This window comes from Delphinus delphis, chromosome 16, assembly GCF_949987515.2.
Source record: "Delphinus delphis chromosome 16, mDelDel1.2, whole genome shotgun sequence".
Classification (NCBI taxonomy): Eukaryota; Metazoa; Chordata; class Mammalia; order Artiodactyla; family Delphinidae; genus Delphinus; species Delphinus delphis.
In genome coordinates this window covers 11,358,724-11,494,603 of record NC_082698.1, presented here as the reverse complement: position 1 = coordinate 11,494,603, position 135,880 = coordinate 11,358,724, and the positions used below count along the sequence as shown (strand labels likewise).

The following is a 135,880-nucleotide window of genomic DNA, read 5'->3' as shown; positions in this document are numbered from 1 at the left end:
AGCCCCTGGGCTGAATTCCTCATGACTGTATTGAGTTTAATATTGGTGCCTGACGATGCTGCACAAAAATACACGCCAGTGTGCTTGCCACTCCCAGCTTCATGAGAAAGGTTGAAGTCATTCTGATGGGAATCGCCAACATCTTTACAGGGTGAACTCATTTGAGGAGTAAAAGCTGACTGCTAACAACACCACCGATTCTAGAAATGCAAATTTGTAAATAGGAGAAAAGCTTACTGGACTATTTCTTAGATGAATCACAGATAAAGAACGTGACCATCTTTTTGGCGACTTGGGCATCTACTCTCAACGGATCTCAACGTTAAGGCTTCTTAAGTGGTTACTGAATTAGGTTGATGTTTTATCACTGAAGATCATCAACAGGTAGCCCTTTAACGTGGTTAGAATGTTTTCAATCATCCAAATTAGATGGTACGTGGATATCAGGCAGGAGTTACCCGACCTGTGTTGGTGGTTCCTGGGCCTTGCATGGCGGCAACCAGCTGGGCATAGGGCTGGCTGCAAGGCTCTTGTTAACGTGCCTGTCCCTGTAGGAGTCAGGGGACATATATCCACTGAGTGTCTCCTAGTGTCAGGGGAGTTCAGCTTATTTAATCATCCCAGTGCTCTTTAAGAGAACATTAAAAAAAGAGAGAACATTATGGGCTTCCCTGATGGCGCAGTGGTTGGGAGTCCGCCTGCCAATGCAGGGGACATGGGTTTGTGCCCCGGTCCGGGAATATCCCACGTGCCACAGAGCGGCTGGGCCCGTGAGCCATGGCCGCTGGGCCTGCGCGTCCGGAGCCTGTGCTCCGCAACAGGAGAGGCCACAACTGTGAGAGGCCTGCGTACCGCAAAAAAAAAAAAAAAGAGAACATTATACTTTAGAACACAGGCTTGATTCAGAACTCCTGGGTTCAAATCAGAGCTTCACAGAAAAGCTCTGGGACGGTGGGCAAGTTACATAGCCTTTTCTTTCCTGGTTTCCTCGGTTGTAAAATGGGGCCAGGGGAGCGGTAATGATTAAATGAAATCAGACATGGGAAGCAGTGAAAGGAGTGCCTGCTGGCACATTAGCTGTAATTAACGTCCTGGTGTAATGGGCGCAGGAAGTGACTTGCGCTGGCCAGGCCAGGAGCAGGGGCAGGATTGAATCCAGGCCCAGGAGACACTGAAGTGCATGCTGGTCTCACCATCTTCTTTAGCACCGAGAAGAAAAGGACTCCGCGTGAGGTACCACAGAAATTTGAGAATAACCTCTCACCTCTTCCTTGGTCAGAACGTCGGTTCTTTTTTTTTAACATATTGCGTCCAAATCCTATGAGATTATTCCTGTCTCTCAGATAAAACAAGTGACTTAGAACTATTTTTTTTTCGGCTGCGCCACGCGTCTCACAAAATCTTAGTTCCCCCGCGGCAGTGAGACTGCGAGGGAATTCCCAACTTGGAACTATTAAGTAATGGCGTCTATACTAGAGTCACCAGCAGACTCAACGCTGGGCGCCCAGACCCCTGGGTTTGGTTTCCAGAGGTTCCTGGAGCTCCCCTCCCCCTCTCACCTTGCCTCTGCTCCCCTCCAGCCATTCCCACCCAAGTCTGTGCCCACCCTTGAGGCCTACCTGTCTGTGAGACCTTCCTGGCTCAGACAGTACTCTTCTTCTCAAACTTCCATTTCCCGAGATTCCTAACAGCCTTCAATCTGTTTGCCAGGGGACAGTTGTCTTCCAGCTGTTTTAGTATCTTTAGTCACTTACTAAGCAAGACTGTAAGTCCCCTGAGGGCAGGTCCATTCTGACCCCTTATTCCCACATTGTTGTCCAGACCTGGCACATGGGCACCCTGGACGGCCAAGGTCCCTTAAAGTTCTTTTGACATAAGGTCTTAGGATTCCAAGGCTAAATTGACGTTTACTCAGAAATAAACATCGGTATTAGTTGACGAGAGTTTAGAGCCAGCTCTCCCACCAGCTTTCTCTTGTAATCCCCAGAATGTATGTTTAGGCAAATTGATTCCCTCTCTGGGCCATTTTCTCCCCATCTGTGAAAGGCAGGCGCTGACCCAGGCCCTGGCTGGTGGTCTGGACAATTCCAGCAAGTTGGCACTTCTTCCTGTTGTGGTCTCTGTGCTTCCTTTTTCTCCAGCCATGCAGCACGGAGCTCCGTCGTGGGCTGGGCATTCCTGCAGCGCCTGTGTGAGTGTGGCCGCCACTCTGTAACGTTATACAAACGTAATCATATGCCAAGGGACAGGATCCAGGGTTGCAGTTATTTTGGGACGTGCAGGAGCCTGTGGGAAAATGCTGGAACATGTCTGAGTCACCCAGGCAAATACCTTTCTTTCCGTGTTCCAACATGTTTTGAACTTCCAGGTGGCACAAAAGAAGCCCCAAGCAGGGCACACACGCCCTTTGTGTCTTTGTGCCCTTCCTGGGCTGCACCTCTGTTTCTCGGCTGTGTCCCTACATCCTCTGAGCACTGAAATGTTTGCATGTGGAGGGGTGCGAGGCGGGGCTGGATTAAGCCCTGGGAGGCCCTAAGCGTGGAAAAAATTGTGGTGCCTCCCCACAGTGTAATTCAAAATAAAAACAACCGTAAGCCTCAAAGGAGGAGTAAGGATGATCTGAGTTTGCCCTGCTCTATACTCTTGTTGCTTTTTTAAAAATTAAAAAATTCCTCCAGCTGTGTGTGTGTGAGGTTGGGCGGGTCCCTACTTTCCCGATACTCAAGCTGCCTGTTGTCCAGCGCTGCCCACTAGCAACCAGTGGAGACCAGGAAGGGCTGCTTCAGTCCCGGGGGAGAGTCCTGAGCAGGGCGAGGAGGGTCCAGGAGCAGAAGAGAGAGCAGGAGAGGCCAGAGCTGGTGCCATCCGCTCTCAGTGGGAGGGGGCGGAAGGCAGCCACGGGTCACGTGCTCAGGTCCCCGTACTCGGGCGCCCAGGACAGTGGGGGGCAGAGTTCCTGGAGTCTCTGGAAGGCAGTCTTTTTTTTTTTTTTGTATTGCTTTAATTTTTATAATAACTTATTCTCATGGCAATAATTTGTGTGGCTAAAAAGGCAGTCTTAAGGAGGTACAAGGAGGTGGGGAGGGCATGGGAAAAAGAATTCCAGGCAGACAGGGCCTTTTTCTAGAACACTCCCTTTCCTGTCCTTTCCTGCCCTAGCCAGCCCTCCACCCTGATGCCCTGGGTTGTCCACAGCCCTGTTGCTGAGGAAGCAGGTCTCTTCTGATCCAAAGAGAAATCCTGCCATCAGCCCCTCCCTGTTCCTGTCCACCTCACCTCTCTTTCTCTCTCACCTGGCTCCTTCCTTCTCCTGAGCCTACAAAGTGCAAACCAAAAAGAGGCATTTCCTCCTCGATCCCCAGTTTACCCCCCTTATTATTAAATACCTGGGAAGAGCAGCTGAAGTCTACCTGGCCTCCCAGGCTCTGCTCTTCCTGCTGCAGTCCGTCCCCTGCCCGCGCCTGTGGCCCGGGCTGCAGTCCCGGCACAGCGGCCTGGACTCGCCCCCTCCCCTGCGCACTCTTACAGTGAGGTCGCCCAGGCTCCTGTCCCCATCCCACAGCTCCTATCACTGTGTGACGCTTAGTTTTCTGTGTCGGCTTGGCTGGGTGATAGTACTCGGCTATTAAGCAGACACTAGTCTAGGTGTTGCTGTGCAGGTATTCTGTAGAAGTGGGTGGGCCTCATAAAATCAGTCGAAGGCCTTAAGACCACTAACAGATTTCTTGGAAAAGAAGACATCCTGCCTCAAGATTGCAGCTGCCGCCCGAGTCTCCAGCCTGGGGACCTAACCCACAGATTCCACACACACACACACACACACACACACACACACACACACACACACACACACACACACACACACACACACACACACACACACACACACACACACACACACACACACTTACTTTCTGGGGAACCCTGACTGATGATACATACTGTTTACATTCTCACTGGGTCACTGGCTTCTACTTCCCAGACCCCAGTCACCTCTGGGTCTGTGTTTCTGGTACCTACTTTCTCCTGAGCACCAAACTTCTATGCACAGTTGCCTTCAGGGCACACAGGAAAGTGAGCAGTCACTTGATACCCTCCAGGAAGCTAGAATCTAAACTCCAGGGTTCCTTCAGCACCATCAGCGCTGTCACAGCACAAGCCTTCCGTGGGGCACAATCCCAGATGCTCACGGAGGCCACCAGCTGGAGGAGCAGCAGAGCCAGCCATCCCAGAGGGCATGGCTGGGGGCAGATGCCACCCTCCTCAGTCCCAGCCCATGGTTGCCATGTGAGGACATGGGTCCAGTGTTGTAAGAGCTTTCCAATTTTCAAGCAAGGCCAGAAATCTGTTTCTGTGAAGTCTCTCAATTTTTAAATATTTTAAAATGTTAAAATCCCCCAGCAGGCCCAACAAAACCCATCTGCATGCCAGATCTGGCCTTCAGCTGCCAATTAGCAAGGCTCAAGTCCAACTGTGCTATAAATACTTAATTCTGTCTCGGTCCCTCCGTCCTTCCCTCTGGCCCTGGGAGTTGAGAGAGCAAGGCCTGTGGCCCAGGTTCTTGGACCACTGTGCCCCGCCTGGGGTGGACCACGTGACCGGGAGAAGTGGCAGCAGAGAGGCAGGGCTCAGCTCCCTGCTCCCCTTCTCTCCATCTTGTTGAAATCCTGCTTTATTCCCCACCGCATCCACGGCTTTCATCCTGCCCCTCAAGACCGCCAGCAGTGCCCTGTGGTGTCTGCTTCAGAGCTGGCCTGCCTGCGAGTTCTCCAGCCCCAACCGCTCTGTGCCAAAGGACTCAGGGGCCGTCTCCTGGCCCCCTCGTGCAAGCACATTCAAGTCCCTCCTCTTTTCCTGGCCTGCGCTCTTCACACACGGTTTAAGGGCAGCGGTTGGGAGTCGGCGCTGGCGTCAGATAGGCTGAGTCCCAATCCCAGCCTCATCACTCAATGGCTTTGTGACCTTAGGACAGGTTCGCTAACCTTTTTGAGCCTTGGTTTCTCCCTCAGCTAAATGGTGGTAATAAGAGCACCTCACGCTACGTGCCTTAACACATCTAATCCTGGGGACAACAATTTGTCCAACTGAGAACATTGTTTCCACCATCCTTCCCTACACACCACCCAGTGACAAGGAGAAGGGGCCAAGGAACCGTTCCACAGGTCCTTCTGGTCTCCAACCTCAAGATGGTATCTGGGCAGAGTCCAGGGGAGGGGTAATCAAACACATCTCGGTTTCTTCTCTCCCAGCCCTCCCCATCCCTCTCTGCAACCCCCCGCTCAGGCCTGGATTATGTCATTTTACAGTGCGTTCCAGGCGGGGAGGTTACAGTTGCGAGGAACAGGGAACAGAGACCCCCTCCCCGCATAAGATCTCAAGCAACAGGGTTTACTGCAAAGATCTTTGATCCCCAGAACCCAGGCAACACCCAGGCCAGGCCTTGAGAGGATCAGAAGCTGAAGGAAGGCTGGGATCCAGAGTGGCCCAGGATCTGCCATTGGACTCAGCTGCCAGCTCTCCCTGAAGTTGCTCTGCTCTTCTCTACCCAACAACGATTAGGACATAAGAATCAGGGCACATTATGCCATCAGGGAAGCACTCAAGTTGGCAACTACTGGCCATTCCAATTGCCATGAGATGGAACCTTTGGGGAGAATGACCTCAGCAAAGAGACCAGGAAACAGAGTGGTTCCTGGGAGCTGGAATCTGCTCACAGCTTCTGGAATCTACACACAAGAATATAGAAACGGGGGCTGTAAGAGCTCACTGACCCTTAATGCCCCGGCAGTTGGTATCTAACAATGGCAGTCACCCTTCAGGGCGCTTCAACACTATGTATATGGAAGGGTAATGTTTAAGGGGACAGTCCAGTTCCAAAACTGAGACACAAAAAGGATGCCCCTTTACACATTTCTAAACAAAATGTAAGCAAAGTCAATCCTAGGTGGTGGGATGTTGAGCCAGACAGAGCATGTGTGAGGACCAGCTCATGACCTAGATCCTTAAAGGCATACATGCCCAGCCTCAGAAAACCCCCCATGCCTTCCTAGCATCCTCCCACTGATACGGGAAGGGTGTGACAGAATAGACAAACTTCCAGCAAAAAGGCCTCGGTTGGGAATCAGTTACATGGAAATTCACAGTGGACAAGCTCCAGGAGGAATACCTACAATGTGGCTCTTTAAGACCTAGAGATTCTTGGAACTGCTTAGCTTCGAATCACCACACCAGTGTGGGAATAATGTGAAAAGCAGTGAAATCACACAGCTTTAGGAGACCTTATCACCTTCCTCCTCCTTCCATCCCTCCTAGCGATATAGCTTCTGTACACCCAGAACTTCAGTTTACATAGGCTCCTCATGGCCACATGGTCTTTCTTCATATCTGAACCGTTTAGCTTCCTCTCCCATTGTTCGCTGTTTCATTATCTACATGTCTTTTTCTTTTAAATTCATATACCATACAATTGACCCATTAAAATGTACAATTCAGGGCTTCCCTGGTGGCGCAGTGGTTAAGAATCCGCCTGCCAATGCAGGGAGCACGGGTTCAATCCCTGGTCCAGGAAGATCCCACATGCCGTGGAGCAGCTAAGCCTGTGCGCCACAACTACTGAGGCCACACACCTAGAGCCCGTGCTCCACAACAAGAGAAGCCACTGCAATGAGGAGCCTGTGCACCGCAACGAAGAGTAGCCCCCACTCACGGCAACTAGAGAAAGCGCGTGCGCAGCAACGAAGACCCAACACAGCCAATAAATAAATAAATAAATTAATTAATTAAAAAACCAAACAACAACATTAGAACATTTTCATCACCCCCTAAACAAAACTCCACACCCATTAGCATTTACTCTCCCTTTCCTCGTAACCCTCTCCCCACCCCCAGCCCTTGGTCACCATTAATCTACTTTCTGTCTGTACAGATTTACCTGTTCTGGACATTTCATATAAACGGAAGCATTCAATATTTGATCTTTTGTGACTGGCTTCTTTCACTTAATGTAACGTTTTCAAGGTCATCCACATTGTAGCATGAATCAGGACTTCCCTCCTTTTTGGTGCTGAAAAACATCTGTTGTGTGGATACACCACACTTTATCCATTCCTCAGTGTATGAGTATTTGGGTTGTTTCCACTTTTTGGCTATTATGAATAATGCTGCTATGAAAATCTGTGTGTAAATTTTTGTGTGGACATATGTTTTCATTTCACTTGAGTATATACGCAAGTGAATATACTTGCTGGGTCACATGGTAACTCCTATGTGTAACTTTTTGAGGAACTGCCAGACTGGTTTCCAAAGCGGCTGCACCATTTCTACATTCCCACCAGCAGTGTAGGAAGGTTCCAATTTCTCCACATCTCACTCTTTACATATCTTAGTTAAAATGTTTGAGTATAGATTTGGCCGACAGCTCATCCCTTAGCACCAGGAGATACAGTTCACTGACTAGTCCACGGGTTGTCTGCCTTGGGTTGGATATTCAGCCTTGGTCAACTCAGCGAGGGCCATGGTGATGAAGCAGAGTAACATGTTCAAAGCAAGGCTGCAGAACGCCCACACCTTCAGCACAGTCCGTGGGGAGGCAAGAGGTTTGAATGACGCAATTCCCTAAAGGCAGAGTGCTTGAGGATGAGACCAGCTTCATCTCAGGACCACACACACCCAGAGGGCAGCTGGCTACAGAAACAAAATGGTATTGCTTTTCTTGGGACTCTAAGCAAGGCAAATTAGGAGACCTTGTAACTAGTTTTATCTGCTTCAACCAATGCTTTGGGGTCCACATACAGTCAGGTCTCTAATTTTTCCAATTAGTTGCTGGGGCACCTGCGTGCCCTCATGGGCAAGAAGCCCCGTGTCTTCATCACAAGGCCTCTCCTCTCCTCCCTGAGTTATCCAAGAACCTCAGGAGGCACTCAGGTACAGAAAGAGAGAGAGAACAGGAGGTGAGCTTTTTTCACCAGCTAGTGCCTCAAAGTCACCCCGGTGTTGCCATTGAAAGCAGGCCCTTCCTTTTTGGGTGGACACTTGCTCCTTTTGCAGAGACCTGGCCTGGATCCCTAAGGCCACCACCTTGGGGCCACATTCCAGGCTCCAAGTTCATGGCTCTCTTGGATCACACTGATACAGCCAACAGCTGGATCCAGGACTTTCTCCTCAGCCATACCCTGTGCGGGAATCAGCATGTGGTCCCCATGAAGATGCAGCCCAAGCTTGAGGCCTAGGAGTAATGGACACGGACCTTTCCAGCTCATTGGATCGCAAACTCACACACCTGTTAGCATAAGCCGATAAACAGTTTACTTAACACAAAGAATATGGCTGCTGAGAGGGGTTCACAGTTCACCTTCCTTCCCAGGTGTGATGCAGAACAGGTGTTTATCACCATAACAAGACTCTTCTGAACACCTTCACCTGAACAAGCGTCTTAGCCAACTTCAACAGAACGCAGCTGAAACAGTCAAGCAATTTTTACCCATGGACCTCCCCCTTTGGGCCTCCAGGTATGTCCTCCTGTGAACCTTCGCTAAGCTCCTTGCCGCCCCCCAACAATCTCCCCACCTTCACACCCCACACCCCTGGTCTCCAGTTCAGATTTCTCTCACAGAATTTCCCTTGGGGCCTTTGGTATTCTTTTCTGTCGGCAACCTTTCATCTATCCCAACAGGTTTCCTGTCTTTGAATCTCAGAGAGAAAGGCCTGGGATCTGGAGATTTCGCCCCGGCAAAACTCCTTAACTGTCAGGCAAGTTTATATTCTTTCTCCCTGGCAACCGGATTTACTTATCAGGAGGTATTAAGGGAGAAACGGGCTTCAGCAACCCTTTATAAACAAAGTTGACGTCACTTTCCACTCATGGCAACGAGTGCCTACTTGCACAAAATCTTCATAACTAAAAGAATCTACACGGAGACTCTTGCCTGAATAATGAAAGTTCTAAGATTACTCTGGGTCCGCCCTCCGACACAATCATAATTATGGCATAATTTATAAATTTCTCCCAATAGGTGCCAAGTTATATTTTTAAAAAATTTAAGATAATTTTGGTGAATTATTGGGTCACAAAGTTCTTTCAGACAAAAAGAGACAAAATGATCATTAGCTCCTATATATATATATTTTGTGTGTGTGTGTGTGATACACGGGCCTCTCACTGTTGTGGCCTCTCCCGTTGCGGAGCACAGGCTCCAGACGCGCAGGCTCAGCGGCCATGGCTCACGGACCCAGCCGCTCCGCGGCATGTGGGATCTTCCCGGACCGGGGCACGAACCTGCGTCCCCTGCATCGGCAGGCGGACTCTCAACCACTGAGCCACCAGGGAAGCCCCCCCAATATATTTTTAAACCCTGAGGGTTTAGAAATACTAAAAATATGGTAACTCTTCCATTTTGTTCATTATATTTCACCCTAACGATCAAGATTTTATAAAATACATAGTTTAAAAATAAAGTAACATTTCATAATAATGAAATAACATTTCATTCATTTCATGAAAGGTTTTAAGGATTAAGTTTCTTCGAATGATAAGAGAAAAGAGGAAGTAGGAGGTAGGAGGAAGGAGGGAGGAGGGAAGGAAGGAGGGGGTCCCAAGAATAACATTATCAATTAGTACAAAAGGTATGGCCGAGACGGTTTATTTTATTATAAATGTGATTTTATTTGTGATACATTGGAATGTGAAGCTCGAAATACTTCTTTAGAGCTAAGGCTTTACCAAAAGCTATTTGAAACTTGGAAATCTCCAGGGAAGTTAATTTATGAGCACAGACTAAAGCTGGCAGCTTCTGGCCTGGGTGGACTGTGGCTATTAAATTAGGCCCTGGGGTCCTGAGATCCTGGCTCTTCATCCCAGCATCCCCAGTAACTCACTCTGTGTATTAGCAAGCCGCTTCCCCTTGGACTCACGAAATACAGCTTCAGTTCCATGATTGCTAACAGAGGACTGAACGCCACAAATAATTAAAATCTGAGGTCAGTGATTTAACTCCATTGAGCGGTAGGGGGCGACTCATGACTGTGCTTTCCATTTTTACCCCAGCCCGAAGAAATCCTTTCCTGCTTTCTCACAAAGTCATTCTTGTGACTGTGGGCTGCATTTCAGAATGAATTCCTTCTTTCATTATTTTTTTATTTCTTATAATACAAGTAATACACTAACAGAGATCAAGGCCTTCCTTGAAAACCAAGTAAAAAAAGCAAGTACAGGATGTGGTGCTGGTCTAAGATTAGAACACAGCCATGCATTCATTCATGTTTTCATTCCATGAATAAATGAGACACCCCCATTTTCTAAAATTGGGGAGATTTGTGAATCATAAATAATCTAATTCACAATCTGATTAGAATTCTATTCCAGTAATGGAAACTGACCACACCTGTTGAGATGAGATGATATGGCCCACTCATATCTTGGTTGGTTTCCTAGCAATGTAAGCCTGACTTTGGGGGGGAAATGCAAATGGTCTTAGCACTTAATGCCAGGCTTATTCTTTCATAAGGAGCAGGGTCAAAATAAAATTTCCTCGTACAAGACAGAGCTATTTTATCCTTGTCTGAGAATGGAAAAATTAATGATGAGTCATGTTTACTTCTTAGATGACTAGTAAGACACCCCACCACCCCACAGCCCTCTCCCGTTGCTCTTGATGGTGGCAGTAATTATGGGAAATCAGAGCACCCATCATCATTCCTGCCACTGGGACTAGAGATGCCCCTCTCCAGGCAAAATGGGCAAGGTATGGGCAGAGAAGAAACTCAGCATCATGGTAAGCCCTAAAGCCTGCCTTTGAAAGACTTGAGAAAAGAGTCAGAAGCAACTTCCTCCCTCTGTGGAAAGCGATGGTTCCATAATGGCAGATCGGCAGATCAACCCTCCTATCGAGAACAGCTAGAAAAGCTGAACAAAACATCCAAGACATGTGTTTGAAGGTGAGCTACCAAGATGGTGAGGATTTGAGGGCCAAGATCCTAGAGAAAAGGGTTAACAGAGACGTTAGTTTTGAGATATTTTCTCATTCTTAAGAGGCAGAGAAGTTTCCAGCATCTTACGCTAAGGGGACAAAAATTGGAGCCCAAGGAGGAGGAGCCCAAGTGATCACCTTAGGCTTTCAGCTGGGGCTTCCAAAGGGCTACAGCAAGGAGTGGGGTGAAAATAGAGAAACCCTCGCAAAGATTGAAGTTCAGCTTCCAGTCAGCTCTATTTCTGATTGGCAAGTTTATATTCTTGCAAGGTTTCTCAACCTGAGCGCTATTGTCATTTGGGGGCAGCTAATTCTCTGCTGAGGGGACTGTCCTGTGTCGTAGGATGTTTAGCAGCGTCCCTGGCCTCTACCCACTAGAGGTGCCAGTAGTACCCCCTCTCCCAAGTTCTGACAACCAGAGCTGCCTCCAGGCATTGCCAGTGTCCCCTGGTGAGCAGAATCACCTCTGGTTTAAAACCAGAGTATAAGGGTATCTGCCCAGACCCTACTGCCTGCCAGAAGCAAAAATAAATCTTACCATCATCCAGAGCCTCAAATTATATCTGTAAGTTTTCCTACATGATATCCAGCACCTGATAAAAACATCACTTTAAAATAGATGACAAAGTTGACAGACATAAAAACAAATAGACACAACCACAATCATAGCGGGAGATTTTAGGACACATTTCTCAGGAATTGATGGAATAAGCAGGGGAAAAAATCAACAAGATTTGGGCAACAGGGTTAATAAACTGTGAAGAAGGGAGAGTTTCTAGAAGGAAAGAATAGGGCAGCAGGTCCAGTTCCACAACGGTGGGGTGCGGGGGCTGGAGGAAAGGGAGACATTAGGGGAGATGGACAGAGATGAGGAGAAAAGGAGTGTCTTTGTGGACGCCCTTATTCTGAAGGCCTAATGCTATAAGACCTCTTCACTGTGGGTGGTACAAGGGAACTGCCTAAGTGCAGACATTTCTTTTGTTCCTTCCTCTAAAATCTATACTGGCTGCTCTGTGAGATCTCCCGGCATCTCAGTCCACAACTGTGGCCTCCATCACATTTAGTGATGTTTGTGTTAGCAAAGACTAGTAAGGCAGGCAAAGGAGTGGTAAGCACTTTCTGATCAACTGGGAGTGTGTCTCCAACAGAAGAGAAGCTGAAATTCTCCTCCTCCCGGACCCCTGCCATTGAGGTACCGTTGAATATCACCAGACTTAGAGTCCTATTGTCTGAGAGCAGTTTCCAAATTGGGAGACAGTAGGACTATCTGATTCCTGTTACCACTCTCCCCTCAATATGTTAGCAAGAAGCGCTCCAGGACACAGAAGAGGAGCCTGTCCCACCTGGGTTGCACAGGTATTGTTGATACCTGCTATGTGGCAGATGTTATTCTAATTGCTACCATGACACAGAGAGTATAATAAGGCTGGGATACAGAGATGGATGAGACCTATCCTTTGCCTCCAGGGAGCTCCTCCCAGTCTAGCAGGGGTGAGGGTCTGAGCAGCAGCAAAACAAGCAAACCAATAGTTTGAACACGGTGTGCTGAGGCTCTGCATGACGGAACATAGTATGCTAATAAAATGCAGGTGTAATGGGACTCGAGTGGTTCGTGGAGAGAGAGGACAGTAGATATGGGGAAGCTGGTTTAAGCATCTTCTGGGGAGCAGGAATAAAGTGAACAGAAGTCTGCAGGTGGAAAAGTATGAAGTTCATTCAGGGAAATTTTTACTCAATAGTTATCGAGTGCCTACTCTATACCAGGCCTCATTCTAGGAGCTAGATGTATGTCAGCAAGCAAGACTCAGCCCTTCCCTCTAAGTTGCTTAGGGCTGATCCAGTCGGGAAGTTTGAAAAGGAAACAGGTGATTTCTGGGCCTTGCTGGGGAGAAATGCTACAGTGAGCTGTCTGGAGTAGCTGGAGCATGGAATGTATACAAAGAAGTAGTGGGAAATAAATACATCTGTCAGGTTCCCTAGGGGCCATATTACGCCTTAAAACTCAAGGTGAGGCCTTTTTTGCCAAATTTGACTGATAATAGGGAGCTACTGAAGTCTATTGAGCAGAGAATTGGTGTTTTACACATGTGAACTCATTAGGCAAGATGCTGTCTTATCCTCGATCCCTTCACCCGGGCCAAATCAGAGCTCAGGGTGGAATGGACAGCAGCACGTGTGTGATTGATAGGATGGATGTTGAGGCCTGAGTGCAAGCTTGTGGGGCATGGAGGTCCCCTGTCAGTATCCATCCTACTCCCACTGTCTGGGAAGATCAGGTGCCTGGCCTGGTGGAGGGGGAAGGCTCAGCAGCTGACACCCTCAGCGTTTTTCTGGAAAAAAAAATTTTTGTGACACTGACTCCTTATAGCTAGAAAGGACATTAGAGATTTTGGGCACAGCTCTCTCATTTTCAGATGTGGACATCAGTGTCCAGAGAGTTTGGGTGACTTCCCCACAGGTAAGGCAGATCTCAGAATAAACCTGATCACCAATATGGGCCTCTGATGTTGTTGCCTGCTCACTGTTTCCCCTTCTGCTAACAGAAGAACCGCAGTTTTACTTTGGGAAAACTCTGATCCCCCGCTATCAGGCCACCTGGCTCAGCTGGGGCCTTTTTCCTTTCTATACCATTTCTCAGGCTTGGCTCATCAGAGCCCCAGCACCAGCTCTGTGGCTTTTGCTGAAGCTATGAGAATCTTTTCCTGGAGAACCTGGAGCTTCCAGGGGTCACTGTGCAGAGAGAACATCCCACAAAACCGTCAATCAGGGGAGAACAAAGCTGAGAGGTGGAGAGAGTGAGACCAAGGTCTGATGACATAGTTTGACCCCTGGATCCAGCCATGCCTGATGGATATTGACTCCTGGACATTTTTTTTTTAATTAATTAATTTATTTATTTACTTTTGGCTGTGTTGGGTCTTTGTTTCCGTGCGAGGGCTTTCTCGAGTTGTGGCAAGTGGGGGCCACTCTTCATCACGGTGCGCGGGCCTCTCACTGTCGCGGCCTTTCTTGTTGCGGAGCACAGGCTCCAGACGCACAGGCTCAGTAGGTGTGGCTCATGGGCCTGGTTGCTCCGCGGCATGTGGGATCTTCCCAGACCAGGGCTCAAACCCGTATCCCCTGCATTGGCAGGCAGATTCTCAACCACTGCGCCACCAGGGAAGCCCGACTCCTGGACTTTTCAGTATGTGAACCAATACATTTTCTTATTTGTTTTGTGCTGTGTTTCATTTGCAAGTGTGTCTGAACTAATACATTCCTGACGTGTGTTCCTTTTTCCTTTTGAGCCACAAATGCTAATCCTTGGGTTTCTCTGGCAGGGTCACTGAGGTCTGTGACACAATTTCTTTCCCCATCTATTATTGCCTTCTGCTGTGGAGACTCTCCAAGCAGGACAGTGATGGCAGCAAGGAGTGAGTGAGGCAGTTAGCCATGGGCCTGCAACATAGAGAGGAGGAACACCTAGGGAGTTCCCTGGTGGTCCAACGGTTAGGACTCAATGCTTTCACTGTCGTGGGCCCGGGTTCAGTCCCTGGTTGGGGAACTAAGATCCCGCAAGTGACACATGGTGTGGCCAAAAAATTAAAATAAAATAAAGACTTGAGCCTGCATTTCATTCATCTCAGTGGATTTCTGTAGTAACATCAACGTTAGCAGAAATACAGGCAACTTGTTCAAATGAGAAACTAACCAAGATATAGATAATTCATCATTTTTGTCTCTTGTTTTCAAATTATATGTATAATATGTGTGTGCATGTGTGTGCAGGTATACATATTATACATATATTAATATGTGTGTATATATGTATGTATATATAGATTATACATATATGAGTAAGTGATATATATATATATATATATATATATACACATATTCTGATTTTAGAAGTAATATACTACTTCCATTGAAGAAAATTCAGAAGGCAAAAAACATATGCAATGAAGAAACTCTTCCATAATGTTAACACCCAGGGAATACTGCTATTGGCATTATGTTATATTTACCTTTACTGTTTTTTCTATACATGTATAATTTACAAAATTATCAGGTTGTATATTCAGTTTTGAGTATTGTTAAATGAAAAAGCAAGCTGTAACATGTAAAAGAATGAACTTAGAACACTCCCTAACACCATACACAAAAATAAACTCAAAATGGATTAAAGACCTAAATGTAAGGCCAGACACTATAAAACTCTTAGAGGAAAACATAGGCAGAACACTCCATGACATAAATCACAACAAGATCCTTTTTTGACCCACCTCTTAGAGAAATGGAAATAAAAACAAAAATAAACAAATGGGACCTAATGAAACTTAAAAGCTTTTGCACAGCAAAGGAAACCATAAACAAGATGAAAAGACAACCCTCAGAATGGGAGAAAATATTTGCAAATGAAGCAACTGACAAAGGATTAATCTCCAAAATTTACAAGCAGCTCATGCAGCTCAATAACAAAAAAACAAACAACCTAATCCAAAAATGGGCAGAAGACCTAAATAGACATTTCTCCAAAGAAGATATATAGATTGCCAACAAACACATGAAAGGATGCTCAATGTCACTAATCATTAGAGAAATGCAAGTCAAAACTACAATGAAGGGCTTCCCTGGTGGCGCAGTGGTTGAGAGTCCCCCTGTCGACGCAGGGGACATGGGTTCGTGCCCCGGTCGGGAAAGATCCCACATGCCGCTGAGCCTGTGCGTCCAGAGCCTGTGCTCTGCAACGGGAGAGGCCACAACAGTGAGAGGCCAGCGTACCACAAAAAAAAAAAAAAGAAGAAAGAAAAAGAAAAAGCAAGTTGTAGAAGAGAAGGTGAATGGCAGCTTTTTTGTTGTATTTATGTCTATATCATATGTTGGTACTCTCAGGTCTGGGAAATATATGTCATACTATTGATATAAATAGATTCTCTCTGGAATTGAAACACAGGAAACTTTTACTTTGTAAGCTCTACATTACTATAGTCCCTGAACTTTTTGGAAAAACTATGGGTTTCCCTTTGTTTTTGTTTTTTGGAGATTTTTTTAAAGCATTTTAAAACAATTAATTTATTTATTCTTGGCTGCGTTGGGTTTTGTTGCTGCGAGTGGGCTTTCTCTAGTTGCAGAGAGTGGGGCTACTCTTTGGTGCAGTGCGCAGGCTTCTCATTGCGGTGGCTTCTCTTGTTGTGTAGCATGGGCTTTAGGCACTTGGGCTTCAGTAGTTGTGGTTCAAGGGCTCTAGAGCGCAGGCTCAGTAGTTGTGGCATGCAGGCTTAGTAGTTGTGGCATGTGGGCTCCAGCGCACAGGCTCAGTAGTTGTGGCACACAGGCTTAGTTGCTCCGCGGCATGTGGGTTCTTCCCAGACCAGGGCTCGAATCCGTGTCCTCTGCATTGGCAGGCGGATTCTTAACCACTGTGCCACCATGGAAGTCCCTAAGTGTTTCCTTTGTTATCTAAATAAAGGTAAATAGCAATTTCTTTAGCATTAATTCCTCATTCCTTGTTTAATATCATTTATGCAGCTGAACATTACTATTTTTTTTTTTTTTTTTTTTGCGTTATGCGGGCCTCTCACTGTTGTGGCCCCTCCCGTTGCGGAGCACAGGCTCCGGACGCGCAGGCTTAGTGGCCATGGCTCACGGGCCCAGCCGCTCTGTGGCACGTGGGATATTCCCGGACCAGGGCATGAACCCATGTCCCCTGCATCGGCAGGCGGACTCCCAACCACTGCGCCGTCAGGGAAGCCCTGAACATTACTATTTATTTCCCAACTCATCTGCTAAAACCAGTGTTTAAGTGAGCTGTATCAAAACAGCCAGAATATAACCAACTCCATCGTTTTTTTTCCCTTTGGCTGCGCTGCGTGGCTTGTGGGATCTTAGTTCCCTGACCAGGGATTGAACCCGGGTCACCTGTAGTGAAAGCACTGAGTCCTAACCATTGGACCACCAGAGAATTCCAGCCAACTTCATCTCTGAAGCTCTTTATTAGAGCCGGGTGCTGATAAAGTCCAACGGGAAGCAATCACATACAGCAGTCAAATGTTACCAGTCAGTGACTTAGCAAGTCTGTGAGGCATTTGACATGACATATTATACATCGAACCCAAGCTGCTAAAGGCCTGATAGAATGACATGGTGGATTAAGACAGAGCACAAAGTCTTTGTGGCTCCTCCCTTACTAGGAAGCATGATCAGCAGGGCAGCTGAGAAGAGACCCACTCTGACCTGGGGAGCACATGCAGGTCAGATGCATCAGTGCCAATGACACTGGGCTCATGGGCTCTGTTTGAGGATGATCTCACCACCCACCTCTTCTGAGACCTTGCTTTATCCATTATCTCAGCTCTCTCGAGTGTCCAACTTCTCTCTCTCTCTCTTGATTTTCCCATCAGCATTAAAATATCCTTAAGTCATTCTCATCACTCTATCCAGTTAGTGCCCCATCTCTCTCCTCCCTTGCAAAACCAAGGTTCTGGAGGGAGTTGTCTACACTCACCACCTCTACTTCCTCACTTCCTGTTTTGCTCAAGTTCCTTTGGAATAGAGACACTTCTGGCTGGTACAAGGGAGCTGCCTCTTGCAGGAACACACTAGAAACCATGTGCAAATCTAGACATAAGACACTGAAACAAAGCTGGTCCCATAGAAACTTGGAATAAGAATTGCAAGCCCATCAGGATCAGATGTTCCTCATCTTTCCTCCCTTCCCCTCCACTCTTCTCCCTTCCCCTTTCCTCCTCTCCTCTCTCTCTGTTTCTCTCTGACCATCTCTTCTATTCTCCCCTCTCTCTACTTCTCACCTAGCACCATCCCATAATGACCACTCCAGCTCCAGTCAACCTCAGAATCTTTAACCCAGCTCCCACTGTCAACAGACAGATGCCCAAGAGAGATGGAACCTAATTAGCCTGGTAATTTCCTCAATAGAGGAGACGAGTCAGGTCTCTGACCTCATATTACAGGATGTGGCTATTTAGGGCCAAAGGATCATGCACGGGGCAGCCTCCCTTATAAGGGGCTGCGGAGGGGGAGAGCAGGCCATTAGAAGCATCTTTGTTTTCCTCCCATTCACTCTTCAACCCAAGGCAATTGGCTTATGTGCTCAGCAGTCCAGAAGCTGCTCTCACCAAGGTCATAAACAAGGTCTTCGTGGTTGAATCCAATGGCTAGTATTCATTTCTTTCTGTCTATGAACATTCCGTGGCTTTTAAAACTGTTGACCCTTTTCCTGTTCCTTTGCATACAACTTCCATGACATTGACACTCCTTAATTCTCCCCCTACCTTTCTGGCTGCTTTCTTCCAGCCTGTCTTGTGGGCTCCTCTTTCTCTAGCTCTCCTTTCTTTTTTTTTTCTTTTTATTTATTTATTTTTGGCTGCGTTGGGTCTTTGTTGCTGCACATGGGCTTTCTCTAGCTGTGGCGAGTGGGGGCTACTCTTCATTGAGGTGCGCGGGCTTCTCATTGCAGTGGCCTCTCTTGTTGTGGAGCAGGGGCTTTAGGCGCTCAGGCTTCAGTAGTTGTGGCTCAAGGGCTCTAGAGTGCAGGTTCAGTACTTGTGGCGCACAGGCTTAGTTGCTCCGCGGCATGTGGGTTCTTCCCGGACCAGGGCTCGAACCCGTGTCCCCTGCATTGGCAGGCGGATTCTTAATCACTGTGCCAGCAGGGAAGCCCTAGCTCTCCTTTCAAAGTCAGCCTTCTTCTGTGCTCAGATTTCCTTTCTTCTCCAGAGTCCTTTCTTCCTGCTGGTCCCTCTACAGGCACCCACACGGCCTTAATCACCTGCTCTATACTAATAACTTTCTCTACCTGCCTGACGTCCTCCCAGACCTCTTAACCAACTGGACAGCTCCACCTGCGTGCCCCACAGGTACCTCAAAGTCATTGTGTGTACATTTGAACTCACCACCTTCTCCCTCAAACTTTTTCCTCCCTGGATGTTTTCTTTCCTTTTTCTTTTTTTTCCTATTTATTTGGCTGTGCCAGGTCTTAGTTGTGTGTTCAGGATCTTTAGTTGCAGCACACAGGATCTAGTTCCCTGACCAGGGATCAAACCCGGGCCCCTGCATTGGGAGCACAGTCTTAACCACTGGACCACCAGGGAAGTCCCTCCCTGGATGTTTTCTACTTCAGAAGATGTCACCACCCCCTTGCTCAAGCCAAGAACTGGGCCTCATAATTTATGCCTCTCTTTCCATCACTCTCCACACCCAACCAAATACCAAAAAAGAACAGACAGTAATTCCTTAATATATCAAATACCTGGTGCTCCACCTTCCAAGTGTCTCTTCGTTTTTTTTCTTTTTCCTTCCCACCATCACCATTACTCCTAGGGTCATTCAAACAGCCTCTAAACCGGGCTCTCCACCTTCAGTTTTCCAACCACTCCAATCCAGTTACCCCACTATAGCCAGAGTAGTCTTTTTCCTTTTTAAAAGAAATATGGTTTTACTACTTTTATATATATACAAAAACTCAAACCACTATGAAAAATGGAGTCAGGCCTGCTTTACTATAAATATGTACTTTTATTACTTTTAACCTTTTTGCAGAATTTTGAATGTACATTAAAGAAGACAGAATACTATAATGTTCCTGTGTTCCTATTCCCCCAGCCCTAAAAACCATCAACCCAGACCAGACCTGTTGTATCCCTATCCCAACCTGCTCCCCACTCACATAATATTTTGAAGCAAATCCCATATGTCCTATGATTTCATTCATAAATATTTCAGTATGGATTTCTAAAAGGTAAAGACTTTTAAAATACCATTATCACGCTTTAAAATAATTAACAGTATAACTCCTTTTGCATCCCCATCCTGTCATTTAACTAGATCCTCAGTCTTCTGTATTTGCTATATATTGGTAGTTGGACTTAGGAGATATTTTAGTCAGGTCGGGCTGCCATAACAAAATACCATAGGTTAGTTGGCTTAAACAAGAGAAATCTATTTCTCTAGTTCTGGAAGCTGGGAAGCCCAGGATTAGGGTACCAGCATTGCTGAGTTCTATGAAGGCTCTATTCCTGGCTTGCAGACAACTGCCTTCGTGCTATGTCCTCACATGGTAGAGCGAGAGCTCTATCTCTCGTCCTCTTCTTATAAGAATATTAATTCCATCATGGGGACCCCACCCTCATGGCCTCACTTAAAACTTAATGGGCCCACCTCCAAATACCATCACATTGAGAGTTATGGTTTCAACATATACATTTTGGGGTAGGGGGGGTAAGGGGGGCACAAACATTCAGCCCATAACAGAGAGTATCGTATTTTATTAGCAGTATCATTGCATCACACTCTTAATATTCGGGTCTTAAGGTTAATTGGTTTTCCTTAGCATCAATAGTTTGAATTTCCTAGACAAGTAGATGTTTCTAAATCTGATTATGAGGACTTCCCTGGTGGTCCAGTGGGTAAGACTCTGCACTCCCAATGCAGGGGGCCTGGGTTCAATCCCTGGTCAGGGAACTAGATCCCACACGCTGCAGCGAAGACCTAGCACAGCCAAAATAAATAAATAAATACTTTATCAATCAATCAATCAATCTGATTATGTCCTCCCCTACTTAAAATCCTTCAGCAATGCTCCCATTTTCCTCAGGCTAAAGGCCAAAGGAGTGATCATGTGATTATTCTCTGGCCATTACAGTTGGCTAAGGGGTGAATATGTGACCCAAGCTAGACCAATGAGAACGCTTTATCAGCTTTTTCTGCCAGAGCTGCTGGGACTCTCTTTTGCTGTCCACTGACCCTAGGTGAGGCTCAGAGAAATTCCTCTGGAACGTCTCTTGTTTCCATGAAGGGACCTCTGCTAGCACCTGGTTCTTAACCCTGGCTGCACAATCAGAGAGATGTTTTAAAAATACACTAGCCCATGAAAGAAGCCAGACACTAAAGACCACATATTGTATGATTCCATTTTATGAAACGTCAAGCAAATCCATAGAGAGAGAAAGTAAATTGGTGGTTGTCAGGGGATAGAGATAAGGAGGAACGGGCAGTGACTGCTAATGGATCTGAGGTTTCTTTCTGGGATGATGAAAATGTTCTGGAATTAGATGGCAATCATAGATGCACAACTTTGTGAATATACTAAAACCACTGAGTTTTACACTTTTAAAGGTGCGTTTTATGGTGTATGAAGTATTTCTCAAAGAAGCAATCCACGAGTCCAGATGCCCCCCCAAGGCATGGACAATTTTGGAAAGCTCCCCAGGTTATTCTAACGAGTAGCAAGGCTTTCCATCCACTCTTAGACTAACACACCTGCTCCCTCCCTTCCCCACTCCCTCGTCTCCAGGAGAAGTGGAGAAGCTAGGGAGAGAGCTTTTAGCATGCCTGCTTGACTTGTGTCTCTGTCTCTCTCCCTTTCTCTTTCTCTTCCCTCTCTCCGATCAGTTCGCCTGGGAAGATATCAAGAAGCCCAGCTATGGCCATAGTCTCTGTTACGGACTGAATTGTGTTTCCCCCCATTTAAATGTTGGAATCCTAACACCCGGTGTGAATTTCTTTGGGCATAGGGCCTTTAAAGAGGTAACCAAAGTAAAATGAGGTCGTAAGGTGGGGCCCTGTCCTCATCAGAAGAAGAAGACACACCAGGGATGAGCTCACACAGAGCAAAGGCCATATGAGGAAAGAGAGAGAGTCTCAGGAGAAAGCAAAACTGCCGACACCTTGATCTTGGACTTCCAGCCTCCAGAACCGTAAAAAAATAAACTCCTGCTGTTTAAGCCACGAGTCTATAGTATTTTGTTATTGCAGCGCTAGCTGACTAATACAGTCTCCAGTCCAGCTGTTCTGGTGGTAGAGCACGAGGTAGGCAATCATATCTGTACATAATGATAATTTTGTCTTACCTTTTCTAAGTGTTATGCCTCTTATTTTTAAAAATTGTGTTATTGTGGTGTCTAGAACTTCCAGGAAAAATGCTGAATAATATCTGGAATAACAGACTTCCTTGTCCTGTCCCTTGACTTAATGCCTCTAGTATTTCACAGATAATATGATGTTTTCTTTTCATTTCTGATTGCTGAGTCAGGTTGCTATAACAAAGTATCACAGACGGGGTAGCTTATAATCAACGGATATTTATTTCTCACAGCCCTGGAGGCTGGAAGGCCGGGTGCCAGCATGTCGGTGTGATGGCTCTCTTCTGGGTCACAGACCTCTCGCTGTATTGTTATGTGACACAGGGGTTAGAGACCTCTCTGGGGCCTAAGAGCACTAATCCCATTCATGAGGACTCCATCCTCATGACTTAAGCACCTCCCAAAGGCCTCACCTACTAATGTCATCACCTTTGGAGGTTAGGATTTCCACATATGAATTTGGGGAGGTTACAAATATTCACACCACAGCAGACACTTTTCTTCAAGTTAATCCAGCTTGACAAACCACCTTGTTCCCACCCAGCTGTCCAGACACTTCTGAGGTTTCCTCTACACACTCACTAGGCTATAAACAAAATGAACTACAGACTATTTCTTGGACTTGCCATTCTCTCTTGTGGCTCCGTGCCTTTGTACAACCTCTTCTTCATCCCAGGAACACCCTTCCCAACCTTCAAATGTCTGGCAGCTTAAAGAGAACCAGATAAAATTTTAATTCCTCTTTAGGCCCAGGACATAGGGAATAAGATTTCTCCTTCTCTTCCCATTTGGGAGAATATCAGAGGAAGCATTCCTATCACCCTTGCTCTCTCCTAGGGCAGAGGTGGACAGTCTGATTGCACCACTCTCAGCAGTGGGTGGGGTGAGTGATCTTAAAGGCAGGGCCCAAGCTGCACCCTTCTTTCACTTCCTGAGTTCACACATGATGCTGACCACATATGTGTGGTTAGCGCCCCTTGACAGGGCCACCCTCCTCGGGGTGGACCAGGGAAGCAGGGATCTGTCTTTCTCTCTTTTCCAACATCTCCACTGTGACTGAATGGGTAGATCCCATGACCCTTGCCCTGGGGTCCTGCTATCTTCAGCTCAGCAGAGAGAGAGGAGGACTACGTCTCCCTTAGGCCTAGGTTTAAGCATGTTCACGTCAGCTTTTATCGGAGCTTTGCATGAAGTTTGGTTTTCTATTTCCCATTTAGCTGGAGATCCTCGGACATGTCTTTAGCTGGTGTATATCCTGGAGTACGGGGAAGGTGAGAGACTCTCACGCAGTGCTCTCATCAGATGTTTGCCAGGTAAATAAGGGGATTGATTTATGTACCCAGCCTTTCCCTCCTCTGGTAATAGCTACCGTTTACTGAGTACCTTCCAGGAGCCAGGCCCTTACATGATCTCACTGCATTGTGCCAACGACTCTATCAAATATGTATCATTATTTCCATTTTATAAAAGAAGATATCCTATATACCACTACCATATTAACTCTCCTGGAGAAAATCTCTGCTTTAAAAAATCGACCCCCATTCCTTACAAAATCCAGCCCCAGTGTCATCAGTCTTCACTTCGGCTGACTCCTTGGGAGCTCAGAACCCACCACACCGCTGTGTTGGCCGTTGTGTTACTGATCTTGCTGAAACATGCACTCTCCTCCCTAGTTCCTTCATTCATTCAATCACACATATTTATTGAGCACCTACTATGTGCTGGGTACTGAATCAGGTGCTGGGGACATGGCGGGTGATGAAGATAGACAGGGTCCCTGCCCCCAGGGGGCTTTCCTGTACCAGGTCAAGACTTGAACAAGCCCAGTGAGTGTTGTAGAGGAGAACTGAGGGCTGAGTGGGTGTGAGACAGAGAGACGTAATCTAATTTGGGGAGCCAGGGAAGGCTTTTGTGAAGAAGTGATGGATTTAAGCCTACATTTCTGTGTGCTTGCTCAGGCCGCCCCTTGGGCTGGAACACCCTTCCTGCTGGTTTTCTCTGATCTCCTTTCATTATTCAATAACCATGTCCATTGAAATCTCCAGAAGTCTGTCCTTGATCTTTTTGTTAAAATATGAAGTAAGAAGATGATAAGAAGTGCAAAAAAAAAAACTTTAGAAATAATTTCATCATAGAAGTAGAGACTGTTCATTGTCTTCCAGTATCTCTTCTCCTCTTCTCTTTGGTAATAGAAACCTAAATTTTAGCTGAAGACTATTTCCCCACCTCCTTTGCAGCTACGCTTGGCTGTGGGCTGTAAGTGGAAGGGGCAGGTGCTACTAATAGATGTGCCCTTAAAAGGAGGAACGAGCTCCTTTTATTCTCCTTCCCATCCTATTGCTCAGTGGACATGAAGGCTGGATATCCATCTTGGACCGTGATAATGGGACCACCTCCTCAGGATGGGAGAAAAGAAGCTGCAAGTAGCCTGTGTCCCAGGTGCCTGGAGAAACACTGTTTCCTGTGGCTGCCATAACAAATTACTACTAAGTGTGTGGCTTAAAACAACAGAAATTTATTCTCTAACAGTTCTGGAGGTTAGACGTCCAAAATCAAGGTGTTCGTAGGGCCAGGCTCCCTCTGAAGTCTCTAGGGAAGAACGCTTCCATGTTTCTTCCACCTTCTAGTGGCCTCAGCTGCTCCTTGGCTTGTGGCAGCATCCCACCTGTCTCTGCTTCAGTGTTCACATAGCCTTCTCCTCTGTGTGTCTCTCTGTCTTCTCTTCTTATAAAGACACCAGTCATTGGATTTAGGGCCCACCCTAAATTGAGGATGATTTCGTCTTGATATCAACATAATTACATCCACAAGGACCCTATTTACAAATAAGGTCACATTCTGAGGTTCCATGTGGACATGAATTTGGGGGAGACACTCTTCCACCCACTATACCCACTATCCATCTCCAGAACTTTTTTCATCTTCCCAAACTGAAACTCCATACCCGTTAAACAGTAACTCCCCATTCCCCCTCTCCCCAACCCCTGACAACCACCATTCTATTTCCTGTCTCCCTAAATTTGACTCTTCTAGGTACTTCATATACGTGAAATCATACAATATTTGTCCTTTTGTGACTGACTTATTTCACTTTTCAGGATGTCTTTGAGTAGGCAGCATCACTCTTAACTGCTTCAGCCTAAAAGTGACACGTGTCGCAGTCCATTGGCTAGATTTAGTTACATGACCCCAGAGGAACTACAAGCAAGGCTGGGAAATGTAGAGGAGGACATGGAATATTTGGTGAGTACTAGGTTCCATGACATACACCCGTGTCACGTGACAAATTCTCTTTTTACTTAAGCTAGCTTGAGTTGGTTGCTGTTACAACCAGGGAATTCAAATCATACCCATTCTGTACATGCATCTCAATATCTGGTGAATGAGGAAGCTCAAAACTGGGGACTCTGGGGCTTCCCTGGTGGCGCAGTGGTTGAGAGTCCGCCTGCCGATGCAGGGGACACGGGTTCGTGCCCCGGTCCGGGAAGATCCCACATGCCGCGGAGCGGCTGGGCCCGTGGGCCATGGCCGCTGAGCCTGTGCGTCCGGAGCCTGTGCTCTGCAACGGGAGAGGCCACAACAGTGAGAAGCACGCATACTGCAAAAAAAACAAAAAACAAAAAACTGGGAACTCTGTAAACAACAAGGTCCTACTGTACAGCACAGGGAACTGTATATTCAATATGCTATGATAAACCATAATAAAAAGGATATATGTATGTATAACTGAATAATTTTGCTGTTCAGCAGAAGTTAACACAACATTGTAAATCAACTATACCTCAGTAAAATTTTTAAAAATTAAAAAAATTTTTAAAACTGGGGACTCTGTTACTAGCTGGTAATATTTTTGTGCTGCTATTCAAAATCAGAAGTATAGGTTGTTGATGTTAAAGAACCCTGAGTCCAGAGTTAAGGTAATCTTCTAGTTTGACTTTCTGTAGACACGTACCCATTCGACCAGCATTTATTAGACAAAGTGCATTGAGCACTTATGACAGATGCATCAAGAACTATGAGGACTGTGGTGACACCACACCGAATAAAATTTGGCTCTATTCTAGTTAATGGAAAATATTGTCTTTCCTCTGTTGATTATAATTACTTGCTTGACCTATGACCCACATGTTTTATTATTAGACGGTTCTCTTGATGGAAATTTATGAGTATACCATGAGTATATTTTTGAGTTGTGTAATTTCACTTCCTTTTTCTTTCTCAACACTTTTACTATTGATAATACTGTATCAAAATTTCCCCTTTTTTCTTTTCTTCTTTTCTTTGTATATGTGCTGCCGAAGCGAGCACTCTTCTTTTCTTTGTATTTCTCTTTTTTGTGAAGTTAAATAACAACAATGCCACATTTCATAAACTTTTATGAAATCTTCTGCCATCTAACCGGGAATGACTTCTCAAAACTTTTAAGCAATGGAATAACTTTTCTAAATCTGTACTTGATGACCCAGAGCCTATGATTTGACATTACTGCACAGTGTAAGAGATCAGCATGGCAGTGATATGTAAATTTCTTATATGAATGTAGAATTAGGTACAAAGAAGGAATCAGTGATGTGTTGAGGTGATCAAGACACCTGGGTTCTAGTCCTGGGTCTGCCCACAAATTAACTGCATCACTTTGGGCAAATTCCTTAAATTCCCTAGACTTTGGCCCTGCATCTGTAAAAATAAAGCTGTTAAACTAACTGGAAGTCCCTTTTCCCCTTAAATTTCTATGCTTTTATGATTCTAGAGAGAGCCATAAGGAAGAGAGAGTGAAACAGCTGGGACAATTAGGAAACTGTTTGGAGAAAGAAAAAAGATAATGAGGGGAAAGGAAAATTCCAAGGACAAAGAGGCAATATAAAATAATTCAGAACAGCAGAAAGCAAAGGAGTAAAGTAAAACAAGGTGAAAAGGAGGAAATAGAAGCTTAAATTTTTTTTGGAATTGCAAAAGATAAATCATGTGAAGTTTTAAGCCAAAGAGGAAGAAGAAATCTATTTATATTTCTCTTCCATTAAGACAAATCCTTCAGAAGTTACTATGAATTGCCTCTCTAGGGTTTAGCAATTCTAAAGAAAAAAAAAAAAGAGCTGGACTTCCCTGGTGGCGCAGTGGTTAAGAATCCTCCTGCCAATGCAGGGGACATGGGTTTGAGCTCTGGTCTGGGAAGATCCCACATGCCGCGGAGCAACTAAGCCCGTGCGCCTCAACTACTGAGCCTGCGCTCTAGAGCCTGCGAGCCACAACTACTGAAGCCTGCATGCCTAGAGCCCGTGCTCTGCAACAAGAGAAGCCACTGCAATGAGAAGCCCTCACAGCAACAAAGGGTAGCCCCTGCTTGCTGCAACTAGAGAAAGCCCATACGCAGCAACGAAAACCCAATGCAGCCAAAAATAATAAATTAAATAAATAAATTTAGTTTTTAAAAAAAGAGCTGATATCTAGCAGTGACTTTGAGCTATCAGCTTGTTAATACTAGCGCATTGTCATTATTGAGTGAATAAATGCTTTTTAAGGAGAAGGTAGACAGAGAATGTTGTGGGCTAAAGTGAGACAAAGTGGGGTCACCCATGAATGAACCATTCAACTTTGTTGGTTCTCCTCCAGCCTAAGAAAGAGCGATTACATTTCATGACTTCCTCCAGCCTTCCAACAAAGCACAGTACAGAGGAGGAGAACAATGCTTAGCTCACAGCCACCTGACTCACATGACAATGGGGCCCTGTTGTAAGGTGTTGTATGAGTGGCTTATTCTGACTGTTGGTGGGTCAGAGGCAACACTGCACAAGCAGAAACAGCAGCCCCTAAACAAACCGTGGCTTAGTACAGAAAGAAGGAAGGAAGTGTCTATTCCTGGATTTTCCCATCCTCTCTACTCTTCTTGCTGGTCCCAGTTGTCTTGCTCTTGTGGTCAGAAGTAGTGTGCATCTGTCCGTCCCCTTTATCCTCTTAGGGCCTCTGAGATGTTGGCAAATTCCTGTGTGCTCTGCCTCTTATCGTCCTCATCCCTAAATAGGGATGATCATGTACATCATGTTAAGTAGACTGATGGTGCCTACTACAGAGTCTCATGCAGAATGAAAGCTCAAAAATGTTAATCATTCTTATAACATGCTTTCCCTCCATGGACAGTCTTTTTCCTTTCCAAAGAGTAGATGAATTGTTTAGAGCAGAATACCACATTTTGGAAGAAGTTTCCTCTGAAAAATGATGTTACCAGCTTTAGGGATGGGAATGTGAAATTTTTGTAATGGAAAAGTCACACAAGATATTACAGATAGAGTCTATGGGACAATAAGTTTTAAGTCATAGAATCATGAATCTTGGAGATGGAAAGAACTCCTAGAGAGCTTATTCAGAAAGGGATTCTGGGCTATTGCACCAGTAAACACGTTGTTATTCTCCCTTTTTGCCTGGAGAGTCATGGCTTTTGGTGGTTTTGAGAATATTTACCCTAGGTAGCAATATCCTGTTCTTAAAATGACCATTGTGGATTGAATTGTATCCCCCCAAAAGATATGTTTATATCCTTACCCCTGGTATGTGTGGATGTGACCTTGTTTGGAAATAGGGTCCTTGTAGGTGTGATTGAGTTAAGATGAGGTCATACTGGAGCTCTAATCCAATGGCTGGTGTCTTCATAAGAAGAAAAAAATTTGCACACAGACATACAGACCCATAGGGAGAACACCACGTGACAATAGAGGCAGAGATTGCAGTGACGCATCTACAACCTGAGGAACACCAAGGGTTGCCGGCCAGCACCAGGAGCTGAAAGAGGCAAGGGAAGATTCTCCTGTAGAGCTTTCAGAGAGAGCATGGCCCTGCCAACACTTTGATTTTGGACTTCTAGCCTTCAGAACTGTGAGAGGATAGATTTCTGTTGTTTTAAGCCACTCAGTGTGTGGTAATTTGTTACAACAACTGCAGGAAACTAACACATTGACCAAATAACATCTCTTTGTCCCCTGTCTTATCTGTAGAATAGAACTAATTCTTGCTCTCAATAGCTTTGAAATTTCTGATGGAGATAATTATCAATACACAGTATTTTATATTAAAATAATATACATTTGGACTGGGGAAGCTTTCTGATGGCTGAGTTGGTAAGCTCCTAGGAGAAAGAGAGACACTCTCTCTACAAGTCCTCTTCTGTGCTGATCCATCCAGGGCAGGAGATCCTGTTGGGAGAAGCCAGGCCCCACCAAAACCATCTGTGAGCGCTACTGATATTTACTCCCTGCTACCTCAAAATAAAAATACGTCTTTTAAGTATTTTGAGCTCTATAGAGGCTGCTGTGGAAAATTAGAGGTAGCAGTAGCTTCCTTTGCCTCGTTTTTTTTTTTAAACTGGATTTCCCTTCCTCAGAGCTTATTATTCATATCTTTTCCCTCAGGACATCTTCTCCTTGGTACCTGATGATAAATAATTCTTGTTCTGATGTCACTGGTGATTCCACACCTGAGCAAGGTATTATTTTTCCATTCTATCAGGAACTCAGCTATTTATTTCCATTCGTTCATAGACTTGTAACCCAGAAGGATATTTTGGTTGAATATATTCCCTTACATGTAAGGTTGTAAAAATGAATTAAATGGAATACATCCCTAGCACTGTGGGGTTTTTTTTCCTTTTATATGTGAAACCCTGTTTTAATAGGTAAACCCTGTTGACTTCATGCTTTTTTTTTTTACATCTCTCACTGCTACAGTGAATCACATAGAACCTGCAACTGCCACTAAGCAGATGACTGGAAAAGGATCTGTTGCTTAATTACATCTTCATTAGTGATAAGCTCTCTGGTCTCATACTTTCTAACTCCAAAACAGGTTTTGTCTTGGCTGTTGAAAGAGAAATCCTCTGTCCTGGTGTTGGGAATATTTTTCTGTGCTTACTTTCTGGCTTCAGCGTTCATCTTCCTCTAGGGCATTGCTAATATTCTTTTTCTTCAAGCCCTAAAGAGAAATATGAATAGTTATTTGGTTTTATTTTTTTCTCCGAACACAATCCTTTGGCTCTCATTGTGCCTCTGAAATGTAGGCTTTTTCTTTTGCCCATCATTCACCTTTTTTCGTGTGCTTTAAGAAGACACTTTCTCACATTAGGGGTTGGTTATAATTGAGGTTTTTATGATTTAAAAAAAGTAATTATTCTCAGTCATCTTGCTAATTCACACTCTTGGTGCTATTTTTAGCATACAGCAAACCTGTTGTTTTAGATTAATTAATAATGGAACTGAATTTCTCAACTCTGGTTTTTTCCATTTTCTCAGTTAATGGAATACTTGTAATATGTCTCTATAATCATCATTTTTAATAGGTACTTTCATTTATCCAATAACTTTACAGAACATATCACTCATGGGTAAATTGTAAGTATCTGGTTTATATGTGTCTATATTATTTCATATATTTCACATTATACTTAGAGAAAAGATTCCACATCTTGTAGGGTGACTGGATGGATGGACCCCAAGAATGGGTAGGGGCTGATGGGAAGAAGAGAGAAGAGTAGGTAAGCTGACGATGAGCTCTTTGGCTGGTGTTTTTGCCTGAATTGTGTTCCCGCCAAATTCTTATGTTGAAGTCCTCAGACTGACTGTAGTTAGAAATAGGGCCTTTAAAGAGGTAGCCAAGGTAAAAATGAGGTCATCTGGGTGGGCCCTAATCCCATGTGAGTGGTGGTGTCCTTATAAGAAGAGATTAAGACATATACAGCACACAACAGAGAGAGAATCATGTGAGGACACAGCAAGAAGGTGGCCAATTGCCAACCAAGGAGAGAGACCTCAGAAGAAATGAACCCTGACGACACTTTGATCTTGGACTTCCAGCCTCCATAACTGTGAGGAAACAAATTTCTGTTGTTTAAGCCACTTAGTCTGTGGTACTTTGTTATGGCAGCCTGAGCTGCTAATACAGCTTGGTACCAGCTTCAAGTCCTTCCCTCTAGCGGAGGTCAGCTTGAAGGGCAGTGGGAGGGGCTTGAAGGAGAAGGACGGGTGGCAGAGCTGTCAATTTGGAGATCTGCTTGGTACAACTCTGAAAGCTCTAAGTATGTCATCATATGTAGGCTGGCTTGCAGAAATGGGGCCCTTCTTGAGTGTAGGGAAGGGGAAGCAGTGCAAGTAAGAACAACGCATACTCAGTATACAAACACACACTCCTGGATTTGGGGGGTGCTGGGGAATGGCTGCAAATATTCACACTTTAATAATTTGGTTGCTGTCATACTCGAGTCCCTGGTGAATGATGGTTTACTTTCCTTAGGAGTAAATAAATCTGGACTTTCTAGAAACAGAAGGAAGCAATACAATTAATTTACGCAGGCTTCTATTCCTCTGTATGGCTTTTTGTTTCTGAGTGACATGAGGAACTGGTGTATTAAAAAGGGCAGTAAAAGAAAATCAAGCCATCCAAAGAGCCATCCACCTGTAAATCTCCCTTGGGCAAGCGCACTTGGTTGAATAGTATCCATCTCGCCCCCGCAAATTCACACCCATGAGGAACCTGTGAATGTGACCTTATTTGGCAATAGAGTTTTGGCAGATATAATTCGTTGTTAAGGTGATGTCATACTGAGTTACAGTGGGTCCTAAATCCAATATGACTGGAGTCCTTATAAGAAGAGAAGAACCGAAAGAGACACGCAGAAGCAGAGGGGGAAAAGGCCATGTGACAGAGGCGGCAGAGACTGGAGTAATTCAGCTGCAAGCCAAGAAATTCCAAGAGTTGCCAGAAGTCACCAGAAGCTACACAGAGGCAAGAAAGGATCCACCCCTAAGCCTTCAGATGTGTGTAGACCTGCCAGCACCTTGATTTTGGACTTCTAGCATCAGGAGAGAGCGATTTCTGTTGTTTTAAACCACCTAGTTTGTGGGGCCTGGTTACAGCAGCCCCAGGAAACAGATATAGAAAATGAGCAGGGCAGAGACAAGCACAGTGCTTGACAAGTGCTGGATGGCTTGTAAGTGTCATACAGTAGCTACAGGTCCCAATGAGAGATTTCAAACCTGTGGTGAGTATTACATAAGTGGGAAAGTGTCTAGCAGAGACCCTCAGAAATAGCTCCCCCCTTCCTTTCAACACATGTATTGTAAATGGAAACTGCCAATTGAAGTTCCATGAGGACATCTTGAGGGTATCCATTGTCTCAAAAAAGATAACACATGTAAAGAGCTTTAAAACCAGAATGCCTCATAAGCGGGGAGGTGATTAGTGCAGCTCCAGTGTAAAAAAATCTTCTCTACTCTTATATAGAATAGCTGCTTTGGGACATAAAGTCAGCTAACTTTTGAGAGAAATCTTTCCCTTTATGAGAAGAATGATCGTTTAGCAAAAGGTACAGAAAGGGGAGTATTGGAACTGCAGTGTTTTCTTACATCTTTCAGATGTAAACTTGAAATATGAAGCTCTGGTTTTAACGTTTAGTGTATGGTATGCTTGTCTTTTCTGCCAAAAGCAATCGTGTGAAGATGAGCGAGGTGTATATCTGAAGCTGATTGGGAATGAAATAGCATGGTTCCTAGGTAGGGAATTAGAGACAGGCTAGGCAGTGTGGTGGGAATCATACTGGATTAGAAATTCCTCACAGCTGGTTTCTATGAGGCCTGATGTCAATAATGTGCTGCCTGATCCTATGACAATTTGCTCCAGCTTGTGGAGTCTTCATGAGGCTAGATGATTGCCGGAGTCCTCTGCCGTTCCGCCACTGAGTGGGAGGGGTACGGCCCCTGCAGTGGGTTGAATAGTGTCCCCCCAAAAAGATAAGTCCAAGTCCTAACACTCAGTACCTGCGAATATGACCGTATTTAGAAATAGGGTCTTTGCAGATGTAATTAATTTTTTAGGTTGATTTTTATTTTATTTTATTTTAAAAAATTTTATTGGAGTATAGTTGATTCAGTTACAGAAGAGTGATTCAGTTATACATATACATATAGTCATTCTTTTTCAGATTCTTTTCTCATATAGGTTATCACAGAATATTTCGTAGAGTTCCCTGTGCTATACGGTAGGTTCTTGTTGGTTAACTAATATATAGTAGTGTGTGTATGTTAATCCCAAACTCCTGATTTATGCGCCCCCACCTTTCCCTTTTAGTAGCCATAAGTTTGTTTGGTTTTTTGGGGTTTTTTTTTGCGGTACGCGGGCCTCTCACTGCTGTGGCCTCTCCCGTTGTGGAGCACAGGCTCCGGACGCGCAGGCTCAATGGCCATGGCTCACGGGCCCAGCCGCTCCACAGCATGTGGGATCCTCCCGGACCGGGGCACGAACCAGCGTCCCCTGCATCGGCAGGCGGACTCTCAACTGCGCCACCAGGGAAGCCCTTTGTTTTTGATATCTGCAGATGTAATTAATTTAAAGATCTCTGGATGAGATCATCTTGGATTAGGGTGGTCCTTAAATCCAATGACAGGTGTCCTTATGAGAGACAGAAAAGGAAAAGATACACAGAGATACAGGGGAGAAGGCCATGTGAAGATCCACATGAAGACAGAGGCAGAGATTGGAGTTCTGCAGCTACAAGCCAAGGAATGCCAAGGATCATGGAATCTACCAGAAAGTAGGAGAGAGACATGGAAGGGATTCTCCCTCAGAGCCTCCAGAAGGAAACAATCCTGCCAACGCCTTGATTGTGAACTTCTGGCCTCCAGAATGGTGACAGAATAAATTTCTGTTGTTTTAAGCTACCGAGTTTGTGGTAGTTGGTATGGCAACCCTAGGAAACAAATACAGTCCCCTGCAGGTCAGGAGGGGTCCTGGCACAGTAGTCCTCTTCCCTGGTAACCCATGAGGAATCATTGCTGCATCTGATGACTAGAAGCCAGTGCTGCCTGTCTCTGCCAATCTTTGCCAGACCGAACACCTGCAGAATTCTAATGGAGATTGTATTAGTTTCCTATGACTTAAAACAACACGCCTTTGTTCGCTTATAGTTCTGGTGCTCAGAAGTGCAGAATCAGCCTCACTGGGTCAAAATCAAGTTGTCAGCCGGACCCTGCTCCCTCCTGGAGGCTCTGGGGCAGAATCAGCTCCTTGCCTGTGTAGCTTCTGGTGGCTTGGCATTCCTTGGCTGTGGGCATATCTCTTCCATCTTCAAGGCCAACATCTTCAAGTGTCTCTCAGCTCTGTCTTCATATCACCTTCTCCTCCGTGTGTGTAAAATCTCGCTTAGCATCCCCCTTTTTAAAATTGAGATGTAAATGACATATAACATTGTATTAGTTTTAGATGTACAACATAATGATTTGATATCAGTATATATTGTGAAATGATTAGCATAAGTTTAGTTTCCATCCATCACCACACAGAGTTACAAATTTTTTTTCCTCGTGATGAGAACTTTCAAGATCTACCTCAACCTCCTTCTTGGAAGGTTACATGTGACTGCATTTGGGGCCCACCTGAGTAATCCAGGTTAAGAGCCTTAATCACATCTCAAGATATCCCAACGTATTTTCAAAGATACTTTTTCCATATCAGGTAACATTTACAGGTTCCAGGGATTAGGCTCTCATATCTGTTATCTGTATTCTGCTGGCTACAGGGGTCTAGACTGAGCTTTCATGGAAATGTCAGATAAGCAACCTGAAGCCGTCCAGTAGTGGGGCTGGAAGTTTTGCCTTCATCTAACTTACTCTTTTCCTCCTGCCACTCAGGGTCGTGGTGGGTGAGGCCCACCCGCTCAGGTCAGGCCTTCAGGGAGTATTCTGAATGGTTACTACCTGGCTCCTCGTTTCCATCTCCCATTTTTGAGGGTCTGTCTCCTGCCTTCCTTTAATTCCCCTTGCAGTCTGACGTCTCCCAGCCCCAATTTTGAGAATTCCAACCCTTCCAACAGGTTAGGACCTGTGCTTTATCTCCCCAAATACCTGTCCCTTCAGGCTTCATCCTGATGTGACTGAGGATGTTCCTCTGGCGGCTCTGGATCGCGTGCGGGAGCAGGTGTGGGGGAGTGAGCCAGGGCTCCTATGAACCGGGGAAGGACTGTGGTGCCTTGCTTGCTCCCAGGGATTTCCCTGACTAGGTGTGGTGTAGCCAGGTTCCTTCTGAATCCCTCAAAGATAAGCACACCTGGTACATGGAGTGCTATTTTTCTTCCAAAGACAGCCTAGTCTAATATCACATGATGAAAACACTTTCTTCCTATTTATAGTACTTTTGAATCCACTCTTGGAACATGTACAACCTTAGCATTATTGAATGAAAGAATTCTTCCTAGCTCTATTTTCACGGTAAGGGCTCCACATTAACTGGAATAGCTCTCTCTGAGTCATTTGGGATGAATGGTGCTATCCTTGAACACACTGTTTCCAGTCTCTAAATTTATCTCTTGATAGAAGTCAGTGTGTGTGTGCGTGTGTGTGTGTGTGTGTTCACCCAGCTATGTGAGTGTTAGTGGATTAGTGAATTAGGGGTAATAGAAAGTATATTTGAATTTAGAAAGAGGGGAGGAGCTAAAATGATACAAGAGGATGACCAAAGAGGGAAGGACAAATTAAGAGAAGACCAAGAGCAGGCCCCAAATTCTCCTGGGATGTAGAGCCCAGAACATTCTTTTATGCTAGTGTTGGGATCAAGGTTTGTGGCACCTGAAGCTTTTTTAACGTATGGCAGGTCCTCTTTAGAAAGAAGAATACAAAATAATGAATACAGAATTATGTACAGGGCTTTGGATGAAATCCAAGAGCCCTGAAGCTTAATGTAAAATAAATAAGCAACAAGGTTATATTTATGGCACAGGGAAATATAGCCATTATTTTGTAATAACTTGAAATGGAGTATTAAAACAAACAGAACTCCTGAAGCTTAAGTTTCATTAGCCTCAGGGCAAATCCTCTGTCTCTGGTTGGAAATCTGTGTGGTTAGGTCATTCAAGATGGCTGTTCTCTTGCTCCCTGTACATGCCCTGTTCGACCAGGCCCTGCTTCTCTCACACGATTATCCAATCCTCTTAATTGTAGGGCTTAATTAGTAACTGTCTACATGCTTGCCCCCTGCCCCAGCCGCTGGTTTCCCTGGTAACTGATGAACCAACCTGACATCAATCCCCCCTATAAATGGTAGCCTCCTTCTCCCCTGAGTAGCAAAGATTACTGCCTTTCACCACCCACAGTGTGGGTTCCCTCTAGGACCTTTGTTTTGGATGCGTGAGATCTCTTATCCAATAAATTGTTGATGTCTCTGTCACTGTCTCTGGGTTCTTTCTTCAGTCTCAAGGCTGAAGAAGACTGAAGGCTTTCTTCAGTCTTTGGGCTGCGGGGTGCAGCCCAAAAGGAATCAAGACTAAACATCCTTCTAGTTATATGATTAATATCTATTACTTTTATTTCCCAATGATTTGAGCTAAAACATCTGAATCATACCTATTAACATATTTCTTCTTTAATATATATTAATATATACGTATTAGGTATGTAATATATATGTTAAAAATCTATGTAACATGTTAGAAATCCATCAAATAAGCTGAGATCTAGAGGGGAAAACTACACATAAAGTACATTTAAAAAAAATTATACAATAACATTTCTTTAACACTTCATAGTTTGGGACACCCTTTCAAAGACAAGTTCATTTAATCCTGGCAATAAACTTGTGAAGAAAGTTTTCTATTTTATCTCCATTTTACATAAGGGAAACTGACCTTCGGGAGTTGGAGATTTGCCCAAGTACCTCAGGCTTAGGTAAACAGGGGAAGTGGGCGGGGACCCAGGGCTCTGTTAGCCTCTTGCTGGGAATGGGGGAGGGGGTAGGAAGAATAAGACAAGCGAGTTCATCTAAACTGCCTGCCTCCTGGCACTGATCCTTCCTACCTGTCTCTCTTCATCCCCCGCCACCCCTGGATTTCTCAGCTCCAAGCTCGACAGGCAGAACAGTAAGTAATTTGCTCCAAATAGGCCGGGTCAGCAGCAAACAAGGAACTGGCGTTGCTTTGGGGAATGCCTTCAGATCCAGTGCGTGTCCATCTCTGCTGGCAGATACCAGTTCCCCGAAGCTTGCTCTCTTTCTCTGAGCCAGATACTTGAGTTCCAATTGTGAAATCATAAGGGAAGAAAAGTCCAGATAGTAACCTGGGGCTTTTTAAATGTAAGGGCCCCAAATAAAATTGTTTACAGGCCATATTTTTTCCCATTCAAAATGAAAATAGTTTAACCAAATCCCAAGGGAGAAATAGGCTCATGCTGAAGTGATGGGATAGACTTGTTAGTGTCTGAGTGTTCCCAGCCTGTCCCCTTTTCCCCACAGCTGGAGAGCTTTCTGGCGTAGTCTTCCATTTCCTCCTCTCTCCCATCCTCCAAGGAAGGCCAGGCCTCTCCAGGGGAAATAGCCCTGAGTGGTCAGATTTCACAGCAAAGAGCTGAAAAGGGGAAAGGAAGCTGGAGAGGAGGTTGGAGAGGAGAGGTATGGGAGTATCTGTGCCATAGGATGATGATGAGCAGAAAAGAAATAGATTAAAAATAAACAACAAAACAAAAACTTACAGAGGCCTTTATAGTATTTGAGAAATACTCAAAGGACTGGAGCTTTCTCAGATATGTATGGAATGGCTCTTTTTTCAGCTTTGATGCTGCCATGGACTGAACCGCTTGGGTTGTGGCTTTATAAGCATCACCCCTACAACCTAGAATCCCTACTTGATTAAATCATAGAAGAGTGATGTGAAAAACCGTGAGAAGTGGTCCACTGCTCACAGGCAACCTCAATGCTAGTATCTCACCATTTTCGAGAAACAGCAACTATTAGAGTGATGGCCAAATTTCGAAGATGTATTTGCCACATTTGCAGCTGGTCTCTGGTTACCCATCATGGGCCTCATCATGGAGACTTTGCAAATCACACCGCATCGCTCTCTTCCCCCAACTACATAACCCCCACTCCCTATGCTCACCTGGTCAGGAGCAGCCCAGCACCCTTCCCCCAACACACACCCTTCACTGTGCTTCCTCAGGCTCTTTGAAGAATTGCTGTAAAGGGCTTCCCTGGTGGGGCAGTGGTTAAGAATCTGCCTGCCAATGCAGAGGACACTGGTTCGAGCCCTGGTCCGGGAAGATCCCACATGCCGCGGAGCAACTAAGCCCGCGAGCCACAACTGCTGAGCCTGTGAGCCACAACTACTGAGCCCGTGTGCCTAGAGCCCGTGCTCCACAGCAAGAGAAGCCACCGCAGTGAGAAGCCGGCGCTCCACAGCGAAGAGTAGCCCCCGCTGGCTGCAACTAGAGAAAGCCCGCGCACAGCAGCGAAGACCCAATGCAGCCAAAAATAAATAAATAATAAGTAAATTTAAGAATTGCTGTAAAATTGAGGGAAAACGATGGAGTAGAATTAGGGAAACCAAAACCCTATATTTCCTGTTACTAAGTGCTACTCTTATGAAATGGTGAAATGCTGTGAGCTGTTATTATTTATCTTTAACCAGGAGAAGAAATTCCACTGGGCAGCTTTTCCAAAAGATGTACCAAGTTCCTACAGGAGTAATTCCAGCCCACCCCCGCCATTGTTTTCTGGTACAGCACAAAGTATTCTCTGAAAAATCTCTAAAATGATTATCTAACAGAAGGCACTTTTGACAATTGTTATTGATTTACGATGGTACAGGCCCCAACAGGCCATCAGCCTGAGAGTTGCAATTGGCAGAGGAAGGAGAAGCCACAGCTACTGCTGTGGTTTAGAAAAGGTGTCAAAGAAAAATACTCTTCCTATATTCCGTGTAAAAGAGGATACAGTGCAGAAAAATGGCTTATATACTTAACTATAGCTCACTTTGACAGCATTTAAGGTTTTAGGAAAGCTCAAAACTACTAAGCAGTGTGTGAAGAATAGAAAGAGCTTTGCCCTGGACTCCTGGCTTGTCAATGCAAAAGGTTCTAAACCCCTAGGTAATAAGTTACCTAAAAATATGTTTTTGTGTGTGGTGGAAGAATGTGCTTTAGACACACACGTATTTAACTATTTTTTTTTAATTTAAAGCAATAAAAGCACACACACACACAAATCAAAACAGCATACAGGAATATAAAGTGAAAAGGAAGTTTCTACCCTCCTTCTTGCCATTCCTGAGTATCCCCCCACCCCCATTTCCATTCCTCAGAAGTAACCACACTTCCTGTGTTTTGTTTCAGAAATGTTCTGCGCTTATAAAAACATAATATCTCTTCCATTCTCCCCTTTAAAAACCCAAATGGGATACGTTAAAATACAACTCTGCAGCTAGGACTTTTGCTATTTAACAGTATACCTTGGACTTTTTTCTTCAAATTAGCTTATTTAGAACTCTCTAATTTTTTTTTTTTTTTCTCAGTATGCGGGCCTCTCACTGTTGTGGCCTCTCCCGTTGCGGAGCACAGGCTCCGGACGCGCAGGCTCAGTGGCCATGGCTCACGGGCCCAGCCGCTCCGCGGCATGTGGGATCTTCCCAGACTGGGACACAAACCTGTGTCCCCTGCATCGGCAGGCGGACTCTCAACCACTGCGCCACCAGGGAAGCCCCCAGAACTCTCTAATTTTTAAGCTATTTTTAAAATTGGAAAGTAAATACATAACACAGAGGAAGTGAGAGACAGCTGGCTTTAGACAAATATGAAATTATCACTGTAAAAGGCTAATTATCTTTCCTCTGGAAGGAGAAAGATTAGATGCAGAAAACATATTTCATTTTCTCTCTCTCTCTCACACACACACACACGCACACACACATGCAAAAGAACTATTATAGCTGGTTTAAACAATAACTTGGGTCCTTGACAACTTTATCAGACTGTACAACTAAAAAGCCAGTACTTATTAACCCCCAAAGTATAACAATGGAGGAGAGATGATCTCTATTAAACAAAAGTATCTCTCATTTAGACCAATGCAACAGACTTTTCCCTTTTTGTTCCATGGTGCTTCTCAAATGAACAATTTTACATATGTCAAAGCTCCAAAATGGTTGTTACAATTTCCAGTTGTAACTTCATGAAGTTATGGGAGGAGGTATGGCAGTCAAATCCAGGAGATATCGGCTGATGATTGGTCAAATGTGAAAATTTGGCTTGTGAGTATCTTGGGGTCTTAACCGCTCTGACTGCTGACTGAAGAAATCAGCAGCCTCCTGGCAGGCAGAACATGTATTTAAAAAAATATATCTCCTTTGGAAGATTTCTCATATACAAACAATACTGAAGAAAGTTCTCGTAGACAAACAACATACAAGACTGTAGACAAGTAGACAGGAGATGATGTTAAAAGTCAAATTTCACCACAGGACACTAGAATCTAATCATAACCCCCAAATCTCAGAAACAAATAATAAGCATGACATTGAAGGCCAAATCGATAATCAGAGTTGAGTCTTTTACCATCCTTATTTGCCTGAGTTTAACTATGTGGACACATTTCCTCACATTCACTGATTTCAGGGCTGGAAGAACCGTTAGTGGTAATCTCTTTTAATAAATAAGGAAACTGACACTAAAAGAGATTAAGTGACTTGACTAAGATCAGATAGAACAGGCTAGAACCTAACTTCCTAGTGGATATACTTAAACTAGTATAAATATATGATACATGTAAAACATATATAATACACATGATGGTCATTCATGTTTAAAAAACAGAACAGCATCACATGAACTTTCTACCATAAACTGGGTGGCACCATTCAAGGGCAGGAGGGCCTTGAATTAGGAAACTGGAAGAGAGTGATGAAGGTTGGCAGATAGCCACAGGCCAAGGATGGGGAGGCCAGCCAGGGAGTAGAGAAGCTGCAGTGTCAGGAGCACCTGGCAGGTAAAGAGTATTTGAGGTTCAGGAAGTCCTTAGCAGGAACAAGACAAGACACCTGTGGCAGGAGACTGAGGATGTGATATCTGCTAGGGACACAGTATTTACTCTTTTCACTCATTCTGCTTGGCCAGGCCGGGCTCTAGCATGCATTCAGAGTGAGAGGGAGAGAGCACTGTGCATCTGGGTCAGATAGATTCCAGGAACATCTTCAGGTTTTCTCTCTCCTAAGGGCTCTGCTTGTTAACTCTGGATTTACAGGTCATCACCCGCATACACTGGTCTGAGTTAATGACTGACTGGTGTTTTCCACTAAGCTGCTGTCAGGCAGATTTTTCCATTTAATTTCATTTAAAACAGTGGTGCTTAATCCTGGCTGCATATCAGAATACTCTGGGGAGCTTAGAAAAAAAAAATACTGTTGCCAGAGCCCATCTCAATTAAATTCTGCTTTAATTGGCCTGAGGTCCTAGTATTGGTATGTTTGAAAAACTCCCTAAGTGATTCCACTAGGTAGCTATGGTTGGAACCACTGATTTAAAACATCAGGGAAAGTTTCAATCAACTAAGCAATTGTTTCAAAAGTTACAATAGCATTATTTTCCTCACATCTGGCAATGTGATTCATTAAAAAATAAAGAAGTAATTTGCAGAACACCCTGTCTTCATAAGACTTTCTCATTATCTATTCATTTTTGCTAAGGAAAGTCAACCCATGGCTGAATTCAACAATAAATCCGAAACTGATGGCTCCACTGAATCTTCTTTCCACCATCTTATTGCCATTTTCTTCTTTGTCCAACTCACCTCATTTGCCATAGTAATTGCTCCTATTGACCTTTAGGTTGAGATGTCTGGACAGTCCCAAAGGCATAGTACTTATCACAGATTCCAGGACAGTTTGTCATCATGGGACTTCCTGTGCTATGGATATTCAACTGAGAAACCAGTGTGGGCTGGAATAATTAGTAATGTGGAACTCCTTCCTGCTTTTGGGCCCTCTCACTTTTATCTAGCAGAAGGTTAAAAGCATTGCCTTGCTTTTCTTCTACCTCGTTTTTGTTTGTTTTTTCCTTCTTCCTTTCTAAGGCATTAGAAAAGGCAGGAGATAGGAGTAGAAAGATTCATTTACTCATAAAACTGGGAGTGTAATTAAAGGTCATTTAGTTCAACCGCCATCTGAGACCAAGAGACTTTCCCAAGATCACACATCTAGATCACCCCTGGCGTGGGGCCTGGAACTGAGGTCCTGACTCTCAAGCCCCATTCAGTTCAACATACCACCTGGCCTTTCAAGATAGCTCGAAGATACTTGGGAGGGCTTCCTCCTTCCACAAGAGGTTCTCCAGCCACCTTATCCTTGTCAAACTAGACCCCTTTTACTTCCTTGACATTTTATTGTCTTCTCACATGCGTCCTGCTTAATTCGGGACATGATAGCTTATGGACTTTGCTCTCTTCCTTCTCGTTATTTAGAGCCCCGTGCTGGTAATACTTGTTTAATTTCTATTGTTACATGCTTCTCGTTGATATGCATTTATTGAATGTTTGCTGTTGTCAAATGTTGCAAGGTTCTAAGAGGAAATTCCAAAACAGAAGACGCCCCAGCTCTGTGGAGAGCCTGGCTGGTGACAGACCCCTGCAACCAGCCCCTTAGGTCGCATTTCCCAGCTCTCCTAGTCTGGGTCTCTGCGGGCAGTACAGGCCCGGGGGAAGAGGGGGCGGGTTTCAGGCTGGATTTAGGGAGTCGGCCTGGCTTTTCTCAGGGCTGCTGAAAGTAACGAATAACCTGCTGGCATGGGAGGGGAGGCCCCAGAAGTGGGCTTCTGCTCCAAAGGCCGCAGGGCAGTAAGGCGGCCAGCCTGTCTCATCCAGGCCAGTGTTCTGCCCGCAGTCCCCGGGGTTGGGAAAGCGGGCCCGCCAGGGGCGGGGCCTGGAAAGAGCGGGAGGAGGAGGAGGGGGCTTGGATGGGGAGAGAAGAGGGAGGAGGAAGAGCCTCGGGGGAGGAATCAGGCGGAGAAACCCAGGAAAAGCTGGAGAAGAAGGCGGCGGGAATGGGCAGGAAGAGGAACGGAAAGGAGAGAGAAGCGGGGAGGAGACGGGGAGGGGGTGGAGCCTGGGAGAAGTCAGGGGAGAAGCCGGGGAAGGGGTGGGGCAGGGGGAGGAGCCATGAAGGGGAGCGGGGGCGGGGCCGATCAAGGGGCGGAGCCGGGGGGAGAGGCCTCCCAAGGCCGCCGCCGCCGCTGCCGCAGCACGTTCTCCTCCCGCGGGTCTGGCAGCCGGGGTGCTCCCTCAGCCGCCGCTCCCCGAAGCGCGGGCTCTGGCGGCCCCGGCCGACGAGGACGCCCCGCGCGAACCGCCGCCTCTGGGGTCGCGGGGTCGCGGGACTGCAGAGCCGCTGGCGCGCCCGGGCCGCCGCCGCCTCCCTCAGCGTCCGGGGCCGGCATGGAGCTCTTCCAAGCCAAGGACCACTACATCCTGCAGCAGGACGAACGCGCGCTGTGGTGCAGCCGCCGCGACGGCAGCCTCCATCTCCGACCGGGTGAGGCTGGCGGCACGGGGTCGCCCTGGGCGGGCGGGGGGCGAGGAGGGGGCGCGGCCGGGGCCCCTCGGCCGGGGGCTGCGGATCTGGCGCCTCCTGCGGCCCTGGCGGGCGGGGCGGGGCGGGCTCGAGCGAGGGCGCGCGGTCTGTCATTATTTCCTGAGAGGAGGGAGCGCTGCCGTCGCCCCTGCCCCTCTGCGGGGGACAAAGGACTGACGACCCTCGTCCCTCCGAGCGCGCTTCCGCGTCGCGATCTGCTCCGCTGCCCGGGAGAGGGGACGTGAGTCGAGCCGCCCGCAGTCGGGGTCGGGCCGGCGCCCACCAGAAAGTTCGAGCGAGGTGCGCCTGGCCTTAAAGGCCTCTTCCTCTCAGGAGTGGCCTCTGCCCGTCCTTCGGGACAAGTTCTGGGTTCGAATCCCGATCTCAGGCCAGAGGCGATCACGCCAGTTCAGTGGAACATCCTGCCGGAGCTTCAGTGCCTGTGAAGCTGGTGTGTTTCTGGTGGTCCTTTATCATTAAAGGCGTGACTTCATTCTGGTTACCTCTAGGCACTCGATTTACAGCGCCTTTTTTTTTTTTAATTTTAGTATTACAGTTAAACTGTATCGTAATGTTCAACTTTTAATATTTTTGTGTGACTCAGTATTGTGAGATACACTCTTGTGGGTCCATGTTTGGGTGTCATGTAAGCTGTCATGAGATGTCTAAGTCTACAACGATTAGTCTGCATTAGGAAAACTAGGTCACAGTGGTGAGTTAAACAGGGCAGTCGCTGCCCTCAGAGAGCTGACAGTCGGGGGGGGCGGTTTCCCTTGAGGGGGCCCCAGAGCACCTCCCCCTTTGAGGTTGCCAGTCCTTTTTCCTAATCACTGCAGATCTTTCATTTTAGGAGAAGTAAGAGAACAGAGTTCTTGAAAGAAACAGCCAGAGCATTTCAAGTTTACTTGTAATTCTTGTATGTAATCTAGACAAAAGAATTTACGTGGTATGAATTGGAAAGTATGAAAGGCGCAAACGAACTTTTCATATACATCACAGCAGTTACCATTTATAGGAGGGTTTCCAAGGATCTGGTCCCTTAATATATTATTCCCAGTCCTCACAACAACCTTACAAAGCAGGTGGTGAGGTGATATCCTCTTTCTCAGGTGAGGAGACAGGTGTGAAAGGTTGAGTAACTTGACTGAGGTCACAGAGAGTAGAATTGGCCCCCAGAACACTTTCTGGCCTGTCCCACTGCTTGCCTAGGAAGGCCTGCTCGTTGATTTGCTAGAGCAGTGAAGGAGAACTTATTTTTTTTTCTAGGTTTTGGATGTATTTTCTTGCTATTACATTTTATTTCCTCTATTCAGAATGGAAGAGAAACTACTGCACCCAGATAAGGTTCTTTGATAATCTTGAGACAGGAGGTGTTGTAGATAGGCTAATTTTGGCCCGTCTCCAGTCATTCTCTTCTCCGTTTTTCCTGATTTGATCATTTGCCTGGTCTTTCTCCCCTCACCCCACCCACAATGTTTGGATAAGGCTTCAAGTGCAGACTGAAGAAAAGTAGATTGCAAAATTCCCCAGGCTGTCAAAGAGCCGACTCTTTGGATTCTTAAGAGCTTAAAATTAACTATGGCAGCTGGATGGAACTTGACATCACCTCTAACTCATTGGACAGAACACTTTTCTGTACTTCATTTCCTCAGCTATAAAATGAGGGTTGGACTTTTTGGTCCTTGTGCATAATGAAATGTTTTTGAAACAGTGCCAATTTAAGTGTTTGTTCAGTGTACCTCTTTGAGGACAAGAATTGATGTGTTTCATGAAAAACACTCAGGAAATCTCTAGGTCACCTGTGTATTGGGACAGTGAATTGAAGCATATGTAGATAGAGGTGGATGTGGTTGTCTCCATTTCTAGGGCTACTCTCTCCTTTCTCTTAGCCTCTAAGATTGACAGAGATGAACCAAGCTGGTGGAATTACATGGAAGGAGGTAAGGTCCCAGGAGTCCTCTGAATAGATGGCTTTAAATGAATTATGTGTCATTCTGTTTGGTTTGTGTTCATTTCTCGTACACAGGAACCTGTCCAGTCCTAACAGCTTTAGGGATAAGTTGCTCCCCTCAAGAGAAGTAAGTCAACTCTTCTAGGGTGCTGGCTAGTAGCTTACCTTTCAGTGGAAGGACACTTAAACCCAATCATCTGAGCTGAAGCTCAGATGATCATGCTACAGGCTTAAGCCTTTAAGGAATATTCACAGGGAAACCTGGGCCTAGATTTTGGATTAAGCCATGTGGTTTGAATTACTGTTTATATATCCAAAGTCCATATCAGAAGGCAAATTAACTTTTTTCTGAATAAAATGGTTGTAGCCTTTGCAATTAAGTTTATCACACTTCTTAGGATACAGCCTACCACAGACTAAAGCAGACCAAAAATATAGAGGAAGGAAGAGGCCATTATCTTTCAGAACAGCCTGTTTTTGATCTTCAGGTGTTCAAGTACATATAGCCAATGAATAAAGAATCTCACACACCTGACTTTACCAAATAGTTTATCCTATCCAATACTCAAGAGCCTTTCTAAAGAATGCCTATGGAATAATGGCATTTAATTGTTAAATGTTTTCCAGGTCTTTTTCTGTAGACTTATTTAAAATTCTCCATTTTATTGGATCATCTCCCTCTGCTTTTACAGCCAGTTTTGCTATTGTTTGTAATGAAAGCATTTAAAATCTTTCATAGTTTCTTACTGGTTATTCAACTGAATAAATTACTGGCCAAGTCCTTTTCTTTCTAAAGGGCAGTATCATAAGACCAAAAAAGCCTGTGAGCCTTGTGATTTTTATGTTTGTGGTAACTTGAAAGAGGACTTTTCTTCTAGTGGCATCAGGAGGATCAGTATTGATATTTAAGTCTAAAGTGACCACTTCCTTGGTCTGGAATGTTTGTTACTGTCAGTCTCTTTTCCTGCCTAGTTTATTTTGTAAGACCCAGTTCAGATGCCACCCCTACTCTGTGCTCACCATAGCCTGCATTCCTGGGGCAGAATTATTGGTCACCTTTTTGTGTTTCCAGGTGCTTTAGACACTTGGTACACGCATTAGTTATAGCCCTGACTGTATCATATAATAATGGTTTGCTTCCTTCTTCCCCAGTGGACAGAGCATTCCTCAAGGCAAGGACCACGTTCTACTCATCTTGGTATCTGTGAGCTTTAGAGTGCATAGGACACAGAAGGCATTTTTGGTTGAGTTGAGCCAAATTAAATTTAAGTCCAGGTTTCTCTCAGTACTATCATTGCCACAAATATGGGATGTTGTGTTATGCTTATTACTCATTTTAGGCCCTGTTTTAAATGTCTTCTAATTTAGGTGGAAAATCTCTGTCCAGCTGGATAAGGAAATAAATGTGAGGAAAGGTGCATTTCCACTTATGTTGTTTTTCTATCTGATTTAACATCATTTAAAAAAAAATCTTTGTGATGGTATTCCGTATTTTCTTTAACACTGTTTAAATTTTTTCTTCTAAGTAGTTGAGTATTTTTTCTGGTTTTCCATTTTTTTAAGGTTAGTGAGTGTCTGTATTCATACTTAGAACTGCTTTTTTGGTGGCTGCTAATATCTCTTGCAGGGTAATGACCAGCAGAGGAAAATATTTAGACTGTTTTATTTTCAACCAGGGAAAATGATAAAGCACTGTGTAAACATTCAGTAATCTCTTGAGCGTGGAGTTTCACTATCTGAGAATAAGGGCTGTAATTTAAAGACTTAAAAAGCAATATAATATAGTCCACTGTTGAGCAAGGGTGATATAGTCTTATCTCTTTAATCTTAAAACTGCTTCCACTTGTCCTTGTAGCTTTGTCTGATAGGACAGTGTTATATAATTTACTGCTGCGTATTGCTTCATTCTATTCTGAGACTGACCACGAAAAGATGGTAGAGCATCTGTCATACACATAACATTCATAAGCATGTAAACTATTTAGAGAGAGATGAAACACTGAATGATACATACCAGTGAACAGTTTTTGGAGGGGGATGCTAGTTATCAGAATGTACAGAAACATAAAAATGCATTCCTGTTTTACTTAGTTATTTTTTGATAATGAAATTATTTTTAATATGTCATATGAAAACTTTTTTGAATGAGAAATTAATTACAGAATTGAAATCTAAATAGAACTTTTATCTGTTTTGCAGAATCATATTTTATGCAACTATATCCAGTTTAGACTTTTGTGTTATTTGGTATTTACTTTGAAAAAATTTTTTAACTTTACCTTTTTTAGAAAATCATGTTTGCTAAAAATTCACCGCTTACCATGACAAAATGTAATAGGGCATTTTAATTTATAAATTAGTTATTAAATATATTGTAAAAATCTTTTTAACCATTTTTGTTGCTGTTGAATAACCAGTTTTTTTCCTCTAGTGTCTTTAGTTTTCAGTTTCTTTAAAATGGCTTACCACTTTTATACCTTGAACACTTCTTACCCCATATTTTATATTCTAACAGGCTAGCAGTTGGATTGAACAGATCTGTAAACTTATTTTGTGAACATTTATTGTTATGCATGCAAGATACAAAACACATCTTTCCAAAAAATTTCCCCCTTTCTTTGGCTTAAAAAAAAAGATAGTCTTTGTAGGGTGAATGATGACAATTTTTGGAATCAGGTTTTACAGCTAGAGGGAAGTTTTTGTGCATATTGTCTGCTTTGTGAACTGAGATTAGTAGTAGCTAATAACAACCGCTTTTATTTACTAAGCATTTTTCTGAACCAGACACTGTTCTAAGCCCTTTATGTGTACTGTTTCATGTCATCCCCACAATAAAACTTAGGCGGAGGGGTTTTATTATTATTTTACAGGCACAGAGAAGTAATTTGTCCAAGTTCAAAGAATAAGAGGGAGAGCCAGACTTCTAACCCCATATTAGCTCCAAAGCCAAGTTTTTCTCAATATTGACAAAAATGTTTTATAAACCTTTCTACCTTCTTGACCACAAAGTTGTAGGATTTATATTTTTATGGGTAATATCTGAAATGTATTTAGCTGTCATAGTCATTATAGTGTAGCCTATGTAGAGAATAAAATAGCCTCTGAAATGTCAAAGTATGCACATTGAGGAAGGATCTATGTAGAATGAAAAGGCTGATGATGGGACTATTGGTTTGTTCTTTGACCTTTCACCTGTCCTCACTCTTTTCTTGCAAAACTAGTTATATAGTTACAGGGAATATCGTTATATAATAGGTTGACTCGTTTTTCCACAGTCAGTTTGTAAGGTTTCTCTTCTTAAGTTTTTAGAACATTTGCAGGTTGTGGAGGGAATATATAGAGGGAAGATCTTGGAGCAGAAACACTGATATGTACTGGATGGGAACTATTTCAGCCAGTGATGAGCAACCTGAAGCCTTCTCAGTCTAACTTTGCAAGAGTTCCAGATCCAGTTCCAGATCCAGTTTCACAGACATCCTTTCAGAGCACATAAAGCAGAGAGGGAATGGAGGAGAAAAAGTCTTCAGGGCAACCACTTCCGAAGAGGGGAGGGACTTTGTAGCATCGCTGATTCCTAGATGCTTGTGTTCTGGCCATGCCAGCAGAGGCCAGGACTTGCCAAAGGCTGGCTTCAGAGGAGAGGCAGTATCCAGGCCTTTAGGATAGAGCATGCAGGTGCCAGAAACAAAGGTGCCCTGACAGCTTGGTCTTTTCGGAACATGGCTACTTTGGTGCTGCTCCAGGATGCCCAGCAGCATGGCTTCCCCTTATCCCACCTGCCCAGCCTAACTCAGCCCAAGCAGGGAGAAGGAGATGTAGATTCATTACTATATCCCTAGCACCTGGCCCACTGCAGGTCTTCTGTAAAAATTGTATTGAATGAATTGAAATAATTCTAGTTTCTGGTTGACTCTGTGTACCTTGAGCAGCAAATAGGTTGTTGGGAGGATTAAATGAAGAACATAAGAACAGAAGACCAAAACGCTGCATCTCTTACCAACTTTAAAATATGTACTAATTTCTCATTGTCGTTTTATTCAGGAAACGGGGGAATCTAACTTTTAATTCTGTGGGATTCAATAAATCTTTTTTTAATGAAAATAAATGAGGCCCAAAGACATTTTTATTTTTCTCTAACTGGCCCTATGCCAACAAAAAAAAAGATTGTTGGCTGATTTTGGTTCTTATGATTTATGACAAAATTAGCTGATGTATTTGCAGATAGATACTAGACTATCGGAAAATCGAACTAATTTGGCTATAGTATTGATTCAGTGCATTCTCAGAGCCATAGTCTGACCTTGATGTGGTTTTATGGGGATTTAAATGTGTTAGATCTTTATAAGCTGCATTACTATCTCTCTGTAAACCTTTTTGTAAACTGTTCTATTCCTGTTCAAATATGTTTTAAAATATAAACTTTTAAAATCTAGTCTTGCAAACACAAACCTGAGAAGTAACAGCAATCTCATAGAACCTGTAACAAATTACTCATTAGCTGGGCTAAGTTATAATCATGTGTGTCAGACGACCATAAACGAGCTGAGAAGAATATTTGAATTAGAGTATGTTTACCAAAATAGAGAAATAATACATTACTTTATTAGCAGTAGCTGTTGATAATACATTAAGTAATATTTAAGTAGTATTTAAAAAGTGAGGGTGAGCACTGCACATTTAGCATCATAGTACTATCAGAACACATACTGGTAGTATCTTAATTAAATCCCATGCTCTGTTAAGATGACTCATTTTCTGGTTGCTGTGAGACCCTTAAAGGAACTGCTCTCATTCACAAAAAAGCATCCACTCCTGCCAACTTTTTGGTAAGGCTGTTGAGGGAAGTACAGGTTGATTTTAGGTCAGTGTTCCCTGTTGTTTTTTTCTTTTTAAGTTACCTCATTTTAATTGCAGATTCTTTCACATTTAACCTTGAATTTCTTTAACTTCATAGTGGGATATTTAAAAATACATTTAAAGTACCTTAATTTTTCTTTATGAAAATTTATGAATATTATTCTTTGAAACCTCTTTTTACTTGTACTAAACTTCAAATTCCAGTTTCTGCAATGGTCAACATATATAATTTGAAATAGTCCTAACATGTAACTGAAATGTTGGGACATTTTAAACATGCCACAGTGCTCTTAATTTTAGTAGTTTGCGTGTATAATATTAATGATGCTTCATGGTGTCATTATACATTGCTTTTATGCCAGATATAAACACTTTTCTCCCTATTTCCAGCATAATAACCCTCCCCTCCCCCAGGGAACAGTTGTGGTGGGTAGACCAAAGAGTTTGGCAGAGTTTCTAGTTTGCTAGTCTCCCTCTGGGCAGTTGTTCTTCTTGACTTCCAGGATTCACCTCTAGTAGCTATTGCATTTATCCCCCTTTGCACCTTTCAAATACTCACTTTCCTCAAAGAAGCAGCCCTCCGCCCTGACAACTAATTTAGTATTCTATTCCTTTCTCCTTCCAAATTATATTAAGTCTGAAATTCTGTGAAGTCATTTATTTATTATTTCAACAAACATTTATTGAAGATCTGTCTGCGAGGCATTGTGCCAAGGTAAAAAGATGGATAAAATACTGTCTCTACCCTATAGCCCAGGTAGTGGTCCAACAAGGGAAAGGCATACAGAGGATTCTAGAGTGACAGATACAGTGATAGAGCTGAGTTCTGTGGGAGATTTGAGCTGGGTCTTGAAGTTCAAAGTCTCTGTTTTTTTCCAAGGTAGTGAAAATCTGTTTTTCTTCCTCATAAAGAAATGGGAAGAAAGGTGTTCTTTTATTTGATTCTCTGAAGTTCCTTCTAGCTGTAAATTGTCTGTGATTGTTTCTGTCTTATTTAAGAGTGGAAAGTCCTGGAAGAAACTGGCCGTGTGACTAGTGGACTTTAATGGGTATATATATATTTTTGCCTTGCCTTGCCAGAAATAACTTTGTATGCACAGTGCCTTGGTTCTAATTAAGTACTCAAAAAAAAAAAAAAAGAAAAAGAAAAAGAAAAAAGTTTATGAGAATGAATAGTGCCTAACTGGCCAGACTGAAATAGTACAGGTTCTCCCCTGTACCTCCCACCCCACAGGACACTCTGCTGTGGCCCTTGTTTGATCTAGAAGCAGTTCTACATTTGAGGGCAATTAAAATGGCAGATCCTAGACCTGATGGTGTGTTTGAAGGTAGAGCTTTTTGTTGGTAAGGACCTATGGTATCAGAATGACTATACAGACGATCCTAGATGGAAGAGAGTAAGTTTTGAACAGAGTTTTCAGGAAAAGCTAGGAAATTATTTAAACGCCAGCAGAGACAAAGGTTGCATCTATTTTATGTTCGAAGTGCTAATTTTATGCATCTCAGTTACCGGCTCTAAAATGAGTTAAGGAAAATACCAACTGTTAGATCACCTGTGCTCTTATTTAGCTTTCAGAATCCTATTTCTTTCTCTTGTCTTTTTCTAAAGATTTATTTATTTATTTTGGCTGCCGTTGGATCTTTTTTTTAAAATTAATTAATTTATGGCTGCATTGGGTCTTCGTTGCTGTGCGGGCTTTCTCTAGTTGTGTTGAGCGGGGGCTACTCTTCGTTGCGGTGCGCGGGCCACTCATTGCAGTGGATTCTCTTGTTGCGGAGCACAGGCTCTAGGCACGTGGCTTCACTACTTGTGGCTGGCGGGCTCTAGAGTACAGGCCCGGCAGTTGTGGCGCAAGGGCTCAGTTGCTCCGTGGCATGTGGGATCTTCCTGGACCAGGGATCAAACCCGTGTCCCCTGTGTTGGCAGGCAGATTCTTAACCACTGAGCCACAAGGGAAGTCCCTGCGTTGGGTCTTTGTTGCTGCGCATGGGCTTTCTCTAGTTGTGGTGAGTGGGGGCTACTCTGTTGCTGTGCACGGGCTTCTCATTGCCGTGGCTTCTCTTGTTGCGAGCACGGGCTCTAGGCACACGGCCTCAGTAGTGTGGCTCACAGGCTCTAGAGTGCAGGCTCAGTAGTTGTGGCACACGGGCTTAGTTGCTCCGCGGCATGTGGGGTCTTCCCCGACCAGGGATTGAACCCGTGTCCCCTGCATTGGCAGGCGGATTCTTAACCGTTGCGTCAACAGGGAAGTCCTATCACAGGATATTGAATATAGTTCCCTGTGCTATACAGTAGGACCTTGTTGTTTATCCATCTTATGTATATTAGTTTGCATCTGCTAATCGCACACTCCCAATCCTTCCTTCTCCCCAACCCGCTCTCCCTTGGCAACCACAAGTCTGTTCTCTATGTCTGTCTGTTTCTGTTTCATAGATATGTTCATTTGTGTTGTATTTTAGATTCCATATATGTGATATCATAGGGTATTTGTCTTTTTCTTTCTGACTTACTTCACTTAGTATAATAATCTCTAAGTTCATTCATATTGCTGCAAATGACTTTATTTCATTCTTTTATGGCTGAGTAATCTGTTATGTATATATATGCCACATCTTCTTTATACATTCATCTGTCAGTGGACATTCAGGTTGTTTCCATGTCTTGGCTATTGTAAATAGTGCTGCTATGAACATAGGGGTGTATGTATCCTTTTGAATTATAGTTTTGTCTGGGTATATGCCCAGGAGTGGATTGCTAGCTCATATGGCAACTCTATTTTTAGTTTTCTGAGGAACCTCCATACTGTTTTCCATAATGGCTGCACCAATCTACATTCCCATCAACAGGGTAGGAGGGTTCCCTTTTTTCCACACCCTCTCCAACATTTGTTATTTGTAGACTTTTTAATGATGGCCATTCTGACCAGTGTGAGGTGGTACCTCATGGTAGTTTTGATTTGCATTTCTCTCATAATTAGTGATGTTGAGCATCTTTTCATGTTCCTATTGGCCATCTGTATGTCTTCTTTGGAGATATGTCTATTTAGGTCTTCTGCCCAAAAAACAATTTCTAATATCCTTCATGCTGCACGGTAATTAGATCCCAGTTTTTTTTTTTGTTTTGTTTTGTTTTTTGCGGTACACTGACCTCTCACTGTTGTGGCCTCTCCCGTTGCGGAGCACAGGCTCCGGACGCGCAGGCTCAGCGGCCATGGCTCACGGGCCTAGCTGCTCTGCGGCATGTGGGATCTTCCCGGACCGGGGCACGAACCCGTGGCCCCTGCATCGGCAGGCGGACTCTCAACCACTGCGCCACCAGGGAAGCCAGATCCCAGTTTTAATAGAAAAGTCTAGAAATTCTTAGGATCCCTTTCCTAGGTAGTATATCTCATCTTTTAACTAGTCTTAGGGTTTTTTGGTGGTTGTTTTTTTTTGCCCTTAGGGTTATTTTTTTAAACGTATTTTTTTATAGTAGCTTACACCAACTTTTTGCTTATTCACTATATATTATGAGCTCTTTATTCAGTTTATGGTTCTTAATTACATGAAAGAGTTTCAAGCTGTCCACGGCACAGGCATCATCTTTGAATCACTCAGGTAGGATAAAACTAAAGCTACTAATGCAGGTTCCAACTAGTAACCTATAATCACTTTGGCCTGTAATTCTCAACCTGGGTGTACGTTAGAATCACCTGGGGGAGATTTACAAAATACCTGTGCCTGGGTCCCACCGTAACCCAACAGTCAGACTCTCGAGGATGGGGCCCAGGCATCAGTATTTGTACAGCTCCCAGATGGTGATATTGAGCAGCCGGGATCCAGGACCGTTGAGCTGGAGTTCACACTGGGAAAGCAGCAGCTGCTAGAACTTCTAAAGTAGATTAGCTCTTTAGCTTGCTGAATGCTGGAAAATAATTACTATTAGAGAGTTCAGAGAAACATGTATCAAATTTTGCATTTATAAGATGGCATCTGAATCAAATTATTCCTTAACCTTTTTTTCTGGCCTAATTAAATTTTGAGAATTTAAGTATGGATGAGCTAACCATTGGAACTTTTAGTTCCTCATTGTAGAACACTTTTCCTCATCTGTTTGACTTTGGTGTTGGTAATTGTCTTTTCAGAGCAATAATGTCCTTTTGTCTTTAGCAGGAAATGAAACTTGGGTCTGATTATGTATGCATACACTAGCACCTTTTTTTTTTTTTGACACAAGTGAAACTGCCTGTAAACTTCAGCAGCTGTGCAAAACCCAGGCTTGTTCTTGGGCTGAGGGAGCGCCATCACTCTGGGCTCTTGGAATGAGTGAGTCATGCTCTCTGCAGGCACACAGTACTTAATCACTTGTTTTCTGTGTACCAGGAAGAAGAGGGCATATGAAAATAGAAGCCATGTCCTGCCAAATGGATCTGAAATAAGAGTGGAAATGTTGACCTAATGGGTCAAACAATTGAGCTTATGACAAACTACTTATGTCTTTGGGTGTATGTTACTTTAATGGTTTCACTAATTAAAATTTGGCATTATTTCTAAAATACTATGCTTTTGTAATTTGTAAGCAGCTCTACTCTTTACTAGATAACCTTAATAATCCTAAATTTTAAAACCTATTTGCAAACTTCAAATGTTTCTCTTTTGAAATTGTGTGCCACATTGGAATATACCTTTCGAAGGAAGGATTAGAAAGCAATATGTTTGTTGGAGCAGATCAATTACATGGCTCTTCTTTGTGGAAGGAAGGGACAAGCCCACTGGCCGTTTTCCCTGCCATTCCAATGCCTTCTGCCTCCGGAGTAGGCATTAATAATGGTGACAGAGTGTCCATTACTAAGCATAGTTGCTACATATGCCAAGACCAGTATGGTTCAAACATGTCCTCTATACAAACACTCTGCTAATGCTTTTATTTATTTTTATCTCCTTAATGAAGAGTAACAGATTAAAAAATACACACACACATATTTTGAAGTGTCTGTTGTGTGCCAGGAACTGTACCAGGCATAAAGTCATAGCGGCTCAAAAAGACACACTCAGCCTCCATTCTTGTGCCCGTTATATATAGCCTATTTCAGGCCTTCCTCCACTGGCTTCTCGCTATATTGGTGTGAGAAGCTGTGGACACCTGCTAGAGATTTTAAGATAATTTAAAGTTTCCCAGAATTTTTAGTTAAGTCTTTCATTGTGAGAAATCACATGCTCATCGTTTATGATTTGGTTCAGTAACTATTGAATGAGTCCCTGTTGTGTGTCAGACACTGTGCTAGGCTGCAGGCATACAGTGGTAAACAAAATAGGCCTAGAATTAAATAAACCGATAGAAGAGTCGAGACTTAATAGTCTGTCTTTTAATTGGTAAGTTGAAACTTTACGTTTATTTATAATTATTAATATATTATGAGTTATTTTCACCTTTTATTCATGTTTTCCATTTATTGTGCTTTTCTCAGTCTTTTTGTTCTATCACCTTTTACTGTGTTCCGTAGGATGGTAGGAATTTTATTTTTACTTTAAAATTTTTTTAATTTTCTGGATGGTGTGAATTTTTATCAGATGTCTTTCTGTTGCTGATTAAAAGCTACCCATTCTGTTTTTTGTTCTTCTATGGTTTCTCAAAACTTAGGACCCTAGTACTTATTTTCATGTATATAACTAAAGTCTACTGATGTCTGTGTCTTTTTCCCAAGTATATTTTAACCTTCATTTAGACTCTACTGCTTCTAAATTTCCCCTCTCCAGTGTAGGGGACTTTAGGGGAGGGGAGGAAGCTGGCAGTTATGCTTGATTTGCCATTTGGACCTGAATTGGGTTGCTAGGACTGTTTCTGCGTTCCTAATTTTGAGCTGCATCAAGAGTCCTGTATCTGTTTCACATTCTAAAGAAACAGAATTTTGGGGGCATATCTAAACATTGAGATATTTTCATAAAACATTTATTATTCTCAGAAGGCTTTTAGGGATTATCGCCTTAAGATTTAATGTAAAAAACAATCGAAGTTGGGTTTTTCCTTTTTTATCCTTTCCTTTTTAAATAAAAAGCCGTATGTAGACCCTTGAAATAAAAATCTGTAGAGAGATTTAGTGAGTGCTAGGAACCTGGAATTTTAAATGCATATACATTTCCCAACTTGAGGTAAAAGTTATTGAACATTTATGTGCCAGGCATTGTGCTGGGTACTTTCACATAATTCTTCCATTTAATCCTCATAAAAATCCTGTAAGGGGCTTCCCTGGTGGCGCAGTGGTTGAGAGTCCGCCTGCCGATGCAGGGGACATGGGATCGTGCCCGGGTCTGGGAAGATCCCACATGCCGCGGAGCGGCTGGGCCCGTGAGCCATGGCCGCTGAGCCTGCGCGTCCGGAGCCTGTGCTCCGCAACGGGAGGGGCCACAGCAGAGAGAGGCCCGCGTACCGCAAAAAAAAAAAAAAAAAAAAAATCCTGTAAGTTAGATGGAATTCCCGCTTATGAAAGAGGGACCTGAAGTTTTGAAAGGGGTTCCAAGACTGCAGTAGAGCTGGGACTTTTCACTCAGGACATGGAACGCAGGCCGTGCCCATGTCACTCAGAATCTCTTGACTCTGTCCAGCCTTACAGTTGCAGATTTGGAACCAGGTCACCCTCGTGCACACTCCTGTAACCTGGATCTCTGGCTTTAGGCTTGCCTTCTCCCATCCATCCTCTGCATACTAGCCCCAGTGTTCAATCTGAAATGCAAATCTGCCCTCTCTGGAGGAAATGTCTCCTGAATTTACTGCCTGTGGGCCTCCTGAGTTGGTCCCTGTTTGGTTTTTCAGCCTCATTCTTACAGCTTCCTGCCTTTTACCTTAAGGGTTTACAGTACCAAACCGTTTAGAGTCCTCCTTGCATTCAGTAAATATTTGAGTGCCTGTTATGTGTTATACAGTCTGCTGCATGTGGGCCTGCCCAGGGCTTTTCTCATGATCTAGATGGAGGAGGTCTTGGCTCTGGACAAGGATAGTGGCCACGGGGATGGAGAGAAGTGAAACATTCATCAGATATGAGGAGGTAGAATCAACAGGACTTGGTGAGGAAGAAAGCTGTTTTTTTTTTTGGCCGCATCATGCAGCTTGTGGGATCTCAGTTCCCCAACCAGGGACTGAACCCACGCCACAGCAGTGAAAATCTGGAATCCTAACCACTAGGTCACCAGGGAACTCCCAGGAAGAAAGCATTTTGAATGTCTCCCAGGTTCTGGCTTGTGTGGCTGGAATGATGGTGGTGAGCTGAAAGCCCCATACGAACTTAAAATGAGAGTATGATGTCTGAGTAGTTACACATGGTAGGGAAACTTATGGTGTTAGAGGTAGGATAGAGCCCTGGACTGAGAGTGGGATATGGGGTTTTGATTTTAACAAGCTGTGTAGTTAATATTGGACACTTTACCTCTGCCAGCCATGATATCTTTATTTGAAATAGAGCAGATGACTTTAACTTTGTTAGTTCAAATACTGAACCCTTCTAATGTGATTCAGTGCAAATTATCTGACTCCAGCCTGCTTCTGCATTCTGTGTCGTTCGTTCATTTGTCTGTTCAGCATTTGGAGCCTGCTGTATATCATGCACTTGGGACGTAAAGCTAAATGAGATCAGGTCTCCATGAATTTTCTGTTCTTGATGAGCTTCCTGTTCAGTCAGGGAGACAGGCAAGTCAGTAATTAGGTGCATTAAACCAAAATGAGATGCCACGATGCGTATACGAGCAGGGTTCAGGGGGATCACAAAAGAGAACCCGATCAGTTCTGCTGGGTGAGTGGAATGGGGAATGTGTCAGGGAACACCAGTGACCCTTGTTCTGAGTCTGGAATGAACAGCATGCCGAAGTGGGTGGGGAGCAGCATTCCAGGCCCAGCCTGTGCACACTTCTGGATGACTGTAGGAAGACAAGGATGCTGGGGTGGGGAGGCGGGAGGAGGGTAGACAGGAGGAGCCCACGCTGGGCCTTGAGAGCCTTTCCAAGGAATTTGGACTTTGTTTCTCAGGCTCTGGGGGGTCGGAGAAGACATATGACTGGATTAACAATGTTCTATGTTGTATGTATTTTTTTCATGCCTAATGTATTTCTTTTACAATATCAGTGTTAGACAAACTAGACTTTAGGGCAAAGAGCATTATTTGAAATAAAGGCAGTTATTACATCCTGATAAATGGAGCAATTCACCAGGAAGATATAATAATCCTGAATCTGTATGTGCCTGACAACATAGTCTGAAAAAATATGAGGCAAAAATTAAGAAGGAAGAGTACACAAAGCATGAGATTTTAAAAAAAAAAGAACCCTGTCAAAGTATTAGGCTAAGCAGTCAAAACATTAGCAAGTACATAGAGCAGTTGAATAAAATAATTAATAAAGTTGATAATGAGCCCTCACCCCAGAGTTGAATAGTGTATTCAAATGTTTGAAGTAAGAAATACTTTTAAAAGCATGACTTGAACAGACATATATGTATATACCTATAACTTCAGAAGCAAGAGTTTTGTGAAGTGTTTCCCCTTACATGGTACATGGTACAGTTTTTCTCTTTTCTGTTTCTTTGCTGTTAGTGCTGGTCTCGTTGTACAAAATTGATATAATGACCCACCAACGGATTGAATTGACACCCTTTTTCTTGAAAACACTAAGAAAATATACGTGCTTTTCAAGTACACACAGAACATTTGCAAACTGGCTTTCTGGATTCCCCTCCCCACACCAAGCGTCTGGTACTCCTCTTGTTCTGCCTCTTGTCCTTCCCCCGCTAAAGCAAAGATGACTTTGACTCCTATTTTTACTGAGTCAAGGCCATACGATACATCCATCTGCTTCTCATCTCCATTTCTATATTTAGCCTTTTCATCTTTTCTTCTAGACTTAGAAGAAAGTAATATCTTTCATTTCCTAGGTTAACTTTTACACCTGTACTTTTGATTTCATTTTGTTTTCTTTTCCTCGTTAAATAGCTCCTGGTTTTTATGCCTAGACATTTCTCCTTGACCACCCTATCATGAACTCAGTCTTAATGGCCTAACTAGTTCTCTCTCAAATAACCTCAAAGATTATTAGTGGCTATTATTTTTATTTTTATTTATTTCTTTCTTTATGTGTGCCGGGTCTTAGTTGCGGCACACGGGATCTTTTTTTTTTTAGTTGCGGCACGCGGGATCTAGTTCCCTGACCAGGGGTCGAACCCGGCCCCCCTGCATTGGGAGCGCAGAGTCTCAACCACTGGACCACCAGGGAGGTCCCAGTGACTATTATTTTTAGTCGTTAGACCGCAAAACTTAGTCATCTTTATAGTTTTTTTTTTAAGTGAAATTTTAATTTTCTTGAATGGCTGCTATAGTCACATGGTTCAAAATGCCAAAGGTGCAAAAGGGTATTACTGAGTTAGGAGGTTCTCGCCCACCTTTTCTCCTGCTGCTGTATAGCCTGCTTTTTCTTCCTTCCTCCTTCTTACTCAACTATGTCCTCATCTTATCCCTCTCAAGAGAAGATAGACGTTTCACTGTCATTTCAAAATTCACCCTCTTCCTGTCCTTTGTGTAGCTTCCTTTGGGGTGTTTCATGTTAATCTCCTTTTGTACATTCTTCACCTACTGCCCACCCTGCTCCCCAGGCTACCATATCCTTTCAAGCCAAGGCTCTTGTGATAAATAACCTTCTAGCTCCTTTTCCTGCTCGCAGTCTCCACCCCCGTTCAGTGCTGTCACCTAATCCCTGGCTGCAGTCTTGTTTTACTTTTGTCATTGTCTGCCTGCCAAGGCCTCCAGGAAGTAAGGCTCATTAGTCTTTTATTCAGGTCTCTCCTTATTGGCCTCAGTTTACTTTTTCCAGTCTTATCAATAAAGATCTCCACCATACTAACGATACTCATTGGTCTTCTGATCTATACTGTTTGCTCCTTTATTTTTATATCTTAGCCTGATAACAGTGCCTGGTTCTTGGAAGGTACTTGATAAGTGTTTCCCCAGTGAAGGGACAGTTTCCAAAACAAACCTTGTACTTTCTTTCCGCTGCATTATTTTTCTTTCTGATTTCCTTATGCTTGAAGTTCCACTTCCTCTATGTAACTGTCCATGACTGTTTTAGCTCTAACTTTTTCATCCTCCTCCATATTCCTAGAGCTCATCTGAAACCCAAGGGATAGAGTCTTAAAACTGTGGTTGTTCATCTGAAGTCAGGGTAGGGTTATGAGTAGCTGGAGCTGTTTCCTTAGCAGGGGCACCTGTGTTGGCAGATGTTGAGATTTGGCCTGCCTGACAGGGATTCTGGTTATTTGAAAAGAAATCAGGGTACTTTTAGTTTGTACACCAACATGAATTCCAGAGTTAGAGTTAGATTTTTATAAATTAACAAAGAGGTAAAATTAATAAATACATAATTGATAATGGGTAAGGAACAACTTAGATAATATGATAAGCGAAAAAATAATGAAAAACAGATTTGTATAAAAATTTAAAACTGAAAATATTTACAAACACGTCAAAGAGTTGATGTTCTTAATATAAAAAGAATTCGTAAATCAATAAGGAACATAAAGAAAAATTGTTAGAGGATATGAATAAGAAAATCATAGAAGAAGAAACATAAGCAGTCAGTTTTATAATTAAATGTTTAATCTTACCAGCAATGAAAAGAAAATAAACATCATTTAGGCAATGGATGCCATCAAATTAGCAAAATTTAAAAAGAAATTCTAAATGATGGCAAAGCATAAGAAGCATTTTCATATGCTTCTGGCAGAAATCTAACTTGGTGCATAACCTTTGCAGAAAGCACTTTGGTAATATTTGAAAGCTTTCATTTTTTTTTAATGTTTTCACCTATTAATTTCATTCCTAGGAACTGTTCTAAAGCTATTAATTAGGGAAATAAAGTATTTGCATAATGTTCATCATTGATCACAGTATTGTTTATAATAGAGAAAAATTGGAAATCACTTAAATGTCCAAGAGTGAGGAAGTGCTTCCTTAAGTGGAAAATTAGCCATGAAGTTATAATTTTGGAGAATATTTTAAAGATGTGAGAAAATACGAAATGGTATAAGAAAAATTAACATATAGTCTTGTGTTTGCAATATTGCAGTTGGATATGCACACAGACATATGTGAAATGTAGCAAAATAATGTTATCTCTGGGTGGCGGGATGGAAGTGATAAAATTTTTTTCCCAATTTTATACAGTATTTATAATAAGAATGCATGTTATTTAAAATGTAAATATTGTCTTACTGATTAGTTCCATATATAAATTCTGAGGGAGGCACTGTAGTTGGATGGTTAAGAGCACAGGCCATGAGTCATGCAGACCTGGCTTTGAATTGCAGCTCTGCCCTTGATCCGTTGTATGACATGGCCACTTTACTTTTCTAAGGCTTCATTTCCTCATCTGTGAATTGGGACTCCTAATACCTAACTCATAGAATTGTTAGGGTTAGAAATGATAATGTGTATAACAGCCTTTAAAAAAATTAATTCCCTATTTTACTTTAATTCTTGAAATAAAAACAGAAGGTAACTTCTTTTTGCCTCCCATTGACTGTATCATTAACAACAGAGATGTTCAAGATACAATAGTCAAAAACTCTTCTGTAATTACCCACATGTGTTACAGATTGATTATACATTTCATTAAAATAGAATTTAAATGGTAATAACTAAAATGTAATTTAAATTTTCTGCTAAGAGAAATGCTGTTTTCATTCTTGCTAATTTTTTCCTGCTATTGAACCACCACTAATGTTACCTTTATCTCCATGGATATAACAGCCTTTTGTAGCCTGGGTTCCACAACAGAATTATGCCCTAATGTCTTCAGGCATCCTTTGCATGTAATGAATTAGCTTCTCTTCTGTGTGTCTAGAATGGTACAAACTATGTACCGTCCTTGGGAGAATTGAGAAAACAGTCATCCAAATCATTGTCTTGTTCTGTGGTTCAGATGAGGAACCCTGATTGGATGCCTGGCACATATTAGGCACTCAGTATAAATGGAAGCAATTCCTATTGTTTTTTCCATAGAAGTCACATAAAAGAGCACTTGCTTTCTGGGTTTCTTTGCTTGGTGTTAGCTTCTTTGGGAAAAGGTAAGTGCACATCTCTGTGGTGGTTTCTCAGGCCTTGTCTTTGGATCTGGGACTGGCCATGGCGACAGCACCTTGGATAACTCCTCTTGTTTGCCCTCTTGTGATGTACCAGCCTCCTTCCTCCACTGCAGGGCGCCAGAGTACTGCCTCCCATCTGAGTAGAGTTTTAGAATTTCAGTTATCTCCCCATAACTGTCCGTATATTAGAAGGCTTATTCAGGTCGGAATTAATACCTGTCCACAAAGTGCTCGATAGTAATGTATTCAGTTCTGGGTGTTGAAAACTGCTCTTTTGGAAAGCTGATCATTTTTTAATATACTGCTAAAGATACCTTTTTTTTAATCGTCTTGTGACATTCCTGTGACATTTCTTTTTAAAAATTTTTATACAATTTAAAAAGTTACTTTCCATTTACAGTTATTAGAAAATATTGGCTATATTCACCGTGTTGTAAAATACATCCTTGAGTCTATCTTACACCCAACAGTTTGTACCTCCCACTCCCTCACCCTTATATTGCCCCTTCTCCCTTCCCTCTCCTCACTGGTAACCACTAGTTTGTTCTCTATAAAGATACTGTTTTAATATGTTTTCTGATGAATATGTTTTCATGATTGCTTCTTATTTTATTTTAGCTACTGATCTACTTCTTGCCTGGAATCCCATTTGTCTGGGGTTGGTAGAAGGTGTTATTGGCAAAATTCAGCTTCACTCAGGTATGTTTCTGTAAACTCCTTAAACTTGTCAAATTTAATGTGGCATTCTATGACATTTTCTTCTTTGAGGATAAATGTAGATTCTGTAATGGCTTTGATTCCTTTACCTTAATTTTGGGTCTGCCCAAAGTGGGTATATTTCCATATAAGTGAAACAAAAATACAAGCATACCTCATTTTATTGTCCTTTGCAGATATTGCGTTTTTTTACAAATTGAAGATTTATGGCAACCTGGCATCAAACAAATATATTGGTGCCGTTTTTCCAGCAGCATTTGCTCACTTCATGTCTCTGTGTCACATTTAGGTAATTCTTGCAATATTTCAAACTTTATATTTGTTATGGTGATCTGTAATAAGTGATCTTTGTTACTACTACAACTCACTGAAGGCTCAGATGATGGTTAACAGTTTTTAGCAAGAAAGTATTTTATTGTTTTTTGCTTGTTTGTTTGTTTTGGCTGTGCCATGCGGCATGTGGTACCTTAGTTCCCCCACCAGGGATCAAACCTGCGCCCCCTGCAGTGGAAGCATAGAGTCTTAACCACTGGACTGCCAGGGAAGTCCCAATAAAGTTTTTTTTTTAATTGAAATATAGTTGATTTACAGTGTTGTGTTACTTTCTGGTGTACAGCAAAGTGATTCAGTTATACATGTATGTATTTATTCTTTTTCATATTCTTTTCCATTGTGGTTTATTACAGGATATTGAATATAATTCTCTGTGCTATACAGTAGGACCTTGTTGATTATCTATTTTATATATAGTAGTTTGTATCTGCTAATCCCAAACTCCTAATTTATCCCTCCCCTCCCCCTTTCCCTTTGGTAACCATAAGTTTGTTTTCTATGTCTGTGAGTCTTTCTCTGTTTCATAAATAAGTTTTTTTTTTTTTTCCGGCCACGCCACGCAACTTGCAGGATCTTAGTTCTCTGACCAGGAATTGAACCTGGGCCCTGGCAGTGAAAGCGCCGAGTCCTAACCACGGGACCACCAGGGAATTCCCTTGTGTCATATTTTAGATTCCACATATAAGTGATATCATATGGTATTTGTCTTTCTCTTTCTGACTTACTTCACTTAGTATGATAATCTCTAGGTCCGTCCATGTTGCTGCAAATGGCATTATTTCATTCTTTTTTTACGGATGAGTAATATTCCATTGTATTGATTTTTTTTTTTTAAAAAATATATAATCATATATGTATATACATATCACATCTTCATTATCCATTCATCTGTTCATGGACATTTAGGTTGTTTCCATGTCTTGGTTATTGTAAATAGTGCTGCTATGAACATTGGGGTGCATGTATCTTTTTGAATTATAGTTTTCTCCAAATATATGCCCAGGAGTGGGATTTCTGGATCATGTGGCAACTCTAGTTTTTTAGGGAACCTCCATACTGTTTTCCATAGTGACTGCACCAATTTACATTCCCACCAACAGCATAGGACGGTTCCCTTTTTTCCACACCCTCTCCAACGTTTGCTATTTGTAGACTTTTTAATGATGGCCATTCTGACCAGTGTGAGGTGGTACCTCATTGTAGTTTTGATTTTCATTTCTCTAATAATTAGCGATGATGAGCATCTTTTCATGTATCTGTTGGCCGTCTGTTTGTCTTCTTTGGAGAAATGTCTACTTAGGTCTTTTGCCCATTTTTTGATTGGGTTGTTTGTTCTTTTGTCATTGAGTTGTATGAGCTGTTTGTATATTTTGGAAATTAAGCGCTTGTCAGTCACATGGTTTGCAAAGATTTTCTCCTAGTCTGTAGATTGTCTGTTGGTTTGTTTATGGTTTCCTTTGCTGTGCAAAAGCTTATAGGTTTGGATTAGGTCCCATTTGTTTCTTTTTGCTTTTATTTCTATTGCCTTGGGAGACTGACCTAAGAAAACATTGGTACTATTTATTTCAGAATGCTTTGCCTGTGTTCTCTTGTAGGAGTTTTATGGTGTTATGTCTTATATTTAAGTCTTTAAGCCATTTTGAGTTTATTTTTGTGCATGGTGTGAGGGAGTGTTCTAACTTCATTGATTTATGTGGGCTGTTCAGCTTTCCCAACACCACTTGCTGAAGAGACTGTCTCTTCTCCGCTGTATATTCAGCAAGAAAGTTTTTTTTTTTTTTTGCGGTACGCGGGCCTCTCACTGTTGTGGCCTCTCCAATTGCGGAGCACAGGCTCCGAACGCGCAGGCTCAGCGGCCATGGCTCACGGGCCCAGCCACTCGGCGTCATGTGGGATCTTCCCGGACCGGGGCACGAACTCGTGTCCCCAGCATCAGCAGGCGGACTCTCAACCACTGCGCCACCAGGGAAGCCCAGAAAGTATTTTTAATTAAGGTATGTACATTTTTTAGACATAATGCCAGTCCACTTAATAGACTACAGTTCAGTGTAAACAACTGTACACTGGGAGACCCAAAAATGTTGTGTGACTCATTTTATTTGCTTTATTGCAGTGGTCTGGAACTGAATCCACAGTATCTCCAAGGGATGCCCAAAAAGCTTTAGAGAAAGGGGGGCATAATATTAAAATCCTTTCTTCCTCTTAAAAAAAACCCCACAAGCTATTAAATGCCTGTTTTTAGGAATTGTATCAGAAACTGTGCTAGTCGGTGGAATACAATAATGAGCAATAACTGACCTGTTCCCACCATGAGCGGAGCTTATGGTTTAAGAGGGAAGTTAGACATTAGTGAGTAATCCTTGAAATAAATGTATAATTATTTGTGAATTGTGTTAGGTGCTCTGACAGAAAGATACACCAACCACACTGATTTTGAGGGAGAGGACAGTAAGAACAAGGCTGGAGAGGTAGGCAGGTGTCAGACCGGGACTGGTTGGCTTTGGGTTAGCTGTCCATTCCTAATATAGTCAACTCTGGCCAGGGAGGAGTATGGGTCTGTTAGTACACAGTGCAGTCCTTTCCGGGAGCTGTATCCAGGGCGGGCAAATTCATGGAAGCTCTAGATCATTCACTAAGCCCTCCATTTGAAGAACAGGCACCTGTGCTGAGTTCAGAGGGAATTTTGTTTGTAAGAAGGTAGGTGTTACGTAGGCAGGTCCCAAAAAGTCATGAAAAGGACTGAATGAAATATTTTAAGCACTAAATTTAAATATCTGTTTTTCCTTTGGTAGCAATTTTAATGTGAGTTAAGAGCTATAGGAAGCTTTGCTGTTATTGCTGTGTTATTGGGAGTGTAGCTGCCTCTGTAGTGTGCTTTTAAAAATGCTTTAAAAATAAAATTACTGAGCGTTTGGAAGCTAGGTAATTTCTGGATGATATAAAGCACAAATTGCCGGAGACAGTCTAATATTCTTTTGCTAATTCTTGTGGTTATTTTCTGAAATGTGTCATCTATTTTATAGACACAAAAAGGTATTTATCACGGATATGCAGCTTGCTGAAAAACAAGCTGCATTTATCTACCATCTAGATTAAGGAATGAAACATGACGAATGTCTTTGGAGCCCTCACTGCCTTTCTCCAAGTATATCCTCTCCTGCCTTCTTCCCTTCAAGAGAGTCTGTGATTTTGAATATTGTACTTATTCGTCCCTTGATTTTCATTATTGCTGTTGTTACACATATATCCCTCGACAATATGTTGCTGAGCCTTGTGTTTGGGGAATTTTATATAAATGATATTAAGCTGTTTGTGTTCTTCCACTTCTCTCCACTCCCACAACTTGATGCTTTGTGATTTATCCACGTTGATATAGGAAACTTTAGTTCCTTATTTTCACTATTGCATGAATATATCATAATTTGTCCTTTTTTCTGTCATTGGGTAATTTTTGTCATTGTTGTTTGTTTTTTTGCCATTAGAAATAATACCACTGCGAGCATTATTATACGTTCTGTCTTTGGTAGTTTTAAAATTCTTTCAATACAAAGGAGAAAAGCATTAGACATTGTGTAACATGCTAAGTATTTTAGTCACACTCTCCTACCTGTCCACATTTACATACGTATATCTTTAATTCATTTATATGCTGACAGGATAATTTCACAGTTGAATGTTCTGAGCTAAAATTCATTTTCTATTGTTTAAGTGAAGCTTATGAAACTTTGGAGTTATTTTTCTCCAATTTCAGTTATATCTTGAAACAGTGAATAAATCACTGACATGAGTCAAGAGACCTGAATTCAGGCTGTATTTATTAGCTTTCAGATATAGGAGAAGTTACATAACATCTGTTTCATCTGTTGCTGTGTAAAAGCTGTCCCAAAAGTTAACGCCTTAAAACAACAACGTATAATAGCTCACGATTCTATGGGTCAGCCACGCGGCTCTTCTGCCCTTTTCTTCTGTTGGCTGGGGTCATCCATGTGGCAACATTCAGCTGGGGGTTTGCCTGGGGGCATCTCAGTTTTCCTTCATGTGGCATCTCTGTCCACGTGTCTCATCTCACAAGGCCTCTCCTTGGGGCCTGTCTCTCCTGGATACCTTAGCATCCTTTCAGGGTGCTAAGACGACAAGTTCCAATGTATAAGGGCTTATCAAGCCTCTGCTTGGGTCACTGAGCTTGCTAATATCCCATTGGTCTAAGGAGGTCACACATCCAAACGTAGAACTAACGTGGGAAGGGGCTTCACAAGGGTTTCCATCCCAGGAGGCTGGTTCATTGGGGGCCACAATGCCCCAGAGCCTCTACTTTATAAACTGTAAAGCAAGAGTAAAACTAACTGCCCACTTTTTTTCCTTAGGGTATTGTGAATCTCAAATAAGATAATATACCTAAAGGTGCTTAGTAAATTATCACTATTTCATCAATTCTTTGGTTGCAAATACAAACCTATCAGTTTATGCAAACAAATTTTTATTAGGAATTCAAGGGAACAAAACCAAGAAATGGATTTGTTCAGGATCTGAGATTACTTTTGCGGCAGGTGGTATCTGACCACCACTTCCCCCCGTACAGCTCCTACAGTCTTCTCTTCTTTTGGCTGTCTCTGTTTCTGTGTTACATGGGACAGAATTTATGCATTTATGTGGTACTCAAACCAACCTCAGTCCTCAAGCCAACCAACATCTGATGTTCCCTACAACTCCTGGAGACTGACTAGCCATCTAGTTCAGACCCCTACGGAAGAGACTTTTTGGCTTACCTTGAGCCAGGGACCGTCCCTGGTCACAAAGTTCAAACATGCCCACTGCTCTAAGCGGGACAGGCAAGCAAAGCAGGAGGGTTTGTCCTTGGCAGACAACCCAAAGTCATTTCCTACAAGCAATGTACAAATATGTTACTGGCTGATGAGTTTGATGCAGTCAAAGTATGGTCATTAGGAGGTAGCGGAGGTGTGGGCAATTCCTGTGGTCAGCCCGTTTACATGCACTTTCTCTCCTTGCACCACGTGCCTTTCTTTGGACCAAAAACAAGAAGTTGGTAGGCAGTGTAGATATCTGTTATATAGGATATTTTGGAAGAGGGAAAGGTGGGGAATAGAGTGAACTAGAGAAAAAAATACTAAAAAGAAGTAAAGAAGGGCAGGGAAGGTGTCTCAGTTTTTCACTCTCCTAACCTGTCCCTTTTTTTTTTTTTTTCTTTTTTCTTCCTCCTGCCCCATCACTTCTAAGGTTTGGCTGTTAAGAAAGGGTGTGGGGAGGAAGCAAAGGAAAGTTTTTTCTGGGCCCCCTGCTGTTCTTCCCCTCACCCACAAGAGAACTGCAGCCGCACCCTGTGTATCAGTCCACCCCCAGCTCCCACCCCCTGAGCATCCATCTTACTCTTGTCACCTTCTCTTTCTTCATCCTCTGTCCTGGGCATGCCTCGTCTCCTCCCCTCCCTGTGTCCCATTAAAGCTCTTGCTCTGATCACACTACCACCTTGGCCGATGGGCAGTGTGTTCCTGGTATGTGTTATAACGGAGATAATCACTCCATGTGCATTTTCCTACGGGGGCATCTTACCTTCTGGGGGTAGAAGATGAGGGGAATAAAATGTCTGTACTTAAACTTTTTCTCACTGCTGTTTCCCTCCTACTTAGTCTCTACATATTAATGCACGAATTTTCTTGCCTAGTGAGATGGGAACATAAGTTTACTTGAATAGTTGTCATTGACAGTCTAAAAACGGCGTGGGTGAGCCATGACTGTCATCAAGCTCATGGGATGTAAGCAGTCGTGACTTAGGAACCGTTAGTAGTTGGCTAGGGCTGCTGCAGCAAAGTTCCACAGACTGGGGGGGCTTAAATAGAAATTTATTTTCTTGCAGTTCTGGAGGCTTGAAGTCTAAGATCAAGGTTTCATCAGGGTTGATTTCTTCTGAGATCTCTTTCGTTGGCTTGTAGATGGCTGTCTTCTCCTTGTGTCTTCACATCATCTTCACATTGTCTTCTCTCTGTGTAGTGTCTGTCTTCAAATTTCCTCTTATAAGGACACCAGTCGTATTGGATTAGAGCCCTCCCTAATGACCTCATTTAACTTACTTACACCTTTAAAGATCCCACTTTTTAGAATAGGGTCACATTCTGAGGCACTGGGGGTTAGGATTCAAACATATGAATTTTAAGGGAACATAATTCAGCCCTTAACAGGAACCTAACATTCACTGGAAAACTCACTGCAAAAGCATGTCAAAGAGAATTCCCCCCGTTGCTTCTGACCCTTTGTTTTACAGTGGAATAGGCCATTCCCCAAATGTCACTGAGTAGGCACTGGCCCCAGCAGTGGACTAACCGTAAAATCACACAGTTGCCTTGGATCAGGTTACTTCATCCAAGCCTCAGTTGCCAACTATAAGACAAAGATGATGACACCTCCTAGATATGTTTATTGTAAGAGTTAATAAAACTTACATGAAGTGCTTAGCATAGCTCCTGTTAATAGTAGGCATTCAATAGACGCTGGCTATTACTAGTTTTTCCTTAGTTTTAAAGGTAACTTAGAGGTGTCACGTATATCACTAGAGAACCACTTAAGTTCTAGCTATACAATTTTGAACAAATTTTAAACTTAGACTTTTTTTTCCAATAATATTAATGTTTACTGAAACTAATGACACTAACATGTCACTAAAAGGTGACATGGTGGGGATTATAAAAAGTAATGTTTTTAGAAGTGAAATATTAGTAGCATTAGTGAAGGTTATATTTTATAATCCATCTGCCCCTTTAGAAAAATGTGTGTTGGAAGAATTTAAAAGTATTATTTGGTTGTGGTATCCTTTGCTGATAATTGCCCTTCCTTTTAGCAAGCTCTGTCCCCAAAATTGTTCTCTTAACCCTGGTGCCTAGAAAACAACAATTTAGAACCATTAGCCTTTCTTCAGTTTGGAAGATGTCTTCCCCAGACATATGCAGGCAGGTGGACTTTCAGCCAGGGTCTAATGCAGCCTATTTTTGACAACCTGAAGGTGTCTGACTTTGGTTTGATCACTTGGGATTTATTAAGATGAGGAACAGAAAGTAGAAGGGACATGTAATGTGCTAAATAGATGAAGGAAAAGCAAAGCTTCATGAAAAATCATTGTCTTCTATTCCTTGTAGTGTCCAGGGGGGAGTAAGGATGATAGTCAAACTCTTACCACAGTTGTAATTACACATTAATTTTTTGTTTTCTTCTTTTTCGTTTGTCCTCTTCCACCCATCTTCCTTCCCCAGGGTATAAGCTCCAAGACAGGGGCTATGTGTGTTTTGCTCACTGCTGTGTCCCCCTGTGCAGTGGCTATTCAAAAATATTCAACAAACAGTTATTTAATAAATATTGACGGAGTGCCTATTATGTGCTGGGGGCTGCAGGATGAACAAAATTCAAAGCTTCCAGGAGCATAGAATCGAAGCCAAGAGATAGACATTAATTACCCCATCAGAATTTTATCATTAAACATAAGCTTCTGAAGAAGAAAAATGTAGGATGTTGTGAAGCACATAGCAGAGGGGCCTGACTGGTGGTAGCGGGGGCTCCTGGATGGAAGGCATCCCTGAGGAAGTGATGTCTGAGTTGAGGACTGAAATGTGTTTTCTCAATCACGGGAGTCTTTTTGCACAGCTGCTAACTCTGCCAACGACTACTTTCCTCTCATTCCCCACCCCTCACCTTGGCCCTGTCCAGATTATCATACTAATATTTCAGGCCTCAACCCAAACACCACTTCCTTAGGGATGCCTTCCATCCAGGAGATAGCTGTATCATCACAGAGCCAGGAAGAGATTGCTCGAGGCTGGAGGCTGTAAATGGATTACACAAACTCTTTAAATTAAAATCTCCAGTAGTCCCCCCCTTATCCGTGGTTTCACTTTCCAAAGTTTCAGTTACCTGCGGTCAGCCATGGTCCGAAAATATTAAATGGAAAATTCCAAACAATTCATAAGTTTTAAATTGCACGCCATCCCGAGCGGTGTGATGAAATCTCACTGTTCTGCTTCCTCCTGCCTGGGATGTGAATCGTCCCTTTGTCCAGCTTATCCACACTGTATGCTATCAGCCCATTAGTCATTTAGTAATCGTTTCAGTTATCAGATCGACTGTTGAGGTATCACAGTGCTGTGTTCAAGTGATGCTTATTTTACTTAGTAATGATCCCAGTGTTCAAGAAAGAATGTATATATAGGGCTCGGTTCTACCTGTGGGTTCAGGCATCCACTTGGGGTCCTGGAACGTATCCCCGGGGGATACGTGTTTTGAAGACTGAGAAGAGGATAAGCTCGTTAGGGTAAGAAATATCTGAATATAAAATGCAAAAGTATTTTTCCTACAGTATATTCAGAAATAGTTTGAAGAGAGAATTGTCAGGAATCCTGATTAATTCAGCAATAGAGGCTCTTAGGTTAGTAGTAATTAAGTGAATTACTACTCCTAGTATTGAGCAGCTACAGACACAGTTCACTCAAGTCGCTCCCATTCATTCAAGTAGTACACACCATCTGCTGTTTCTTCACTTTTAAAGTGGTGAGGATATCTCGATCATTAAAATGCTAAAGTGTATTATGAGTATGATTTAAAAAGTTTGAGTTTGGTCCGTGGCTGTCAGTGGAGACCTTGCTATGACACTCAACGACATGAAATATTTTTATACTTTAGTGTTTAATGAATGGAGTGTCACCAGCGTTGCCTTAGTAGTTTCCTAAAAAGCCATTAGAAAACCCCACTGCTCAAGGGCACTGGAGAAAAAGGAAGAGAAGCCTGACAGGGTCCCTGCAGAGCTCTCAGCCTCTGCTGGAGCCCTGCTTCTCAGGCACGGTCTTTAGATAGTGCTTCTGTTTAAATACAAGTTCAATTGTCTGCGTACAGTTGCACTTGAGAGAAGTGGATTGTTTTATTGTCTACTGACAACTCATATAATAAAAACATGTAAGGATTGCGATGATGGTTGTACAACTCTAAATTCTTCAGAATCGTTGACTTGTTATACTTAAAATGAGTGAATTTTAAGGTATATGAATTATATCTCAATAAAGCCATTGAAAATATTTAAGTCAGAGAATAGCTTTTGTTGTATCCTGTTGTCATTACTTCTGATTTTAACTTAATTTAAAAATTAAGTAATCTACCTTTTGGTAACAAAGATGACTTTTTTTCACGTACTAAAGTTGATTTGAAGGAAGTATTTTAAAGAAACAGTGTTATTCGGGACTTCCCTGGTGGCGCAGTGGTTAAGAATCCACCTGCCAATGCAGGGGACACAGGTTCAATCCCTGGTCAGGGAAGATCCCACATGCCGCAGAGCAGCTAAGCCCGTGTGCCATGACTGAGCCTGCACTCTAGAGCCCGTGAGCCACAACTACTGAAGCCCACACGCCTAGAGCCTGTGCTCTGCAACAAGAGAAGCCACCACAATGAGAAGTCCACGCACCGCATTGAAGTGTAGCCCCCCGCACCCCGCCGCAACTAGAGAAAGCCCGCGGGCAGCAACGAAGACCCAACTCAGCCAAAAAAAAAAAAAAGAAAGAAACAGTATTATTCATAACATAACATTTCTACCAAATAATCTACAATGTAATTTAAAAACAGTCATTTTATATTCGCTTTTTCATTCACGAGGGTCTCAGAACTCCTTATTTTGGAGGTAAGATTTACATTGGTGACTAGGTTCCTGGTTAATCCTTAAAAGATTCTTTAATTGTAGTTTAGCTGACCTATTCTGTTAATAGCTTTGGGTCTTGGAAGCAGGCAGCTAAGTGGTACAATTGGTTCCTTTCTTTGGCATCTTCTTGTCTCTGGTTTTTGCTTCCCTCTTCCTTTTACTCTCTTCCCAGGTACCTCGGTGCTGAATGACGCTTCCCTCCTCTCTTTGCTCCCCTCAGCCTGCTCCATTACTTTATGCTTCAGAATTTTCCATCACCTCCCTTGTCCCTGATCTGAGCTCCAATCTCCTTGGTGCAGATGGTTCCACCTCCCCGGTAGGAGCAGTACTTGAACTGGACACATGAAGGTGCCCCATAGTTCTGAGCTCTCTCAAGGGTCATCAGATAAGCATGCTGCCTAGTTCTGCTGCTGCATGCGTACCTCTAACTGGCAGATTTTTATATCCTCAGGCAGAGAGAAACTTTAGAGGCAAGCCAACTTGCCTCTTCTGTTTCACGATCGTTCCTTTTTCTAGTTATAAATGAATTTGTTCTTAAACTCTAGTTGTTTCCCTCAATGATCCCTATGGCAGTGATATTAAAAGTTTTTTTACTCCATAAAGAGAAGAGGCTTGTTAAGGTAAGATTGACTGACTGACTGTATGGGCCAGCTATAAACGTGCTTCCTATATTTATTTCCTCCTTTATATTCTTATTGAACATTTTGAAGTGATTACAATCAAATTATTATCAGGTCTAATTGTGTTTAAGAAAGAAGATCTTGGTTCTTGGCTATCAGGTTTTTTACAGCCGGTAGGCTTGGGTCCCTTCATGCACAGGGGCCAATCACCTCCAACCTTGAAGCATACTTATGTCACCCCCCAAAGCAGTAATTTATCTTCATGATGATAAACCTTCATCATAAATAAAAATCCCAATTATATTTAGTATGCCTGGGTTTAATAGGTAGGAAAGTATGTAATATATTAACATTTTAAATAAATGTGTAAGAAAACATCTTAGCACTTTAGGAAGATAAAGATATAGTTATCTGGAAAATGTACTTTTTATTTTTATAATGTTGACTTTTTAAATTTTTATTTTATTTTATTTATTTTTGGCTGTGTTGGGTCTTCATTGCTGTGCACGGGCTTTCTCTAGTTGCAGCGAGCGGGGGCTACTCTTCGTTGTGGTGCGCGGGCTTCTCATTGCGGTGGCTTCTCTTGTTGCAGAGCACGGGCTCGAGGCGCGCGGGCTTCAGTAGTTGTGGCTGGCGGGCTCTAGATCGCAGGCTCAGTAGTTGTGGCACACAGGCTTAGTTGCTCCGCGGCATGTGGGATCTTCCCTGACCAGGGCTCGAACCCGTGTCCCCTGCATTGGCAGGCAGATTCTTAACCACTGTGCCACCAGGGAAGTCCCCACTTTTTGTTTGGCCGCACCATGCAGCTTGTGGGATCTCAGTTCCCCAACCAGGGATTGAACTCATCCCCTCAGCAGTGAAAGCGTGGAGTCCTAACCGGGACTGCCAGGGAACTCCCTGGAAAATGTACTTTTATATAGAAACTCATTTTGCCCATGGATACTCTGTAAGTTAGACTTTTATAGTTTTCTAGGACTATTATAAATAGAAAAGACTTTATATTTTTATGGCGTATAATAGATTATTTCATTTTATGGCAGGTCATTATTAAGGATTTTATTATTAGGATGAATTTAAATTCATAGGTTAAGCTGAAGATGCTTCTGATTCCACCATTTGATACTTTTGAAATGGAGTCTAATAAGTGTACCTCTTGGCCCTAGATGCTGTTCTTATGAGTCATTGTCAGTTTTCTATATACCCAGACTTAGGAAACTTTAGTAGGCAACAGAGCGACCCATCAAGAAACACTGAGTAGTTACTATGCTTGGAAAATGAACAAATTAATAATTGGCTCTTTGGTCACTGAGAGTATTAGAAGCCCAATATGATGTACTTTGAAAAAAATAGCTCTGGTGTGCTGGTACTGTTACTTGTATTTCTACTTAACTGATGTATAATGGTGTACGTTGCTCCCTGAAATATATTCAAAGATGTATAGTGCTCTATTTCCATTAGGAAAAGAAAGAATTTTTCTTAATGTAGTTTTAAAAAATAGAAATAACCTTAAATATAAAGCAAAATATTATATTAAACATACCATGAATCCATATCTTTAGTAGAAATCTAAATTCATGCATAAGTTTGCATAAAACCTATAGACTTATGCTCATATTCATTTAAAAGTACTAAATGGCCAATTAATAGCTTATGCAATAGGTATCAATGAAGTAGGTTTTATGCACACATTGGACTGAATTTAAATTCCTACCAAAGATTTGTTTTAAAAAAAAAAGAAAAGCAGGATCCTTCAAATTGGAACATAATTTATCTTGAGATAAGCCGTTAAGACATTACCCAATTATTAGAGTCTCTTAAAATGCATAGTGTGTTAATATATTATATAACGGATCATTTAACGATACTTCGTACATTTTAAAAAATGAGATCAAGAGAAACTAGACAGATTGTTTCTGACAGCAAGAGACTAGCAGTACTTGAAGAGATAATAGCCAAGAATTTTCGAAAACCAACTATAAATACAAGTCACAATGTCAAGAAATACTTTGAACTGCAAGGGAAAAAATACAAAGAAAACCACCCTTAGACACCTTGTAGTAAAACTGATGAAAACTAAAGACAAAGAAAACATCCTAAAGCAGCCAGAGAAAAACCACACATTAAATTCAAGGGCATTCAATCAGCCTTGATAGGAACAATGGAAGCTGGAAGACAGTGGAATGCTGTCTTCAAAGTGCCTGTCTAGAATTTTATACCTTCAAAAATTAAGGAAAAAAAGACATTTTGAGCCAAACAAAGAATTCGTCATCAGCAGTATCTGCACTAAAAGAAATACTAAGAATTCTTCAGGTAAAAGGAACATGATTCCAGATGGGAGTGTGGAGTTGTAGGAAGGAGTGAAGGTCAGTGGAAAGAGTAAATGTGTTGGTAAATTTAAATAAAGTTGGCTTTATATGAGGTTTAAAATTAACGCAGAATGAAAACACACAACAATAATAGTAACAATAGTGAGCTAGAAAGGGCTGGTGTTCTAAGGTCCTTTCACTGTCCAGGAACTGGCAAAAATACTAATTTACATTAGGCTTTTGTAAGCTAGGGCTCGTATTATCAGACCCTACAATATAACCACTAATAGCATAATAAAAGATTGTAAAAACCTAATAAAGGGGGAAATGGAATAATAATAATTTTAACACTTAATAATCCAAAAGAAGGCAAGAAAAGAAAGCATGTAGAACAGGTGGGACAAATGGTAAGACGGTAGAATGATTCTTAAGTTTATCAACAATTACATTACATACAAATGGACTTAGTACTCAGTTAAAAAACAAAGCTTTTCATAATGGAAAAACAATAAAATTCATCTACAAGCTGCTTTTAAGACAAATACCTTAGGTATATGTGTATGTATATAGAATGGTCCAAAGTAAAAGGATAGAAAAAAAAGAGAAACCAAGCAAATGCTAACCTACTGAAAAATAATGTGTCTATCCCAATATCAAAACAGACTTTAAGGCAAGAAGCATAAAGAAGATATACATTTCAAAAATAGCAAAAGTTCAAGTCACCAGAAAGATATAGCAATTTTAAATTTGTACACACCTAAGCCTTAAAATATAAAAAGGGCAATGAGTCATTTGCCTTAAACTTATTAGTTAGACTGTCAACTTGAAACGGCAGAGAAACATATGAGTATTCTTATTATCAGCTTGACACAGAAGAAAGGAAAGGTGAGCCAACTATAATCCCCTTTCCTAATTCTCTTTTTTCCTTCTTACCGACACATCTCCATTCTCTGATTCATCTGGTGCAAATGCAGACTCCGAGCATTTATTAGAGGCGTAATCTACAGACGCTCTTCAAGAATTTAAATATTTGTTACTTGAATATTATGTTACAACTTCGGAGTATGTAGTAACCACCTGGGTTAGTATTTATTGGCATGCGGATATAATTATAAATTCTATTGTGCTGATTTCGAGTGTTAAGGCAGCAGGGTTCTCTCTGCTTTGTCATTTCCCAGCTTCTCCTGTTGGACACTCCAGGTGACGTGGACCTAGGAGAGGTGAAGGAAGTGCTTTGTCCTCAGGAATATAGTCTGCAGGATTGGGACAAGCTAAAGGAGGAAAACATGAGAGTCATTATCAGATCCACCTTCTTTTTTATTTTTGCCTTTGGTTGTAACGTGAATGTTTATAGAGAGACACAGAGAAACTGGAAAGTGTCCAAAAGAGCAGTGAAAACAGAACCTTTGTATGCTACAAAAGTAAATAAATAAGTTTTTTTTTCTCTAAAAGAATTAAGTCTTAAAAAAAAATCCCATTGAACCAGTTCAAATCAGAACCAGTCTTTGGAAAAGGTGAGCCAGAAGAAAAATATCAGAAAAGCAAAATCATTTTCACGCAAATATTTCATTCACTTCAAGTGTCTGGCCCACAGAATACGTACTGCCTATGTATTTCTATCACTAGGGGCTCTTTTAGTTGAATCTCACTTAACCTGTTTGCCAGATTAACCAACATGCCTTACTGCCTCTGCAGAGTCTGTTGGTAGATGCATTGGATGCTCTGAAGGCCGGGGGAGACTGGGTAGGAAGCCCTCTCCCTTCTGGTGGATTGTGTTTATTTCCAATCCTGTTCATACTTGTTTTACTCGATATTGTAATTACATAGTTAAATAAGCCCATCAACTATGAGTATTGATACAAAAAGAAAGACTTCCTGTTTCTATGAAGGCTAAATTGAATGCTTTGGAAAGACTAGATAAAGCTGTGTTGCATCAGAAGAAAAAAAAAATGGTAAATTACCCCACCAAATACTTATTAGGGGCTCATTCTCAAAGAATGTGGGAATTTAGTTCCCCGACCAGGGATCATCGAACCAGTGCCCCATGTAATGGAAGCGCAGAGTCCTAACTACTGGACCACCAGGAAATTCCCTAAATTATGTATGTTTAAAAGGTCATTGTTAAACTCTCAAGTAAGATTAAAAGGACTAATGCCAACAATGGTAACCAATTGCTCTCCTAGTCTCTGCTAGTCTCCTTATATGAGAGAACTCACAAGGTGGGGTTTGGATTAGATTTAAAGAATTGCCATGGAGTGGGGAACAATGGTCAAAGGGAACATTAATTGTATATGTAATGTTTACATTTTTAAACAAATGGAATGTATTCCTTTATTTCCTATCGAATTAACATTAATAAAAATGAAAAGGATTGCTAGACGTTCATTGTTGGATCAAATGCTTATCTTTTCTATATGTCAGTAGGATGGATAGTCATGTTGAGAAATATGTAAGATGCAGTACTTCCTAGAGGTGAGGTCACGAGTAGGGAGAAAAGAGTTTCATCCAATTTTAGGAAAAAAAAAAATTTTTTTTTAAATGAAAATCTTTATCCTGCCATTACTTATCCTCTTTTAACTGAGTCAGTTATTGTATAGGGCAAGCAATTGAATCTTTTCCAGGACTATTGTTTTAGTTTGCCCTAACTGGTCATGGTTTTCAAGATAATCACTTCCTAATCAGTTTTATTATCTTGCTGGGGAAGTCAGATTTTCCTGTCTGTCTTTTCCTGAAGGAGTCAGGGTTACAAAATTGACCTTTTTTCCCATTGTAAAATGTTTAAAAAGTTGAAAAAATATCTTTATGCTGAAAGACCTTGCTAGACTAAATTACCTTTGACACATGGTTGTACCGCATATCCAGAGTTCAGTGTGGTAGCTTTAATTGAGCCAAGTTTCTTCTGCTGGTGGGTGATATAAATTAATGCGGTAACCTGCATTTGTGCTTTTAAAAACTTTATTACAAAACTATGCGTGACTGGATACTGGGATTGCTAAACAGTAGTGATGCTATATATCAATACTTTTACATTTTTCTTGGCTTAAAGCACAAACTAGAGAAAATATATTTGGATCATTTAACCCTGTAACTAACATGCTCATTCTTGCCGAACTTCCAGGCTTCTATGTGTTTATTATTGTGTTTTGTTTCACCTAAGGCAAAATAATTACAGGAATACATATTGCTATTTCTCATGAGGTTTTTTGTTTGTTTTGTTTTGTTTTCTAGGGGCAGCCTAGAACTATCTTAGTGTCCAATTCAAATTTTTCATTTTCTTTCCATTATGATTTTAATGTTCCTTTGAACACTATTTCAAATACCTGTGTCTCTGTGTTTGACAGGAAATACACTTTTTAGTTTTTTTCATTTATTTATTTATTTATGGCTGTGTTGGGTCCTCATTGCTGAGTGCAGGCTTTCTCTAGTTGCGGTGAGCGGGGGCTACTCTTCCTTGTGGCGCACGGGCTTCTCATTGCGGTGGCTTCTCTTGTTGCAAAGCACGGGTTCTAGGTGCGTGGGCTTCAGTAGTTGTGGCTCACGGGCTCTAGAGTGCAGGCTCAGTAGTTGTGGTGCATGGGCTCAGTTGCTCCATGGCATGTGAGAATGTTCTCGGACCAGGGCTCGAACCCGTGTCCCCTGCCTTGGCAGGCGGATTCTTAATCACTGCGCCACCAGGGAAGCCCACTTTTTAGTTTTTTACTCTCTGCTGTGGTAGATAAGACTCCTAACAAGTTCTTTTGTTCTTTAGAAGGAGTTTTTTTTTTAAAAAATGATTGAGACGTAGTTCACACACCATAAAATTCACTCTTAAATTACAATTCAATGGTGTTTAGTATCATCATAAGGTTGTACAACCATCACCACTATCTAATTCCAGGACATTTTCATCATCCCACCTTACTTAGACTATAACTAGTAAATATCGATTTCCTTATCTATCTTACCCTTAGTTTTTTCATTTTGATCAGTGTGTAAGACTGAAAACAGTAAGACAGGAAACTGTATATTAAAAGACTTATGAGATTTTAACCCAGTGCAATTTGTAGAGCTGGTTGGAAGTCAACTACAAAAAGACATTTTTATTCATGGTCCCCACACTCCCAGCGTCTAAATTATTTCAAAGCAGATTCCAGATGTTTTTCTGCAGATACTTCAGTATGTATTTCAACACTAATTATTGACACACCATGCTTTCCCCCTCTTTATTATCATTTACTAGATGCCCATATTTACATGGGTCTGCGTCTGTCTTCTCTGTTCTTTTCTAGTATTCATTTGTCCATTCTTGTACTGGCACCACATTGTTTTATTTACCATAGGTTTATCATATGTTTTGCTACCTGGTAAACATCAGCTTTTAGTAATAATAACAGGAATTATAAAAATTATTTAGTCCTCATAGATACTCTCTGAAATAGGTGGTTTTATCCCATTCTACAGATGAGAAAACCAAGAATTGGAGCAGTTAAGTATTAAGCTGAAGTACATGACAAATAAATAAGGCAGCTAAAATTTGAGTCTGAGTTCTGACCTCAAAGTCCAGAACACTGAGGCTTCTCTGAAAAGGGAAAGCTACTGTTTACAAAATTTTTTCTCTTTTGTTTGAGATCATTTACATGGTATTTTCTCAGATTTAGTATTCATTATAATCCCTCAGGCATATTGAACTTAAGTCTGTAATTTTTTTTATAGAAGCACCTCAGTTTTTCAGTTTCTGTGTATGAGTTTAGCTAGCTAAACTCTAAAAATATGCGTATTTTCTTTTTAAATGTATTTGAGTTTGTAAGTTGAATTTCAGTATTGACAATACCAATGTTTTTGTGGAAAAAAGCATGCCTTTCGTTTCCCAAGTGAGTCTATGTGTGGGGTAAAACCTCTGTGTTTGAAATTTAGTATTTTTATATTTTTGGTACTATACCATTAGATGGCTTATTGGAAAGACATTTATTACATTTGATTGTGCACATTGTGTTTTTGTCATTGCTGTAATTTCTTAAAATCGCAATTCTTAATGTTAATATGAAAGCAAGAAGGCATAAACTGGGAAGAGGGCTTCCTAATGTTGGCTTGTCTGATCATCTGCCAACACTAAATTGTTCAGTGTAAAATAGAAATTATTCCTGTGAGGTTAAGAGACCTGTGGTAAGAATTTCTTTTTATTCAGCAGACTGTATTAGCATTCAACAGTTTATTATGTATTATGTGCTTTATTTATTTTGTGTTAGGTTTATTGTGTGTTAGGTGCTTGGTAACCTTAATCTGTGCCTGACGTACTTCCCAGCACATGGTAGGTCCTTGGTTAAAGTTTAATGATATTAATGAAATGACCTGCAAAAGCCTTGAAACTTTGAAGTAGATTTCTACCCTATTTTATAAAGAACTATGAAACGTTTCCAAATTCTTGCATTTATGAAATGCTTTAAGCACATCTCCAGAGCACTTTCCCTCAAATGAGAGTTGACTAATATTTGGGGGAAAAATGGGGGAAATTAAAATACTATATATCTTTTAAAAATATTTTTTCATAAGGGGAATATATATCCATCATGCTATTTTTCTATAGTAAGAAATTCCTGAAACACTGTTTCAATTATTTTTATTTTTGGTACTAATTAGGTAGTATTTTTAAAGGGTGTAGAGTCTCATAAAATGAAAAATTGCTTTTGGATGCTGTCTTTCATAGACCATTTCTCAGTTAAATAGAAATCTTTTGTGAGAAGTAGAAATTTGGATTGGAAAGATAACTATTGGGCCTCTAAGTGTTTTCTTTCCTTTCTTTCTTGTAATTATTAAATACTTCTTTCATTTGTTTTACACCCCTCCCCCACTTTCTTCAATATATTTACTTATTTGCTCAGTCCTAGTGTACACATAAAGTAGTTTTGGAATTGCTAACTCATACTCTTCTGAAAAATAATTCACTAACCAGAGTACAATATTGTATACAGTTCTTTTTGTCTTTATCCTTGCAAAATACTGTTTTCCAAAGTTATTTAGATTAGTTTATTTCTTCCTTATCTCCTACATTATGGTTACGTTTTCCATTTGTAACAGAGTTGGGTTACTCTTTGCATTTTGTTTTGGGTTCCCTTCACATTCTGGTTAATTTGAACTACTTGTTTTTGAGGGGATGTGAAACATTACCATGATTCTAAGAGTCAGAACTACGTGAAAGGGTATACTTGGAGAGATGTCATCCCCCTGATCCCTTTTATCCCATTCCTGTTTTCTCTTCCTTCCATGTCATTTCCACCTACTCCTTGTTCAGTAACCAATCTCATTAATTTCTAATTTCTCTTTCCTCTTTTTTTTGTACAAATGAGCAGATATGTGCATATTTTCTCATCTTTCTTACAGAAAGGGTGGCACACTCTAGATACTCTTTTGTGCTTCAATTTAATACTATATCTTATTATGTAATACCCTTATTGTATATTAATAATATCCAGTTTATCCCCTTAATGTATCGAGGAATCACTTCTTAGCAGTTTACAGAATGCTTTTTTACAGCTGCATAGTACTCTACTGCATAGATGTGCCATAGTTTATTCAGCCATTCTCCTATGTCTGGGCATTCTAGTTGTTTCCAGTATTTTACAGTTGTAAACTGCTGCAATGAATAGATTTGAGTATGTGTACTTTTGTGTTGTTGAGGTGTGTCTTCAAGGTAAATTCACAAGAGTGGGATTGCTAGGTTCAAAGGTAAGTGTGTATGTTTTATTATTAGTTATCACAAAATTTCCCTCCAGAAAAGTTGTGTGCATTTGTATTCCCACCAGCACTAGGAGAGTGCCTGGTTTCCACAGCCTGGCCAGCGAATGTGCTGTCATACTTTTTTATTATCCCCAAGCTGATGGGTGAGAATGGTATTGCAACATTTTAATTTACATCTCCATTGAAAATCTTTTCATACATTTAAGGGTCATTTTTGTATCTTTGTTGTGCTCTAAAAGGTACCAGTCCACGGCCTGTTAGGAACCGGGCCACACAACAGGGTGAGCGGGGCGGGGAGGAGGGGGGAGCAGGTAAAGCTTCATCTGCCGCTCCCCATCGCTTGCATTACTGCTTGAACCATTGCTCGCGTTGCTACCTGAACCATCCCCCCCACCGCTCACATTACCACCTGAACCACACCCCAACCCGCCTCGGCCGTGGAAAAATTGTCTTCCACGAAACCGGTCCCTGGTGCCTAAAAGGTTGGGGACCGCTGCTTTAAAGGGTTGTATCTTTTGCACACTGTGTTTGATTATTCACCTTCAGCTTGCCGGGACAGTACCACTTTATAGAAGCCAGACATTAAATATGACTTTTCTCTTTCAGATCTACCATGGTGGCTTATTTTAATTCGGCAGAAAGCTTTGGTGGGCAAACTTCCAGGAGACCATGAGGTCTGTAAAGTTACCAAAATTGCTGTGCTATCACTTTCTGAAATGGAACCTCAGGATCTTGAGCTAGAGGTAAGGTAAAGTCTCAGGAAATTTTATGGAAACTTGATATAGATGTAATGGCAACTATGGGGATTTGGTTTAATAGACCAGAATCATAGAGTTTTAGAGCTGGATAATATCTTTAGAGTAATTTAATCCTGTGGTTTTTAAGTCTCACTTTGGTAGTGGAACCTTTGTTTTAAAATCTGTGAAATCCAGTATATAAAATGCATAGAAGCCAGAGCTGCTTTTGTTGAGGTAGTGATAGGAGAAGAGGGGTTCCTTGGGGCCCTGCCTACTTGGCTTCTGCTGGAAGCCACCTTCTGTTTCTAGGGATCCCTAAGACTGCACAGCACAGTTCAAAAACTGGTTTGGGGTAGGGGAAGTCAAGGTGAGATTTAACTTTTATTATATCTTTTATCTATATTTCTTGAAATTTCTCTCAGGCTATATTTCTCTTGTAGTTTTTTTTTCATTTCTCATTTTATTGATTTGAGTGCTCTCCCTCTTTTTCTTGATGAGTCTGGCTAATGGTTTATCCATTTTGTTTATCTTCTCAAAGAACCAGCTTTTAGTTTTATTGATCTTTGCTATTGTTTTATTTCTATTTCACTTATTTCTGCTCTGTTCTTTATGATTTCTTTCCTTCTGCTAACTTTTGGTTTTGTTTGTTCTTCTTTCTCTAGTTCCTTTAGGTGTAAGGTTAGATTGTTTATTTGAGATTCTTCTTGTTTCTTGAGGTAGGCTTGTATAGCTCTAAACCTCCCTCTTAGAACTGCTTTTGCTGCATCCCATAGGTTTTGGATCGTTGTGTTTTCATTGTCATTTGTCTCTAGGTATTTTTTGATTTCCTCTTTGATTTCTTCAGTGATCTCTTGGTTATTTAGTAACGTATTGTTTAGCCTCCATGTGTTGGTGTTTTTTATGTTTTTTTCCCTGTAATTCGTTTCTAATCTCATAGCGTTGTGGTCAGAAAAGATGCTTGATATGATTTTAGTTCTCTTGAATTTACCGTGGCTTGATTTGTGACCCAAGATGTGATCTATCCTGGAGGATGTTCTGTGTGCAGTTGAGAAGAAAGTGTAATCTGCTGTTTTTGGATGGAAGGTTCTATAAATATCAATTAAATCTGTCTGGTCTGTTGTGTCATTTAAAGCTTGTGTTTCCATATTAATTTTCTGTTTGGATGATCTGTCCATTGGTGTAAGTGAGGTGTTAAAGTACCCCATTATTATTGTGTTACTGTCGATTTCCTCTTTTATAGCTGTTAGAAGTTGCCTTATGTATTGAGGTGCTCCTATGTTGGGTGCATATATATTTATAATTGTTATATCTTCTTGGATTGATCCCTTGATCATTATGTAGTGTCCTTCCTTGTCTCTTGTAACATTCTTTATTTTAAAGTCTATTTTATCTGATATGAGTACTGCTACTCCAGCTTTCTTTTGATTTCCATTTGCATGGAATATCTTTTTCCATCCCCTCACTTTCAGTCTGTATGTGTCCCTAGGTCTGAAGTGGGTCTCTTGTAGACAGCATATAGATGGGTCTTGTTTTTGTATCCATTCAGCCAGTCTATGTCTTTTGGTTGGAGCATTTAATCCATTCACGTTTAAGGTAATTATCGATATGAATGTTCCTATGACCATTTTCTTAATTGTTTTGGGTTTGTTTTTGTAGGTCCTTTTCTTCTCTTCTGCTTCCCACTTAGAGAAGTTCCTTTAGCACTTGTAGAGCTGGTTTGGTGGTGCTGAATTCTTTTAGCTTTTGCTTGTCTGTAAAGCTTTTGATTTCTCCATTGAATCTGAATGAGATCCTTGCTGGGTAGAGTAATCTTGGTTGTAGGTTCTTCCCTTTCATCACTTTAAGTATATCATGCCACTCCCTTCTGGCTTGCAGAGTTTCTGCTGAGAAATCAGCTGTTAACCTTATGGGAGTTCCCTTGTATGTTATGTGTCGTTTTCCCCTTGCTGCTTTCAATAATTTTTCTTTGTCGTTAATTTTTGCCAGTTTGATTACTATGTGTCTCGGCGGGTTTCTCCTTGGGTTTATCCTGTATGGAACTCTCTGCACTTCCTGGACTTGGGTGGCTATTTCCTTTCCCATGTTAGGGAAGTTTTCGACTATAATCTCTTCAAATATTTTCTCGGGTCCTTTCTCTGTCTCTTCTCCTGGGACCCCTATAATGCGAATGTTGTTGCGTTTAATGTTGTCCCAGAGGTCTCTTAGGCTGTCTTCAGTTCTTTTCATTCTTTTTTCTTTATTCTGTTCCGCAGCAGTGAATTCCACCATTCTGTCTTGCAGGTCACTTATCCGTTCTTCTGCCTCAGTTATTCTGCTATTGACTCCTTCTAGTGTAGTTTTCATTTCAGATATTGTATTGTTCATCTCTGTTTGTTTGTTCTTTAATTCTTTTAGGTCTTTGTTAAACATCTCTTGCATCTTCTCGATCTTTGCCTCCATTCTTTTTCCGAGGTCCTCTATCATCTTCACTATCATTATTTTGAATTCTTTTTTCTGGAAGGTTGCCTATCTCCACTTCATTTAGTTGTTTTTCTGGGGTTTTATCTTTTTCCTTCATCTGGTATATAGCCCTCTGCCTTTTCATCTTGTCTGTCTTTCTGTGAATGTGGTTTTTGTTCCACAGGCTGCAGGATTGTAGTTCTTCTTGCTTCTTCTGTCTGCCCTCTGGTGGATGAGGCTATCTGAGAGGCTTGTGCAGGTTTCCTGATGGGAGGGACTCTTTTTTCTTTTTTTTTTTTTGAAGAAAGAAAAACCACTGATCTTGTAAGACTTTTTCATTTTCCAAGAGGAAATCAAGCCTTCAAATACAGTGACTTAGGGCCAAGATAATGAGATTGCCCAGGGCCAATGTTTGTCTCCACACTGTGCCTGCCACCGCCTGGCTGAAGTAACCCATGAAAGCATTTGTATCATGCCTGCTGTCAGTGTGGGGATGTGGCATCTAGGGATGTCATCACTCTGTCATAGTCCTAGCCTATTCTGGTCACTGTGTGATGTGCCAGACAGGCCCTGAGGGTTAAATGGATTATCATATTTAATCCTTTGGACTATCCTATAAAGTAGGCACTGTTACAGTCCATGTTGTACAGGTGAAGAAAGAAGGCTTGGAGAGGAGATAATCACACCTGGACTCAGGCCGTTTGGTCCTGTATCACTCTGCTGACCTTGCCTCCCTGTTACCTGAATAGCAGGTAACAGGTAACATAGTTCCCACTACCCCACAGCTCAAATACGTGTTTTTCTAAGGTGAGTTGTTAGAAAGAAAGTTTGGGGACAGGGTTAAATTGTTTAAAAAAATAAGTACAGAGATACCTCAGAGACATTGTGGGTTTAATTCCAGACCACTGCAATAAAGCAAATATCATAATAACATGATTCACATGAATCTTTTTGTTTCTCAAGCATATAAAAGTTATGTTTATACTGTGGTCTATTAAGTGTGCAAGGACATTATGCCTAAAAAATAATGTACATACCTTAATTTTAAAATACCATTGCTAGAAAAATGCTAACCACCATCTCAGTTTTCGGTGAGTCAATATTTTTGCAATAACATCAAAGGTCACTGATCACAGATCACTATAACAAATATAATAATGATGAGAAAGTTTGAAATTGTGAAAATTAACAAAATGTGGCACAGAGACATGAATTAAGCAAATGCTGTTGGAAAATCCTGCCAATAGACTTGTTTGATGTAAGGTTGCCACAAACCTTTAATTTGTTAAAAAAAAAAAAAAAAAACGAAAAAAAAATATCTGCGAAGCACGGTAAAATGGGTATGCCTGTGACAATATAGTTATTTTTATGCTGGAAGTTTGACAATCTAATTTTAAGAAACAAGCATTAAAATGAACTTAGGAGGACATTGATATTCTATTTGTTGCAAGTATCAAAAAGAGATTAGAGTACTTCTTATTTCCTTTAATTGGTACTAGAGATGGAATACTAATACTATTGCTGATCTGAGACAAGTACCTTAGGTGGCAATTGGGCCTATTAAAAACAGGTATTGGCAGGTTTTGTTTGCATTTTATTTTAGTGAAGAACAGCCAGACTAAAAAAATTGTGTCAGTTTGCTAAGCTAATAAACTTGTGTCCTTTGGATGACTGCTGACAAATTGAAAGGTCAGTGTGGCTTCTTGTCACCAGCCTTTGCCTTGAGGGCGAGCACCCCTTGGGCAGCATGCTGGTTTGAGCATTAAGCCTGGGGGCCCTGACAGTTAGAGTTAGAGCAAGAAACATCTTATCCAGCACCTTGGTCACCTGCTAGTCATCAGTTTGTACATCTAGTACTCCCAACCCTGGGGAAATGAGCTGTCCTCATCGGAGAACTGGAGCTGGACTTTTCAGGGAGGTTTTCTTATGCCCTTTGTGGCCACCAATCCGTAACATTTGAGATTAGTAGCTGACTATTGTGTAAATGGCAGGGGTGGAGGGGGAGGAATCTTTAGGAAATAATATTTAATGGAATTTTAAGACACAAAAATGTGAATATGATGAAAGCTTTTAAAATGTCTTTATTCTGAAGATCTTTCCTTTTCTCTCTTGATACTCTTAAGTGAATGAGATTATCTTCAAATACAGGTGAAAATGAGATATGCCCCCACATAGCTGAGTATTTTTACAGCACAGTTGAACAGTCTGAGCTATGGCATTTGCCAGGGTACTAAAAGTTAAGAGTTGGAAATATGTAATGACCCTTGCTAATTAAGGGTAACCGTGATTATAGATAAAGTATTTCCAGATCCCATTTTAGTGATAGTTTGGCATGCCTTTCTCTCAAGAGAATAGAATTTTAGAAATTTGCATTTAAGCCTTTTTTCCCTTTCCTTTAATCCTATTTTATGGTAATGGAGCTTTACAGTGAACAATAGGAGGAAGGGAAAGAACAGCTATGTTGAAAATCACAAACTGTTTGCTTATTTTCTGACACATTAATTTAAATCTTTGGTATCTTTAATTCAATTTCCGTATAACTCCAGTTAAAAGGTGCATTTAGAAGCATGGTAATTTTTTTTTAACATCTTTATTGGAGTATAATTGCTTTACAATGGTGTGTTAGTTTCTGCTTTATAACTAAGTGAATCAGTTATACATATACATGTGTTCCCATATCTCTTCCCTCTTGCGTCTCCCTCCCTATCCCACCCCCCCTAGGTGGTCACAATAACCGAGCTGATCTCCCTGTGCTATGCGGCTGCTTCCCACTAGCTATCTATTTTATGTTTGGTAGTGTATATATGTCCATGCCACTCTCTCACTTTGTCCCAGCTTACCCTTCCCCCTCCCCGTGTCCTCAAGTCCATTCTGTACGTCTGTGTCTTTATTTCTGTCCTGCCCCTAGGTTCTTGAGAACAATTTTTTTGTTTTTAGATTCCATATATATGTGTTAGCATACAGTATTTGTTTTTCTCTTTCTGACTTCACTTTGTATGACAGACTCTAAGTCCATCCACCTCACTACAAATAACTCAGTTTCGTTTCTTTTTATGGCTGAGTAATAGTCCATTGTATGTATGTGCCACATCTTCTTTATCCATTCATCTGTCAATGGACACTTAGGTTGCTTCCATGTCCTGGCTATTGTAAATAGAGCTGCAATGAACATTGTGGTACATGACTCTTTTTTTAAATTTTATTTACTTTTTTATACAGCAGGTCCTTATTAGTCATCAATTTTATACACATCAATGTATACATGTCAACCCCAATCTCCCAATTCATCACACCACCAGCCCCACCCCGCCGCTGCTTTCCCCCCTTGGTGTCCATACGTTTGTTCTCTACATCTGTGTCTCAATTTCTGCCCTGCAAACCGGTTCATTTGTACGACTTTTCTAGGTTCCACATATATGCTTTACTATACGATATTTGTTTTTCTCTTTCTGACTTACTTCGCTCTGTATGACAGTCTCTAGATTCATCCATGTCTCTACAAATGACCCAATTTCATTCCGTTTTATGGCTGAGTAATATTCCATTGTACATATGTACCACATCTTCTTTATCGATTCATCTGTCGATGGGCATTTAGGTTGCTTCTGTGACCTGGCTATTGTAAATAGTTCTGCAGTGAACATTGGGGTGCATGTGTCTTTTTAAATTATGGTTTTCTTTGGGTATATGCCCAGTAGTGGGATTGCTGGATGATATGGTAATTCTATTTTTAGTTTCTTAAGGAACCTCCATACTGTTCTCCAGAGTGGCTGTATCAATTTACATTCCCACCAACAGTGCAAGAGGGTTCCCTTTTCTCCACACCCTCTCCAGCATTTATTGTTTGTAGATTTTCTGATGATGCCCATTCTAACTGGTGTGAGGTGATACCTCATTGTAGTTTTGATTTGCATTTCTCTAATAATTAGTGATGTTGAGAATCTTTTCATGTGCTTCTTGGCCATCTGTGTGTCTTCTTTGGAGAAATGTCTATTTAGGTCTTCTGCCCATTTTTGGATTGGGTTGTTTGTTTTTTTAATATTGAGCTGCATGAACTGTTTATATATTTTGGAGATTAATCCTTTGTCCATTGATTTGTTTGCAAATATTTTCTCCCATTCTGAGGGTTGTCTTTATTTTGTTTGTAGTTTCCTTTGCTTGGCAAAAGCTTTTAAGTTTCATTAGGTCCCATTTGTTTATTTTTGTTTTTATTTCCATTACTCTAGGAGGTGGATCAGAAAAGATCTTGCTGTGATTTATGTCAAAGAGTGTTCTTCCTATGTTTTCCTCTAAGAGTTTTATAGTGTCCGGTCTTACATTTAGGTCTCTAATCCATTTTGAGTTTATTTTTGTGTATGGTATTAGGGAGTGTTCTAATTTCATTCTTTTACATGTAGCTGTCCAGTTTTCCCAGCACCACTTATTGAAGAGACTGTCTTTTCTCCATTGTATATCATTGCCTCCTTTGTCATAGATTAGTTGACCATAGGTGCATGGGTTTGTCTCTGGACTTTCTTTCCTGTTGCATTTATCTGTATTTCTGTTTTTGTGCCAGTACCATATTGTCTTGATTACTGTAGCTTTGTAGTATAGCCTGAAGTCAGGGAATCTGTACCTCCAGCTCTGTTTTTCTCTCTCAAGACTGCTTTGGCTATTCAGGGTCTTTTGTGTCTCCATACAAATTTTAAGATTTTTTTGTTCTAGTTCTATAAAAAATGCCATTGGTAATTTGATAGGGATTGAATTGAATTGTAGATTGCTTTGGGTAATATAGTCATTTTCACAATATTGATTCTTCCAATCCAAGAACATGGTATATCTCTCCATCTGTTTGTATCATCTTTAATTTCTTTCATCAGTGTCTTATAGTTTTCTGCATACAGGTCTTTTGTCTCTGTAGGTAGGTTTATTCCTAGGTATTTTATTCTTTTTGTTGCAGTGGTAAATGGGAGTGTTTCCTTAATTTCTCTTAAGATTTTTCATCATTAGTGTATAGGAATGCAAGAGATTTCTGTGCATTAATTTTGTATCCTGCTACTTTACCAAATTCATTGATTACTTCTAGTAGTTTTCTGGTAGCAACTTTAGGATTCTCTGTGTATAGTATCATGTCATCTGCAAACAGTGACAGCTTTACTTCTTCTTTTCTGATTTGGATTCCTTTTATTTCTTTTTCTTCTCTGATTGCTGTGGCTAAAACTTCCAAAACTATATTGAATAATAGTGGTGAGAGTGGACAACCTTGTCTTGTTTCTGATCTTAGTGGAAATGGTTTCAGTTTTCACCATTGAGAACGATGTTCGCTGTGGGCTTGTCATATATGGCCTTTATTATGTTGAGGTAGGTTCCCTCTATGCCTACTTTCTGGAAGTTTTTTTTTTTATCATAAATGTGTATTGAATTTTGTCAAAAGCTTTTTCTGCATCTATTGAGATTATCATATGGTTTCTCCTTCAGTTTGTTAATATGGTGTATCAAATTGATTTGCATATATTGAAGAATCCTTGCATTCCTGGGATAAACCTCACTTGATCACGGTGTATGATCCTTTTAATGTGCTGTTGGATTCTGTTGCTAGTGTTTTGTTGAGGATTTTTGCATCTGTTTTCATCAGTGATATTGGCCTGTAGTTTTCTTTCTTTGTGACATCTTTGTCTGGTTTTGGTATCAGGGTGATGGTGGCCTTGTAGAATGAGTTTGGGAGTGTTCCTCCCTCTGCTGTATTTTGGAAGAGTTTGAGAAGGATCGGTGTTAGCTCTTCTGTAAATGTTTGATAGAATTCGCCTGTTAAGCCATCTGGTCCTGGACTTTTGTTTGTTGGAAGATTTTTAATCACAGTCTCAATTTCAGTGCTTGTGATTGGTCTGTTTATATTTTCTGTTTCTTTCTGGTTCAGTCTCAGGAGGTTGTGCTTTTCTAAGAATTTATCCATTTCTTCCAGGTTGTCCATTTTATTGGCATATAGTTGCTTGTAGTAATCTCTCATGATCCTTTATATTTCTGCAGTGTCAGTTGTTACTTCTCCTTTTTCATTTCTAATTCTGTTGATTTGAGTCTTCTCTCTTTTTTCTTGATGAGTCTGGCTAATGGTTTATCCATTTTGTTTATCTTCTCAAAGAACCAGCTTTTAGTTTTATTGATCTTTGTTATTGTTTTCTTTGTTTCTATTTCACTTATTTCTGTTCTGATCTTTATGATTTCTTCCTTCTGCTAACTTTGGTTTTTTTTGTTCTTCTTTCTATGATTGCTTTAGGTGTAAGTTAGGTTGTTTATCTGAGATGTTCTTGTTTCTTTTTTTTTTAATCTTTTCAATGTCTGTTTATTGTGTAGTGATATACTTTTAACTTTTTTATTTTTATTTTTTAACATCTTTATTGGGGTATAATTGCTTTACAATGGTGTGTTAGTTTCTGCTTTATAACAAAGTGAATCAGTTATACATATATATATGTTCCCATATCTCTCCCCTCTTGCATCTCCCTCCCTCCCACCCTCCCTAGAGATGTTCTTGTTTCTTGAGGTAGGATTGTATTGCTATAAACTTCCCTCTTAGAACTGCTTTTGCTGCATCCCATAGGATTTGGATTGTCGTGTTTTCATTGTCATTTGTTTCTGGGTATTTTTTGACTTCCTCTTTGATTTCCTCAGTGATCTCTTGGTTATTTAGTAGCGTATTGTTTAGCCTCCGTATGTTTGTATTTTTTACAGATTTTTTCCTATAATTGGTATCTAGTGTGGTAGCGTTGTGGTCAGAAAAGATACATGATACGATTTCAATTTTCTTAAATTTACCAAGGCTTGGTTTGTGATCCAAGATATGATCTATCCTGCAGAATGTTCCATGAGCACTTGAGAAGAAAGTGTATTCTGTTGTTTTTGGATGGAATGTCCTATAAATATCAATTAAGTCCATCTTGTTTAATGTGTCATTCAAGGCTTGTGCTTCCTTATTTATTTTCATTTTGAATGATCTGTCCATTGGTGAAAGTGGGGTGCTAAAGTCCCCTACTATTTTTGTGTTACTGTCGATTTCCCCTTTTATGGCTGTTAGCATTTTTCTTATGTATTGAGGTGCTCCTATGTTGGGTGCATAAATATTTACAATTGTTATATCTTCTTCTTGGATTGATCCCTTGGTCATTATGTAGTGTCCTTCTTTGTCTCTTGTTATAGTCTTTATTTTAAAGTTTGTTTTCTCTGATATGAGGATTGCTACTCCAGCTTTCTTTTGATTTCCATTTGCATGGAATATCTTTTTCCATCCCCTCACTTTCATTCTGTATGTGTCCCTAGGTCTGAAGTGGGTCTCTTACAGAGATGGGTCTTGTTTTTGTATCCATTCAGCCAGTCTGTGTCTTTTGGTTGGAGCATTTAATCCATTTACATTTAAGGTAATTATCGAGATGTATGTTCCTATTACCATTTTTTAAATTGTTTTGGGTTTGTCATTGTAGGTCTTTTCCTTGTGTTTCCTGCCTAGGGAGGTTCCTTTAGCATTTGTTGTAAAGCTGGTTTGGTGCTGCTGAATTCTCCTAGCTTTTCCTCATCTGTAAAGGTTTTAATTTCTTCATCAAATCTGAATGAGATCCTTGCTGGGTAGAGTAATCTTGGTTGTAGGTTATTCCCTTTCATCACTTTAAGTATGTCCTGCTACTCCCTTCTGGCTTGCAGAGTTTCTGCTGAAAGATCAGCTGTTAACCTTATGGGGATTCCCTTGTATGTTATTTGTTGTGTTTCCCTTGCTGCTTTTAATATTTTTTCTTTGTGTTTAATTTTTGATAGTTTGATTAATATGTGTCTTGGCATTTTTCTCCTTGGATCTATCCTGTATGGGACTCTCTGTGCTTGCTGGACTTCATTGATTCTTTCCTTTCCCATATCAGAGAACTTTTCAACTATAATCTCTTCAAATATTTTCTCAGTCCCTTTCTTTTTCTCCTCTTCTTCTGGGACCCCTATAGTGCAAATTTTGGTGCATTTAATGTTGTCCCAGAGGTCTCTAGACTGTCCTCAATTCTTTTCATTCTTTTTTCTTTATTCTGCTCTGCAGTAGTTATTTCCACTATTTTATCTTCCAGATCACTTATCCATTCTTCTGCCTCAGTTATTCTGCTATTGATTCTTTCTAGCGAATTTTTAATTTCATTCATTGTGTTGTTCATCATTGTTTGTTTGCTGTTTAGTTCTTCTGGATCCTTGTTAAACGTTTCTTGTATTTTCTCCATTCTGTTTCCAAGATTTTGGATTGTCTTTACTATCATTACTCTGAATTCTTTTTCAGGTAGAGTGCCTATTTCCTCTTTGTTTGGTCTGGTGGGTTTTTACCTTGCTCCTTCATCTGCTGTGTGTTTTCTCTGTCTTCTCATTTTGCTTAACTTACTGTGTCTGGGGTCTGCTTTTCACAGGCTGCAAGTTCATAGTTCCCGCTGTTTTGATGTCTGCCCTCAGTGGCTAAGGTTGGTTCAGTGGGCTCTGTAGGGTTCCTGGTGGAGTGGACTAGTGCCTGTGTTCTGGTGGAAGAGGCTGGATCTTGTCTTTCTGGTGGGCAAGACCACGTCCAGTGGTGTGTTTTGGGATGTCTGTGACCTTATTATGATTTTAGGCAGCCTCTCTGCTAATGGGTGGGGTTGTGTTCCTGTCTTGTTAGTTGTTTGGCATAGGATGTCCAGTACTGTAGCTTGCTGGTCGTTGAGTGGAGCTGGGTCTTAGTATTGAGATGGAGATCTCTGGGAGAGCTTTCACCGTTTGATATTACATGGAGCCAGCAGGTCTCTGGTGGATCAGTGTCTTGAACTCAGCTCTCCCACCTCAGAGTCACAGGCCTGACACCCGGCCAGAGCACCAAGACCCTGTCAGCCACACGATTCTTTTGGGAAGTCTGAGGTCTTCTGCCAGTGTTCAGTAGGTGTTCTATAGGAAGTGTTCCACATGTAGTTGTATTTCTGATATATTTGTGGAGAGGAAGGTGATCTCCACATCTTACTCCTCCACCATCTTGAAGGTCCCCCCAGCCCCCCAATTGACTTTTTGCTTTAGTTATATGGCTTGTTTGCCAGTTTTTAAAATAATTTTCATAGTATACAGTTTACTCATTTAAAGCACATAATTTCAGTGGTTTTTAGTATATTCACAGTTTTTTAACTGTCACCACAATTAATGTTAGAACATTTTCATCGCTCTAAAAATAACCCTGCACTCATTAGTAGTCACTCATTTCCCCCCAAACCCCAGGCAAATCCTAGGCAACCATTAATCTACTTTCTTTCTCTGTAAATTTGCCTATTCTGAATATTTCTGATAAATGGAATCATAAAATATGTGGCCTTTTGTGACTAGCTTCTTTTATTTAGCACCATGTTTTCAAGGTTCATGCTTGTTGTAGCATGTGTCAACACTTAATTCCTTTTTATTCCATTGTATACCACATTTTATTTATCCATTCATCAGTTGATGGACATTTAGGTTGTTTTCACTTTGGGGCTGTTATGAGTAATACTGCTGTGAACATTGTGTACAAGTTTTTGGGTGGACATTTGTTTTCGTTTCTCTTGGCAGAAAGAGAAATTCCATACCTAGGAATGGAATTGCTGGGTCATATAGTAACTGTGTCTAACCTCTTGAGGACCTGCCAGACTGTTTTTCAAAGCAATGTGCCATTAAAGGAAAAAAAAAAAAGATCTAGGGACTTCCCTGGCAGTCTAGTTAGTGGTTAAGGCTCTGCACTTCCACTGCAGTGGGTGCGGGTTTGATCCCTGGTCGGGGAACTAAGATCCCACATGCCATGCAGCATGGCCAAAAAAAAAAAAAAAAAAAAAAGATCTATACAAGGGTATGAAGAATCTGTGGGTTTCAAATAAATGAGAACATAGATGTTCTTTCTTTTGAAAAAACATCCTTTAAAGTTTTATAGGCTTATGTTCCATATCTGCATATCTTATTTGCTGTATCTCATTGCCTTAATAGATAACTGTATCATTTTCCATATTTGGTTTCCCATTAGACATCTGTTTAAAATTTTAGCTCCAGATGGACATAGATAGCTACCAACCTTTAAAGTAAAATCATTTAGTTTCCTTTTCCTATACAGCAGCAACAACATCAGCCCTTAATCTTGGTTGTGAAATGTAAGTTGCTAGAGTAGTAGAAAAACTAGGGGAGCACTGTGGCGCTTGCAGTGGTGCTTTTCTTTTTGAGATGGTGTGTATCGATGTTGTGAGAAGTGCCTAAGCACATATTACACAGGACTGGCTGGGCCTCTGGAAAAGGGAAGGTGATCCTACTGTCCACACTGTATGTTGTAATCCCTAGAGCTCTGTCTAAACAAAACATCTTAAGACTGGAAGGGATCCCAAGAAGTAGTTTTCTGTATTCCTGTTTCTGGGTAGGCCTGAATTTAACCTATTTTAAAAGATAGTGGTCTATACTTTCTTTTCTAAAGTTAACTTTATATATGGAAGATTTTTAAATATTCATTGAAAATGTTTTATGTTTAAAGTATTTTAAATTTCTATTTAGAAAAGTCAGTTTTAAGAGACAGAGACAGACTTCTGGATAAGATGATGTGGTGACTTTGTGCTTTGTAATGCAGATCACAATCCTTATCTGAAATCTTTGGGGCTGTATTTGTTTTAGAATTCAGGTTTGGGGGCTTTCTAAAAGGTTATTCCATGTACTTGATATATGTGCAGTGAGTCTGGGACATTACCCTACAATTTTACACATTCAAACTTCTTAAAGAATCATATGAATATTCATTCTAAGGAAGATAAATGATGACTATAAATTGCCTCATATCAGTTCAGGGATTATTTTGTCATTAGATGAGCTTGTAGCAAACTTTTAAAAACTTTCAGGTTTCAGAGTTTTTTGGATTTTGGAGTTAAGGGATATTGGGCCTATACCAACTCTGTTCCAAGCCCAGGAAGAGGAGAGATTAAAAAAAAAAAGAGGGCTTCCCTGGTGGCGCAGTGGTTGAGAGTCTGCCTGCTGATGCAGGGGACACGGGTTCGAGCCCTGGTCTGGGAAGATCCCACATGCCGCGGAGCGGCTGGGCCCGTGAGGCATGGCTGCTGAGCCTGCGCGTCCGGAGCCTGTGCTCCGCAACGGGAGAGGCCACAACAGTGAGAGGCCCACGTACCGCCAAAAAAAAAAAAAAAAGAGAGAAAAGAAAAGAAAAACAAGACATTCCCAGGCCTAGAGGGAAACCGCATCTTATCTTCATGGACCATAAACGGAATAGTGGGTCAGACAGAGGCCTTCTAGTTTCTGCATCCATAAGCAGGCAGTGGTGGGTGGAGATTTGGTCCCTACACATTAAAGGGAACTAAAAGGGCTATATTGGAGATGGGTGTCTGGAGCCATGTTCAGTACTTTAAGCCTGGTGCTGGAGTGGGACCCCCCAGTTCGTGAAAGGAGGCTCTTAGGTTATCTGTTCTAAGTGGGATAATTGTGCCGAAAAGAATTCTCTTGTCTGTTAAGCCAGTAGCACCTCCCTTGAGAAACACTGGTCTTGGCAAAAGATAAGGATCTGAATTAACACAATAACAATCAGCATGAAGTAGTTGGGGTTGATAGGAGAGACTTCAGCAGGTAGAATAATGGAAGATGACTCCAAGATTTCTTGCTTAAGTAATCCAGTGGGTGATGTAGTCATTGCCTGAGATACGGCATACCAGAGAAGGAACAAGATTTGCTAAACAGACGTTGGTCAGGTTTGGAGATGCTGAATTTGAGAGACTAGTGTCTCATTAGTGGGGAGATGTATTTTGGGGTCATGAGCTCAGAGCAAGAGAGTAGAGTTAGAAATGTAGAGTTCAACGTAGTGGTAGTTAAAAACGAGGAAAGAGGATGAAATTTTCTTGGCAGAGCATGAAGAATGGGAAGAGAACTAAGGGTGGAACATTGGGAGCCACCATTATCTTTAGAGATAGAGATGCCAACAAAGAAGACAGAGAAGGAACAGTTGGAGGTGGGGGAAGAGCCCAGAGAGACGGGTGTCATAGGGGCCAGGTGACAAGATGGCAGAGAGTGATCATTAATGCCACATTCTTAGACACACATAAGGTTTGTCCTTTTCAGAGCGAGGGAGTCCTTGTTTCACTCTGCCTGAGCAGTTTCATTGGCCTTCACTCTTTGACCTACTCCAACCAGACTATAGTCCTCACAGTTCCAGTGACTGTGACACTGTACCCTGCTCACTCATGGAGATCTCAGGGTTGAGGGATGGATTTAGAGAAAAGATTCTGGTAAACTTGAACAATGTTAAAAGGTGGTAGGAAAGGGACTATTAGAGAGAGAGGTTGGAACAGAGGAGAGAGGGGGTGAATGATGGGGCAAGGTCCTGATCCTAGAGGAGACACAGCCTTGCAGAGAAAAACAACTCCCGTCCTTCTAGACTGAGGAGAGTGGGTGCAGACTAGGTGTGCTGCTGCAAGATTACTTTGGAATAGCTAGATATTTAGAATCATCTTTGATATATTCCTGGGGGAAAGTCTTGCTGGCTTGAATGCTCTTAAGGAATAACTGTGTCTGACAGAGGCATAATATCCTGTTTGAATATTAAAATTGCAACAATCTATAACTAGGTTTAAGGCATGTTTTCAGATCTTTTAAAGAAGGTGTTATTAATATGACTAGATGATTACTAACAAACACTCTGCATAAAAATCACTAGCCGGCAATTGCTCAGTGCCGCAAGCAGCAGCAGCAGCAGGGGGCTAACGGGAGAGCTCCTTTGCTGCCCCAATAATTCCGTACTAACCAAGGCTGGAGGGGTATGAGGTGTATTCATGGAAGAAGGGAAGTGATGGTTTTCTAGGACTACTTTTATGCCCCATGTGTGAATCTGGAGGTTACCACTTACATTTGTAGCGTCAGAGCCCATCCATTCATTTAACAAAGGTTTTTTGAGACCTCCTGTATCAGGTACTGCTAAGGCCTTGGAGATATATGAGTCAGTAAAACAAGGATCTCTGCTATTATGGAACTTACATCATGGTGGGGGTGCGGCAGACAGTAAACATCAACATAATTATATTATGTCATATGTTGGAAAGTAGTGAACGCTATGGGAAATAAAAGTTGAGTGCAGTAAGGATGGTGGGTGGAGTGCCCAGGATTGGAGATTATGGTAAGATATCTGAGGAGAGGATGTCTGGGCCGAGCGAACAGCCAGAACACAGGCCCTGAGGTGGCAGTAGTCCTGGCTTGTTGAGGAACAGCAAGGAGGCTGTGACATGGGTGGAGTGGAGCAAGCAAGGGGAGGAGAGCCACAGGAGATGAAGGCAGAGGAGAGAAGATGAGGGTCTAGTTTTGAACATGTTGCGTGTGAGGCACCTGACGGAAATCCAAGTGGAAACGTTGGGATTTGTGATTCTAGAATTTTGGGAAAGAGTGGGGTTGGAAATGTACCGCTGGGAGGGAAGGGTTGGCATGTAGATGGTATTTAAAGCCATGAGACTGGATGAAATCGCTGAGGGAGTGAATGCAGATAGAGAAGGGGGTCAAGGACTGAACCTTGAGGTGCCAACACATTAAGAAGTCAAATGGTCAGGAAAGAACCAGTAAAAGAGGAAAAGAGTGACCACTGGAAGCCAAGTAAGACAGTGTATCAGAGAAGATGAGGGAGAGATGAACTGTGTCAAATGCTACTGAGCAGTTAAGATAAGGACCAGGAATCCACCACTGCATTTAGCCAAGTAGAGACCATTGGTCACACTGAAGATAAGGTTTCGGTGGAGTGGAGGGGGCCAAAGCCAAGTTGGAGTGGGCTGGAGAGAGAATGGGAGGAGAGGGATTGGAGGCAGTGAGGAGTACAAAGAAGTAGGACCCTAGCTGGCACAGGAGGAGTGTTAGAGGAGAGAAATATCAGTGTGTTTCTGTGCTGGTGGGAATGATCAGGCAGAAAGAGGGGAGAGGAGAGAATTGCTGGAGCAACGTCCATATGCTTGATTCTTGCTCCTTCCCCATTATCTCAAGATCTGGTTAGTTTTGCTTACTTGAAGGGAAATTAAGTTAACTTGGTTTTGGCCGGATGACTGTAGATTTTTTTTACTTCACCTTTGGTTCCCTTGTCTTCACTGGTAGGCCAGGAGGAGTGTAAAGTTTCAATCATGTTTTGAAACCCATGTGATTAGAGTGTTTGGTAGCCATAGCTTTGAAAAGACATAAAACCCGTAAGATTGCAGTACATCCGAATTCTTCATTCAGTTATCAGTCTCCACTTCCAATCTGATAAAACAGGAACAGCCCCCTTCCTTTTTTTAAAAAATTAATTAATTTACTTATTTATTTTTGGCTGCATTGCGTTTTCGTTGTGGTGTGCGGGCTTCTCATTGCGGTGGCTTCTCTTGTTGCGGAGCATGGGCTCTAAGTGTATGGGCTTCAGTAGTTGTGGCATTCAGGCTCAGTAGTTGTGGCGCACGGGCTTAGTTGCTCCGTAGCACATGGGATCCTCTGGGACCAGGGCTCGAATGCGTGTCCCCTGCATTGGCAGGAGGATTCCCAACCACTGTGCCACCAGGGAAGTCCACCCCCTAACTTTTCAAAAAAATTTATAATCAAAACTCGAACCAGGGGACTTCCCTGGTGGTCCAGTGGTTAAGAATCTGTCTTGCAATACAGAGAACGCCAGTTCGATCCCTGGTCGGGGAACTGAGATCCCACATGCCGTGGGGCAACTGAGCCCGGGCGCCACAGCTAGAGAGCCCATACACCACAACTACCGAACCCACGTGCTCTGCAGCCCACGTGCCTGCCACAACTAATGAGCCCGTGCTCTCTGGAGCCTGAGCACCGTAATAAAAAAGATACTGTGTGCCACAACTAAGACCCCAATGCAGCCAAAAACTAAATAAATAAATAAATATTTTTAATAACCCCACAATCTTGAATTAGTTTTTTCTCCTCATTAAGTTTTTTTTATCCTGTTTATAATCTAGTAATAGTTATTTTGTAAATAAGACACTACTAATGATAACCATTTAGTAACTGTTAGCTCTTAACAGGTGTCTACCACTTAGCATAGCAATAAAACCAGTGTATTGAAAAAATGGAATTAGTCTGCATATGGTTAATAGAATCCTTGTATCCCTTTCAGAATATTTGCTTTGTGTGTTGAGCCACATGAAATTATATGTAAAACGCTTGACTTTAACCAGGTAGTCCTCTGTAGAACCTCTGTGCCCTTCTCTTGTCTTAACACCTTCCCATCCTCTTCATCACCTTTGTTGGTTGGACTGCATATTTCCTGCAGCCCCTACTTTCTGCTTCAAACTTAATCTCTGGACCCAAAGAGTGTGTTTTTATGCTGATTTCATTAGTGTGTGTGACGATAGGAGGCGAGAGAGTGGTTGAAACGTCCAGCTTTTAACATTCTCAATAGAGCAGACTCTTGGCAACTTCTCACCCAAAACACTCAATTAACTAGCATGAATATTTAGCATATATTGCTCTAAAGAAGTGTGACTAGAGCATAGCATATGTGTATTTTGCACTATTTTTAATCTTTGATGCCAATTTTTAAAGCGTTAATGAATCCCAACCAGAGCATTTTATTCTTCAGTTATATTACATAAGAACTTACTATCATCCTAACCTGAATTTTCTACCCCTAAATCCTAAGTATATCCTGCCCTGTATTCTTTGCTTATCCTCTACTGTAGCTTTCTAATCCTTGAAACCACAGCTGTGTTTTCTAATATCAGTTGTCTGCTGGGTCATTTTACCTGCTCTTGATGTTTTAACCACAGTGCTTGAGGAATAGTGACACTTCTGCACTCACACTTGAACATTAAGCAAGCAGATATTAGTAATAATGAATTCTCTTTCTCCTATTATTTAGCTCTGTAAGAAGCATCATTTTGGAATTAACAAACCAGAGAAGATTATACCATCTCCTGATGACTCAAAGTTTCTACTGAAGACCTTTACGCATATTAAATCCAATGTGTCTGCTCCTAATAAAAAGAAAGTAAGAATTTAATTGCTATGGGCTTGGAATTCATCTTTGATTAGTTTTCAATTGAGGGGTGACTTTCCTGCTAATAAACTTACTTTCAAACTATTTGTCATATTAAAGAACCATCTCTGCGTATCCTTGGGGTTATTTTTTACTTTGCTCCTAGGGAGTTGTGTGGTATCCACACAATGCTTTACATTTAATTCCTGCAGTAATAGTAGATTCATTTCTTACAGGTTAAGGAAAGTAAAGAAAAGGAGAAGTTGGAGAGAAGATTACTTGAGGAGTTGCTGAAGATGTTCATGGACTCAGAATCCTTTTACTATAGCTTGACCTATGACCTGACCAATTCAGTGCAGAGGCAGAGTGCTGGGGAGAAGGACCCCTGTCCTCTCTGGCAAAAGGTACCTCTCACAGCTCAGAGCAGGGTTTGCCACCAGAACAATTTATGGACCCGTTTGGCTTCTATAGGAGAACTGAAACAACATGTTTCTGAACTGTTTGTTTTCTACCTTTTCCAGGTTGATGACCGATTTTTTTGGAATAAATACATGATACAAGACCTTACTGAGATTGGTGTGAGTAGTTGTTTCTGAAATATTCTAAGGTAGTTTATAGTTGTTAGGCAAATATTTTTAAGTTGTACTAAAAAATTTTAAATCTCACGTAATGTTTTCCCCTGTAGAATGAGAATCATTTAGCTAGGGAAAACCAGGGCACTACTTTAAATATTCATAGTTCATAATTTGACTATATAGCCACAGGCTTATCTTTTTAGCAGGTTTCCATAGAACAGTCATAATTTAAGGCTGTGGAACTAATATCCATAGAGTTCCTGTAAAAGATATTTTGTTTGTACCCATTGGAAGTGTTGAAGCCCGGTTTTCCTTTAGTGATACCAGTCATTTAATGTTCCTGTTTCCTCATATGGAAATTGGAGTAGACAAATCTCTAAGAACGTTCCAGTACTACAAGTATTCGAATCAGGGAAGACAGGGGGTATGATGAAATTATTGCATGAGGTTCCTTCAGGTTTAATGATTACCTTCTTCCTTTACTCTGTCATGTATATTGGAGAATTATGACTGTCCAAAGACAGTTCATTTATTCGGTCAATCAACCAATATTTATCGAAAGCCTGCCATGTGCCAGTTACTGTTTTGGACACAAATTGAGCAAAAAGTTGAATAGGGTCACAGATTATCTTTTTCTTAACCTTTGAGAAAGTTCAAACCTTTTTTCTTTCTGTTTCTCCCTATTGGTGGTGGTTAGTATAAATGATTTTGACCTATTTATCTGGTGGTGTCTAAAACTAGGTATCTATCATGGCTTACCTCTCTAAAATGTTCTTGCCTCTCTATGATGCTGATCAAACCATGACCACCAAGACTTAATGATAGGGGGAGAAAAATAAGGGTGTCTGTAATGAGTATTTGTCCTGTTTGCTGACATATTGAGCTCTAATGTGTTTTGCAGAGTTTTTGTCAGACACGTAGCATTACCATTTAAAATCGATGACTTACAATAAAGGTGGCATTTCGTAGCATACCGATCTCCGTTCCCGCTGAGAGTTTTGTATTTATTGCTAAAACAAAAATATAAATAATGAGAATGGTGATAAAAGTAATGAATGCAGATAGATCCTTTGCTTCACTATTTTCAACTCTAACCACCTTCCTAAGATCCTATCTACAGCCTCCATAAAACAAAACTGTGAGATAGGACCTGGAGTATATAAGTAGTGTATTTCACAGCTACTTTAGACTGTGAAAGAAGGGGTGGATTTGAAGTTGATGCTGAGATTAAGGCTAGATACAGATACGGAGATAGGAGGGAGGGAGGGGCTAAGAACAGCTTCTCTGGAGCACTTTTCATCCTTTACTGTCCCTGCATACAGTCAGTTGAGAAATCTGAGTATTCTTAGTCGGAAAGACTAAGAGGAAATCTCTAACTTTAATTAATACTCTCCTAATTACATTGGATGACTTTTTAAAATAAGATATTTATGGAAAGGATTCTTTTTTTGGTTCATTGACTACTTGGATTTTAGCTTGGCAGAGCAAGACTTTTTCTAAACTAGAAAGTAGAATAGACCTCTGTGTTTCATAATAAAGTGATCAGAGTTGGTTGTATTTAATTAAAGGCTTAATACAATTGGGGGTTGAAAATCAACCTTTAAGCTTTATTTTCTTCTATACCAGCAGGAAGAACCATAATAGCCACATTTATTAAATCCTTACTATTAGGCAGGCACTATGCCAAACACTTTTTAGATTTTACTCATTTAATCTTCACAACAACCTTATGAGGTTGTCGTTTTTCTTATTTCACAAAGCAGAATGCCGAGGCATGGCAAGGTTAAGTGATTCACCTGCGTCAGGAAGTAAGTGGTGGAGCTTGAATTTGTACCCAGCAGCTGTGGTCCCTTTCAGGCAGCTCTTCTTATGAATGACCACCATAAACAAAAGGAAAGGCTCTCACCTCTGCCCCCCCCCCCATTCCTTAGTGTTCTCCAGAAAGCAGAAAATATAGTTAAAGGATGGAAGGTTTCTGCTTCTAATAAACTAACAACAAGTATGTGCTAACTACTGCTTGGGTTTAAGGAAGTAGCAGTGCTGTACAGAATAGGAGCAACATGATGTTCATATTATTTTCAGACACCGGATGTGGACTTTTGGATTATCCCCATTATTCAAGGTTTTGTGCAGATTGAAGAACTTGTGGTTAATTATAATGAGTCATCTGACGATGAGAAAAGCAGCCCGGAGACCCCCCCTCAGGAGTCCACCTGCGTAGATGACATTCACCCACGCTTCCTAGTGGCTCTCATTTCACGCCGAAGTAGACACAGAGCAGGTGAGTGGAGGGCTGTAATAGTGTACAAATTAAATCCAGGCGAGAATGCAACATCTGCAGATGTATTGAAATGGTAATGACAATAATGGATTTGGAAACACAGTTGGCTTCAAAGTGCCCAGTGACTCTCAATAGTGTGATATAATTGGGGACCAAGTTTTTGGAGAGAAGTGAATGGGAGAGAGTTAACAAAAGGGAAAAGAAAAGGAGGTATATATGTGGAAAAGAGCAGAAAGTCACTTGGGATGTGCTTCTAGATACCATTGTTCCTACTGACAGCCTGTATCACAGTAATAAATCCTTCCCGAGTGCTAGCACCTTTGGGAAAAACCTCCTCTTTCAGTTCACAGGAACTATCTCAGCTTCAACTTTTAAAAAACGATGAATACAGGCATGATCTGGGGTAAGTTGATACTGTTCTGCCTGGCAGTTGCTCATTAGATCCCCAAGGCTGTCCTGAAAGACACAGATTTGGTTAAGAAGCATATCTAGTGAGAGTAATTTTTTTTTTCAATGTTGCTGTTTTGTTTTAATTTTCTTTTAGGAATGCGTTATAAACGAAGAGGAGTGGATAAAAATGGAAATGTTGCAAATTATGTGGAGACTGAGCAGTTAATTCATGTGCATAATCATACCTTGTCATTTATTCAAACACGAGGCTCTGTGCCTGTGTTTTGGAGCCAGGTTGGGTATCGATATAATCCAAGACCTCGGCTGGACAGAAGTAAGCCTGTCAGTTATTTGGTTTGCAGACGATGATTTCAGAGGGAGTTTTTAAAAATATTAGATACTTCATAGGTTTGGATTTGTTTTGCCAGATACTTCATTTAAAATAATAACTCATGGTAAAATTTAATAGTGATATAATAATCACAAAAGTAATAATGGTTGTTGACAATTTAAGTAATTGACAATAAAAAGATTCCAAAAGAAATCAAAACAGAGCTTAATTCACAGATTTTAATTTGTTGTTTCTTTAAAGAATACTTTATTACATGCTTAATTTTGGGAAAGTGTAAATATGGCCATTATTTATAGAAGCAGGAAATATCTTAAATAAGACAGCATCTACAAGGAATAGATAGGATGCCTTTACTCACATGTTTTGCTGGGAAAGGTTTGTTGTTGTTTTAAATATTAAGGACTTAATTTCTTCCAGTATTTTAACTTTAGCACTGGAATAGCTAAGTCATGTCAATCTAATTAGATTACTGAAAGAGGCTGATTTTAAAAATTGTTTTCAGAATATTTTTCTCTCAAAACAATTTATATTTGTGAGAATTCAGTAAAACTTCAGTTTTTAACATCCTTGTTTTAAAGGGGTTTTTATTAATTTTTTATGAACTACATGAAACCTTTTCTGACAAGTTGGCTGGTTATATAAATAATAAATGTCATTTCATAGTTGCCACCTTCAGTATTTCAGTTTAGTCTAATTGGGGGAAAAAAATCAGAGATCTTCTGCTTAGCATTTCATTTTAAAATATTGGTTTTAGACAATCTTAGTTACATTTGGGCTGTCAATAAATTATGTAAAAGTAAACGTAAAGGTGGAATAGACACTAATTTCTGTGTTACACATGGGAAGGAAAAAAAGATTTTGTATCACTTCTTTGTAGGTGAAAAGGACACTGTCGCCTATTTCTGTGCCCATTTTGAAGAACAACTGAAAATTTACAAAAAACAGGTGGGTTTTGATCTGTAGTAATAAGTGTTCCTTCATATTTTTAGAAATGGTTATGCATGTTTCTTTAAATTTCATGAAAATAATATACGATTCATAATTAAGCAAAATGGCATTTCTCGTGAAGTTAAAGAACACATAGCTAAGAGTGTTCTTTATATTCTTTAAGAATTATCATTGAGTCAGCTACTTTAGACTGTTTTTAGATGAGATTAATCTACTGTCAGTTACTACAATCTGAGAAGTATCTGGAGTAGGATAGGAAAAGCATCTCTCAGTACCACCTATAGGTCCATCTCTTTGAGGTAACAATTTGGTATGTATCCTTCAATATCTTTTTTCTCGGCCCACCGTTCTTATTTATTCATACATTCATATGTAGGTATGTGAACATATAAACCAAAATCAATTGAGAACTGTTAGGTGAAATACAAGTTCAATAAGATGACCAGATTTCATACAGATTAATATAGACTAATCAGTAACTCTCTTATTCATTAGCAATGACCAGTCTGAAGGTGTAATGCCATGGGATGCATTCTTCTAACAGTAACAAAAATAGGAAGAAACAACCTGAAATCTACCGAACGTACAAAAAAGATAGCATGTATATGGGGGCAAGGGTGTTGGGAGGGGAGGATCACTGAAAAACGTAAAAGAAGACTTGAATAAACGGAGAGAAAATACCATGTTCCTGGAAGGAAAGACTCAATATTGAATAGATTTCAGTTGTTAATATATAAATTTTGTGCAATCTCAAAGAAAGTCCCATCAGGGAAATAAAAAGCAAACCCTCATATTGAAAAAAAATATAAAGTTTGTAGTAAGAGATAAAGGCAGGTAACTGGGGAAATGAGAACGCTCACACATTGCTGGGAGCAGCATAAGTTGCTATAGCCATTTTGAATGGTATTATCAATCAAAATAAAATATGCTTGGGCTTCCCTGGTGGCACAGTGGTTGAGAGTCTGCCTGCTGATGCAGGGGACACGGGTTCGTGCCCTGGTCCGGGAAGATCCCACGTGCCGCGGAGCGGCTGGGCCTGTGAGCCATGGCCGCTGAGCCTGCGCGTCCGGAGCCTGTGCTCCGCAACGGGAGAGGCTGCAACAGTGAGAGGCCCGCGTACTGCAAAAAATAAAATAAAATATGCTTATACTGTTAATCCAGTAATTTGTCTTTTGATATCTATCCTACATACCATATACAGAAATCAGTTCCAGATGGATGTGGATCTAAATGTGAAAGGTTAATAAGCCTTTTAAAGGAAAATATAGAACATCTTTTGACCTTGGGTCTTAAACGGGGCTTTAAAAGCACTAACCATAATGAAAAAAAATGACTTTACTAAGTGTTTAATTTTTACTAAAATTTTATTTACTGAAACTTTATTGAATGATCAAATATTTTGAATATTAAAATACTACTATATGTTATAAATATTATTTATTAAAATTAAATAGGACTTAAGCACCAACCATAATGAAAAAATTGATAAATTTGACTTCACTGAAATAAAAGAACTTCTGATTATTAAAAGGCACCATTAAGAGAATGGAAAGGCAATTCACAAAGCGGGAGAAGACATATATAAGACAAAGGACTTTTATCTAGAGTACATTAAAAAGTCCTATAAATCCATAAAAAAGGTGTACAGCCCAAAAGAAAATTGGACAAAAGACTTGAGCAGATTCTTCATGAAAAAGGATGTCCAAAGGCCAATAAACATGAAAAGGTGTTCCACGTCGTTAATCATCAGGGAAATGCAAACTAAAACCACCACTCACAAAACCAGAATGACTAAAAGAAAAATGGCGGGAAGTACAAGTTTTGTCAAGGATGACAAAAAAATTTAAATCTCCCTGAGAGAAACATGTGTTCAATCAAGGAGGCATGTATAAGCCTCCTTATTGCAGCATAAAAAAACCCTTTGTTCATCAGGAGGTCAGTGGGTAAATAAAGTACAGCGTATCTAAAGTGCTGCCTACAAATGCTTAAAAATGATGAGGGGTCTTCCCTGGTGGCACCGTGGTTGAGAATCTGCCTGCCAATGCATGGGACACGGTTTCGAGCCCTGGTCTGGGAGGATACCACATGCCACGGAGCAACTAGGCCCGTGAGCCACAACTACTGAGCATGCGCATCTGGAGCCTGTGCTCCGCAACAAGAGAGGCCCATGCACCGCGATGAAGAGTGGCCCCCGCTTGCCACAACTAGAGAAAGCCCTCGCACAGAAATAAAGACCCAACACAGCAAAAATAAATAAATTAATAAAAACTCCTACGCCCAACATCTTCTTAAAAAAAAAAAATGATGAGGTACCTCTGTGTGTACTAATGTGAAAAGATCTTAAACTCATATAGTGGAGTGAGAAAAAGTGCGTAACAGCATATGGCATGTTACCATTTAAAAACTCCCACAAAACAAAACTGTCATATGTAATTCTCTTCCATATATATGTGTTCTCACCTACATATGGCATGCACATTTATATAGGAACGCACTTAGATGGCCTGAAAGGGTACACATCAAACTTGTAGTGGGAGTTACCTTCAGGGAAGGCTGTGGACTTAGCTTGTGGTCAGGAAGGATGTGACCTTTATCTACGTTTGAATTTTTTACAATGTAAATAAATTTCATGTATTCGCAATATGTGTAATTATAAGTAGCATTGAAGAGAATAAACCATAATTTAAATGTAACACGTAATCACTGTAAAAATTGAAGTAATTGTGAGGTATGTAAAGGAAGTAGAAGAAATAACCTCCTCTCCACCCTCATTCCTGCTCCCTGTTGACTTTCACAACCTGTTTGTACACATTATACTCATCAACTTTATAGGCGTATGTGTTGAGGAGACACTTGTTCCTTTCTAACAGTACCCCAAGAGTGTTCTTTTATCCACCCTCATCCGCTGGGTAATTGCTCTCTGGGAGGTGGGCATACGGTCGGTCTGACTCAGTCATGGTGTCACTACTGTTGCTCTTGCCTGTATTTGGTACAGGCGTGGGCTTGTGTTTGTTCTTGGCACTTTGGCCAATGAGGTCTGATGTGAAGGGAAGTCTGCTGGGAGGCTCTGGGCAAGATTTCCTGCTCTAATAAAAAGAGATACAGGAACCCACAGTCAATCCCTCTGTGGTGGTTGTGTCTGGATTTGGTTCGTACTGCTGCAGCTGTGTCAAGCCTAGGTCATTAGCCTGAGGATTGACTAATATGCCGAGGATGGCAGAACAAAAAGATAGATCTGGTTTTGGTCACCATTGAATGAAGCAGTTCTGGAACCGTGCAACCTCGACTTCTGAGGTTCAGAACAAATTTCCGTTCTGAGATTTGAGTTAGTAATTTGTCATTTGCAGCAAAAAACATCTTGACACATAAATATTACACATTCAAAATTTAAGTCAAAAGAGGGCTATAAGCTATGGGATATACACTATTCTGCAACTATTTTCACTTAATAGCTCATGGCTATTATTTAACCATTTCTCCATTGGTGGACCTTTAGGATATAGTTTTTGCTATTCTAAAATTCTCCAGAAAACATCCTTTATATATTTTGGAACACTTGTGTGCTTTATAAAGTTCTAGAGGTGAAATGGCTGGATCAAACATTACATTTCTTTTAGGTTGATACCTACCATTCAGTTGCTTCCAAAAAGATTACACCAGTGTACAATCTCAGTAACAGTGGGAGCCAGTGCCCATTACCCCATATACTCACTAATGCTGTCTACATTTAGTGTTCAGCTTTTGCCTGTCTATAGGTGAAAACTGGTTTCCTGTTTTAAAATGTACGTTTCTTTAAAGTTGTAGTCTCGTGTTTATTGGCTATTTGTTTATCTTCTCTTGTGAATATCCTCTGTATCCTTTACCCATTTTTTTTCCTTACTGAATTTATAGCACTCTTTATATATTAATGGTTTTTATGCTGCAGGTATATTCCCCTAGGTAGTCCTTTATTTTTTTTTTAACCTTTGCTTATTCTGTCATTTAGTACACAGAGGTTTTATGTTTTTATGTTGTCAAATCTGTCCATCTTTTCTTTACGCTCTCTGGTTTTTGTTATGCTTAGAAGGTCAGTGCCATCCTTCAATTAGGGAAAAATCATCCCAACATTTCGTCTAGCTTTTTTATAACTTGAAGAAAAAATATTTAGATCATTAATGCATCTAGAATCTATTTTGTGTATAATGAAGTGTAGAGGGCTAACTTAAGTCCCCCTCCATGTAAACAGACAGTTATCCCAATACCATTTGTAGTATACCACTATAGTATAGTCCACACATAGTCCACATATAGTATAGTCCATATTTCTCTCAGAATGATGTAACCATAGCTTAGATTCCTCAGAGTACATACGTCTGTCTCTAGGCCATCTGACCTGTTCTGTTGAGTCATTCATTTTTCTGCACTTGTACCACAGTTTTAATCACTATACATTTAAAGTATGTTTTGCTCTCCAACGGGACAAGTCCTTTATTATTATTAGTGTTCAAATATTTTCCTGTATTATCCACTCTTCCAGATAAACTTTAGAATTAATTTTCCAAGTCCATAAAAAGATCCTGATTGAATTTTGATTGGGATTGTTGAGTATATAGATTAACCTAGGGAGACTTGACATCTTTACAATATTGAATCTTGCCATCTAGCACCATGGTGTGTCTCTCCATTTATTTAGGTTTTCTTTTACATGTTTCAGCAAAGTTTCAGAGTGTCCAGTGTGTAGGTTTTGTATATTTCTTTAAAAATTATTCTAGAGATTTAAAATACCTGCTATTATAAAGGAATTTGTTTTCATTTTATATTCTAAGAGGTTATCGCAAATGTATAATGTGTAAAAAAGCTATTCATGCCATTGATGTAAATTCTCATAAACCTAAATGTAACAAATGAAAATCTTATAGGGAAAAAAAAATTGATGCTTGAGTGGATTAATTTCTGAGTCTGGCTATAAATTATTTCTAAAACATAATTCTAAATAAATTCAGTAAAAATTATGAGTCTAATGTCTGATTAAACTAAATTTTTTCCTTTTCTTTACTCTCACAGGTTATTATTAATTTGGTAGACCAGGCAGGAAGAGAGAAAATAATTGGCGACGCTTACCTGAAACAAGTGTTGCTCTTTAACAACTCACACCTCACTTATGTTTCATTTGACTTCCATGAGCACTGGTAAGATGGCTTCCTGAGAGGAGTTTTGATCAGTTCCAATGTTTGTGGTAGACACTGCCACAGGGACCTTAGTTTTTCTTCTCTTTGTTGGGAAGAAAATCTTGTTCTCCTCATTGTTAGAGAGGAAAGGACTATCATTTGTTTACTTAGTTCCATTTACATACGGGTTTTATTTTGCCTAAAAATTTAAGTTAATTCTTCCTGAAATATTTACAGTCTTTTTGTTCCAAAATGACTTGGAGACTTAAGAGTTCCTTTTTTCCTTTTATCCTTCAGTAAAAGAATTTCTGGAACTTTCCCTGTCTGCTTGAGTTTGAGCCTGGCAGGAGTAATAGTGTTCCCTTACTTAAGGCTCATCTTTATACTGTTAGTAATACTGCTCTCCCTTAGGATAACTCCACTGGAGTTTGCTCTGGAAAAACAACAATCATTTTGATGGTAATTTTAACTTGTGTGTATTCTGAAAGCAAGTTTCTTCTGTCATAATCCTGACTCTAATGTGGGTTCATTTACATAGGTATTGAAAATTTTGGTGGGGAAAGAAGCTTCTGATGGCTGTGATATGTTTCAGTGTATTCTTAAGCATATTTTCTTTCATAATGAAGATTAGTTATAAATATTTATATAATTGCCTATTTAAAGTAGTGTTATTCTCATATTTACAGTAATAATTTTCTTTCATTTTTCCAAGTAACCTTAGGTATCATAAGCTTAAAAAAATTATTAAAGTTTTTTTTTTTTTCCTTTTGGCATGTATTTTAGCCGAGGAATGAAGTTTGAGAATGTTCAAACACTAACAGATGCCATTTATGACATTATTCTTGACATGAAGTGGTGTTGGTAGGTATTTCGTAAGAAATCAGTTTGACAGACTCTTGGTCTGTGAAATCATATGTATTTGTCTATTACCACTAAGTGTTAAAATAATAGCAGGCTGAGAAAGGATTTTTGTTTTTCTTGTTTTGCTTCCCAATTCCTATTCTCCTTTTCAAAAGGGTGTGAGTCATTAGGCATTGTTAGCTTTGAACAGGGCAAAGGTGTCAGGTGGTCACAGCAAAATGGAATGGAGTGCTCCGTGACTATTCTTTAATTCCTTCTGACGCTCCATGATCTACATTTCTTCTTGGTCCCTAACATGGGAATGAAGGTTTAGAGGTATTTGGTCCCAGTTTTGAGACATTTAAAAATTATCAGAGAAGGAAGTTGATTCTTCAGGGGAGACGTAGGAAGAAGAAGTTGGCTTAAAGGACAGGAGAGAACATTTGATTAGATTTTAAGGCCACAGGTGGCTAGAGAAGTTAGATGAGTGAGGCATGCTGCATGACTTCTCACTGGGTGATAGAGTGAATTCGTCTGTTCAAGCTAATTTAGATGCATTTCTACTTGAAGTCAAAAAGGAGGAATGGGATGGTGTTTTAAAGTGCCTTCTGGTTTTAAATGTGTAGAAAAGCATAACTAGGGTTTGTATCAGCTCTGCCTAGTAGTTGTGTGACTCAGGCAAGTCACTCTTTCTGTACCTGTTTCCCCCCCCCCCCAAAATGGGGATAATATCTTCTTTGTTGAGTTATTGTGTAAATTAACAATAACGTCTACAAAGGTCTCAGTAATGCCTGCCACATAATAATATTCTAAGCAAATTGATAACCAATGTTGCTGTTGTTATTATTATACTGTGAAGAATTGTGGGTTTTGAAAACTTTAAAGTATTTCATATTGTAAAGTAATTCCATACTGTTTTTGAAAAGGGTTGATCAAGCTGGAGTAATATGTAAACAAGAAGGGATTTTTCGAGTTAATTGCATGGACTGCCTGGATCGCACCAATGTGGTCCAAGCTGCCATTGCACGAGTGGTCATGGAACAGCAGGTAATTTGGGGTCCACTGGATTGTAAATATTCATTTTTAATTTTTTTCACATGTAAACCAGTAACTAAAATCTTTGTTCCATAGAACATTTACAGCATGCAAACATCCTTGTTGCTTTAAAACCTGGAAAGTACAGCCTTTCCTAGAAATCAGTTGAATCAAGTGGCGTTTTCTTAAGTACTCATTTCAAAAATGTGAGGCCCAGCATTTAAAATTGTACTGGGTGGCACTGTGTAGTCATTTACCTTTTTCTCTCAGCTCCAAACACTCGCTTCTGTATTGGGGCATGGGGTCTGCACACCACCTTTCTGCTCAACCAGCTGGTTCCACGTCAGGCTCTGCCAATAGAGGGCATTAAAGGAAGACCATGAGGCTGGAGGAGGACAAGGGGACAAGTTCCTTCACCCGTGTTATATTCCCATCATCAGCACCCTCTCTGTGGCTTTGGTTCCTTTGGCACCACAGAACCAGCCTCTTCCCTTTGTGCCCCAACCCTGCTGTTTCCTGGAGTCATTATATCTCTCACCTCAGTGTCCCCTTTTAGATCTTTCAGCCCTGTAACGCCTGGATAATGAATTTCCAAGGTTGACATTCCTAGCATGTTTTTTTCTCCTGATAGAACCTTGTGACTATCCTTTGGGGATGCCTTCTACTGTCACATTGAAGCAGCCAGGCTTTGGAGATCAAGCCCTGGCCCTAGCACGTACAAGGTGTTGACCCCATGCAAAGAATTCAACCTTTCCAAACTTCTATCTCCTCATCTATAAATGGGGGTAATAAGAGTATTGATTGCACAGGGTGGTTATGAGGAGTAAATGAGATAATTTATTTTAAAAAGCTCGGACTTCCCTGGTGGCGCAGTGGTTAAGAATCCACCTGCCACTGCAGGGGACATGGGTTCGAGCCCTGATCCGGGAAGATCCCACATGCCGCAGAGCAACTAAGCCTGTGTGCCCAAACTACTGAGGCTGCACTCTAGAGCCCACAAGCCACAACTACTGAGCCCACGTGCCACAACTACTGAAGCCCGCATGCCTAGAGCCCATGCTCTGCGACAAGAGAAGCCACTGCAGTGAGAAGCCCACACACCACAACGAAGAGTAGCCCCTGCTCACCATAAATAGAGAAAGCCCACGCTCAGCAACGAAGACCTAATGCAGCCAAAAATAAAATAAATTTATATTAAAAAAAGGTTCTTAGAATGTGGCACCAGACTTAACATTTATTGGGCACTTACTGCTCTGCTACTATTAATATTATTGTTGTTTCTATATGGTTTTTAGATGGTTAGTTTCACTTCATAGCCAAATTTAAAAGAAAGACAAAATATAATAGTATGAGTCTACACATTAAAAATTACAGCAAAACAGTATAAATTTTTTATTCTATTTATTCAGATGTAGCAATTCATAAAGCTATCTTTCAAGTGGTGCTTAATTTTGAAAAAGTCTGAAAACATCATTTTTTAAAATTTAAGGGTCCTAAATTGTACATGCATGTGCTTCCTTTCTCTGCAGTATACATTTTATGTTATAGTGTTTATATGCAGTTAATCTACCAATGTATTAATTTTAGCTGAAAAAATTAGGTGTGATGCCCCCAGAGCAGCCACTACCGGTGAAATGCAATCGCATTTATCAGATAATGTGGGCCAACAACGGTGACTCCATTAGCAGACAGTATGCTGGGACAGCTGCCCTGAAGGTAAGTACCTGCAGCCAGCATCTGTGGGTCATTATGTGGGACACAGGGTATAGTTTAAAACCAACTTGGTTTTTGAGAGGAAAGTACATGGGTTTCAGGTGGTAGGTGTAGTTGACTCCTTTCTGGAATGTTTGGGTAAGGCAGGGGTCACACATTCAAATTCCACAGATGCCAGGTAATGTAACCCATTAGATTAAAGGGAGAGATGGGCTGTATGGACCTGAGGAAGAGCATATGTTGTCTTAGGAAGGTGCTGTTCTGCTACTTCCTAATGGGGATGGAGGCCCAGTGTTGCTAGATCTCACAGTTTTCAAGGGAGTTTGGAAAGTTGGAATTTTAAGTATAGCGGTTAAAATTTTATACAGACAAAATAAAACATGTCTATATTGGTGGGATTTGGGTCCCTGGTATAATTTGCCTCCTCTGAACTTGAATCCCAACCCTGCCTCTTACTAGCTCTGTGACTATGGGCAAGTCACTTAACTTCTCTGTGTCTGTCTCTTCATTTGTAAAACAGGAATAATACTAGGCCCACTTCAAAATATTGGCATGGGATTATATGAGTTAATAACATGTTAGAGCTTAGATCATTCCCTGACACATAGTAAATGTTGAAGAAAAGTTTCATTATCTTTTTGTGATTGTTATACATAAAGTCTTTTGAAGATCCCACCTAGCTGATCTTCACAGAATTTAATGTAAATGTAAACTGTAGTCACTGGTCACTAAATAACTCCCTCTGTGGGCAATAGGAAGTGGTTGAATTAGCTTAAATTAGGTTTTTGTTAATTTTCCTTCAAGGTAATAGTTCACCCCAGGATATTTGTTATAACAAATTGTACCATCGAGAGCTCAACAAGCATCAGATTATCCATCTTTTAGTTGGGTGATGAATGTCAAAAAGCTTTTTGTTAATTAAGGAAACTGAACTTTAGAAATCCTTGTGCAACTTATTGTTTAAAGAGAAGTACTACTTATGCACTCAACATCAGAGCACCTAAATATGTAATGCAAATACTAATAAAACTAAAATGAGAAATAAACAGCATTACAATAATAGTAGAGGACTTTAACAGCCCACTGTCAACAATGGATATATTATCCAGGCAGAAAATCAATAAAGAAACAATGAATTTGAACAACACTATAGACCCTATGCACCTAACAGACATATACAGAACATTCCATCCACCAACAGTAGAATACACATTTTTCAGAAGCACAAACGAAACATTCTCCAGGATAGATTATATGTTAGGCCACAAAACAAGTCTCAGCAACTTCAAGAAGATAGAAATTATATCAGGTATCTTTTCTGAGCACAGTGGTATGAAACTAGAAATCAGTAACAGGAGGAAAATTGGAAAATTCACAGATATGTGGCAATTAACATACTCTTGAACAACAGATGGATCAAAGAAGAAATCAAAAGGGAAATCAAAAAATATCTCGAAACAAATTAAACTGGAAACACAACATACCAAAATTTATGGGATGCAGCAAAAGCAGTTCTAAGAGGAAACTTTATAGCTATAAATGCCTATATTAAGAAAAAAGGAAGATCTCAACCTAACAATTACACCTCAAAGAACTAGAAAAAGAAGAAGAAACTAAACCTAAAGTTGGCAAGAGGAAGGAAGTAATAAAGATTAGACCAGAAATAAGTGAAATAGAAAATAGAAAAACAATAGAAAAGATCAACAAAGTTAAGAGTTGGCTGTTGAAGAGATAAACAAAATTGACAAACTCTTAGCTAGGCTAACCAAGGAAAAAAGAGAGAGAACTCAAAATTATAAATGAAAGAGATATTACAACTGATAACACAGAAATACATAGGATTATGAGACTACTATGAACAGGCGTATGCCAACAAATTGAACAATTTAGAGGAAATGGATTAATTCCTAGAAACATACGACCTACCAGACTGAATCATGAAGAAACAAAATCTGAATAGACCAATGAGTAAGGAGATTGAATCAGTAATCAAAAAGCTCCCAACTAAGAAAAGCCCAGGACTAGGTGGTTTCACTGGTGAATTCTACAAACATTTAAAGAAGAATTAATACCAGTCCTTTTCAAACTCTTTTCAAAAAACAGAAGAGGGAACACTTCCAAACTGTTTCTATGAGGCCCTGATACATAAACTAGATAAAGACACAACAAGAAAACTCTGAGCCCATGTCCCTGATTACTGTAGATACAAAAATTCTCAACAAAATACTAACAAACCAAATTCAGCAGCTCATTAAAGGGATCATATTCCATGAGGAAGAGGGACTTACCCCTGGTTCAGAATTTGAAAATCAATAAATGTGTTACACCACATCAATAGAATGAAAGATAAAAATCATAGGATCATCTCAATAGATGCAAAAAAAAGCGTTTGACAAAATTCAACATCCTTTCACCCAGTGGTGAAAACTGAAAGCTTTCCTCTCAGATCAGGAACAAGACAAAGTTGCTCACTTTCACCACTCCTATTCATCATAGTGCTGGAAGTCCTAGCCAGAGCAATCAGGCAAGAGAAAGAAAGAAAAAGCATCCAAATTGGAAGGGAAGAAGTAACATTGTCTTGATTTGCAGGTGGTGTGTTCTTATGCAGTTGACTTTGAACAACATGGGTTTGAATTACACGGGTCCACTTTATATGTGGATATTTTTCGGTTGTAAATACTACAATACTACACAGTCTGTGGTTGGTTGAATCCCTGGATGTGGAGGAAATGTGGATACAGAAAACCGGCTGTAAGTTATACAAAGATTAACCTCCACATTGTTAAAGGGTCAACGTTATATAGAAAATCCTAAAGACTCCACCAGAAAACTGTTAGAACTAATAAACAAATTCAGTAAAGTTGCAGGATACAAAATCAACCTACCAAAATCTGTCGTTTCTATACGCTAATTGAGATTATCTAAAAAAGAAATAAAATAATCCCATTTACAGTAGCATCAAAAACAATAAAATAGTAAGGAATAAACTTAACCAAGAAGGTGAAAGATCTGTACACTAAAAACTGTAAGATGTTGATGAAAGAAATTGAAGAAGGCACAGATAAGTGGAAGATAGCCTAGGTTCATGGCTTGGAAAAATTAACATTAAGATATTTTCAGGGCTTCCCTGGTGGCGCAGTGGTTGAGAGTCCGCCTGCCAATGCAGGGGACACAGGTTCATGCCCTGGTCCGGGAAGATCCCACATGCCGCGGAGCGGCTGGGCCCGTGAGCCATGGCCACTGAGCCTGCTCATCCGGAGCCTGTGCTCTGCAACAGGAGAGGCCACAACAGTGAGAGGCCCACATACCAAAAAAAAATTACCCAAAGCCATCTCCAGATTCAATATAATCTCTATCAAAATTCCATTGGCATTTTCTACAAAAATAGAAAAAAAATCCTAAAATTCATGTGGAACCACAAGAGACCCCTAATAGCCAAAGCAATCCTGAGAAAGAACAAAACTGGAGATATCCCACTTCCTGATTTCAAACTATATTACAAAGCTGTAGTAATCAAAACAGTACTGGCATAAAAACAGGCACATAGACTAATGGAATAGAACCGAGAGCCCAGAAATAAACTCACGCTATCAGTCAACTAATAATTTGACAAGGGAGCCAAGGATAGTCAATGGGGAGGTGATAGTCTCTTCACTAATGCTGTTGGGAAACTGGATATTCACATGAAAAATAATTAAACTGGACCCCCTATCTTACACCATTCACAAAAATTAACTTGAAATGGATTAAAGACTGTAAAACCTGAAACTTTAGTTTACTCCTACAAGAAAACATAGGGAAAGTTCCATGACATTGATCTTAGCAATGATTTTTTGGACATGACACCAAAAGCACAAGAAGAAAAGTAAAAATAAACAAGTGGGATTACGTCAAAAAAAAAAAGCTTTTGCATAGTAAAATAAATAATCAACAAAATGAAAAGACAACCCATGGAATGGGAGAAAATATTTGCAAACCATATGTCTGAGAAAGGGTTAATACCCAAAATATGTAACCAAGTAGTGCAACTCAATAGCAAAAAACAAATAATCTGATTTTACAACAGGCAAAGGATCTGAACAGCCATTTTTACAAAGAGGATATACAAATGGCCAATAGGTACATAAAAACGTGCTCAACATCAGTAATCATCAGGGAAATGCAAATCAAAACCACAGTGAGCTATCACCTCCCACCTGTTGGAATGGGTGTTATCTAAAAGACAAGAGATAACAAGTGTTGGGAGAAAAGGTAACCCTTGTACATTGTTGGTGCGAATGTAAATTGGCATAGCCACTATGGAAAATGGTAAGGAAGTTCCTCAAAAAATTAAAAATGGAGTTACCATATGATCCAGCAATCTTATTTTATGAGTATATATCCAAAGAAAATGAAATCAGTATGTCACAGAAATACCTGTACTCCTGTGTTCATTGTAGCACTATTCGTAATAGTCAAGACCTGGAAACAACCTAAGTATCTGACGGTGGATGCATGGCTAAAGAAAATGTGTGTGTGTGTGTGTGTATACAAAATGTGTGTGTATATATATAATGGAATATTCAGCCATAAAAAAGAAGAAAATCCTGATATTTGCAGCAACATGGATGAACCTTGAGGACATTATCTTAAGTGAAATAAGGCAAACAGAGAAAGACAAATATTGCATGATCTCACTTATACGTGGAATTTTAAAAAGTCAAACTCATAGAAACATTGAGTAGATTGGTGCTTACCAGAGGATGGGGAAAATGGGGAGATATTGGTCAAAGAGTACAAACTTTCAGTTATAAGTTCTGGGGATCTAACGTACAGTATGGTGACTATAGTTAACAGTACTATATATATACACACACATATATCAAATCATCACATTGTACACCTTAAACTTATACAGTGCTACTTGTCAATTACACAAAGCTGGAAAAAAAAGAGGAACACTTTTTTTCCTTTGATATTAAAATTCTTTGGATGCAGCATTCATGTCTCTCTCTTCTATAATAGATTCATGTTGCTAAATTAATACTTCCTGCGAATGACCTAATTGGCAACGTGTTCTTCCTAAGTTGTCAATTTTAGGACCAGACTTGTTTCCAAGATTGCCTTGGATAGAAATAGTGGGGTTGGGATGCGGGAGAAAGAGACTATGCTTTCCTTGCCTTAAGTTTAAGTCACTACCTCTCTAGGGACTTGCTCTGACACCTTTGTTGTGAAAACCAAGAGAAACAAAACAATTAAATCTTCATTGGATCATTCTACAGGGATTGTAATGTGCAGCAAGGTATGGAAACCTCTGCTCTCTCTATATATACACACAACCACATATGCAGGTTAAATTCCATTATAATAAGCTCTAGGGAACTGTCTGCATTTTCCCACATCAGAAATTTGTGTGTTTTGAATATCATACCAGTTGGAGGTTTGAAAATCTTTTTGTTTTGTTTATTATATGATAAGTTTTGACCTGTAAATTCTAGATATTCTACAGATTGCCAAGAATGGCTTTACCTTAAGGCACAATCTAACTGTGGAGACTTTATGCCACCAATAGCATGTTTAATTGTTTGACATGCTTGGATCCGAGTCAAATACTAGTAGATATTTTAATTACATTATTTGGAAATTATAAAACCCTGTAGATTTCCAGTCTTGAATCAAAAGCCCACATTGACTTCAGGAACATTTTTGTGCTTGAATAAACTGTTAAAGTGACTTTTTCCTTGACAGGGTGACTTTACAAGGACAGGAGAAAGGAAGTTAGCAGGAGTTATGAAAGATGGTGTTAACTCAGCAAATAGGTATTACCTGAATCGATTTAAGGATGCTTATAGGCAAGCCGTTATAGGTAAGGAACATAAATGCCTTTCTCTCTCTCAAATTTGTTATTCTTTCTGTGACTAACCTTTTACAGTAACCAACTTCATTAACATAGTTCATATGTTGTATAATATATTTGTGTCTCTGTGTTGAACATCTTACCCAATAAATCAAATTTTTACGAGATTAGAATTTTTTAAAAATATTTTATTTATTTGGCTGCATTGGGTCTTAGTTGCAGTATGTGGGACCTTTGTTGCGGCATGCAGGATCTTTCGTCGTGGTGCACGGGCTTCTCTAGTTGCGGCACGCAGGCTTCTCTCTAGTTGCAGTGTGTGGGCTAAGTAGTTGCGGTGTGCAGGCTTAGTTGCCCCATGGCATGTGGGATCTTAGTTCCCCCACCAGTGACTGAACCCACATCCCCTGCATTGGGAGGCGGATTCTTTTTTTTTTTTTTTTTTTAATATTTATTTGTTTGTTTTGGTTGCACTGGGTCTTAGTTGTGGCAGGTGGGATCCTTAGTTGTGGCTTGCAGGCTCCTTAGTTGCAGCAGGTGGGCTCCTTAGTTGCGGCTCACTGGCTCCTCAGTTGCAGCATGCAGGCTCCTTAGTTGTGGAATGCGAACTCTTAGTTGTGGCATGCACATGGGATCTAGTTCCCTGACCAGGGATCGAACCTGGTCCCCCTGCATTGGAAATGTGTAGTCTTATCCACTGTGCCACCAGGGAAGTCCCTGGAAGGCGGATTCTTAACCACTGGACCACCAAGGAAGTCCCTACAAGATTAGAATTGACAATTTTTTTAGGCTGGAGCAGCAAAAGAAACCGCTCATTTCCATACGTATTTGTCAATTTGTTATTCATGTAACAGAAGGCAGGGTTGAGGCTCCTGGAGTATGGAATAAGGTGCCCTAAAACCTCATCGACTAAAAACTCCATATTCTATTTGTTTTTCCATTACTCAAGGCTGAGAGAGAAAAACGAGATGATTTTCTTTCTTCGTATAATGTTTACCATGTGTTCTTGCTATGGACAAATATAGCAGCCTTTCTTATAAGCATGATTTAACAGGGTATTAGGGTATCAGATTTAGAGATTATCCTAACCAATTCCTATCACTATTTAAGAAAAGAAATGGAGGGTAGATTGCCCAGTGGAATTCATGCCTTGGCATATTTTAACTTTAATTTTCATGAAAGTATTACCTTTTAGGATTAAAGTAAATGTAGAGTATTCTGGATTAGAATCAAATGTAACAGCTTGTCATATGGTCTCTAAGAATATTTTTTAAATCCTATTTTTTAACCTGATTATTTATTATAAATGAAATAGTAGGGCCTATGCATAGGCAATTTAGGAATTTGAGAAGTCTGGTGTAATTAAGTTTGGTCCGTTTGCCCCACATAGGGTGCATGCTGATAGGAAAATTGGATTTTAGCAGTTTATTCAAGGAAAACTAAGATACCTTTCTTTCTCTTGGTTGATCTAGCGCCTCAGTTATGTCATTGAGGAGGCATGTTCTGTTCCTCTCTCATTTTGACGATCAGTCGCATCAGCTTCATCCTAACCCTGAAGCTGGATCTTTTCAAGTTTAAGAGAGAGGGGCCAGTAGCAGTCTGGGCTTACTGCTTCCCTGAAAGGGTCAGTGGTTGGCAGATCTCTCCCAGAAGCCTCCTCCAGGCTTACAGTCCCAAACAAGCACAGGGAATGGGATTACAATGATTTTGTTAAGCCTTGAGCTGCGTGCTGTACCAGGACGAAGTTAGCTTGTCTGTTCAGTTCCTTTGCCCGTTTTAAAATTGGCTTATTTGTCTTTTTATTATTGAGTTGTTGGAATTCTTTATATATTCTTGGATACAGGTCCCTGATCAGATAGATGATTTTTAAATATTTGCTACTATTCTGTGGGTTGCCTTTTAATTTTCATGACATTGTCCTTTGAGACACAAAAGTTTTTAATTTTGATGGTGTCCAGTTTGACTATGTTTTTTCTTTTATGGCTTGTGATTTTAGTTTCATATCTAAAAAAACAATGCCTAGTCCAGGGTCACAAAGATTTATGCCTGGGCTTCCCTGGTGGTGCAGTGGTTGAGAGTCCGCCTGCTGATGCAGGGAACATGGGTTCGTGCCCCGATCCGGGAAGATCCCACATGCTGCGCAGCGGCTGGGCCCGTGAGCCATGGCTGCTGAGCCTGCGCATCCGGAGCCTGTGCTCCGCAACGGGAGAGGCCACAACAGTGAGAGGCCCGCGTACCACAAAAAAAATTTTTTAAGAAGATTTATGCCTGTGTTTTTTAATGAGTCTTATTATTTTAGGTCTTGTATTCTCTTTTGCTTTTTAAAAATGCATTAGTAAACTAAGAAGATGATAGATATTAACACTTTCTACTCTAGATTTGATGCAAGGCATTCCAGTGACAGAAGATCTTTATTCCATATTTACCAAGGAGAAAGAGCATGAAGCTTTGCATAAGGAAAATCAGAGAAGCCACCAGGAACTAATTAGTCAACTCTTACAAAGTTACATGAAGTTACTGCTGCCTGATAATGAAAAGTTCCATGGGGGCTGGGCCCTCATTGACTGTGACCCCAGGTGAGTTGGAGTGGTGTCCTGGTAACTAACGTGCTTTCTGATGTTGTTAAGTTGTCCTAATTATTGCTAGCAATTGTCCATAGAGCTGTGGTCATGGATGCGTAGTTCATAGCAGTTCCCAAATACACGGCTGGTACTAAGGCAAGCTAAGATACTCACCTTGGCCGTAAAATTAAGGGGGCACTAGCAATATTTGATTTTTTAAAAACCCAAATTGTGAAACTACAGTTCAAAGCTTGTTTCTTGAGTTCTCCCCTGCCCCCAACCCCACTCCATGACCCAGAATCTAGGTTTATTGTATTAATGCACAAAACTGAGTGTACCAACAGGTTTAATGATGCTAGTTACTTTGGGTTGTAAAGTGGTCCTGGTCTTTCATAAAATAAATAGGGCAACTAATACTTAACGTTCTTTTTTAAACAAAAAGCATCCAGTTTCAAGTGGTTCTTTAAAATATCAACTGAATGGCAGGATCCAAATTTATCCACCAGACTGAATGCTTGCTTTCAGGCTAAAATCTAAAATTATAATTTTCAATATTATGAATCAGAAACACTTCAGAAAATTCTAGACCAAGCTCTGAGAATAAAAGGCTTTATTTAGATTTTATTTTACATTTCATATGTTTTTAATAAAAGGGGCAGAAAATAAGCTTGAAAGAACAATAGGATGCAAGGTAGTATACATATATTAAAATGAGCGAAAGGCAACATTGACTGTAGGTTCAGAGGGAAACCTTCCATGACTTTAATTCCATGGATTATTTCACTTTGATAGTTAGTATTATATGTATGGATGCAATTTTTGGACTCTTAAAAGATGAGGTTTTCCTCACACACAACTTAGCAGAAAATTTCTGTGCTCTTATAAGCCATTTGGTAAAAAATTTTTATTCATGTACGTTAGTTGTTGTTTTTAAAATAGCAGTCCAACATAATGCAGCATGAAACAAACAAAAACTCCCAAAAGGTAGTACTTTTAATTCCCATTCAGAAATAACTGCAGGTATCACATCTGCATTTTGCTTGAATTTTAACTTTGCACTTCACTTTTTTGAAGGTGTCATGATTGTCAATATCATTTTCCTTAGATCAAGTGTTTTTTTTTTTTTAATTTATTTTTATTTTTGGCTGCGTTGGGTCTTCGTTGCTGCGTGCAGGCTTTCCTCTAGTTCTAGCGAGTGGGGGCTACTCTTCATTGCGGTGTGCAGGCTTCTCATTGGGTGGCTTCTCTTGTTGTAGAGCGTGGGCTCTAGGCACGCGGGCTTCAGTAGTTGTGCCTCACGGGCTCTAGAGCGCAGGCTCAGCAGTTGCAGCGCACGGACTTAGTTGCTTTGGGGCATGTGGGATCTTCCCGGACCAGGGCTCGAACCCGTGTGCCCTGCATTGGCAGGCGGATTCTTAACCACTGCACCACCAGGGAAGTCCCAAGAACTGTCCTTCTTATTAGAGATACTTTGTGGTTATCATCCTTTCTAACACTGCTAAGATTTCTTTAAATTTGCTACTGGTATTTATCTTCATTTGCAAGGCGTAAAGATTTTCCAGATGGTGGATAGTTTTCCCTTTCTCTTGAAGAGAGATGTTTGGAAACCTGCTCTTTGGCTCTCTGAGTTTGCTATAGAGCTTTTGTACAGTCCGTCTACTGAGCCAGGGATGTGGACCCAGAACAGGCAGCCCCTGGTGGAGGACAGCAAGAGGTAGCTCTGGGAATGGCTTTGGGGGCTTAGGTCCCCAGACAGCCAGCGGTGAGTTCAGCCCCTTGAGCTTGGAGGCTTCAGCAGTCAGCACCTGTCTGCCTCAGGCTGTGTGTGTGGTTTTTAAAAACACCTTTATCAAGATGTTATTCATATAGCATACAATTTGCCCATTTAAAGCGTACAATTCAGTGGCTTTTAGAATATTCACAGAGTTGTGCAACCATCACTTTGGTCAGTTTTAGAACATTTTTATCACCACAAAGAGAATCCGCATACTCTATCCCCACCCTCACTCCCTAAGCAACCACTAATCTATTGATACTTCTATCTCTCTGGACTCGTGTATTCTGGACACTTTATATAAATGTAATCATGTAATATGTAGCCTTTGTGACTGGCTTCATTCACTTAGCATAATATTTTCATGGCTCACGGGCGTTGTGGCCTGTATCAGAACTTCATTCCTTTTTATGGCTGAATAGTATTTCATTGTATGGATAGACCGCATTTTGTTTATTCACTCTTCCTTTGGGCATTTATGTTTCCACCTTCTGGCTATTCTGTTGTAAATAGTGATGCTGTGAAACTCACGTACAAGTTTTTGTTTGCGCACCTGTTTTTCTTTTGGGTGTATACCTAGGAGGGGAAAGTGCCAGGCCACATATAATTCAATGCGTAACTTCTGAGAAACCACCAAACTATTTTCCACAGTGGCTGCACCATTTTACATTCCAACCAGTGATGTAGGAGGGTTCCAGTTTTTCCATGTCCTCACCAATACTTGTTTTCCATGGTTTTTTATCGTAGTCATCCTAGGGGGTGTAAAGGAGTATCACATTGTGGTTTTGATTTGTATTTCCCTAGTGACACATGATGTTGAGCATTTTTTTTTTCTTGTGCTTGGCGAGCATTTGTTTGTCTTCCTTAGAAAAATGTCTGTTCAAATCCTTTGCTCATTTAAAAAATTGGGTTGTGTGTCTTCTTGTTGAATTGGGCTACATGTTTTTGTAAATAAAGTTTTACAGGAACCAGGGCTGAGATTAGGGTGAGGCAAGTGAGACAGGGTTGTACAGGTTGCAGGGTCAGATCCTATCTTTATTTGAAATGTTGATGTTTTATCATGTTTGCATTAATTTTGATTTTTTTAAAAATATTGCACTAAAAACTTACCTTGATGGCTGAGTTTTTTGGTATCCCCTTAGATTTTGCGCCAGGGACCAGTGCCTCACTCACTTCACTGCAATCACCGCCCTGTTTAAATACCTGGTAGAAAAAGTTACAAATGCTCCGTCCCGCGCAGCTCAGCAAGAATGGCTGCCGTTCCCTTTTTCTTTACCTCGCAGCACCCCAGCAGGAACTGTCCAGCACAGCTTTGTGCCGTTTGTTTGGTTTGTGCCCTCCTTCGTGCTTACCCGGTGCCCACCCCCGGCCCCGAGCCTTTTTCTGTTAAACACTGAGCACAGCTCAGTTTGTTCCCCGCGGACAGCCCCTGGCGCATACAGATCAGACCTCTCGGGCCGTTCTGTGTCCTTTCCCTTCCAAGCGGCTGCAAGGAAAGCTGACTTGAATGACAGCCGGTAAGCGCCGGCTGGCGCGCTGCGGCCGGGGGAGGAATCTTTAATGTGACGGGAAATCGGCGGTACCGTCCAGGTGCCCTTCAGCATCAGCACAAAGCCAACTCTTTATTTTGTCCCACTCGGACTCACTTTTTCTTACACCGAGAGCACATGACCACTTGTACCCGCGTTAGTGGACTAGTGAGGTGCGCTGCAGCCCGCCCGCTAGCAGCCCTCCGACCAGCAAAGATGGCCCTTCGCAAAGGCGTGCGTGCGCTCTCACGGGAGCCGGGCTGGGGGACCATAGCCCGCGGCCACCTCGGTACCCCTCTCCGCCGGCCCGGGAACCCTCCCTGCTCGCGGCGAGGGCGGTGCCGGACCAGCCGCGCCTGCGCACTAGGCGCGCGCCGCGGCGGAGGCGGGCAGCGGAAGCGGGCTGAGGTTCTGGGCGTGACCCCGGCACGGCCGCGCTGCAGTTGCCGCAGTCAGCGCAGTCGCTGCAGGTGGTAGTTCTGCTGCCAGCGGCTCTGACTGAGCTTCGACTCGTGGACGGACGGACGGACTGACGGGATGCCGCGCTCCCACCGGCCTCCTCCGACCGCCCAGCGGCAGGCGAACGCCACGGGCAGTGCCGCCGGCAACGCCGCCGAGCCCAAGCCCGAAGGCGGCAGCCTGGCGATGACTTTCAAAATTGTTCTCCTTTTTGCAGGACTTATGGTTAAAGTTCCCGTGGGGTTGTATTTTTCCTGTAAATTACTGCTTTTCCAAAGCCTCCTGTTAATGTCGCCTGATGACAGTGGCTTTTACGCGACCATTGTCGCGGTGGTGGGGCTGCATGTGGTGCTGGCGGTGGTCGTGTTCTTCGTGTGGAAGGAGGGGATGCCTGACTGGTGGGAAGAGAAAAGCGAGTAGTGCAGCGCCGCTTCCCAGCTGCAGGCGCGGGGGCGGGGAGCCCTGAAACGGGGTTTCTTGTTTTTCTTGTCCGTGTTTAAAAAAAAAAAAGTGTGTGTTTTCTGTTTTCTGGTTTTTTTTTCTGTTTAAGTGGGGCGGAGGGTGGCGGGGAGGGAAATTAAGTATTTACTGCATCTTATACATCGATAAAAATGCGGGGGGGGGGGCTGACATTTTTCTCGACTGTCATGTGCCAAGTGCTTTTCGTCCGGACAGGATGCTTTTGACGGAGATCATGTTTGACCGATGTACATATTAGTGTCAAAATAGAAACTAAGATATAGTAGAGTTAGAATTTATTTCATATTACAGTACGTGTCGTGACGTAATTTTTATGGCTTGGCTCAAGCGACAATTTTAAGAGTGCACGTAAGTACCAATGCGCACAACTAAATTACGTTTTACGTCATTAGTCTGTTCTCAGTGAGCCTCTGCCAGAATCATAGAATTTGTGGTTTTTTCTTTACCGTTGGTTGGTTATTGCTCATATTTTGGATCAGTCTGTGTATTCATTGGGTTCTGGCTTCTGACCTAATCAGTTGTATTTTGGGGGCATATTTTTGGTGAAAATTGAGGTCAGTTTGTTATTTTAGATTAAGACTGTTAGAGTTAACGATGCAGCAACGTGCTGCCGAGGTAAAATCCTGCACTGGAAGATCTTGGTAAAGTTCTCTGCAGTACCTGTTAAAGAGTGACCTCATTCTTAGCAGGTTATGTACGTGACTTAAACTCCATCTACAAGTGATTTTTTCTCCCTCCTGTTTTCCATTTGTTTTTCAGTAGCATTTGGTAAGTCTTTGCAAATAGCTATGAAATTCTAAGGTAGAAATATCCACTCCAACAGTGGAATTTTGAGAAACAGTATAAGAGGCGTGGATTAATTTCACCTTTTGATTGGAAATGCTGTTTTAATAGATGACAGTTTGAGTTCGGATTCTGCCCGTGTTATCTGTTGACTATGTGTAGATTTTATGTGTTGACCTTTTTAAAAAAATTAGTATTTGGTTTAATGGTTAATCCCTTATTCTGATACTTGATTTTAGAGTGGAAATAAAATATGGCAAAATGGACTTAGAATAAAGAAATGTTTACTCATTCCTTAAAAGCTGAGTAAATCTGTAGTAAGAAAAATGCAAAGTAGTTTGGGCTGGGTTCCATTTTTGCACATAAACACTACATTTATGTAAAGTTCTTTCAAAGGATGCATTCCACATGAGTGTAAAAATACCCTAAATGTGCAGTGTCATTTTGAAGGTTAGGTCATGTGAGATGATCTAGACAATCTCTTTTCTCAGCCTCACATTTTCCTTTCTTTCCAACCCTGACCCCCTCTACCATCATCCAGTCCCCCGCCCCCATTATCCCATTTCCCCTGAGCACTCTCTCCTTGGCTACCTCTCTGAGAAGGGACCTCTTCTCAGCTCCAGTCCTTTCCTTCACCTACCCCACCTTCCTAAGCTGGGTTCTTGGTTTTTCGGATTTTTAAAATTTCCAGATGGACAGATTGTATATATTTAACTGAAGAAGTAGGACTCGTTGATTACTTGATTTTTTCCCCCACCCCAGCCCCTCCAATCTTTTATCATAAGTGGATCTGCTGTAGGAAAAAAAGGTAAATGAAAACAAAAATATTTAATTCCCTGTGTCATGTTTGTTTAGCCTCATTGATGCTACTCACAGAGATGTGGATGTGCTGTTACTGCTTTCTAACTCTGCCTACTACGTGGCCTAGTAAGTTGCTTATTGATTTAAAGCTTTTACTTTTTTTTTTTAATGCGAGTAAATTTCCTTTTTAGAATTTGTAACACAAAAAAGTTAAGAATCTAGTTTTATGTATTTTAAGAAATTTCACTGAACCCCTTTACCTTACATAATTGTTACATCACTCTGACTTCAGTTTGAAAGTGCTTTATAATCAGTGTGTTTATATAAGTGTTCTTTTAGTATTATTTCCTATAGATCTCAAGTTTTGATGTATTCCACATATTTTTATTGTGAATGACCGTATAGCATTGTTTATTACTATACCTTAAATGTTTCCCCATTGTTAGGCATTAAAATACTCCCATCTTTTTTGCTATTATGAATGATACAGCTGTCTATGTGCAGGTAATTGTGTGTGTGTGCACATGCACTTCTCTGATTATAAGGGTATGATGAATTATATGACTTTTGTGCCTTATTGCAAGATTGATCTCCGGAAAGACTACCAGTTAACAATGCCACTAGCAGAAATACAAGTACTTCCTCATAGCCTTACCAGAATTGAGGTTTATTTTTTTCAAATACATATATATTTACTTTCTTTTTGGCCTTGTGTGAACTGTCATTGGCCCAGGTGCCTATTGGCACTGATCATATGGATTTCTCATTCTTGATTTTGGATATCAGATTTATCTGCTGTATCAGGAATACATAGCTTCAGTATATGTATGTGTTTCTCTCTCCTTTTAGGTTAAGTTTTAGGTTTGTTTTCTTTTAGTGTAAGATGTATAAACTGATTTTCCTTTAGCTGTTGAACTATATATTTATGTGTGTGTATATATATATATAAATATTAGTGTCAAAATAGAAACTAATTTACCCCAGAATGTATTGTGCTGTGGAAGATTTTAACTGCATAGTAGTTGCTGTTATACCTCAGCTGACAAGCCAAATATGCTTTTGATTTTAATCCTCTTCTTACTCTCTTTCCCTTTGTCTAGTTATGATGATGAAGTTGACAAAGTAAACCAGTATCAACGACTAAGTCTAGAAGATCTGGAAAAAATTGAAATAGGTAAATTTTAACATACTAACCAAGTCATAGAAAGCAAATATTGTTTCTTCTAAGAATGGGTCATTATTTAAGCACATGGTATAACATCTTATTAGAATCAGAAGGGGATAGTCTAAGTAGTACATTTCTTAGGATTCCCTTCTGATTTTGAGAGATTAGTGATGGATATAGTCTAATAATAACTATATTTCTTTCATTACTTGCCTTGTGAAGATTAACCCTGGGATCGAGACAGATTAAATATTTGAGACTGAAGAATTTTTATTTATAATCTCATGAAACCAAATCATAAGCATGTGCTCTCATTTAGATTATGAAGAAAAATGCTAAATAATTGATGAATGTCAGTCTTCTGAAGATACAGAAGAAAATGAATGTTATGTGAAAGATTTACATGTATTCATTTGGGTCTTTAGGTCCTGAACCCACTCTTTTTGGTAAGGCAAAGTTCTCCTGCATGCGACTGCACTACAGATATAAAGAAGCAAGTGGCTATTTCCACACCTTGAGAGCTGTAATGCGCAATCCAGAAGAGGATGGAAAAGGTAATGGAGAGAGATGAAAGTATTCAGTGATAACTTTTTCTCTGCTTTTATAAGCCCAAGTGGACTTGGGGACTGTACATCCCCAGTACCAACTGAATGATCCAGGCAAACAGCTTTGTGATTTGAGATCTTGAAATAGCAGCTTTGTTCCCAGCAATGCAGGGACATTATTTGAACTGATGATGTAGTCTGGGGCAAGGGAATCTATTATGGGAATTCTCAGTGTGTTTGGCCTTATGGGTGTCATGGCTTTTCCTACCACATACGCCTCTCATGGATAGTAGTCAGAAACAACACCTGTCTTGTTCACGGCTGTTGTCTCAGCATCTAGCAGTGTTTGGACCGATGAGGGTTTCAGAATAAACTTTTAATTCCAATTGATTTGGTTATTTTGTTCTTTAGTCTTCTGTTGAAATTTTACAACATTTTGAATTAGTGAGGGGCGTGATGAACAAATAGCATTTTTCTGTAAATTATAACAAATAAACTTGTATCTAATTACAAGACTACAAATTTCATTTGGAGTTCTGAGAACTGCTAATTTTTAAATATGTTTTTGGAGAAACTGGCAAGCAACTATATTTGGGTTTCAGATACCCTTCAGTGCATTGCAGAGATGCTGCAGATCACCAAGCAAGCCATGGGATTAGATGTGCCTATAATAGAGAAAAAGCTTGAGAGGTAAGTATACTACTTTGGATAGTAATGTCTTTATTCTTCAGAGAAGATTAAAGTTTTACTTCTTTTAAAGTATTTGCAAAAGGGAGAGAAATCACATTATGATACTGTGTCAGTATTTAGAGGGATCAGAAAGTAATAATTACTTTCGTGGATCAGAAAGTAATAATTTTGTTTAAATTATGGCCATGGGACTTCCCTGGCGATCCAGTGGTTAAGAAAGACTCCGTGCCTCCACTGCAAGGGGCCACTGGTTTGATCCCTGGTCAGGGAACTAAGATCCTGGATGCCGCTCGGCGTGGCCAAAATAGTAATAATAATAAATAAAATAAATTATGGCCACAAGTGATACATTTTGAAACGCTTAAATATACTCTTAAGAGAGGGAACATTCAAATTTAAATAACTTTTTAGAGAAAATAACCAGCCAGTATGTTTTAAACACTAGGTTTTTGAATTTTGGAAAAGAATGCCTGTAAACAGATTATTTTACATTTAAAATCTGTGGGTTTTCCATCTAATGAGCAGGTTTTAAAGTCCACATTCCACTAGAAAAGAGTCATTTGGTCATCTAGAGGAAAACTGTCTTGTGTTAGAAATAATTATTTCAGTGGTTCCTTTTTTTTTAATTGAATGAGATTATTTAAATTTTATAGAATCTATAAAGAGCTACTATAAAGTAGCTCTTTAACATCATAATTTTTATGAAATATTCTCATGACCAGTGATCTTGCATGACCAAGTGTGGAACCAGTGTACTAAGACGTGTGGTAAATAGCACTGACTTTTTTCTTTATAGCAGCCATGAGGGATGCCAGAGAAGAAAACACTAAGTGCAGTTATGTTAAATGTCCCAAGTCTTCTAAAATAAATCCAGGTAGCCCACAGGAAACATAAGGAAACGGCGTTCTTTCCCCTCCCCGCTCTGCCTGAATTCAGCAGAATTGGAATGTGTAGACACCTTAGTTAAGATGCTGTAGACACCTGTCTATAGTTAGTGTTGCCTTTGCTGGTGGTTTAGATTGCTGATGTGGTGGATCTGTGCTGCCCCCATTTGTAGTCAGTCACCACATATGGCTGTGGAGCCTTTGAAATGGGACTAGTCTAAATTTTGGGTGTGGGGTTTTTCTGGAAACATTTATTCTCAGAATAGTGCAAAAGCAGAGGTTGAGGCTACTGTTAGGAGGCTTCCCTCCCCTCCTCCATTACCTCCCTCTCCTCCCCGAATGCCCAAGAACTCAACATAATTCATCTAATTACTGTGAAGCGCTTCATTAAGTAGGATTAAAATATTGCAGATGTAGTGTTTCCACAGGGTGGTTCTTCGGTGCACCAGGTGGCCTGCTTGAGAAAGATGATAGCACATGTGGGAGATGTCTGTGGCCTGATGGCTGAACTTGGGGTTAAAGTCACACAGCTGGGCCACCCATTCCATTCGGTGCCTGGGGGTGACTCGTCAATGTCACTTACAAAGGCTTCTGCTGCCCCTGTTGTAAAATATAAAATACTGTGCATTGGCTGTTCCAAAGACTTAGTTTAAGAAAGATTAAAATATCTGATTAATCATCTTTTAATACTGATTATATGTTGAAATGATATTTTGTATATAAAATTGTCTATAGCTCACATATTTGTATTGGATATTAATGTTCTTGCATCAAGTCCAAGGGGTTATCTGGGTTTATCATTTAGCAGTGTACTGAATTGGGGCCATTTTAAATAAGAGTTTTCACTTACATTAATAATTGGCCTCCATGGGGAAATTAACTTTTTTCTTTTCTAATTTGTAGGAAGAGCAGCAAACCTCATGAAGACATCATTGGCATCAGATCTCAAAATCAAGGCTCTTTGGCCCAGGGAAAAAAATTTTTAATGAGCAAATTTTCATCTCTAAACCAAAAAGTGAAACAGACCAAATCCAATGTAAATATTGGCAATCTACGAAAGCTAGGAAACTTTACAAAACCTGAAATGAAAGTTAACTTTCTAAAACCAAACTTAAAAGTAAACCTTTGGAAATCAGATAGTAGTCTTGAAACCATGGAAAACACTAGTGTGGTGGATAGTAAAGCCCAGGCAGAGTCAGATGGGGAAATGTCTTCAGATAATGACTCATACCACTCTGATGAATTCCTTACAAATTCCAAGTCTGATGAAGACAGGCAGCTAGCTAACTCTTTAGAGAATGTAGGGCCAGTAGACTATGTTCTTCCTAGTTGTGGTATTATTGCTTCAGTACCTCAATTAGGCAGTCGATCCCAGTCTATGAGCAGCACTGATATTAGCGTTCATGTTCCTTCAGAGGTTACTCTTGCTCATGAAAGTGGGCCTGGAAAAGGCTGTGAGTCTTCTCAGAAGAAAAGTCCTTCTGCTGACAACATACACACATTGACTGGCTTTGCCAAGCCCGTGGATATTTATTGCCACAGATTTGTTCACGATGCACAAAACAAAATGAGCCAGCTGTCAGAAACCAGGTCTGTTTCTCAGCAGGCTAGTGAGGAAGGAAATCACGTGACCAATCAAGTTTCTAACGAAGACACTCAATTTGAATCAGCGGAACAGATACCTTCTCGACCATCTCAGTTAGATGTGTCTTTTTCTGCAGCAGGCCCACAGCTTTTGTCAGTTGAACCAGTGCATTCGGTTGTATCTCAAAAGACCCCCGGCTCCGAATCTGGCACACTTGAACTCGAGAGAGGGCTTCACGTAACTCCTTCTCCTTCAGAGAGCTGTAGCAGCAGAGCAGTCTCTCCCTTTGCAAAGATTCGAAGTTCCATGGTCCAGGTTGCTACTATTACCCAAGCTGGATTAACCCAGGGGATAAGCTTTGCAGTGGCAAAGGTTCAGAAGAGCCCTGCAGAACCTGAAGGAGTTAATGAAGTCCAGCAGAATGAACTTAAAAATATGTTTACTCAATGCCAGACACGAATAATTCAGATTTAGTTTTTAGCCACACAGAATCCTGTGGCTTTTATTTAATCCAAAAAAAAAGGTGTCATATAACCTGTACTGTCTTTGAATCTAGGGATCACAAATTCTAATTATGTTTATTTTGGAAAGGTTTTAAAAGGAGACTGAACCTGAGCAGATTTCCAAATTTGAGAGCTAGGACAGTGGAAGTGCATCATCCTAGAATGTAGACCTAAGTAGCTTATACACTACAGAGCAGTTTGTCTCTTTAAAAGTAATTCAGGAATAGATTACTTTGGGATGTAATAACCTGAACATTTTTTGGAGTTGGGTGGGTGGGGAGAATGTATGAAGTAGACACAAAGGGTGGACATGGATCCATTTAGGTGATTAGCATTTTTCGTAACTTGTTTTTCTGTTTGTCAGTTCATTTCTGTGTGTTTCCTCTACAAGGTAAATACTTAGTTTTTAGTGACTTCAAAGTGTTACTAGTATGGCAAAGCATTTTAATATAAAAACTGTTGGTTTAAGTTTTTAATGGCTTAACCATTCCCTATAAAGAGTTAATTGAGGGCTAATGGCGTTACAGTCAAGAAATGAATGCCCATTTGATGTTAATTTTCCCCACATTCTACTTAAATTTAAAATACTGCTACCTTGTACACTCGAAAGTCTAGGAGCATTAAGACTTGTCAGTCATAAAACCTGAGCTGTCAGATGTGAACACCAGCACCTATTAATTTTGCTCTCTTTTCAGAAATGTTAAGAACGTATACATATTGGATACTGGTAATGTTTGAAAGAAGTCTTTCAAGTTGTAATTTTTTGCAGGGGGCAGTCCATAACATCCTGTGTAGTCGAGCACAACTACTGAAAGTTTAATCTGAAGCACAACTGTGCTAAAACTTTAGGTTTTATGACTGTAACCTTGACCACATGGAACCGGGGCCTTGTGTGTAAGCCTATACAGTAAGAAAGTTGCACACCTTATTCCAAACAAGTACTGGTTTGTCTGATATCTTTAGAGCCTTACTCTGTTGAAATGATTCTCAGCTAAACATTATGTCTGTTGTAACTTTGATATTTCCACTTTTGTTATTTATTAGTGGTATCTTTTTTGAAGTGTCAGATGTCGTGACTATTTAAAATAAAATATCATCATAATTTAAAGTGACAATGTCTATGAGAATTCCTTGAATAATATTCTGAAGATAAAGGTTTGATATTTTATGTCAGACTAAAGAATTTGGAAACAAGGTAAGTTTGCCATAACTGAACACTTGGTCCCAGCCTTTCCTAATACTTTACTCTTTTGAAGTGTTTTCATGACTTTAAAAATGATGAAATGGATCACAAACCATCAAATTTTAAAAACCAAACATCGAAACTGAATGCTTTTTTCTCTTACCACCTTTTCTTGAAACTATTAGATGTCCTACAACATGAAAGAAAATAAAGTCAAGGTCAGGTGATAAAAGTA

At 40.9% G+C, this 135,880-nt stretch overlaps 1 protein-coding gene across 6 annotated transcripts; it reads left to right on the top strand.

Annotated features, from left to right (window-relative positions):
• Positions 1 to 36,690: 36,690 nt before the first annotated feature.
• INPP5F (inositol polyphosphate-5-phosphatase F) lies at positions 36,691 to 135,412 on the top strand. 6 transcript variants are annotated; one of them, XM_060033955.1, is made up of 20 exons: positions 36,691 to 36,710; positions 62,702 to 62,782; positions 83,062 to 83,198; positions 101,473 to 101,601; positions 101,826 to 101,993; positions 102,111 to 102,167; positions 104,247 to 104,445; positions 104,990 to 105,169; positions 106,065 to 106,132; positions 111,179 to 111,303; positions 112,066 to 112,143; positions 113,049 to 113,169; positions 114,745 to 114,873; positions 120,598 to 120,715; positions 123,081 to 123,279; positions 129,145 to 129,216; positions 130,191 to 130,264; positions 130,681 to 130,809; positions 131,403 to 131,490; positions 133,278 to 135,412. In XM_060033955.1, the coding sequence occupies exons 3-20, from the start codon at positions 83,172 to 83,174 to the stop codon at positions 134,431 to 134,433; spliced, it is 3,117 nt and encodes a 1,038-aa protein (XP_059889938.1). In that variant the 5' UTR covers positions 36,691 to 36,710; positions 62,702 to 62,782; positions 83,062 to 83,171; the 3' UTR covers positions 134,434 to 135,412. The 6 variants fall into 6 exon arrangements, 5 of the variants coding, with proteins under 5 accessions (XP_059889938.1, XP_059889935.1, XP_059889940.1 ...); XM_060033952.1 differs by lacking the exon at positions 36,691 to 36,710 and adding an exon at positions 42,944 to 43,139; XM_060033953.1 differs by lacking the exon at positions 36,691 to 36,710 and adding an exon at positions 43,355 to 43,478.
• The last annotated feature ends 468 nt before the right edge of the window (positions 135,413 to 135,880 follow it).

Excerpts from the sequence above, each read along its gene's own strand:
- INPP5F (XM_060033952.1), top strand. The coding sequence starts at position 43,043 with ATGGAGCTCTTCCAAGCCAAGGACCACTACATCCTGCAGCAGGACGAA. Across the intron at positions 106,133-111,178 it reads TGAAAATTTACAAAAAACAG|GTTATTATTAATTTGGTAGA; the intron begins GTGGGTTTTGAT and ends TTACTCTCACAG. Across the intron at positions 129,217-130,190 it reads TCTGCCTACTACGTGGCCTA|TTATGATGATGAAGTTGACA; the intron begins GTAAGTTGCTTA and ends CCCTTTGTCTAG.